Source organism: Sceloporus occidentalis, unplaced genomic scaffold (genome assembly GCF_023333645.1).
Source record: "Sceloporus occidentalis isolate IW3139 unplaced genomic scaffold, rSceOcc1.0.p SCAF_199, whole genome shotgun sequence".
Classification (NCBI taxonomy): Eukaryota; Metazoa; Chordata; class Lepidosauria; order Squamata; family Phrynosomatidae; genus Sceloporus; species Sceloporus occidentalis.
This window is the reverse complement of record NW_028317179.1, coordinates 846121-990299: the sequence shown is the minus strand read 5'-3', so window position 1 is coordinate 990299 and position 144179 is coordinate 846121. Positions and strand designations below refer to the sequence as shown.

At 42.3% G+C, this 144179-nt stretch overlaps 6 protein-coding genes across 9 annotated transcripts; 3 read left to right on the top strand and 3 right to left on the bottom strand.

Moving 5' to 3' along the window:
• Positions 1–43551: 43551 nt before the first annotated feature.
• On the bottom strand, positions 43552–54766 carry LOC149278169 (HHIP-like protein 2). The gene is made up of 9 exons (XM_089502277.1): positions 54563–54766; positions 51345–51997; positions 50410–50553; positions 49422–49753; positions 48460–48586; positions 48205–48350; positions 47036–47117; positions 44312–44394; positions 43552–44081 (listed from the first exon to the last, which is right to left on the bottom strand). The coding sequence occupies exons 1-9, from the start codon at positions 54626–54628 to the stop codon at positions 43552–43554; spliced, it is 2163 nt and encodes a 720-aa protein (XP_089358403.1). The 5' UTR covers positions 54629–54766.
• An 8703-nt stretch (positions 54767–63469) lies between these two features.
• LOC149278168 (TATA box-binding protein-associated factor RNA polymerase I subunit A-like) lies at positions 63470–69725 on the bottom strand. Its single transcript, XM_089502276.1, has 9 exons — positions 69663–69725; positions 67579–67777; positions 66736–66851; positions 65677–65835; positions 65323–65389; positions 64947–65187; positions 64197–64232; positions 63698–63852; positions 63470–63579 (listed from the first exon to the last, which is right to left on the bottom strand). Exons 1-9 carry the CDS (start codon positions 69723–69725, stop codon positions 63470–63472), a joined length of 1146 nt encoding a protein of 381 aa, XP_089358402.1.
• A 4645-nt stretch (positions 69726–74370) lies between these two features.
• LOC149278167 (transport and Golgi organization protein 1 homolog) lies at positions 74371–105150 on the top strand. Its single transcript, XM_089502275.1, has 32 exons — positions 74371–74491; positions 75468–75601; positions 78286–78372; positions 78849–82131; positions 82908–83231; positions 83678–83811; positions 86686–86742; positions 87537–87680; positions 89484–89615; positions 90425–90446; positions 91070–91158; positions 91243–91320; positions 91971–92081; positions 92450–92521; positions 92644–92748; positions 93152–93274; positions 93697–93805; positions 93897–93952; positions 94270–94360; positions 94917–95055; positions 95489–95590; positions 95818–95878; positions 96139–96174; positions 96944–97011; positions 97822–97919; positions 98819–98956; positions 100245–100313; positions 100584–100654; positions 100793–100852; positions 101946–102105; positions 102862–103069; positions 104994–105150. Exons 1-32 carry the CDS (start codon positions 74371–74373, stop codon positions 105148–105150), a joined length of 6639 nt encoding a protein of 2212 aa, XP_089358401.1.
• A 2380-nt stretch (positions 105151–107530) lies between these two features.
• LOC149278166 (axin interactor, dorsalization-associated protein B) lies at positions 107531–121266 on the bottom strand. 2 transcript variants are annotated; one of them, XM_089502258.1, is made up of 11 exons: positions 121160–121266; positions 117067–117136; positions 113358–113411; positions 112497–112551; positions 111659–111722; positions 111260–111366; positions 111051–111062; positions 110258–110380; positions 109209–109331; positions 108318–108435; positions 107531–107627 (listed from the first exon to the last, which is right to left on the bottom strand). In XM_089502258.1, exons 1-11 carry the CDS (start codon positions 121264–121266, stop codon positions 107531–107533), a joined length of 930 nt encoding a protein of 309 aa, XP_089358384.1. The 2 variants fall into 2 exon arrangements, with proteins under 2 accessions (XP_089358384.1, XP_089358385.1); XM_089502259.1 differs by lacking the exon at positions 111051–111062.
• Positions 121267–124947: 3681 nt separating this feature from the next.
• LOC149278165 (BRO1 domain-containing protein BROX) lies at positions 124948–132539 on the top strand. 3 transcript variants are annotated; one of them, XM_089502253.1, is made up of 12 exons: positions 124948–125048; positions 125749–125855; positions 126029–126125; positions 126440–126535; positions 127806–127878; positions 128201–128306; positions 129506–129595; positions 130023–130108; positions 130853–130934; positions 131142–131292; positions 131713–131872; positions 132453–132539. In XM_089502253.1, exons 1-12 carry the CDS (start codon positions 124948–124950, stop codon positions 132537–132539), a joined length of 1236 nt encoding a protein of 411 aa, XP_089358379.1. The 3 variants fall into 3 exon arrangements, with proteins under 3 accessions (XP_089358379.1, XP_089358380.1, XP_089358381.1); XM_089502254.1 differs by lacking the exon at positions 126440–126535; XM_089502255.1 differs by lacking the exon at positions 131713–131872 and having other exon boundaries at positions 132453–132480.
• Positions 132540–137736: 5197 nt separating this feature from the next.
• Positions 137737–140512, top strand: LOC149278164 (protein FAM177B-like). Its single transcript, XM_089502274.1, has 5 exons — positions 137737–137760; positions 138381–138521; positions 138852–138918; positions 139371–139468; positions 140321–140512. The coding sequence occupies exons 1-5, from the start codon at positions 137737–137739 to the stop codon at positions 140510–140512; spliced, it is 522 nt and encodes a 173-aa protein (XP_089358400.1).
• The last annotated feature ends 3667 nt before the right edge of the window (positions 140513–144179 follow it).

The following is a 144179-nucleotide window of genomic DNA, read 5'->3' as shown; positions in this document are numbered from 1 at the left end:
TCGGTTCATTCGACTCTTCGGTTCATTCGACTCTTCGGATCATTCGACTCTTTGAACGAATCTCTGACTCTATGAGTCATCGTTCCTGTGAGAATTAATGAGCTGTAACCTGACCCCAGAGTGCTCTGCAGATGACTCACAGCTCTAGGATCAGGTTACAGCTGCATGATGATTCACAGACTGAACCGCTACAAACGAATCGTTCAGTCTAGTGAACCGACTCATCCGGATCACTAAAAAGAACCGGATCAAATGAACGATTCGTTCATGATCCGGACATCACTATCCAGAAATGCCTCAAACCCACATTTAACACTCCCCCTCCCTCCTCCAAACTTACCGGTGCTTCTGAGTTGGGGGGGGCGCATAACACAGGAGGGTCCAGGTCCCCTGCATCTGAGCCCCAGGTGCTTAGTCCGGGCAGCATGTAGAGCTCCACGCGAATCGCGTAGAGCTCTAAGAACCGGGGACTCAGAAGCACCGGTACGTTGGAGGGGGCATAACACAGGAGGATGCAGGTCCCCTGCATCCTCCTGTGTTATGCCCCCCCCCTCCAACTTACCGGTGCTTCTGAGTCCCCGGTGCTTAGTCCGGGCAGCGTTTAGAGCTCTACGCGATTGTATCGTGTAGAGCGTAGAGCTCTACACGATACAATCGCGTAGAGCTCTACACGCAGCCCGGACTAAGCACCGGGGACTCAGATGCACCGGTAAGTTGGGTCGGGGGTTAACACAGGAGGATCCAGGTCCCCTGCATCTGGGTCCCCAGTGCTTAGTCCGGGAAGCGTGTAGAGCTCTACGCGATTGTATCGCGTAGAGCTCTACACGCAGCCCGGACTAAGCACCGGGGACTCAGAAGCACCGGTAAGTTGGGGGGGGGGGATTAACACAGGAGGATCCAGGTCCTCTGCATCGCTGCGGGGGATCTGGATCTTAGTCTCATAATCAGACCTATTTGAGGTCTGATTATAAGACGACCCTGATTATAAGACGAGGGGTATTTTTCAGAGCATTTGCTCTGGAAAAAACCTCGTCTTATAATCGAGCAAATACGGTATGTGTTACGAGTTAAACCAGACCGAGCATTTAGAGAGACGCTCTGGCCATCATTTGCGCTTAAATATATATGATAGCTATGTGGTACCTTTGCATTTTCATTTTGTCCCTTTTGCGAATGAATGGGAGGATTCAAAATTCATACGCAATTGCCCGCCCCTCCCCCTCAACTATTTTTCATCCAGGAGATGTGTTCATGAATGAATAAGTCTCACGGCACGTGATGTACTTACCGCCAGTCGGCTCCAACATTGGCTCGGAAGGCACAGAAGTTGCTCGTACTGATAACAATGAGAAGACTTTCTTGCCAAATGATTGGCTGCGTCGACCACTGAGAAAGAGAGCAGCTTCAGCAGCAGGGCTGCAGCTTCCACATCAAGTAAATGTATTTATTTTCGTTTTTGAGGCATATTAAAGTGCTCACATTGGGTTAGGGTAACTTTAATATGTATTCTTTCTTAATGGTGCTTTCAACATTGAACCTACTATATGGCAGTTTTATTCATTCACACGTAAACTTCCCATCTCTTCTGCTGAAAACATGGAAAAACCCAGCAATACCTGACCTTCTTTTTATAATTGGCTACGCGTTTAATACCAAATCATAGCAACAGCTAATTGCTTGTATGCTTGCCGAACGTCAGTGTTCAGCTAGCAAACAAGTCATTGGTTATTTAATGCTACTCCCGTTCATTTCAATGGTAATCCATGTTTGAGTAGAACAGAGGCGCTAATGAGCATGTGCAAGAAATGTACGTACATATGCTTCCTGTTTTAAGAATGGGTGGCAGGGGAGGAGATGAATCAGAAGTATCATTTTCCAAAAACCCCAAGACCTCTAATATCAAAAGATAGCCACATTGGAGTCCGATATGCATTCAATGTAAAGTATTGCTGGTGTGGACCTTGATGATGATGATGATGTGTAACCGTTGTAGCAAGAAAAATGAAAAGGTGGCTGTTCATTGGATAATGTGCTTCCCTAAAGGTGTTCTTAAATGTTTATAACAAATATATTAAAATTGCTTTAGGGTGTGCTAAAAATGCTTATGCCATGGACCATGTATATGCCATACATCTAACATCCCTTCCAGAAAAATGGTGCCACTTATCTGGTTCTCCCGGTCAAAACCCAAATCCTACGGGTCGCGGGAGTGGAGTCTTGACACGCCCCAATACCTGCCCATTTCCCCTTTAAATGCGATGTCATGGGAATGCTCAATGACATCAGCATGAAAGCTCGATGATGTCAGTGGGCAGTCCTGGCCGTGTCCCGCAAGGGTAGGCTCCTGGTAGCCGGAGCCAGAAGTTCTCAGGTAGACACATCAGGCCATGCATATCCAGCCATCATTTGCACCTACATCATCAGGTTTCTGCCTAGTCACCATTATCTATAGTCACTATTTCCATCTCTTGCACGATAAATGGGGTACATTAAATGATTTTTCTCTGATTCTTTTTTTAATTCTTTAAACGCTGTAATTGGAACAGCGGAATAGATGCATCTGGTCGTAGTAAACTTTTTCATTTAATTAGTATTATTAAACGGTCTAACAATATTTTACTATGTTGTGCGGTTGGAGAATGACATGCCGTTCGTGTGACTAAAGTATTTTTTTTATTTAATCAGCCGAAAAAATCCTACTGTTGTGTGACCTCGACTAGAGACGCACGCGGAGAAAAATATATTTGTTTAAATTATTCAATGGCTGCAGACAGAAAGGAACGGCGTTATATTAATTGGTCCCCATGGATGGAAGCATTGTGCAGATTCTTCCAAATATTCTTAAAGGGAATCTATTTAATAAAGCGTGGCTACTCTGAAAATATGATCACAATATAGATGTTTGGGGCCTCCAAGGAGGTCCATGTTAACAATTAAGCAAATTTTTTATATTTCACTTATTACATAATTGTATTTATTTATATTATGAATGGAATGACCAGCTAAAGGTTTGTAAATCCTTGTCATAAGGTTAAGAAAGCTAATAATACGTCCCTTTACTAAGAGGGTGGTAGATAAGTGGAATAGCCTCCCAGCAGAATTATGTCTACCATTATTTCCCAAGGAAGCATCCTATCCAGCTATTGAGGCAGTGGTGTTATGTTGTAGAAGTACTCAATGCGTATTCAAATTCCCTTACTGTATGCAACCTCTGCCAGTTCTGCTGGGAGGCTGTTCCACTTATCCACAACCCTTTCAGTAACGTAAAACGTCATTTTCTTAGTTTTCTTAGATTATGGTCTTTTGTCCTAACCTTTCTCATCCTGTGAAATAAACTCTTCTCCTGCACCTTGTTAAATCCCTTTATGCCCATTCAGAGTTCACATGAATGTACCAAGAGCCATACAATCCGATAATTAAGACGAAAATGTGCAAATTAAAACAAATATGAAAAAAAAATTCTAATTATATAATTTATAAATCCTAGGAGTGCTCCTTGGCTCTGTCTCCATTCAGAGTAAGGCAGTTGTCATCATTCAGCATAGGTTTTGGTTCCAGCTTTATCATTCTGCGGCATGTTGACTAACTGAATGATTTAAGATACATGAATGAATCCAGATGCTCTTTACGGCCATTAATAATTCTAATATAACTCATAATCGTCACAAGTCTAAAAATTGGGTTAAAACCAGCAAATCATAAACACATTTATTTTTTTATTTCGTAAAAATTCTTGTAAAATCAGCCACATTTTTAGTGCATGTTGGGCAGCAGATGGCAAAGTCAAGATAATGTCAAGGAAGCCTTAAAACAGCACATAGTGGATGGAATATTAACCCATAAAACAGGTATTTTAGGGAAAAAGACTTAGAATTGGCTGCAACTTGAATGTGCTTTTATTTTCGTATCCATCCCAATGTATTTTTAGTTGACATAATTACTTTATTGAAATTGGGGTTCATATGCCCCAACATTTCACTTCTCCAAATAGGGGCAACTGTGTTGGGTGGTGTGGCAATAGGCAAGCCAGGGCAGGGTCAGAGGCATGGCCACCTGCCCACTTTACCTGAAGAGCCACATCTCGGCGCTCAGGTGGCCACATGAAAGCTGCAGTGGAGGTCCCTGTGCTTGGACTCCCCCAACTGGCCAATGATTTGAACTGCCCACAAATCAGGACTGCTCCCTGAAAACTGTGACTGTTGGGATGCATGCTCGGTTTGGAATGACCAGATGGTACCATAAGCTGGGGTGAGAGAAAGATAAAATTATAAAAACAAGTTCATTTCCTTAAAAAGTGTTTTTAGTTACTAAAGAGACCTCCTGACAATCTTTAGCCAAGGTACAGAACTTTGTAAGTAAAATTGAGGACTCAGCTGAAACAGTTACTCCTCCCTGAACCAGGGGTGGGCTGGCGGTAATAGATAAGGGTGCGATGGTAACTGATAGAGTGAGGTGTGATGAATGAGTATGTCTTAGTGTAAGTGTGTTTTAGAGGGAGTGTAGATGTGTAAGTGTGTGTTATAGCTAGAGTGTATGTGTGAATGTGTGTATGTCACTTACTGTGGCAGAGGGGTGCTGAGGGGTCACACAGATGTACCTCCCCCCAGGGCCAGAAGTTGCCTGCCCTCCTCTGACCTGAACTTGAGGCATTTGTATTTTGGATGGCACCTAGCAGGGGCTCAAGGTTCTAAGAGTACTTGGTTTTATTGATATTCCCTGGGACATGGTGGGACCCCTGCTCCTGGCACCCTTTGCATTTATTTCCTCCTGGTGTGGTCTTTCGAGAACATTTAGAATCGGCAAATGAACCCGACAGAGCAGGAGATGGGAAACAGAATTTAAAGTTTGGCGTTGGAAGCAGTCGCATGAATCATGTATCGTTCTGATGTTTAAAAGTAGCACGGCCGTGATTAGCTCTCTAGCTTAGTAAAAAATGCATGAACCAGATTGTGTGCATATATGTAAAATCCTGCACGCCCTTCAGGCTCTCCAGCGTTACAATAAAACGCCATATATTCAGAACACAAAATACCCAGTTCTCCTAAAACCAGTTAATGGCATGATCTTCTTTATTAATAAGAGAATTGCCCAGCTGTGAGCATTCAGAGACGGTCATGCGTGTGCGGCTTCCAAGGCGGAAGGTATGGGGAGCAGAAGACATTGTCATTCACCGTGCATTCCGGCCACCACGGCTGATGCGGTCAGGACCTCAAAGGCATCGAGTGTGGATGCGGTTAAGATAAGGCTGTCCACTACTTATCTGAAATTACTTTGCCCATCTAAGAAACTGGAGCCACTATACATCGGACATTTTTTAATCATTAAATCAGCCGGTCCTGACAGTTAACGTGCCACGTAGCACATCCACCCATCTATCAAGTCTCCATCTTAAAACCTGCCTGATTCCTTGCCTCAGTCCTACCTGGTCCAATACTAGTCGACAGAGAAGAAGAATTTGAGTTACAGAAGATTCTGTATTTTTGTTTCCAAAGAGTACAACTGGAACTCATCCATTGGAATATTGACCTTAGGGGCGTTCATACTCATGCCAATTTTTGAGCCTTCCACTGAAAACGCTCGGACCAGACCTCGTGTGCCCTGAGGTAACTATTAAGGGGCAGGTTCTTCTACTCACCCAGGCTAAGTCTCCCGACATCTCCCCCACCCCTAGTTATGGCCACCGTAATGTACCCTGCTCAGAGCCAACAGTGTATGGTCAAAAATCAGTAGGACCATCATTATGTCCCTCAACTTCTCCTCAACAAATGGCCCTCCTCACCTGTTGTCTCTGTTAGTCAATTTGTTATGTTACATACTACTTGTTATGTCCTGTCTACCCATTGTACAGCGCTATGGAATTTGATGGCGCTATATAAAACAATAAATAATAATAATAGGGATCTCAGCGACTCCTTGGATGTAGAGGGGAGTCACACGCTGTACTTTAGTTATTTTTATACAATACTCATTATTTATTCAATGATTACCCTATACAGCAATTATAATGCTATTTTCAAATATTTTCTGTGTGCCATTGTACACGTACCCCGAAAAAAATCCCCAGCTCCTTACGGCATGTCGGCACATATTTATTTAATCTCAAATCTAATCTATAATAACAGAAGAATGAAATGTACGGGGTCCGGGTCACCATGCATCATGGCTGGCAATGATCCAGCCTTTACCACATGGCTATAATAACTGCTGCGTCCTTGTAACTCGGGGTGAGATAGCACAGTACAAACAGATTATTTATATGATCCAAGCAGAAAAGGGAAAGGTCGAGTCCAGACAAGTATTTAACACTTTCTCTTATCCAGGTATATGTTACTAAATGACTTGCAGATTTATAATAGTGGACATATACTATATATATATATATATATATATATATATTACACTATTTATTTTCATTAAATCTAGTATTCCAAGCAAGAAAACCTTTTTCTTCTGAATGTTAAATCCCACAAAAACAACAAAGAAACTTTTTAAGATGCCTTTCAGCTTCTATGGCAACAACCTATTAATAAGGTTTTGGTAGCAGTATAAACTGCTTTGTGTGTCCATTATGTAGGAGGTGAGAGTAGGTTCTCACCCTATTGAGAGTGTGCCTTGACGGGGCGGGTGAGCTTAATTATGCTTTGGCCAATTCATATAACCAAAACCCCTCATTTATATTATGTTTATATATTTGTTGCCAACTTTATTAGGGTAAGAAGCGCAGACAGTTTTTGTTTTTTGTATACATTGTACAGCCAATACGCTGTTTTTGCAGCATGCTTACACCTGTTTGGTAGGCCTCATATTACACATTTGTATTATTTGAGCCTGTGACTAGCTTAGCGCACCGACATTTTTTCTTTTCCCTGTTTGCAACAACTTATCGATTCCTGCTTTTGCATCACATGATAATTAAATGTTCCAGGCAACAGATGAATGATGTAAAATTTTAGATTTATTTCCTGAAAAGGTTTTGGGCGTTTGCCAGTATGAAGAATTGAAAGCGCAAGCTGCCTAAGCGGCGCGCTAATTGTCCATTGCTGGACATTAGTTATATAACAGGGGTCACTAAAAGGTCAGGAAAGTTAAGGCATAAAGTTTTGGCGGGCTAGGTTAGCTAAATCTAATTCTAGGTTGCTGGGCAGGCAGTTTATTTAGCGCAGCTGATTGGTTAATTAGCTGTGCTGCAGCACGAGGTTTGAGTGGGCGTTCTGTGCGGCGGGAAAAATAAGCACAGCTGATTGGTGCAGTCAGCTGTGCTCACGGCGTGAGGCAACTCTAAAATAAATAAATAAGCTGCGTGCAGGGAGATTAAATTCACCTCAAGAGAAATCTTCAAGGAGCTGTTGCTGAGCAAGCGTCCCACCCCCCCTCCCCTTTTGTGTTTAAATGTAAGGTATGTAATATGTATATTGTCGTAGTTTTATAAGGGGTAAAGGTCGCCTCTGTGTTGAGGTGGATAGAGGCTTGGTGTTACACAATCTGGCTGAGAAAGGGGCGGATTGTATTTGGTGTATTATTTATAAGAAGTTATTTGGTTATTACGTTAAATGGTTTGTGTTGGTAATGCCTCTTATACCCTTTTAAATAAAGCTACAGCCAATTCTATCCAATTTACAATTCTGTGTCTGTGGTTATTTTATTGATTTGTTAGGGGTTATTATGTACATGCAATGGACATGACATTTCTGATGTAGACATAGACCATAGAACGTTGAAGAACCACTGTTCTAAACAGATATTATTATATGAGCTTTTATCAGGGAGAGGCATTAATAGCAGGAAGAGGGAGGAGGTTCTCCCACTTTACATATCTCCGGTCAGATGGTTCTGGAGACCCCATCTCCAGAAGGATAGTGACACATTGGAGAGAGCTTCAAAAATGGCAAGTGGTTTGCAGGACGGAAATGATCAGACAAGATGAAAGAATCCTAAAATCTACAGCTTGGAGGGAAAAAAAGGGAGAGGGGATGCAATAGAAACATTTAAAACAATTTAACAAAGTACAGGAGGAGCAATGTTAGAACAAGAGGTCATGGTCTAAAACTGGAGGGTCAGAGGCTTAGGTGTAACGTAAGGACGTTCCACTTTACTCAGAGGGTGGTGGATTAATATCTTTAGTCACCTATGGTCAAGAATTACAACAAGGACCCTTAGAATGCTCTTTAGAACGTACTTTAATTTGCAAATTAGAAAAACTGCTCTTCGCTGGGTCTTTATATCAGCGGTAAATCATCTGAAACACAAGAAAGACAAAACCACTCAAGTAGCCATGATTATAACACAAAAAGTACATTAAGAGACATTCATGGGGCTTCAATTTGGTTTGGAAGTTATAAACCAAGTGAGCGATTAAGGGTTAAGAATCTCCGTGTCTCCTCTTGTATCGATAATGCCTTAATTTTGTACAGCTTTTGCCAACTTCTCAAGGACAAGTGGACTCTTCTAAAGACAAATCTCGGAATAATTACCTTGCGAATTGAGCATAACCAGTCCGTTCACTTCGCTAATAATCATTAAACATATGTTTACCGAGGAGTAAACGCGTTTCGCATCAAGGTAATTATTATCTGTTGTTCTCAAGACAGCCAATTAAATCGTCATTTTTTTATAGCTGATTTGACTCTAAATGTGATCGTTTGATTGCCCTTCTAGTTCCAGATCATTCATTTAGAAAAAAAAGGTAATTGAACCAGAATGAGATCCCAAAAACTAAGCCCATTTATATAATTACTTTAACCTCAAATATTTTGTGTTCCAAATAGAACTTTAATATACCTAAAATGATTTACCAAAGGGTATGAGTGTTTGTTTCTAAGGAGGATCAGAGGTGTAGATGTAATGTATAGACTTTAGTTTACTGAGAGAGTGGTGGATAAGGGGAAAGGTCTCCCAGCAGAAGTGGTAGAGGATAATAAAGCGATAGGCATAAAGCTATCCTGAGTCTAGATGGACTGAATGGTTCTTATCTACGGTCAGATTCTATGTTTCATATTTATCCTCATGGTAACTTATCAAACTGAATGCCTGTGCAAGCATACGGCAGGGGATATTCAACCTGCTTTCAAGTAGCAAGTAGTAAATTCCCTGTTGGGTTACTCTGGTGGCTTGGACTTCACTGCACAGGGGTTAGAGTTTGAGCTGGACTTATTTTAAGAAACATCAAATATTTAAAGAAAAATATATTCTTAGAAGTTAGATTGTTTCCGGAATAAAAGATGTTTCCCCCAAAAAGTTCTTTATATTCCAAGAAATATATTTAATAAGTCACCTGTGTTAAAGCAGGCATGTGCTTGATATTTGGAGAGTTATTGGTGACCGAGGACTGATGTTGCTCTACTTTCTTCACTGCAAAAAAAACTAGAAAATAAAATAAGTTTAAAAGCAAGTTTTTAAAGCAAAACAGGAACCTATAAGCCATTACATTTTGCAAACCCCAGACTGGAGCGTGCGGCAGAAAATAACGTTATTTTCGCACTGTTCAAAGACGACCTTTATCTGCCAGCGTATGACAAAGTAGGTGATGATGTCATTCTGTGTTTTTTTCCCCCCCATTAAGCATAATGCTGATCTGATGACAATAAAAGTCATAATAGGTCCAGATTTGGTGAGGAGATGCTGATGAAGTTAAAATTCCGGGTGACACTGAATCGGAGGGTGACATCAACGTTACAGCTCGGCTTTCTATCTGCAAAAAAATGGGCTTAGACCTGTGCTACTATTGTGTTGTGGTTAATGCTAGCATTCAACGGCAATACGCAAGCCCCAGTTCGTTAATCTGATAAAAATTTTGTTTAATCGACCAAATTACACAAATGAGAATTCCAAAAGGGGGCATTCTACGCTTTAGCCAATTTATTAACATTTTGTGGCTGTGCATAAAAAAAAAAAAACAAACATATATTGACTGGATAGAAAAGAAAAACTGAAAAAAATAGCTAAACATGCCTTAATAAATAGAATATTATACTAACAATAAAGACATAAATAATAATGTTGTTGCCTATTATCGAAAGTGATAAGGACGGTCTAATCCAAATTGCTTTATATGAAGTGTAGGAAGTAATGAGCCAAACTCTTCCATTAAAACGTTGGTGGTCTCTGGTCACATTAGCTGCCCCTCTCCACCTTTCTAAATCTTTAAAGGAGGAATCATTCTTTATTTTTCAGGAATTATAATTTCTAAGCAATCTGAGGGTAATTTTAGTTAGGAACACTGCTTGCATGCTGACCCTGGCAGCAGGGACGGCTTTGGGGTCTTTAGCCCCCTAGGCAAGCTAAGTCTCAGGAACTCTCTCCCTGCATAAACTTGTTGGCTGAAATAGGAGAGGACCCCTTATCACATAATAAGACCCCTTATCACATGAGTACCGACTTTGCCAGCATAGTACTGCCCTTCCTCTCTTGGAGGGCATATAGGCAGTTTTCCTTTAGTGGCTGAGTTCAGACCAACTACTCCAGGGGGTCTTAAACCCATTCCATGAGCAAGATACGGGGGTGCAAGGATTCCAAAAGGCGCTATACCGGGTACAGGGAATTTGAGGGGGCTGAGCCGACTTTAGCTTTGTTCATAACAGGGAACGTCCCAGGGTTGACCACCTGACGCTCTCCTTCTTCTAGAACGCAAGGCTATATCCTCGTGTAGGGCTACATGAGTGGCCTCTGCACAAAACTGTGTATCGATCATCCTATTGGGTGCTCAGGCACTGCCGTCCACCTCTTACTTAATCAGCTCATCGGAGAGAATAGAGATCTCCGTTGTGATTGGCCCGTTTGTACTACGGAGGTCTGCACAGCCTTCATAGCATGCTGTATCTGCGCCACATGTCCCTAAGAAGCAGACTGCCGGAATATGACATCATATGACATCATACGGTTCAGGCCTAAATCCACTACTTCTGTTATTCTTTTTATCATTTATCATTTTGGAAATGCCTTCCGTCAGGCTCACAGCTACACTATTAAAGCCCGCTGATTTAGTATGAATTACGTTATACTATCATAATTTTGTTGTTGAAGGTGACGGCCTCAAATAATTAACTGATCCATTAGCTCATCCCGAAAAAGGTTGGCAGGTTGTCAGACCTCTAACATCCTACTTATAGATTATGCTGTATTTACAAACGGCACTTTAAGTAAATAAGACCACAAAACTAATGTCGAGGTAATTAGAAATAAGCCTTGTACTATTAACAGTATTTGGGTCTATTCACCAAAACCTTGCATGCCCTCACACATTCACTAAAATGCATATTGTAAGGTAAAACGTGCATGTCCTCACCAAAAACTTGCACAATGTAGTTTAAAAAAAGATTAACTCCCCCCTCCCCATATTAATTAATTATATTAGTAAGACGTATACCCGCCTCATCCCTATCCCCTGCTGAGGATAATAGGGATATTAATTCATAATGTCCCCTTCACACTTATCTGTGCCCTCCAACCCCTTCCCTCTGGAGTGGGGGGGGAGTTAAATTGCTTTAAAAAATCTTCAGAGAGGAACAAATCCCATTCTGTACTCCCCCCCCCCTTACTACATCCCTGATGTATATGATGAGGGGGGTAGTGGGGAGTTGTGGTGTTTAAAAGAATAATACACTATGTACAGTATATATATATCTTTAAATGGACCCTACATACCCACCCACGTCTATGTCCTTACCTTGAGAAAGGAGGATGAGGTCCATTCAAGCACCTTTTAGATGTCAGGAAGGTGAACTGCAAAAAAAAAAAGAAAAAAAAATCCCAGAACAGGGACCAAATAAAATACAGAAAAATGTAAACTTATTGAGAACTCAAGGCAAAAAAAAAATCTCCACCTCTGAATGCAGCAAATCATATACCGACCTTTGGTTGCATGGGAGTACGTATATATATATATATATATAATCCAGTGCACCAGCGGCCCCCAGTGGTTGGAGGATACATTGCCTCCCGGGCCGAAAATTGGTGGCTTTACCCCGAATCACACATTTCAACCCATAGGTTTAACAATCAGTCAATTGCTTTCTTTTCTCAACTCACATCGATTCAGCTCTCCTGCAGAAAACTCGTATTTTCATTTGTACTTGCAACTTAGTAAATAGACCCCCCCATTGTCTTGACCGTTGGATTAAACTCTAATAACAAAAATCGTATTGATGATAACAGATATTGATGATAATTATGCCCTTTTTAGAGATTTGAAATGAAATTATTCCAAGCCACTGTTATTAGGCCTTGACAAAAACATACAATACATAAAAAAACATATATGAAAATTAAACATTGACTTGAGGACTTTAACCAATGTTAAATTTATTTTTTAGGTTTTGGGCTTGTCCTCGCAGACTGAATGTAGAATAGCACGAGAGTCGCCTCATTTAGAGAGTCCCCAGAGTATCGCCAAACCGAGCTTCTCGCGAATTTAATTCATGTAGCTTGTAAGGAGGTGATAACTTTGCTTTAATTGTATATCGCTGATCTGAACTCATTACTCGTTTGATGAGAACTCTGGTTAATTGGCACGACTACTCCGCTGATCTACAAAAAATTGTGCAAGCTTCACTTGTAATATCTTCCGCTCAGGGTTTGAATCTGGCATGTTGGATAAACAGCCTGCCCTCCCCTTGGCAATGATGTGTCCTTAATTATTGGATAATTATTTCATCCCATCTGCAATTAAGCTGAGCATAAAATTCCTCAAAGTGTTAGAAGAGAAAAAAAAGAAATAAAAGTTTTTTTTTGTAACAAATAAAGAGCTCATCAAGGCAATCCGGTTATTTTGAAAAATATATATATTAGACTGATTTACTGAACTGAAATTTACAGAGCCACGAAAATGAGGCCAGAGCCGGATGAAAACAAACTGAAAAGCTAAGAAATTTTGTCCAAAATACATGGGCCCACATTCACTCACACGCTCACTCACTCACTTTCTCATTCTCGTTCACTCACTCTCGAAATATTTCCCTACCTTCCCTGCCGAACACTTGTGCTTCTGCCTACAACTTGTGCAAACTTCTGTCTTCATCTGCATGGACATAACCCAGTGGATCGGAGTGTCAGGGAGAGGCTGTCAACAGAAGGGTTGCCCTAAGTTCCCCCCGAGAGCAAAATGGCAGTGCTTTCAGTGATTTCCTCTCCCCCGGATTGGAGAATTGGGGAGAGCGCGTCACCGGAATTGGCACCATATTGCCTTAAAGTCACCTTATGGCAAAATAACTGCGTTTTCATTGACTATCGGGGAGAGGACTTCACTGCGAACGCCACCATTGTGGCAAAAGTTTGTGCCAGGTTTTGTCTGTGGAGATGCAAATGAAGAGAGAAGATTGAAGATAGCAGACTGAAGATAGAAGAGAGAAGATAAAAGATAGAAGATGAAGATGCGGAAGAGGATGTGGTCGGCAGAAGCGGAAGTGGTCTGCAGAGAAGGTAGGGAAACATTTAGAGAGCGTGAGAGAGAAAGTGAATGCGAATAACCACTCTTGGTCCTCTAAGGTCTTGAAAATTATCATCTTATTCTATGTTGGCCCAATAAAACATTCAACAGAAGACACTATTTTCTCTTAGGCAATCTCTGTTTTTTTAATTATGCTTTAAGTGTCAAATTGTTGATAACTAGAATGCCAACCGTGCTAATCCTAACCCAAGATTAATGGTTAAAAAAATAACAGATCTATTCAAAAAAGAAATCCTTTGAACTGTGAAATCAAGGTGCCCAAGGACATCCATGCTTATTTAATAATCTTCTTAGGGGATATTTAACCTTAGCTGAAATCCAGAAAAAAAAAATATTACTCAGCTTCATGGAAAACCACATATAAAAACCAAGTAGTGTTATGAAAAGACAACACACAGTTATAGTCCAGTAGTCACAGCTGAGACAAGACAAACTTGCATTCAGCTAGCCCTATGGGCTCCTGTGCGCCTAGTGACGATAACTGGGGTACAGTTATATGTAGTCCATCATATTAGAAGAGGTCCACCAACTTGCGCTGCCCATTGTTGATCAAAAAACGAACACCAGTTCTCCAAAGTGATAGGGAGATATCAGGTCCCCAGTCCTCTTCCACTGGGATAACACAGCCCCTTCCCTCCTTGGCCAAAACCAAGCCAGGGACGGGCATCCAGGTTTAAGAACCCATTCAGCTATTGTGTCCATCAACTTTTCAAACCCAGCAGGTTCTTATTATACATATTTGAATACAAGGAAAGTTCTATCTACTCGGAAAATAAAAGAAGAAAGAAAGTATGACTGCTCGGATACAAAGTTCTGAAGCTGCCGTGATATGTTGTCTTTTTTTTTAACATGTGAGCACATACAGTGACAGAAGGTGACTCCGGGAAATTGCTACCATTTTGGAATGTTCTAAGACATCAATCTTTGTAGTCCCTGTGCCTCATTGCGTTACTGTTTGTCGCTTCAAATGAAACATGACTATTTATAAAACAAAGAACCCACATTAAATGATGTAGACAGTTTCCAGTTAACCAGTTAACTAAAGGTTATCCTAAAACATCAGAATTAGCATCCATCTTTATATTATGAATACGGAGCACTAATGTAGAAATCCCTCATATTTGGCTTGATACATGATTAATGCATAGTAATGCGCTTTTAAGTGCTTTATTATGCATTATATAACTATAGGGAAAAGTACTTACCTTGCCGAAGCTCCAGAATTGTGTGCACTTACCCCCCTCTGTTGGCACCCACGCTATTGGCTGCTTGATGTAGCCAATCAGTGGCCAGATAGTGCTCCAAATGAAATCAGACCCCTTGCAACGCTCATGTGAGGAAGCCCCGGAGCTGAATGCGACTTGGGGGGCAGTTAAAACAGCCTATGATGGCACACGGCTGCCTTTTTAATTCTTTTTCTCCCAGGCATTATGTAATTTTTACGAAGGCTTGTCCAGGAATTTCTAAATAATCCCTGATCTAGCAGAAAATCTGCATAGGTTTCTATTATAATGGCGAGAACAAGGAGGACAAAATACTTTGTGGCTAATATGTTTTCTCTCTGTTCATATTACCCCTATTCCCGCTACAATGTATGTATTTTTTCCAAAAAAATTGAAATAAATCCTTGAAATTATGTAAGAAAAACTAATTTAAACTGTTTGGTTGTTTTTTTGTATGTTACGCTGACACCTTGTGTTGAAACAGATAAAACAAATGCATATGTTTAAAGGTATTACCATTTTTGCATCGCTTATATGATGTATGTTTTATATATAGGGTCTTAAAGCTCTTTCTTTGTGTGATGGGACTGGATACATCCGGCCGCTCACCGCTTGAGTATAAAAATGGTAGATAAGTGGCGCAGTCCCCCAGTAGAAGTGGTAGAGGACAATACAGTAAGGGTATTAAACATGCATGGGATAGACATACGGCTCCTGAATCTAAGACGAGACCAACGACTGATTATGGTCCGAGCCTCCACATCAGAAAAAAATGATGATGTAAGTTCGAGGACTACTGCTGCTTATATTTTCTGCTATTTTAACTAATTACGAATCTTTGTCTATTAACCAAAATGTATAATTTTATATATTATTATAATTATGTATCTTTATATATTATTGAACAGCTATACATTTAAATGGCATTTTTCTTGATACCGTCTCTTTAAATAGATGAAAATAAAATAGATGGAATGAGGTTATTTCCCCCGCGAGCCTTAATTGCTATAATGTTACCGCAGAGGATTAATGGAATGCAATGTAAATGAATCACGTTAGTTGGTATCACCTATAACCTGTGTGTTCTCTTTAACAGACCTTTGCGATGAATAATGCACGATACGGTTACGCGGTTGGCAAATATTATTGACGATAATGACCATCTGCTCGCTTGTTCACTTGCTGATCAGATTGCAGTGGGTTATGTTTGGGTTTCTCTTTCCAGATGTTATTGCCGTTCTAATGAGTCGTCCTTATTGGCAGAAAGACCCAATTCATTTCATAAATGATATAGGGCAGATACGCCAGACAGATTTCCAAGCAACGTACAGATTTCCAAGGAGTGAAAACCTAAATAATACATCGGCCATCTGCTCTCTTGTTGTAGATGCAATTGGGGAAATGAATAATTCTTGGTTCTAGCATTAAAGATGTTTTTTTTTAAATATAAGAAATCCTTTGTTTTTAACTTTTTATTATACGTCATGCGTCATGTGATAAACATTTTCAGATAATCTGACTAAGCACAACTACATATATCCATGTTTTTACATAGGAGATCATTATGGCTGTGTAATTGTCACGTTTGCTAACACCAAAAGCACTCACCGCAGGAAATCAACAGGAACTCAGGATGATCCCAACAGTGAGGAAGCTGCAGTGATAGCTGAAAATGGTGGATACTGAGCTGAAGCAGCGAGGTGCAGAAGTAGCAGATATGGGAGCAGCCCAGGATCAGATATACGATGCCGGACGTCAGACAAGCCAGGGGTCAGAAACACGATACGGATAGTCAGCCAAGCCAGGGGTCAGATACACGATGCGGATAGTCAGCCAAGCCAGGGTCAGGTACACGATGCAGATAGTCAGCCAAGCCAGGGTCAGGTACACGATGCAGGTAGTAAGACAAGCCAGGGGTCGGTAACGATGGTCACAGGCAGAGGTACAAAATCAGCAGGCAAGTGGGTAGTCAGGAAATCCAATGGTCAACCAAATAGCAACAAAGCAAACTCAAACTCAAAACGGAGGAAAGACCACAACAGGGTGCCTGTGGACAGATCTGCAGGGTTTTTAAATCTGGCGCCACAGAAAGCCACGCCCCCAACAGAGCGTCAGGGGCGTGCCCTGAGACGTCCCTCTGACTCACGGCTCCAGCCGTGAGAATTGGCTGCGCCCCCAGTGGAGACCGGCGAACCGGTAAGTAAACCTCTCTGGGGATTCCTTAGGCAGCGAGCAGTTTTCATTCTGATCGCTGCCGAATCCCCAGATCTGCCTTCCCGCTTCCTGCACCGGCGATCGGGTTGCAAATCGCCAGTGCAGGGAGATCGGGAACTCCGGACCCCACCGCACTTACGTGCCGACGTTCGCCCGCCGGAGACGGAGCCCGAGCTCTCCAGCTCGGGTCTTCGTGACCCGCGAGCAGATCGTCGTCCACAAGGACCCGGGACCGCGACCGGACCCGGGACCGCGACCGGACCCGGGGCCGCGACCGGTCCCGGGACCGCGACAGTAATGGCTTTGTATATGAAAAATTACAATAGGCACTAATCCCCATAGAATGGCTCAAAATAATGTATATATTTTTGCTTTGTTGTCTTTTTCTTGCAATGGCATGGGGGGATTCCTGCTCCAAGCGGTTTTTCATGCATACACGGACAATGTGCTCAATGATTGGCTGCATTCACAGATGTAGTAGATAAGGTAAGTATATATATACTGTATAATTCTTTTTCGATGAGGCTGTCAGAGAAGTGAACTCTCCCTTTAAATGAACGACAGGGACGGACTGGGGACTATGAGATGGCTCTGGCACTTTCTTGTTCCCTCTGATCTCCTCTGTGATGATTATTCTGTGATCAGCAAACAGATTCCCAAATCCCTGCATTGCTGATTGTAGTACCTGTGATGAGCCAGCAGGGACAGTGGATGATCAGAGATGCCAGATCAGAGACCCTGCGTCTCTACGCCTCTCTTCAGTCCTTCTGCTCAACAGTGATGTCTACTGGAAGGGATTGCCCAATTATGCTACTAAACAGTTAAAGTAGATCAAACTTCAAAGGTAAATAAAGCTCTGTTACACCAGATCTCTCAGCCCCCTTTTAACATGAGAGTCCAGCCTGGTTAGGCAAAGTTATTATTTTATATTAAAATTATTTGGGCCAGTTATAAGGGAGATCTCTGGTCTCCTCAACTGGCCCAAGAATAAGTGGTGTGCTTGGAAGAATGATTGTCCTTGACCTGCCACCCTAGGCCTTGTCTGCCGAGACAAGAATACATTACTGTTGTCATGGTTGCAGGTGCAGGGTCAGGATTGGGCTCAGAATGTTGCTTGAGGCAGGTGTTGATGCACCTAGTTGCAGACGGTTATCTGCTATAGCCTTATACTTCTTCTTAGGCTCCATCTACAGACACAGAACTGGTAGAAGTATGGAGTCTGTGGAACGAGCAGACGGCAACAGAGTTTGTGGCGCTGAGGTCATACACAAGGGGACAATAGCACGGTACCGAAGGATAATCCAAAAAGTCCAGATGGTCGGAATCAACGCAATACGAAAGGGGCAAACCAAGATCGTCAATGGAGTCCAAGGCAGTGGTGAAATCCAGAGAATAACCAATGATACAGAAATCCACGGGATCAACAACCGGGGCCAGGAACAGCCTATATTTATTTCATCCTAACAGATGTGCTTTGTGCTTTACAGTTTACAATATAATACGTCCAGCCATATAACAAGACAGTAGCCAAACACACAATGTGAACAGGGTACAATCGATTAATACATTAGTTAAAAAAAAAAAAAAGCCCATTACCCCAAAAAGCTTACTGTCTGAAAAACACAATTAAGTGGTATTTTGTATCGATTTTTATTGTATAAAAGAGCCGCTAGAGTATCTTTTAAATGGATTATTTCGCAAAACCCTATCAGTGTAAAGGTTTGTTAATTTGAAACAAATTGTCGCTGTTGTATTCCAGAACAGAACCTGCAGTAATACAGATTTATTGAGTTGTGAGACCTTTCCAACTGGGGGCAGTTGGTGGAACTAAAACAAATTAAATGTACGTTACCAGCCTTGAAGAACAATTACACGGCAAATGGAGACAGTGATTGGTGGGATGTTGATGAATGAACGCTGTTAATTATATGTAAGCACAATCCTGTGTGATTGGCAGGCTGTCGGTGATGAATTGGCTGCCGTGGGAAACATTTCACTTTTAACATTGATGTGAAAAATATATTCAGTTTAGAAATATTTATTTTTAATGAATGCATAAATTAGAAACTTAAACATAATCCGAGCACAATTATACTATTACAATGTAACTGATTTAACTGAGTTCAGTGTTTAACTGATTTCTAGTCCGGACTAGATCCCCCTGATTGGGGGGGGGGAAACAGGACCGAAATTTGGGACTGTTCAAAGTGAATATCGAATAAGCAAATATGGCGGCGGATAAACGAACACGAAGGCGAACACGCACAACACGAAGACTCTTCTTTTCTTCATGTTTGCTTTCACGTCTCGCTTGCTATTTCTTGAAAGAGGAGGAGGGACATTGATTGGGTGTCCAATCAGCTCACTCTTGTGACATCTTGCATTTAATAGCACCTATTAAGTTAGAAATTAGATATTAAGCCTATAATTCTGAGTCTTTTGACCCACCTTCTTCCATCCACATACCAGCCAACAGTCCCAAATTTCCCAGGACAGTCCTGTTTTTTCCCCCAGTCCTGTCCTGACAACTTCGGGTCGTAGGTAAGTATGCCATTGTAGATACGTTGCAAAAGTAAGGAAACAATGTAAAATTGGTCTCAAATTCCCTATTCAACGACTACGCGTTCATTTATTGATTGCATCACCGTTTCACGGCAATTCCATGGCAACCAGCAGAAAACAAAGAAAAAAATAAATAAGAAAGAATACGAATATTCATCCAAAACGAACACGGGAAAGGACGAACATTCATAGAATACGAAGATTGTTTTCCCCAAGGACACAGTCAAACACCGGTGCCCAAGTCTAATTAGGACTGGCCCACAGGACTATTGCCCCCTGTCTCAAGCCAGTTACCCCCTTCACACATATGGGAACTCTTGAGGTTTTCCATTAAACTTTATTGAGTATTTAGCTCAATCTCAGAGTTTAGGATGACTGGGAACATTCTCATGGTCGCACGGTCCAGACCTTTACATTATAATAGAGTTGTAATAACTTGAGCGACCCAATCAGTGTTTTTCTTTTTAACAGAGGGTACGAGCTACACAAAAGACAGGGCTCTGCGAGCTGCACTGGTGATGGAAGAGAGTGAGAATTTGTGTGCATATATGTATGTTTAAGTGTATGGTGTTAGAGTGAGCGTGTGTTAGTGCATGGTGTTAGAGTGAGTGTGTGTTAGTGCATGGTGTTGGAATCAGTGTATGGTTATGTTATTAATGTATGGGGTTAGAGTAAGTATGTGCACGTGTACTAGTGGATAGCGTGCAGGGCCGGCCCGACAATGGAGCCGAGTGGGGCAACCGCTCCAGGCGGCACTTTTGAAGGGCCCCAAGCCCTTTTTTTTTTTTTTTTTAAAGCGAAAGAGAGAGAGTCTCCCTGTTCGGTCTCGGTGCCGGCTTGTAATGCCGGAAGATTACCTCATTTCCGGCGCTCAGCATTACAAGCCGGCACCGAGACCGAACAGGGAGACTCACCGCAGGACTGCTGAAAGGTAAGGCCCTGATAGCGTGTGTGAATGTTAGTGTATGGTGTTAGCATGTGTTAGTGTATGGTATTAGTGTGTGTGTGTTAGTCACTACACTTAGTCACTATAATAGAATCTTTTCTAATAATATTTAATGGGTCTCAGGGTCTGTATATTTAGCACCCAGGTATATGAATATATTGGCATCATAATTATTTTAACAGGAGAATAAGAAAGTCATAATAATTAAACCACTTCTAGTTCCTATTATGTATGGATATCTTTGACTTTCATGGGTGTAATTTTGTCTTCCTAACTTACAAAATTCTGACCGATTAATTTGCATTTTAACCACTAATTAGAATTTCAATTAGAAAAAGATAAAAGGTTTTGCATCCAAGTATAACCTCTCTTATTACATGATGACTGAATCAGCATTTTTTCTACCCTGGCGTTTTTTTTTGTTTTTTTTTGTTTTTTTTTTATCCGTTCAAAGAATGTTCATGAAAGCTTTTGCAGTGAAAAACACAGAATTATATTTTCACAAACTACAGAAACCTCAGTCAACAGGAATCTGACTCTTACGATGTTCTGTAGTCTTACATTGCAAAATAATCCATAAAAATGCTGTTAAGCATACTTATTTTGTACTTTAGTAATAATGGGTTACATCTCGGAAAGCCTCTGCTGGACCCTGAGCTATACACTTTGAACAATACTTGTCAAGATGTAGCAAAAAAAAAAAAAAAGCAATAATGTATTTGCTTACCCCATTGGCACAAAAGAGTGAAAGTGTTTTTACAACCTGTGGCCCTCCAGCTGCTGCAGGACTACATCTCCCATACTCCTCTGCCAGGCCCTTAGATGAAAGAGCATTATGGGAGATGTAGTCCTGCAGCTGCTGGAGTGCCGCAGGTTGGACAGCCCTACTCTAAGGAAAAAATTGTAGTCCCATCAGATGGGCCCTGTTAATGGGACCCTCTGGCCGTCACGTGCCGAGCATTGGTTCGGCGACCATTCCTAAGAGTTTAATGAGACACTCAACCGTTCTTTGGACTGGTTGCTGGACAATGAGACTGGTCCAAAGAAGGCCATGATACATTTTAGTGGACCAACATTCATATGGTAAGGTGTAGTTACATGAGCTTTGCAGAAGTCACATCTGAAGGAGTTTTTGAGGTCTTGAAAGATTATGTCTCTTTAGATCTTCCTGTACTAATGGCGGTCTACTAAAAGGTATCAAACCCCCTTTGGACTAATACGTGAATATCCTTTTTTGGGAAAGTGGCCACCGAATGTCGCATTTGTGAAGTTTGCCTTTTTTTTATGTCCTTCTGTTATTGTGTAACGTTGCAAAAGTCGCACTTGCTACCTCATTTTGGGAACTTGAATAGCTTTTCATACTTGAATAAACTACTCACTAATATGTAACAAGTGTAGATGGAAACACTGGATGGAGAAAAAAGGTGATGATTAATTTCGTTCATTTCTCGGTGATGCGAGTAGTAATGAAGTTTCAGAGCGCTGGGCATTTGGGTTATTTCTTTCAATCAATTTTGGTGTGGATAAAAATTGCAGAAAACGCTCATCCTGAAAACTAATTGGGAAACCAACACGAGTGTAATACCTTTCTAAGAATATATACCCGGAAAGAATCCATATATGGGGGATTTTACTTAAAGGAACTGCTCCATGTAGGGGACCCCAGATAAGTTCTGCATCATGTAGAGAGAAGTAAAAGAAAGCTATCGATCAGTTTGTTTTTCTCTTTAATGCCTCCTGTCTCTTAAAAACTGCTGGCACGTCCGCTGGGGCTTCTATGATGGAGCCCCGGAAGGTCATGTCATGCCGGCGCTCCATAGAAGCCCCAGGAGGAGTGCCGGCAGCAGCGGAGGTTGACAGAGAGGAGAATCCGGGTCCCCTGCAGCCATGCGGGGGATCTGGATCTTAGTCTTTTAGCCAGACCTCTATTTGAAGTCTGATTATAAGACGTCCTTGAATATAAGACAAGAAGTCATATACTGTCTTATATTCAAGCAAGTATTTGGATGTAATAAAACTCTAGAAATGTCGAGGGGGGGAAACCTTTAACTCATTCTCTAGACGGTTTGAGATAAAAGAGGAGGCAAAGAGAGAGACAATCAGAAAGACATAAATAAGATAAAAAATATTGAGAGCTACAGGGCTTTTATGATTTATGGGCAGCAAAGCTTGTCCATCATATTGTATGTATCCACATAACAAATCACATCTTCTGCATCTTCTTCCCCATCTTCTCCTGCATCTCCTTCATCTTCTGTCTTCTCTTCTCTGTTTTCTATTTTCTCTTCAATCCTTAATTACCAAGATTTGCAATTCGTATGAATCCGAATGCACAAGTCTAATGAATAAACAGAATTACTGGCCTGTATATTTCTGTTGTGGATGAAATTCCACCACGTTAGATGGTGGCAGCTGTTAATTTTGTCCTTTTTTGGGACACAAAAAAAATCTCACACATATTTGAGAAACACGCATGCCTTTTAATAGAGTGATTGTGAGTCACAGATCGAGTTTTTTCATGCCTGCAACATATCGTCATCCACCTTGTGTACAGACAGGTAGTGTAGAGAGGTCTGGCCAAATTCAGCACAGGAGGCAAGTCTAGGGAAGTCCCCATGATAAAAGCCTATTTAGCAGGTCGAAGTGCTTGGAGTTCTTTTTCTTATTCTCGATACAACATTAAAACATTGTAAATAAAGCACAATTACTAGGTAGGGACTCCAAGTCCCCAAATCAAGGGGGCAGTGGACCCGAAACCTCTTTCCGACAATGTATTTGTGTAAGTGTCAGTGTTTGTGGACTGCGGCTCAAATACCGCATTCGTTTGTTCATTGAAGTAGATGGAACGCTTGAAACACAGAGAAAAGACCGATGCCTTAGGACCGTCTCCGGCATCTGTCGCTTTGACTGCTCTATTCATCAATTTTTTAATGAACTCATTATTTCTCCCTTTCTCTGTCTTCAACACCGAAGACCAAACCAAGTTACCTTTGGCAGGACAGCTGTTGTCCAAATGCAATCCTCTTCATTCTTGATAGCTATGACTTCATCATATTTTTTTTTCCATGGATTCTACATATTATTGATTTTACATAATATTTTTTGACAAAGACCCCAAAAAATAAATATTATTTCCTTTTTTTGTTCCTATTCTTTTCATTTCTCTCTTTCGTTTCTTTCTCTTTCATTTTCTCCCCTTTCCTTTTTTTTTTCCTCTTTTTCATTTTTGTGTTCTTTTTCAATTTTCTTTTTCCTTCTCTAAAAAGAAAGGCCATATTCTATATGTGAACTGATTAGTTTTAAGACCAGAGCTAGCCAAATGATATATATATGAGGTTGATGCTCTCTGTAAAGTATACATTATGTACATGAAAAGTTATGTTTAAGAGGATTTCAGTCTGAAATTTAAATTTTCAGTCTTTTGTGTGTAAAGTGGCATAAAGCTGACTGTTCTAAAAATATTTTTAAAGGGATTTTTAAGCACCTTATCTATACTAGAATCACTCAACACAAATGATTCAATAACTACAAGGTTTGGTGATCTTCAAGGAACACATTCTAGAGATCTCCAGAAATCAATTATACGTTTTAATCACGGCGTCTGCTTTGATATATGTAATTACTGACGGTGATATAATATTATAACATTTATCATAATTCGTTTTTTATAATAAATAGAACAATTCAGAACCATTACAAGATTAACATTCCAAACAAGGAATAACAGTTTCTAAAAGCCTTCTTGCATAATTGAAGTTTCCGGAACTGACTTTCGGCTCCAAAACCATTAAATGCTTAAAGGGTTATTAAAAATATCAATTATGGAATAAAAAACAACGTACTTGAATTCACTTCTTTTGAGTGAAATGAAGTAACGGACCAACCAAGTGCCGCTGTACAAGAATCTGGGCATAAAAATATGGACATGTATGACCCTGAAAATCTTCAAATATTAACTATTTAATAGCTCATTACAAACATTCTATTGTTGTGACTCCAGAGGTTACAATTACAATGGGGCCCGTCGCTCTAGGGGGCCCGAGCGACACCTGCAACCACTTGTTCCTGTCTCCAGAGTGTATGTTGGGGGGGCAATGATGGCACTGATAAGCTGCTTGGCTTAAAGGTGGCACTCACAAGCTGTTCTGGGGGAAAGGTGGCACATGTTGCTTAGCAAAGTTGAGGGGCCCTGAGGGCAATTTTCACACTAGTTACGTGTGGCATACATTGACTTTATTAATATATAAAATAAAATAAACATTTTATTGGGAAAACCCTACTTTTTATTACACTGTATGATCTGATTGGCAGGGAAGGGCAGAGGTGAAGACCAAAGATTTTCCCCAAGAGCGAGGGAGGCAATTGAACACCACATCAAGTCCATTCTGGTTACTGTTTTTGAGTTTGGTGTAAAGGATAGATACCACGTGAGTTTACATTAGAAGACTGTGGTCAAAAAGCAAGATCATAACACTTCCACCATCCCTGCTACTCAACTTCTGAGGTTCTGGACAGTTTCTACTTAAGGTAGGCTAGAGGCAGTGACTTGTATTGGGGGATGGGACCAGAGAGATTATCTAGGAGATATTTACAAAGACGAACATGAAGATTCTTCATGTTGTGCTTCTACGTCTTCATGTACATTTACCCGCCGCCATATTTGTTTATTCCGAATTGTTTGAACAACAAAAACCCACCATTCCTGTTTGTTTTCATGTTCTCCCAAATATCAATCCTATTTTCTATTATATTCCATTCATTTCTGAGCATGCCTCGCCTAACAAAACACCAACATTCCAAGCACAATTTGCCCAATTGGTCCGGACATCTGGCAAACCAGGACTGAGCCAATACACCTCCTCGATTCTATGCGTTGGTCTTTCCGTGTTAGGCAGGAATGGGGGTCACATCCAATTTATCACATCTTAAGTCAAGCCTACAACACACACTTGAACCTTCAACCTTCAAACAAAACCTAAGCCCTGTACCAAAATTTGTATTTATGTAAACTACAAAAAAATGAGTTTAATGGTTCTTTATAAAAGTATGACAAAAGCAATACCAGTCACCAATGGAAACTCTACGCCAACGGTTTATAATAGTGTCTTTAAATGTGAACTTCAACAACCTAAATAAATGACAATTATTAAATATGATGCTCCAATTGCTACACAATCCTCCACGTTTACTCCAAAGTAGATACTCATCACAGCAAACGCTTCAAAGGAAGAAGGAGTGAAGGCCACACTGCTTTGTATGCGACACACTTGTCCAGAAGAAACGTTGTATGTGGAAGAACTACGGGGCATTTTCTGTAAATACAATATCATCATCACAATGATAGTAATCATGAGCGTCACGCAGAGCCTGCAGCTGGTATCCCTGCCACGCGCGGACGCACACAGACGGGGTAATTCGAAGGCTAGCTGCTGGCTACAAGACATTTTCAAACTGTACAAGGCATATGATTTCAGGGAACAAAAATTAGGGCAAAAACACTCCAACATTCAAAGCCAAATTGTATGCGTATTGGAGGGGGGGGGGGTTATAGAATTGGCAGTTCACGTTATTTAAATTTTTTTTAAAATGTATTTAAATTTAAAAATTACATTTATTTAAATTTTAGATGAGTGGAACAGCCTTCCAGCAGTAGTGTTGTGCATAAAGCTTACGGGGGGGGGGGGTGGAGAAGCTGTAGAGTATAATTTTTTACACTATTAGTTCACTATTGTTATCCACTTATACACATGCCTGGGAACTCTCCGAGTTTTGCTTCTGATGGCCTCCAAAATTAAGGCGAAAAAACAAACGCGACAAAATTAAGCAAAAATTTTGGTCCGAATCGATTTTGCTTGTTGTGCCAAAGACTAGTTCTCCAACTCCCGTCCACCAAGGTATCAATACTGAGGGTATTGGTTAATTATGGCCCCACTTCGTTCAAGTCATGTCCCTCAAAATGACCCCTACTCCTGACCCCTACTTCCCGAGCTCTTCAATAATTTTTGCCACGGGTTAGTGTTGGGAGGAATGTAGTCGGAAGTAAAACGCTGCAGCTTCTGTTCCAATGTGCATCAAAAGCTCAATGTTCTCTCAAAATTCTAACCGGAAAAACTCCAAACATCGCTCCATGAATATTTCTCTAATTCTGTCACAGCCGTGGGTCCAATTCATTTTGCTCCCTGATGGAAATTTTTTTTAAATAAATCTATCGAATAAATTAAATTCTCACAAAACACACATTCCTTGCTCATCACCATTCTACAAAGTAATTTTTTGGGGGGGTTATTTCTTCGAAGCTGTTTTGTTGCGTAGATTCACAAAAATCACAGCGGGGAATTACATTTTCCGTTAAACAGCTCTTTAAATTTAGTGTCGCAATCGGTTCTTTAAGAGCATCTCTTAAAGATGAATTTAAAGCCGTTTGTGCTCAATCGCCGCTCTTACGCGACCGCAGCTGTGTCGCTGATAAGGAAGCCCGTCGCTGACATCCTCTCCTCTTTTACATTTCAGGGCGCTTTCAATCCCTTTGAAGATTAGGCGCTGCGATGATGCAATCGTTAATCCAAAAGGCGCAGGCTGGCATTTAATTGCATATGTATTAGATAAAATATGGATTTTCTCTGGAGGAGAAATGCTGACTTAAAGAGAATAAAGCACTATTTTTGTCTTTCTTCATCCCCCAAATTGTATTTAAAAAAACTAACTTAATAAACAGTGCAGTTCATGTGACGCTATACTTTAACACTTTCAATGCCAGGACCAGGGGTATTTTACGATGTTTGCGCTACAGGGCCGGAGCAGTTTACCCCCACAAATTATATATTCAGGGTTTTGGTTTTTTTCAGGACAAGTATGTGCTTTTAAAAATGATAATATTAACCTCTTAAGGACAATGGGCGGTCCCTAAACCCATTGAAAACAATGCATTTTGAGCCCGTACATGTACGGGCTTTGTCATTAAGGGGTTAACATATATAAACCATCATTTAGTATGGAAAAAATACTAATAAATACTATAAAAACTATACATAGCCAATGCAAATGCTCTTATGGAGTGGTCGTGCAGCATGAGAGGGTCAGAGCTGGTCCCCGCAATCGTCTGTGGCAACGTGGGATAATTTTTTATCCATGATGTAGCAGGTACGTCGTTGGTCCTCTGGGGACGTATTTTCATGATATACCTGGTATGTCATTGGTTGTGCAGGGGTTACATAGTCTATGCAGTAAATCTGGAATTTTCGAGTCTGGGTTAGTGTCCCGTACTCCTACATTGATGTCTTGACTCCTCGTTGACTACATCTTGTAGAGACCAACAAATCCATATCAGTAACGTAATGTGAGTAAAACATTTAGAAACTTTGATTTGTGCATTACGAATAGGGTTCTTAAAGGTAGACTTGGGCGCCGGCTAACTCTTCGTGTTCGTCTTCATGGGGGGAAAAATCTTCGTATTCCGCGAATATTTGCCTGTCTTCTTTTCAGGCGAATATATTCGTGTACATTCTTCGTGTTCGTTTTTTTCTTAATTTTTGCCATTTTTTTATAGAAGGGGTTAATAAGGGGTTAACGTGGTACGGACTACGCAGCAGCTTTGGCGCCAGGATTTTAAATGTCCGTTCGAGCAACTCTATTGGTCGCCTGCAGGGGCCTGCTCTGCCATCAACCAATGAAGTACACCGGTACTTTTTTTAATGTTATTTTTATTCCTGTTCTCTTCTGTAATGGGTGAATTTAACCCCTTAAGGACAATGGGCGGTCCCTAAACCCGTTGAAAACAATGCATTTCGAGCCCCTTACATGTACGGGCTTTGTCATTAAGGGGTTAAGATAGGGATGAAATTTTTAATGCAGGATTGTCCTGATCTAGTATATTTCATGCATGACATGCTTTCATTTTTTGTAAAGGAGCAATGATAAATAATTATATATATATTAAAAAAAAAAAAGATTAAAAAAATCTGTAGAATACGGAATTATTGTTGTCATGCATTGAGCACTTTATTTTATTCATTAAAAACACTGCTTCTCACGATTCATAAAAAAAGACTATCAAACACACAGAATGTATTGAACAAAAATAGCATATAGACCAAAATAGCATTTTTTTTTATTTATTCTCTAAAATCGACATTTTTCAAGTAAAAGCAAATCTAAATGCATTAGACTAAAGTTTCATGTAAAATTTCATTTTATCTAATGATAAATTTTCTTTTTAAGTGCTATCAAAATTTACCTACAGGGCATAACATCCGTGATATTGTTAATTGAGTTTGATAAAAGGCAGCTCTACAAAGCAACGTCTTGAGACAAGAGCCCCAGGCTTATACAATACCGTACAAATGAAATGCTTAGGATTTGCGCTGGAACGCCATGTTAGACATTCATGCTGGGGCGTAGGAGAGCTAGGAAGGAATTATTTAGATTTGCACCGAACCGCGAAGCTGCTGCACTCGCAATATACATAATTCAGGAGGGCACACACTGCCGTTCAAAAGTTTGGGGTCACTTAGCTGTTTTCATGGCAAACAAGGACATTTCTGGCTGTAACATAATCGCCATTGGAACACGGGAGTGATGGGAGTGATAAAGGGCCATCGGAACACAGGAGTGATGGGAGCGATAAAGGGCCATTGGAACACAGGAGTGATGGAAGTGATAAAGGGCCATTGGAACACAGGAGTGATGGGAGTGATAAAGGAGTGATGGGAGTGATAAAGGGCCATTGGAACACAGGAGTGATAAAGGGCCATTGGAACACAGGAGTGATGGGAGCGATAAAGGGCCATTGGAACACAGGAGTAATAAAGGCCCATTGGAACACAGGAGTGATGGGAGTGATAAAGGGCCATTGGAACACAGGAGTGATAAAGGGCCATTGGAACACAGGAGTGATGGGAGTGATAAAGGGCCATTGGAACACAGGAGTGATGGGAGTGATAAAGGGCCTCTGTACGCCTATGAAGAGATTCCATTAAAAATCGTTAATCCCGTCTGTGCTGGATTTCTGTATTTTATGTTATTTTAATGGACAAAATTTACTTTTATTCAGAAAACAAGGACATTTCTAAATGACCCCAAACTTTTGAACGGCAGTGAATGAAATAGTTTTAAAGTTTCTGTTTAGATACTTTACTGATACCATAAACCTGAATCAAGCTTGGAAAATGTCCTCTTTTTTAATAATTGGATATGGTGGCTCACTTAAGCTGCCTAGCGCCTCTGCTCTTGTGCTTCCTTTTGCTTCTTTCACTTCCAGAAGCGGATGCTGAGAAGAAATATAGAATTTGGCTGCAAATAAGAAACATTTGGCCTGTCTAGTCTGCCTGTTTTTCCTGCTGTAAAGACTCAGACCTTAACCCCTTAATGACAATTGGCGACCCAGACACGTCACCCGAAAACAAAGGGTTAACAATCACGAGGCATTGAGCGACACCAAACTCCCACCCCAGGACGCGCTGTGACCGCTCCGGAGAGCAGTCACTACCGCCACTGCAAGTGATTTTGCCACTTGCAAGATGGTGGCGTCCTTTAAAAAAACAAAGTTGAAAAGATTTCTCAGGAGGGTCTCTCCAGATCTGGCTCCACTTGCAGGTTGAATACAGGTACTGTATTCAGAAGAAGAAGAAGAAGAAAACAGTTAAACAAAACAGTAAAATGCAAAAATAATTTCCTGCTGATGTCACCATCAGGGGAACCTTTAAGTTTCAAAAAAATTTTAAAAAAAAAAAAGGCACAAAAAAAAAATAATATATATATAAAAGATATTTTCATGAGCAAGTGCTAAAATTAGCGCTTTAGCTTAAAACAATTCGCATGGAAGAAGTTAAAATACTGGCATGTTAAATGTCCATGGGGTGTCTACTTTTAAAAAATATATGACTTGATGGGTAAATTGCATTGGCCGGCTTCAAAGATACCAAAAATGGCGCATGCGGGAAAGAATTACCAGATCTGGAAAAAATGGTTTTCAAATAGCAAAACGCTACCTGTACTTATTGCCCTATAACGTGCAGAAAAAAAGCAAAAAAACATAAAAACATTGGGTATTTCTAAACTCAGGACGAATAGTAGAGTCTAATCAGGGGTTTTTTTTCATTAGATTTTATAGATGAGTATAAGATTTTTGAAGTAAATAGGAAAATAACAGCTAAACACGAGCAGCGCAGAAATGTCAAAACAGCCATCATCGCGAAGGGTACAAAAAATAAAATCAGCCATTGTCACGAAGGGGTTAACCAGTCAGATTGTACCTGGCAGGACTCTCCCATGAAATGCAGTACACTTGGGTGGTATGAGTAGCTGAAGAATGGTAAAGGGTCAAATCTCTTTAAGCCTGATAAAAATCAATGCTGTCCAGGGACCATTTTTCTTCCAAATAAAGTGAATTTAAATGCACACGGAATAAAAACAGCGCTTATGCTAAGGCCTTTTTTCGAATAATGAATTGGAATGCAAACTCTATTCATCTTACTTCCCTTTGTCATGTCGAACCTCAGATAGCGAATGCTTTTAAATGTTTAATAAGTTAAACATCTACAGAATGCCCTGCGGGTAATGAGTTTCATTCAAGTGCTGCGTGACGCAGTCGCGGCATAAGCCCGGTATATAATAGATTAGGCAGAGCACCCTATGCTCGCGATGTGTCCTCTGTGAATTAATGATAGAAGGAGTTGGCGGAGGGGTAATTACTTGGTACTTTTGTGTTTCGCTCCAGATTGTGGTTAGACGGTGGGAGTAATCCATTCAATAATCATTAACTTATTTCCACTGCAGTTGTCATCTTCATGAAAATTGTATTGAATCGTGTTACCGGCATTAAGAGATTAAAAGACATTCCGTCTACGCAGGGCCAGTATAAATGTTGTTTTCAAAAAATATTGTGTTTATTACGTTAATTTTATAGTGCTTTCAGCTCTGTAAAATATTTTTTAAAAGGCTGAGTTTATCACGATGCAGCGCAGAATGGAACAAGTTTTAACTCTATGAAAAGGCGGAGGAATGAGGAATAAAATAGGTGACTTATCATAAGAAATCCAGAATTAAAAATTTGTAGAACTGAACTTTTTAGGTTGAGATGAATATGTCCTCTAAATTAAGCCAAAAGGTCAAATTCTGTATATTGATCCATAATCAATCAACAGGCAACCCTACTGTATATGCAAATGAATGAATGTTTATTGTAAATCTGTCATATCCATATACAACATCAGTCTGATGTCCTAAATGTTAAAAATGTATAGGGTTTAGAATTATGCAGTTTTATATCTAATTCTACATCTATTATCCACCCATAGAGCTATCTGTGAAAGTGAAGTGTTTGCATGTAGAAAATCCAAAATATGTATATAAACTAACAACTGTAAAAGATATTAAAGATGGAAGCATTAGGAAGGGTATAATAATTATTTAGAATGACCTATCTCTAGCCACTGAGGTTAGTATGAGATACTAGATCACCAGTTAAACCCTGGAAGGAAGACTTATTTACTGGAGTTGGATGTGGTCATTACAAGGGTTAGAGTTAGCTGTAAATAGGGTGACTTTAGCCCTATTGAGACCTTGAAGGGTTGGGAAGTCAGCAAGGAGAAGACAAGAGTGGCCAGAACCTGATTGGGAGTAGATGGAACTTAGGTGGAAGGCGATATGACCATGCAAAACTCCACAGCCCCATTGGCTCGGCACAGCCTACATATTGTAAATTGGGGAGACCGGAGATCTCGCTTGTTAACGGCCCATTGAGCAGTGGCGCACTGACTGCCCAGGAGTGTGATCTGCTCCCTGATCAGGAGAACTGCTGCCGCCCTAGTCAGCTTAGCCAAGAATACATCGCTACACACGCTAACACCACACAATAACACAGTAACAAACTCGCTAATAACATACACCTTCTCCTACTGTTTAATTTGCCCCTCAACCATCAACTAGATTGTAAGCTCCCAACAGCAGGGTCCTCTTCCCCTATTGTACCCTATTGTTTGTTATTGTTTGTGATTTTAATTTATTTAACTTACTATTGTAACAGCGCTACGGAATCTTCTGGCACTATATAAATAAATGTAATGTAAGGCTACAGATGTTGTACAGACTCCAAGAGTTAGAGGATACTAGAGCTCCAATCTCATTCTATACCAAAAAAACACAGTCCCTGAACTTCAATGATCCACCAGGAACACAGACGCCAAAATCCATAGTGAAGGAGTGCAAGTCCAGGCACCAAGAGTAACCCCTCAAAGTGAAAGAGGCAACAACCAAGGTGACTGAAGTCATCCAGGGGATCTCTAACCATAACCTGGAACAAGCAGGTGTCATAGGCAAGCCAAAGTCAACTAGAGCATGTGAGTTTGCAGGAACAACATAAGGGCACTAGTGTCTGAGACCGGGATTTATAGGCCTGATAATTGGTCCCACTGAGTAGTGGACAACAGGTGGGAAACACCAGTAAATGGGCCAAACAGTAGAAGAAGCCACCAAGAAGCATCTTGGTGGCTGATGGAAATAACACAATGTCTGCTGATCACCAGCTCCTGGGTTCAACGTACGTGAGAGGCACCACATGATACCTCCATGCTACATGGTATGAGAGGCACCACATCATACCTCCATGCTACATTTTATCTTGGTTCTTTCTTGACTATATAGGATTCTTTGGATAGTTCGTACGATTGTTTTATGGAATGCTGAGGAAAATGTTAGAACATTAATACAAAGTCTCACTTTCAGAGCCATTTACCAACATTCTCCCATTACTAGACGTACCAGTTACACATCAAATGCAAGGAAGCATTTTATTTGATTTATTTCCCATTTGGCCATGGTTTTCTTTTTTTTTTCCCCCCGTCTGCATCATTGGTTTTGGATCTAAACAATTATTCTCTGCAAATTACTTTTCCAAAAAATGAATGGTTTTCTGCCAGGAACAAAACTCATATTACAAGAAGGAGTCGACTTTAATTTTACTTTATCAACTCGATTCAAGCTTCCTGTGACAAGTTGTTCCAAGTAGTAGTTTTTTAATTATCTAACCACTCAAAAGAAAGTATATTACACTATAGAACTGCTGACTTAACATGACATATTTGGGAAATGGAGTAGTATATTTGAAATATATTAATCAGGTGAAACTGGCACCAACCATGAGATTAAGTGTGAGTTTGGCAAATGTTTAACAATGAGAATTGCTTAGAGATACAACTTCAATCAAGGATCCTTCATGGGTTGGTGAGATCCGTGCCACAAAGTCACATAGCCTTTTAGCCCATTCCATTTCTGTCCTATTGTAGTGTTGAATGAGGTCATCAAGGTATGACATCATACCTTGGTGATGCCATTACTACTGCCTATAAACAGGGCCATCATTACTTTGTACTTAGTGTATCCTTTTAATAAGACTTACGGATACAATGAAAACGTCCTACGTGTTACATTTTATAATGAAAACAGAAAAGTTATGGATATATTTCATCATTTTGATCTTAGATTTGAGTTTAGATTCGATTTCAACCTACCCAATGTGAGACTCCATGGCCATTTTAGGGAACGCAATCAATCAACACCTAATAATCCTTTGTATCCCCGGTTAAGATGCAGGACATTTAAATGATTCACCTGGATAAAAGGAATAATACCGTATTGGCTCGGATATAGGCCGCCCCCGTATATAGGCCACACCCTAAAAGTTTGGTGCTTTTTTAAAGAAAAAGTTTTTTTCTTTAAAAAAGCACCAAAAAAAACATGCTGCCACTCTGTCTCCCCCCCCAAGATATGCTGCCACTGTCCCCCCCCCGAGATATGCTGCCACTGTCCTCCTCCTCCTCCCCCCCGAGATATGCTGCCACTGTCCTCCCCCCCGAGATATGCTGCCACTCTGCCCCCCCCCCCCGACTTACCAGAGCAGACTCCCGGGTTTCTTGCGGGGCCGGCAGGGGACATCTACGCAATACGCGTATACAACTTCCGGTGCCGGCACTCACCTGATGTGCCGGCACCGGAAGTTGTATACGCGTATTGCGTAGATGTCCCCCGCCGGCCCCACAAGACACCCGGGAGTCTGCTCTGGTAAGTCTTGGGGGCAGAGGAAAAACGCATCGTGCGGACGGTCACTGGCTGCGGCGATGCGGGTAAACAACCTCCGCAGCCGGTGACCATCCGCACGATGCGCTTAGACAACCTCCCGTGCCAGCACCCCCCCCGTGGAAAGTGCTGGCAGGGGAGGCTGTCTGAGCGTATCGGGGAGTAGGATGCAGGTCCCTTGCACCGCTGCGGGGGATCTGTATCCTAACCCTGCTGCCTGCCCGGTGGCTAGACCCCGAATATAGGCCGCACCCCCACTTTAAAGACTTACAGTGGGGGGGAAAAGTGCGGCCTATATTCGAGCCAATACGGTAATACCTTAATATTTTTTTAGAAAGATTACATGGTCCTGGAAATTTAAGACGCATAACTGTTTGCAAACTCTCTTAAACCTATAATGTAAGTAAGTCTAAATGAATTTAAAAGGAGTTATCGTGCGTTATTCCGTCCCAAGACAAACTTGTTTGATTTTCATGTTTGCTTTTAAAATATAATAATCTTCTACTAAATACATTATTATTATTATCATTACTATTATTAATAAAAAATAATAGTAATGTAACGTTAACAGTTAGCAAATTTCACTTAAACATTCCATTACCTGCATTTTCTCTTTTTTTATATTAATACATAAATATTGCTTGCTTTCCTGTAGATTTTCCATAGAATGCCTATTATACTTGGACATGCGTAAATTGTTGGCTCTATATGAATAAAAGATAATTATAATAATAATAATAATGTGTGGTCGGCATCAAGGAACATCACCACCACAACGGTTGTCATTTCTGCTTGGCAAATGTGGTTGACCCTTTATCTTTTTTTCCAATTATTTGAGTTTATATAGTGCCATCATATTCCGTAATGAAGTTTGGAGCCTTGCTGTGGCAGCTGCTTTGGGCTCTGCAGTAAAGATCACGCTGTCTGCCGGGATTTCAAATAATGAATTAATGCTCTTTATGAATTAAATTTACTTGATCAAAGAGACATACGTCTTTTGTGTCCTTAGTCGGTTTCTTCTGAAAGCATGTCAGGAGGCTGTGTTTCCTACTCTTTGGTCTTGTGCTAATCTATAAAAGTTTAATTGATTTTTTTAGCGATGATGTTAATTCATTATGTGTCAGTAGAGGGCACCAGAGGACCTCATTGAAACAAAGGCTTTCATGCCGCTAGCAGCCAACCAAACTTCAAAAGCTCTCTGAAAACCCACCTCTTTTGAGACACATACAACAGTTCCTCATAACTCTCAGCCAGCATCCTGTCTAAGCCATCTGAACAACCAACAACCTCTACAGACCATCCTGACTCGACTATCCCCTTCCATACAGTTCTTCTCATACTGTTTCCCTTCCCCCTCAACCGACTTGATTGTAAGTTCACAAGAGCAGAGTCCTCTTCTCCTTTTGTACCAGTCTGCTATTGTTTGTGATTTCTAATTCATCCTTCCTCAGGAGAGGCCATTTTAAGCGATGCCCAGATTGTTCCTCTTCGCACAAAGAACATACCCTAAGAACTTTCATTACGTTAATGCCCAGATGGTCTTTGATACAAACATGAAGATATATTTTCTGGGAACATACATGATTGTTACATTGTGGCGGACAAGCCACAGACCGACCAAAGGTCCTGTCACAAGGCAACATGGAGAGAAAACTGGCCATAAATCTTCTTATGCTGGACAAACAATAGTTTTCTCTGGGCAGTAAATGGCTGTCTGGGTTCGTTGGCTTCTTAAACTTGGACGCTGACTTATAGGCATGACGATATTTGGTTATATATCGGCCATTTTGTGAAAAGGGACAAATTCGAACAACATACTACCATCAATACGTATACAAATACTCTTTTTGTTCGGACTTTGTTTTCACCAGAAATGGCTTGTATTTACACGTTTGGTGGTCCTCTCCTGCAAACAGACCACGGAGTAAAGGAATGTTATAATTACAAATCAAGAAGACCCAAACAACAGTATCCAGAGACATGTTAAACAGAACATGTACTTGATGAAAGCCGTGTGTACTACATATGATGGACACGATTTAAAAAGGCGGTTGTGTTCTGTTTTGTATCTTTGTGTCCAGATGTACAAACGATGGAGAAAAAAACCTAAAATGGATGGCTCCTCATCTGATGGACTTGCCTTAAACTGAGGCCTACAGTAGAACAGTTCCCAAACCATGTCCACGTTACTACTTATTCCAGTTGTAAACACTCACCTTCAAGATCTCCCCATCATTGCCTTCTCCACATAAGATGTTTTAATTGTATTAATAATATGCGGGGGGGTTTAATGTATAACCTGGATGACTTCTCTCTTTCTCTCGCTCTGACAGCTGTCAAAAGCATTTTTTTTTTGTTATTTAATTTTTTTTTAAACAAATTTAATGTTTTCCCGCATACATAGTCAGCATTTTAAGAGTTAATGGTAGACTTGTGCATTCGTCTTCGGGCGAACATGAAAACGAACACGAAGAGTGCGTTTTCGTGTTCGTTCCGAAGACATGAAGAAGAGAAGACAGTGACGGTAAAACGTAGGCGAAGACGAAGACTCACACACGAAGAATCTTCGCCTTCGTCTACTATTCTCCCCGGTCCCTTCCCCATCTAACTTACCTTATCTTCACAGCATCGCGGGAGTTGACTGAAGTGGAAATCCGCAGGTTCGTCGTCAGGGGTTACAGGGCAGTGTGAGTGAGCCTATTGGTCACCTGCAGGGTCTTCCTCTGGCATCAACCAATTGGTTGATGCCAGAGGAAGACCCTGCAGGTGACCAATAGGGCTCACTCGCACGGCCTTTTTAACTCCTGATTTCCGCTCCCGTTAACCCCTGCGATGCTGCGTTGGATAACTGGAGCAGAAATCCGTAGGGTAAAGGGCTGTGCAAGGGACCAATAGGCTCACTCGCACGGCCCCTTACCACTAGTTGCTAGGCAGAAAAAAAAATCAACCTGGGACCCTTTTGCAACAGTTAAAAGTCCGTGCCAGCGACCAACAAAGTCGCCGGTACAGACATTTAACTGACACAGCAGGGACACCAGTGGTCTTCCTGCTCTGTCAGTTAAATGTCAGTGCCAGCGACCAACAAACTATAGTATAACTTACTATAACTTCGGACACAATGCTGCCCTCTGTTGGTTTTACATTAAGTAGCATATGCTTGAAATCCAAAGTTATTATGCTACTCAATGTAAAACCAACAGAGGGCAGCATTCTGTCCGAAGATATATTAGCCATATGTGGCAGTGTGTTCATTTTCATTTATTAATTATTTAAATAAAATATATCCCCATGATCCGCTGGTCTCGCCGCTGCAACAGTTAAATGTCCGCACTCGCGGACATTAATCCTGTCGAACTTGCAAACTCTTTTTTTCTATTTATTTTGGGGTTTTTTTGTATTAAACCATTACACGAAAGGATCATGGGAATATATTTTATTTGAATAAATGCAAATGAGCACACTGCCACAGATGGCTAATATATGTTCGGACAGAATGCTGCCCTCTGTTGGTTTTACATTAAGTAGCATTGTTCCATATGCTTGAAAGAAATCCAGTTATTATGAGCTCCAGGGGCGTAACTAGACGCCTCAGGGCCCGGGTGCGAGAATCTGTTAAGGGCCCCCCCACCCGGGCCCCCCCACCCCCCCAAAAAACCATGATTTTTACCCAACAATTTTTTTTTCAACAAATTCAACAAATTCAATTTACATATTGAATCATATCTGTAATTCATCAGAATTGTATACATGCGCGGGCCGCACTCATTTTTCACTGTGACAAAAAATATGGCCTTTATTAAAATATGCAGATTAAAATAAAGTAAATGACACAAAACCTTTACTCTTCCTCTCACTGATTTCTGGGCCTTGAAAGTTTTGCGACTACAAATTCAGGATTCCCTAGATTTATTCTAGGGATGAACTAAAATGAAAATTCTGGACCAAAACATTCAGGGTTCACTTAACCAAAACCGAAAATGACCCCCACCTTTAAAAATAATAATAAAAACTCATATGTTTAATAAAAGTAGGTAACACACAATTGGACAAAATTAGCAATATGACTTGGCATGATAGGAGTGTGATTGCTAACAGCACACTCCTGTTAGCAATCACACTCCTATCATGCCAAGTCAGCCAGTACATGCTGGTACAGGGTGGCTGTAAGTGATGTGCAGACCCCATACTGCTGGCAGCATCACTACACAAGGGGGGCAGCTAGCCAGGTTTCAGCATGTACTGGCTGACTTGGCATGATAGGAGTGTGATTGCTAACAGCAATCACAGTCCCATCATGCCTAGGTTCCAGCACTTACACATCCATCCAGTAAATGCTAGAACCTAGGCATTATGGGACTGTGATTGCTGTTAGCAATCACACTCCTATCATGCCAAGTCAGCCAGTACATGCTGGTACAGGGTGGCTGTAAGTGCAGACCCCATACTGCTGGCAGCATCACTACACAAGGGGGGCAGCTGGCCAGGTTTCAGCATGTACTGGCTGACTTGGCATGATAGGAGTGTGATTGCTAACAGCAATCACAGTCCCATCATGCCTAGGTTCCAGCACTTACACCCTCATTCAAACACCCTCCCCACCCCCATACCTGCACTGCAGCTCCTCGATGCCGCTCACAGACTTCAGCAGGGGGCGCGGCCTCTCTCTGCCTTCTCTGCTAAAGCACAGAGGAAGTAGGATGTCACGTGAACTCCGCTTCCTCTGTGCAGTCCAGAAGACCCTCCCACAAGTAAGTAGCAGGGCTTGAGGTGCAGCTCCGCATGTTGGACGCCCCTGCCTTATTTAAAAAAAAAAAACGGAAAAAAAATTTCGGGCGGCCCCTTGGCTTGGGCCCCCCTGCCGCCGGGGCCCGGTCGCAGCCGCGACCCCTGCGACCCCGGTAGTTCCGCCACTGATGAGCTCATTTGCATTTATTCAAATAAAATATATTCCCATGATCCTTTCGTGTAATGGTTTAATACAAAAAACCCCCAAAATAAATAGAAAAAAAGAGTTTGCAAGTTCGACAGAATTAATGTCTGCGAGTGCGGACATTTAACTGTTGCAGCGGGGAGACGAGCGGATCATGGGGATATATTTTATTTAAATAATTAATAAATGAAAATGAACACACTGCCACATATGGCTAATATATCTTCGGACAGAATGCTGCCCTCTGTTGGTTTTACACTGAGTAGCATAATATTGTGCCCGAGAATATATTAGCTATATATATGGTAGTGAGCTCATTGGTCCCCAGCAGGAGGCCCCCTGCTGGCGACCAATAGAGTTGCTGATACGCACATTTAAACTACTTGTGCCAGAGCTGCTGCGGTACGCGTTAACCCCGTATTAACCCCTTAACCGGAAAAAACGAAGAAAAAACGAAGAAAAACGAATATTCGCCCGAAGAGAAGACAGGAACGGGCGAATATTCGCGGAATACGAAGATTTTTTTTTTGACGAAGACGAGCACGAAGACGAACACGAAGAGCCCCCTGGTGCTCAAGTCTAGTTAATGGTGACCTCCAAAACTGCCTCCTAGTGAAAACAAACCTCATGCCGAGGGTCCTCCAAGGCAGGATATATTGGAGGTCATCAGTTCCCACACCGGCTACCGGACTGTTGTAGCCTCCGGGCTTGGCTTACCCACCCACTTACCCCAGTAATGAAAACACAGCACAAAATAACTTTTTTTGGATAAGAAAAAGCCACAGCCAATTTACCTGAAAACAATAAACATGGATCCGTTAACAAAGACAATGACGCAAAACACAAACACGTAAATATATACAACAAACCCACTAAGCTTGCCAAGTAATCCAGGTACCAGAGCCAAAGACCACTTAGGGAAGGGATATCCCCCCACCTGCACCTGAGGTTCCAAGCACCACCAGCAAAGAACCTCTCACCGGTTGTTATTATTATTTTACCATCGCATGGACCCTCTGGAATCTGGATACCTGACTGCGACAAACGCCACACACGACTTCCCAGAGCTAGAAATCGAAAAATTAGAGGAGGGGGGGACACACAACCCAGCTATGGTTGCTAAAATCGGCTCCCCAGCCCGGAAAAACCGACACCTTAAATAACCTATTCACCTCTTCCCCCTAAATCTCCACCAAAAGCCTACCCCTACTCTGCACACCAGTCGGGGGCCACTGTAGCCCATTCTGCCCCCCCCCCATGAGCTTCATTCTTCACATTTCACCATTATTTACTCTTAAAAAAGACCTTAACAAGGATGAGACCTCTTAGAGTTTTGAGAACATATTCGGAGGCACGAGGGTTTGGGACACGCTGTTCCGAGAGCCGACTGTTGATGTTTACCAGGTACGCAGCTAATGCTGATCACCAAAGTACAAAACAATATTGGCAAACTGCAAGCAGATTGTGATCTGCATCCTAAATGGTTCGGTAATTAAAGACCAAGTCTTACCATTTAAGCAAAGCGTTACGTCGAAGCATTCCAATCCTTCTTTGCCTCCAGCCATTGTTTCCTTCTTTATAATGAGCTTCTTCCTATCGTCTTTGGCCAACATCTTCACAAAATGCTCTTCCAGCGGCAAGGTCTCTAGGATCCATAGAACATCTCCCCGTTCTAGACCTAAAGAGCACCCGCTCTGTCATTAAGGTCAGTTAGAAACGGGTTATCCCTGGAATACCATAGGGTTTTCCAGAAGCACGGCTTCTGTCTTCAGCTATATGGAGAACCAAAATAAAACTCAAGTCTCATCAGTAAGAATTACAAAGACCATGAGCTGTTTATATATATATATATATATTGATCTGATATTGAAAATCAATATTTATATTGAAATTATTGATAATATTAATTCATTTCTCACTAATCTTCTTCATCTGCTGCTCTACCGTGCCAATCACTCCCATGGCTCCCCATACCCTCCGGAATAAAATGAAATCCCCTGACCCTTATATAACGAGACCACCCTTTGCCCTCTACTGATCTCCAAAAATACTTGTAAACTTTTAGGACACCAGTAGACCCTACACAAGCGGTATTCCTGCACCCAATACAGTTTTTTAAGTTTTAAATCTATGTATACTTTGTTTTTTATATAATAAATGTTAATTTTGTATATTTATTTGCCCTTCTTTGTCCGGTTTGGCTTTGGATATCCATGCTTGAGGGAGACAGACTCTCAAAACCTGATGGATGGCTGCACACCAGGAGGTTTTTCCCATCAACTAAGGAACCTGAAGTGAAGAAGGATCTACTCCTATCACTCTCAGCTCACAAGACAGAGCATTATATTGCTCTGGATAATGTAAGTGTGTTATCCTAGCTTACTTTAGGCTTTATCTTTTGTAGCAGTATGACACTATATATATATATATATATATTTATTTATTTATTTTTATTTTATTTTTTATTCTTCATTTTCAGATATCACGTTTGAAGATCTGCATCCGATCTTTGGAAATAAACTTTTTTAATATAGCCTTTTCACAGGGTATTCACTTTTGTAACTGAATGATTTTAGAGATGTTTGGTGTTACATGGCAGACACCGTTTTTTTATTTCTTAATGTATGTTCATTTTTTATATTGTGAATTTTAATGTTATTGTAAATTTTATCATTTCTTGTCCCTACAATAGCTCTACAGAATCAGCCGGTGCTCTATAAATAAAAACAATTAATAATGACGTCCTCCATGCAAGACTTTTTAAGGAACGGGACCGCAGAAAACGTTTTATTGGGCATGGATCTATTTGCTGATATTTTAAGATATATATATATATATATATATATATATATATATATATATATATAGCTTCCTCCCGGGGTATGATATTTTGGGAGAAATTACAATATGTGTGATTCTGGAGGCAAGCCTGTGCCAGCGACGGCAATACATCAAAGTGGTTACATTTTAACATTTACATCAGAAAGAAACAAGATTTACTAGACCCATCTAGTATGCTTATCTGCCGTCACATTCTATGTGTCTGTTCTTTTACCGTGTTGACGGGTATTATTGAATAGCCCACAATATAGTCCGACTGGACAAAAAATTCCATTTGTTACACCCCAGCTCATGATGGTCAACAATGCACTTGGATGAGGAACCAAGCCCTCACTGAACAGGGTTAACCCCATAACGTTTGATCCATCATCGCCAGTCTCCAGTTTGTTGGCTTCTCCCCATATTTATGGAGATGATTCCCTGAAGAAGTCTAAAGAGAGACTGGGATCCAAGCAATACTTGCCCTCTTAATGTGATGCCGAATGTGTAGTGAATTTATAAAACGTGTGGAAGTGACACTATGGACATCAGGTTATGAGAGCCGGAGGTCACCTTGAACCACCTCGATGGCAAGAGTTTATGGAAAGATAACAGAGGGTAGACAACGACTATATCAGTCTCTCTAAACTGGGGACTGGGGGACTCTCACCTTTGGCCATAAAATTCTGGGATAAAAGGAAACTGTCGATTGTAGTTTGGGGTGTTTTCCTGCAATGAAGTCATTTACGAGCAGGAAATACTACAAAGACCCCGTAACGTTTATGGAAAAATTGCCAAATTATCCATTTTCGTTACGGGAAATGACAGTTATATACCCCGGTAATACCAGACACTGACGAGAATACTAGGAACACGAGATGTTCCCAAACGCAACCGAAGTACATGAAAGTATTTTTATTTTTTAGGCACTGGGTAAATTTTTTAAAAAAGTTTTAACTGTAAAATGTTTAAATAAAAAGACTTGACCAGAGAAACCTTCTGCAAAGAAGGCACAAGCTGACCCTGTGTAATGATAAATTTAATAAGATGACTTTAAAAAAAAAATAAAAAAAAATCCCTGTATTAACTATACACTATGCAGGGCCGGCTCAGCGATCTGAAGCAATAACCAATATGTAGATTGGGAGCTGTCAAATAGGAATTAATTAGTGTTGAACAAAGACATTGTGAAATGGCGCCTTTCCTCCAAAAAAAATGTACATAATAGGTAAAAAAATATGTAAAAAACACATAGAAATTAATTTGGCCCTTTAATTCATCAAAATACATCAATTAAAAAAAAACAGTTTTTTGTTCAGTATCTGATCTGGTAGAAAATATTTAATCAGCTCTCTCTAGGTTTTTTCTTAGCGTCTTTTTTAGTGATTTTTGTTGTAGGAGATCCTGGTGTTAACTTTGGCTTTTTGTTTTTCTTCTTCTCCTTTGAGGGTTTTGGCGTTGAGTCTTTTTTCTTAGAGGTGTCCTTCGGTGTCTTCTTCTGGATTATGGCCGGCTCTACGACATCGTTCTTCATTTGGGGTTTCAGAGGCGAGCGAGTCGTTGGGATCTGCGCACTTTTGGGAGGCAAGGGTTTTTTTGTAGGAGATTTTATTACCGGGGGTCTAGTTGTTTTCGTTTTGGAAATCTTAGGAGGCTTCTTGGACACCGGCCTGGGTGATTTGGTGGTCCTGGGTTTCTTTGCGGTTGTCGTCCTCACTGGGGATTTAGTTGTAGTTTTAAAGCTAGTAGTGGCGAGTTTCATGGTAGAAGTCACTCGTAAAGGTGGTTTAGTTATTGTTTTGGGCACTTTGGGTACCACCTTGGGTGGCGTCCAGCGTGGTTTATATTCTTCACTAAGAATTTCAAGAACGGTTCCTAATATATTGCAAAATGGGAAACAAACATGAATAAATAAATGTATCAACAAATAAAAAAGACCAAGACGTGATTGGTTTTCCAATAATAATGACTTCTATGGTAAAGCAAAGAGATAACAATAGATTGGAGACTCATTTGGGTAAAATGCATTCAACCTGACATATAAGGTTTATTAAATGATATAAAATAATCTTGGACCAGGCCCTTGGGGCTAAGCACCAACTCACTCTCTTGCGGAACAAATGGAGTTAATTTTGATCTCGTCTTCACCAGAAGAGGCTTATATTTACACTTTCCAGGTGGTGCTCTCCTATAAACAGATCACAGACAGAAGAAACGAGAACCCTTATCATTACAAGTCAATAAAATCCAAACAACAGAGTCCAAAAACATCTTAAAGCGGCCTTTTAACGGACTGAGTGCTTGATTACTTTACAAGGAACCTTTTGAAGAGCGCGCATGCACGCTACGCGCGATGGACATGCTTTAAAGTGGCAGTCGTGTCTTTTTTGGTTGTCCTTTGCCACATTTTGCCACGCATCGCAGCTTTACTGTGAGTGATCCTTAAAGGAACATATATACATTATTATATGCTCAATGTATACATTTCTTCCCAGTATACATCTTGAGAATTCCTTATTTTCTGTAACTCTGTGTCTAGCTAGAGCACAATATGAAAAAAAAGTGATCATTATTTAATTTGCCTTAAAATAATGATTTACAACAGTTTCTGTACCATGTTAAGCAAATGGACCAAAGCAGGATAGGGATTTTAAGTTGTATATTGTGCTGATATGGAAACAAAGCCTTGGAACCTGTATGATGTAAGTCCTAATTGTTATGTCCTATTTACTCATTGTACAGCGTTGCAGGATATGGTGGCGCTATGTATACCATATATATATATATATATATATATATATATATATATATATATATATATATATATATATATATATATATATATTGTATAACCTTTCTACTGTTTCTTTAAACATTATGGATATTTTAATGGCGGCATGACAACTAATATTGCATTGGTATTACAATAACTAATTATAATGACACTCGGGGAACTCCGTTCCCTAACGCTCCGTTACGTTTGGAGGGGTCACAGTCCTAGGTTGCGGTACACCGTTCTTACCCGCTCCAAAGACATGGGAGGCCTGGCATTGCCCGATTTTCTCGCTTATTACCGTGCCTCCCACTTACAGCGCCTTCTCAAGTGGAAATTCCAACCGCCATCGAAATTATGGATCGCTCTGGAGCAATCTACCGCACACTTCCCCCTCTCCTCCTGCATGTGGCTTCGCCCGGGAGCCCTGTTGACCCCACTCTGCACTAATCTGTTTGTTCGTGCCACTCTAACTGTCTGGAAATCCCGTTGGGTTGGAGGAATCCTTTCCTCTTTCCCCTCTCCGCTGACGCCCGTCGCAGGCAATTTAGAATTTGCTCCGGGGGTGGAGCACGGGTATCTTTCCTCGATGGGCTTGAACCCTAAGGCCTGCATTTCTGACTTCTGGGACAATGGTGCTCCCCTGTCTGCTGAGAGGGTCTTCCCGCCTCCCGGCCCTGGTATACTCCATGGATATCGCTTTTCACAACTCACGCACTACATCCACACACTTCCTGGTAAACATAACCTCACGGCTTTTGAGCGGATCCTTCAATTGGATAAGATACCTCGGGGTGGGGTCTCAATCACATACCAGCTTTTGAACACGGATACCCCTACTGCCCCCCCCCCCTCATTTATGGGTGCTTGGGAGGAAGCCCTAGGGGAAGTCCTCACTGACAACCAGTGGGAGAAGGTTTGTGTTTTAACTCAAAAAAATTTAACAAAGGTTCTGTAGCCTCAAAATACCAGGAGACGGCATATAAGATTCTCACTATGTGGTACAGGACTCCGGTCTACATTGCTAAGATTAGCCCGGGGAGTGATCCGTCGTGCTGGAGGTGCGGGGAGGAGATTGGTACGTTTTTGCATATTTGGTGGGATTGCGAGAGGATCAGACCCTTTTGGAGGGGTGCGCTGCGTGGTGTGGAGGAGGTGTCAGGTCGTGAGGTGCCATATTCCCCTGGTCTTTGCCTCATCTCCCACACGGGTGAATCCCTGACTTCCATGAAACGTTCTGTTTCTAGACACCTTCTTAATGCTGCCCGTTCCCTGATCCCCCGATACTGGAAACGCACTGAAGCCCCGTCCCTTCGTCAATGGGTTACTCAGGTTGAGGAGATTAGAGAGATGGAGGAATTAGTCCACCTGTCCACGGACAGGATGGAAGCATTTACTAAGGTCTGGGCAAGCTGGTTTTCATTCCTGTCATCCCCGGTTCTAGCTGCGCTTGAGGTGATGCGGTTTGGCAGATCCTGTCCTTACTCTCTGGTCTCTCCCCTCTTATTATCCTTGTCCCCCACTCTATTCCCCCTTCCTTCTTTATTATTCTCTCCACCTCCTCCACCCTTTTTTTTTTATTTTTTTTTTTTGTTTGTTTGTTGTGTGGCCCGGGCGGGTGGCGGATACCACTGGGGACGATGTGTTTCGGTGGCCTGAACCACCGTAACCCCTCGTGTGTATCCATTGTTCTGTTCTGTCTGATTTGACTGTTTTCATTCGTCTTCCCCTTATTGTCCCCCTCATGCTTATGCATGTTCTGAGTTATGATGTGAGATTACTTGACCATGCACCATAGGTTATGCTCTGTGATACTGGAGACATTTACACTCACCTGTAATCCACTGTTTATTTTTCTCTCTTTGATTGTTACACGAGCCACCCCAACGTGCCAACGTGATTTACTCTGCATTGTCTGACGCATGTTTAAGGGGCTCATTCTCAGTTTTGACATTTATACGTATCTCATTGTCTGAGTGATCTTTATTGTACTGCCTTGTGTTGCTGTACCCCATATGTGTCAATAAAAACTTTATTTACCTATAATGACACTCACCTCGAGGGATCTATAAATTTATAAATTGATCCTCTTGGACTAAGTGAACCTGGATCAGATGTGGCCAAAAAATACAATTCCCCTAAAAAAAGAAGAAATTAAAAAAAAAGCTTTTCTTAAATGCTTGAAGTTCCAAAAAACATACACAAATCAGACACATTTTTTGCACACATGATAGATTTTCGAAAGATAATCAAGAAACCATAAGGAAACCTGACAATAAGTAGCTAAAAATAAGAAATAAACTGCTTTTCCTTGAAATAATAAAATTATGATGCTTAAGATGCTTTAATAATGGACTTTGTTATTTGACATAGAACTAGTGATTAGGATAAGGGTATTTAGGTAAACACGTATAGATTTAATTTGATGAACTGTATCCAGAATAATATCCTTAACAATTGTCCCAAATTCATCACAAGAAATATTGGAGGTAAGATTTCAGAAGGTCCAACTAGTATCTCATCACGCCACTGCTGGGGTGTCCTAATAGGCATTGTGCATGCGCAGTGTGGGCAGGAGGGAGGTATTGGGTATAATAAATAAACCCTGCCGCTGGATAATGCGGGTGGTTCTTAAACTGGCATCATGCTGATGGTTAAGTATGGTCCAGAAGTCCAGGTTCACCATCGCAGGGCTTTGACTTGTCGGAGTTACAGAGGTAATCACAGAAACAATGTGACAGCACTCAACTCAGCACTCAACTCAACTCAGCACTCAACTCAGCACTCAACTCAGCACTCAACTCAGCACTCAACTCAGCACTCAACTAAGTCAACTCAAACTCTTTTACAAAAGTCGAGTTCCTGCCAAGTTAAATATTGTGAGTCTCCTGTGGAGTTGGGTTGTATTACGATGGTTGTTTGACTCATCCCTTGTCTAGTTGCTAATTGAGTTTCTCAGTCGAGTTGAGGTCAAGTGGGGTCACCTTATGTGACCCCAGATTACAATTGTCCTAGTAGGTTTGGGCTGGGACCACCTAGAGGCCTCTGAGAGTCTTAATCTGGCACAGAGCCCTGAGAAATTCCAGCGCATGGATATACGCTCTACTTTTTCATTGTTTTTGTATTTATTTTTGTTAATTGTAAAATTGTGAAAAGTTCTACTTTGGAACAAGCTCTGCGTGGCTCCTCTATGACTTTACCCGTTTCCTCGGTGCCTTTCCGTACCTGCTTCATCTTCTGCAAATGAGATTATGAACTTGTTGTAGTTGTTGATCAGATTTGGAAAAGCACAGACTGTGTTATCTCCCATACAAATGTCTTGTTTTACCCACTGGTTTGTACTCTCATCTTCATGCAATGCCATGAGCCGGCTGAAAAACAAAAATTAACCATTTCCAAGAATATACATTAAAAGCTACAAGGGAAAGGGGGGGGGGCATGGCCGATGTCCTTTGCGAACAGCATGTGATGCTCTCTTACCCATTCATGAAATCTCCAAAAATGTAGATGCCGTTGAGATTCGGATATTCACAACCTCTGTAGACATAGCCACCTGTCACCGATTTTCCAACACTATGGCCATAAGCAAATATTGGTCGGACGTCCTCTGTAAAACACAAAATGAGAGAACGGACCGTTTAAAATGTAGTTCTGGTTCGACTGGGGAAAAAAAAATGCCCTAATAAAAATCTATATAAACTACTAGAACCAAGAAGATCATCAGGTTACGCTTATATGTTTAACAGACACAGTCAGCCGTAATGAATACGAAGATGTCTCGCACGTCAAGCAAATGCTTCAGATGGCGCAGGTGGCAACGATCCCTAAGCCTTAGCTTGGATACCTCTTGTGGCCATATGAAGATCCGTCATTAAATTGCCCAAACTCAAATAAAAACAATTAAATTAATACATAATAATAATACATTAATAATAATAATGATACATAATACAATATTCCATGATATGGTATTTGGCTAACTGGGATCCATCAAGGGAGTCTCTTTGGTAAGGTCAAGTTGACCACTGAACACTTGAAATGTGGTAATTAAATCAAAGCATGAATCCCGTCCACCATATAGGTCACTAAATCTGGCCAAAGTCTGAGACATCTGGCTGGACCACGTAATCAATCTGCTCCCCGGTCAGCCAATATATGCGGCTCGACGACCATCCTGGACGACAGAAAATATGACCCTCAATCACCTTTACTAATCTGATCGTTGCATACATTTTAAAGGACCTAACATGGACATATTCACGATGACGTAAAAGTAAAAGGAGGCTTGGAACACATTGCTCCAATGTTGATGTTTGATGTTCACCAGGGACATGCCGATCAAAAGCAACGTTTATAATCTGAGAACAAAAAATTATTAGTAACTACGAGCACATTGGGATATGTATCCTAAATGCTGTAGTTAATTAAAGATCATATCTTACTTAAAGAGGCATTTAAACAAAGCATTATGTCGAAGCATTCCAATCCTTCTTTGGCCCTCCAGCCATAGTTTCCCCCTTTATAAATGATATCAACTTCTTCGTATCGACTTTGTCCAACGTCACCGCAAAATATTCTTCCTCGTCCTTTTGCGGTGAGAGGGTCTCCTTGATCCACAGAACATCTCCACATATTTCTAACCCCATATGCGTAAACCTCTGGTCTGGCATAACGATCCGATAGAAATGGGTTATCCTGCGGGATTCCATAGGGCTTTCCATCAGTAGGCTTTCTGTCTACATCTATACGGAGAACTTTACCAAGCAAGGCGCTCCTGTGGACAGAAGCAAAGAATTAATTTGGGGGGAGTCTTAGCAGCTGCTGTTTTATATGTTGTATAGTAATCTGTGTTTTAGGATTAGAACCATACAACACATTAACTACATTAATATCTGGTCGAAGATGAGGCTTGAAAGCTTGAAGGAAATGATCTGGATTCTTTCTGGGTTTTTTTAGAATGAAAGCAACTAATCTGAGCTGGGGGCACAAAGGACCGTTGTGGGTGGACATTTGTTTTATAGGGGAGTGAATGGACATTAAGATGCTCATATGTCTTGGAGATACTGAGTCAAAAGAAATCAAAATATTTTCCTATTTTGTTAAAAAAAAAAAGAAAGGAAAAATAATTCTGGTAAAAAGAGCTTCTACAAACATCTACATTCTGTCGATGGTAAAGAGAACCCTTTACTGTATCTACAGTAGGTGACTACTTTTGGCGTTGAATAAATACCCTTGCTAAGGTAGCACCACTCTCTTTTTAGGTCTTCCGAGGTGGCCCTCTGTCCTCCACACACGGCATTTAAGGTCTATAAAGGAACATCTGTTTTGATGTTATCCCAATTTCTGGCTTCCAACACGTGCATGTGACATCACTTCTTTTAATTACAATAATAGGATAAATAGAATCTTTTAAATGAATGAATCACTCACTTGTTTTGTGCGTTTCCAAATAATCCGGAGGGATCGCCATTTAAGCCTCCATCCCCTGTGAATATGTAGAGGTATCCATCAATCCCAAAAAGTATTTGTCCTCCGTTGTGATTTGGAGCTGGTTCTTCTATCTCCAGAAGATACCTATAACATTTCAGATTCAAAGTAAGCAACGGCCAAAAAAACAATTTTCAAACTGAGAGATGTCTTAAAAAGTTTCTTTAAAAGCCCTGAATACCATACCGACAGTTTGCTGCCGAACTGTGAAGTACCGAGGCTGGGGCAGTGTGCCCAGGATCCCAGGGTGCCTGCTGTTTTGGGGGTGCAGTCACCCTGACAGTGCCCTCCAGAGGCAGATTGAACTGTCCGCCACTGGAAGAGCAGGGCCAGATGAGGAGATCATGGATCCCCATCTAACTGGCCCAAAATGAAGGAAGAATGAGGTCTGTTCCTGCTGGCTATGGATGATGAGCGCCACCATGTAATGTCATACCCACGAGAGAGCTTGTGGGTATGACATTACAGAGAGAGAGCTCTAAAAACAAAGGTGTTTAGGAAGAGACCTTACGGGGGAGAGAGAGAAATAAAGGGACATGATAGAGAGAAAGAAAAAGAGAAAGGGAAGATATATATATGGAGATAGGTAGGAGAAATTAGGAGGAAGGAAAGGGAGAGAGAGAGAGAGAGAGAGAAGAGGGAGAGAGAGAGTTTTGGAAAATGTTTGTGTGAAGTTTGTAGGTTAGGCCAAGTGTGTCTATGTATAGGCAAGTAAGCATGTGTAAGGGCAAGGGAGTACTAGGATCTGGAGCTGGGGCCCTATAAAAAAGAAGCCATGATCACCAATACTCTAAAATGATGAGAGCATAATGTATAATTCTGGGATATACAGATTGAGAACATTTAAAAATAATCTAAAACTGGTGGGTTTTTTTTACCTTTCTGAAAGCGGGTCTGCTTTATTCATGTCTTGTGATGATACTTGGAGCTCGCTAATTCGGACCTTTTCGACATAGTTTTCATCAATAGTGGAGTAATAGACATAGAACTTCCCGTTGCTCTGGAATTTTGGATGGAAAGCCATTCCAAGGAAACCCCTTTCATCTCCGTACCAAGGAGTGGTCACAACGGACTCCCTAATGTTTAGGAACGGTTCTTCCAGTTTCCTGCCGTCTGGTAAGTAGACCCAGACGAATCCAAGCTGCTCTGCCACAAACATTCGGTGAGTGCCATCGTTAGCATGAAGCATCAGGACAGGATTCCGCAATCCATTAGCAACTTCCATGAGACACAGTTTTAAGCAGCCTTCTGGATCCTCCACCACTGATCCAAGTTTGTAATTCAGGTCTGTTTTTTCGATGAGATCTGGGAAGCAGTAGTCGGGGTCTGGTAAACTAAGCAAATTACAAAAGCTGACTTCATCCATCCGATAGGCTTCCTGGATGTGGTTGTCATCCGTCAGAAACGGGATGGTACTGTGGCATTTCATGTAGAACTCAGAACAGTAGTTGAAGCAGAGGCCGGGAAGGATCCTGAGTGGCGTATAAGGGTCTTCAGCATCATATAAATGAGCGGCATAGGGAGAGCACTCCTGGATGGGGAAATAGTTCAGTATGTTTGATATATAGAATATAGACTACTACGTCATATAAAACACCTAATGACTGCACACATATATTCACCAATTCCGCTTAAAATCAGTTATATACAGCCTGGCCTTCCAATACAATCATACGTTCCAAAAAGATTAGAGCCAAACGTCTATTCTGCAGGGACATTTGGAAAGAAGAAGAAGAAGAAGAAGATCAGGAATATTCTCCCTAAATATCATCTCCTGGTTGTTATCTAGAACCAAATAATAAAACCCACTCAACTGTATAATCATGAACTTGCAACCAATACCTCTGAGCACCAGACACCTAGAGACATCTTTGTAGAACCGCATGTCGGAGCATACAGCCAGCCAAACGTGATGGTGTTCTGGTCAGGAACAGACGTTGATCCGCCATCTCTCACTTCAAGAGGTGTGCAAATTTAAAGGGACCTCTCAGCTATCATTTGCATTGCAGTTCATATGGTGTCTGGAGCATCTCTTTAGGTCTTAGTAAGGTAGATGTCGGGTCTTCCCTGAGGACACATTGTGTCCTAAGTTAACCCTCAGCCAGAAACATAACGGGAGCTGTAAGTACAAAGAGGTTGGCGTACTTGTGGAAATGTATTTTTCTACTCATAGTTTGTTTCTTTACCATGTGGCAGGCTGGCCATGTGTGTTTTATACACTAGGAAGTATTATCATTAACAAAACATGGGTTTATGTTGAGAATCTGTAAAGGATTTTGTGCAAAATCTTACAATTCCAATGCCATAAATGTTTGGGACAGATGGGGTGCATATGGCCAAATGTTGAATGGATACTCATATATGGACATTTCTCCAATGGTTCTATTAGTCATACAAAACAAATAACTATTAGGATGATATACGCACATTTTAACATATGTCATTTTTATTTTGTGTGTTTCCTTTTCCTGCCCGAATGCAGATGAGAATAGCAATGTCCCAATCTCTAGGGTCTGTTATTCAACTCTTATGTTGTCCCAGCTGTCAGTCATGATAGGGGGCTGTCAAGCATTTCAGGATAATACAAGATACAAAGGGTGGAAGCAGAGTTATTTCAGCAGTGAAAAAGTCTGAGTTCTCTGAAGTACCTGCTGTACATATATTGATTATATATGGGATATTAATTAAACTGTGATATCAATTTAGAGAAATAACCTATGGAAGTGGTCAAAAATCTAAGTGATTGTTTACAAATCCCAGTCCTTCCCAGTGACCCCTGATACCTACAATTCTGTAAGACATAGGAACCACAATCACATGAGAAGAATGGCTACAATAGTAATGACTGATTTACCAGTGGGGTCTTTTGCCTTCTCAATCAGCTAATAAGGGTTTGTGGAACGGTTGAACTTGATACACATTATGTCTTTTTTCAACCAATATGTAACTACGTAACCACAATTGAGAGAAGAATGAGAAGAATGGCTACAAAGGTGACGACAGCCATCGTTACACCAATGCTCAATCATATAGTTGCCCTGAGTACCCTGAGCGTCTCTTGGTTCCCGTGTACTGGTACCAGGATTTTGGAATCCTCTCGATTTAGTAGAGGTGCTCCACAGCCACCCAGCGAGCACAATGATATGCCCATCGGGACACCTCCTATTCGCAGAATCGCTTCTCAGGAAGACAGGTTCTAGAATGAACTATTAGTGAAGCATGAATCCAGCCCTATTAACTTCCCTTCTGTACTTTGTTAAATCCATGTATCCATCACATTCCCTACATCTCCCCCCAAGCCAAACATATTGAGACCCCTTAGCCTTTCCCGATCATTTTTATCCTACAAACCATTGACCGTTTTAGTCCTGCTCCTCTGAACTCTCTCCAAGATGTCAATATCCAAGTGCATTACTCTACATTTATCAACATTAAACTGCAGCTGCCCCTAAACTATTTTCTTTTGGCTTATTCCACCAGGAACGTCTACCCTGTTGCAGATCTTTGTACCATCTGCAAGAAAACATACCTAAGGCCTTCAAGATCTTAGTCAATGCATGAAGCATGTGGAATAAAATGTTCTCATTGGATGTCCTTGTATTAAAAAGAACACTACCATTAATTCCGTCTATAAACTTATGCACCTTTAAGCATGATTATGTATATGAATTGCCTCCTGTGGGGTAGCAGAGCAGCTACCTCGCTATGATCCTGTTGATATCTAACGCTTCCGCAGATGCAACATCAGACCCGAGCTGTGTTTTTTCTTTCACCTATTAATGCTAACTACAAATGATCCAAAATAATTTGGGATCAACTGGCATAAGGTACAGAACATACACCTGCTGTTATATATATATATATATATATATATATAACATATACATATCAACCCTCCTTACTGATGTGAGTTTGCCATACCACGCCACAAAAGTCCTGTATATCATAATAGCAAGCTTGAGAAATGCTTCTAACTCTTTGAAAGATTCCAGATGAAAACAAACGTAGAGAAAAGCAGTTAAATACTGAGAAACGAGAAGCACGCAGATACACATATCAGTAATAATGAACATGTTTAGTTGAAGTGCAGCTGTACCTGGCATAATATGTTTTTAACGTAGCTCCCGCATTGTGTTTGCACTTCAAGATCAAAGGAATCCATGATAGTCCAGTATTTCTCAGCTATGGCGTTATCTTTCTCCTGATCACAGCATCCAAAGTTCTCATATTGAGAACAAAACTCCAAGTGGGAGGCAGGTTTAAAAGGAGGTCCATAATCCAAACATTGGGGGTGACCTGAAGCTTTACCTGCGTTGGAGATAAACAGGTAGAAGGCAATTCCAAGAAAGAATCTTGTAGAGCGCTCCGTGCGCACCACTCCGAGCCGTCCTTGAGTAGTCATGACCGAAACTTCACCCTCTACTACTGAACTCCAACATTTTCTCAGGGATTTTAAACCTGCGCTTCACGCTCCTCCCAGCACTACTGATGTCCAGCAATGTCCTTCCCCTGCCACTGAAATACTACTTTCTGTTCATTCCAATGTTTACTTGAATTCCCCTCGTTATTCCTCCCATCAGGTGAAAAGCTTAAAAGGCAAAAAAAGATAAAATCAACGCTTGCTTATCCCGTTTCCCGGTGAAGCCTGATAACAACCAGTCTCTACGAAAGTGCTGAAATGTTTTACTAAATTTTTGTTTTAAAAAAAGGCACAAGTAATGAAGTTGTATATTTTAGCCCTGGATACATATACATATACACATATACATATATATTACACATATACACATATATTACATATATACACATATACACATACATATATACATATAGACATATATATACACATAGATATATACACATATATATATATACATATATACATACATATACATATACATACATACATACATACATACATATATATATATATATATATATAGCAGTGGGGTTTAATAAACAGGGAGATCTTGCCGAGGTGTAGACTTCATTAAAAACGTTAAAAACAAAAATAAAGGGATGTAGTGCGAACGATCCGGCTTCATGATAAGCAATTAAGATTAGTTAGGACTCGCCAAGATTTGGGGTATTTTGACGTAGTGGTGGACTGAGCAATATGTTGCCATATAGCATGACTGAATCCTCAATATTCATACCTCAGATAGGGGCTTTTAAAGCGCATGTGCTGGGAGTGCACGGATTCCTTACTTTATTTTGTGTACTTTATTAGGAATTACTAAGGAAAAGTTTCTTTTTGCTGCAATTCACTGTTTAGTGAATAAACGCCCAGGGACAAAATGGAATTAAATGCTACAAATCCGATGTATTTTGTATTGTTTTCTCCAAAATAAGGACTGCTTTTGGAAGGGGAATGCTGTAATGGCCTCATCTGGGGCTTTATATCGGGGGGGGGTCTATTTCAAAATAGGTTCAAGTGAGCAGCATTGGCTCAATATTGGCAACTTGTCTATTTTTGAAGTGAACTTGACAGAAGATCATACCAATTTGTCTAATCATGGATATCAAATTGAGTTGAGTTGTCCATCGAGTTGAAAATGGACTCCAACTTGACAAAATCAAGGTGGAGGCGAGTTGACCCAGAGCTCCATCAAACTCAACAGAGCTGCCCAAGACAACAACCAACTCAACCGGCAACTCAACTAGGTGCATACGTTTATAGACGGAATTAATGGTAGTGTTCTTTTTAATACAAGGACATCCAATGAGAACATTTTATTCCACATGCTTCATTCCGTCAAGACTAGTAATGACAGAATGAGCAATGGACTCGCAAAATGAACTTGGCCTACAGCCTCAGTGAAATAAAGCTGGGGTGACAAATATACATAGAAGCAACAGAAACCATTTATAAAGATGTTTTGCTTTGTTCCCTTGAATAGCAATTTACATTTACCTAGAACGATTAAAGGTCAGGCAAACAATCTTGGTTTTGGAAGATAGAACGTTGCTTTTTGTCTAAATTAAGTCATATGATATTTCTGCCGGCAGTAAAAAGCGGCCCGTATCTAAATCATTGAACATAAAAGGGTTGACAACTGATGTGAAGCCATATATGTATGATAAACTTCTGGCCATAAACAGGAGTCATATTGTGGAGGGGAGGGGTTATGAGAAGCACGGGATTCGGTCTGTGAGACGGAGAATTAACCCTTTCGTGACCAACGATGTACCACGTACGTCATGAAAAGTTGTCCCTAGACAAGTTATGACGTACCTGATAGGTACATTATAGGTTAAAAAGGTCCCACATCGCAGTAAACGCAGGGTCACCGCTGTAGCTGACCAAACCGTCTACAGCAGATTCCCTTCACGTCTGTGAATGTCATCGCTTCTACAGCCAATCACATGCGCGGATATAGTTAAATGACAAAGGTAGAGCCTGTAAAAGTGATTCCCTGGGTCCCAAGACCTAGATTTAATTGTAAAAAAAAACCTAAGGGGTTATTTTGTTTTTCATATATAGGTTTAAGTTTATATCTTGTTGTTAGCGTGATGAGGGTTAATTAGTGGGGAATCATATAGGGTTAGGTTTAGGTAGCAGTAAAAAAAAATAAAACCTGAAAAAAAACATTTAAACAGGTGAATATTATATAAGAATATTTTGTGGTTTCCAAATCAGGGCAGCTTAACAAATATATTTTTGGTATTTAAACCAGCTGTGGATAATTTATATAGCATTGTTTTTTTTAAATCCCATTTTTTATATTTTAGATATAAAAATAATGTCTTACATATACCAATACAGTTACATATAAAAAACACTACTGAAAAAAATGTATATCAATTAAGTGGGTTCAATCGCATTTGAACACAAAAGGGGCAATTTCCCAAAGCAGCCGGTATCTCTAGAGCCCTTGAGACAGAAAGCACCCTGGCACAGGAAACACTCACTGCTCACAACGCAGGCAGGAAGTGCCACCGGAACAAACCACCTGAGGCAGAGGGAGGTGGAATCTACCTAACTTTCCCAGTAGTTTATGTGCTTTTAATCACACCCTGACACACAGGGGTCTGCCGGATTAATGGGTAAAGGGGCATCTGTGTACAGGGGTCTGCTGGATGAATGAGTAAAGGGGCATCTGTGTACAGGGGTCTGCTGGATGAATGGGTAAAGGGGCATCTGTGTACAGGGGTCTGCTGGACGAATGAGTAAAGGGGCATCTGTGTACAGGGGTCTGCTGGATGAATGAGTAAAGGGGCATCTGTGTACAGGGGTCTGCTGGATGAATGGGTAAAGGGGCATCTGTGTACAGGGGTCTGCTGGACGAATGAGTAAAGGGGCATCTGTGTACAGGGGTCTGCTGGATGAATGAGTAAAGGGGCATCTGTGTACAGGGGTCTGCTGGATGAATGAGTAAAGGGGCATCTGTGTACAGGGGTCTGCTGGATGAATGGGTAAAGGGGCATCTGTGTACAGGGGTCTGCTGGACGAATGAGTAAAGGGGCATCTGTGTACAGGGGTCTGCTGGATGAATGAGTAAAGGGGCATCTGTGTACAGGGGTCTGCTGAATGAATGGGTAAAGGGGCATCTGTGTACAGGGGTCTGCTGGACGAATGAGTAAAGGGGCATCTGTGTACAGGGGTCTGCTGGATGAATGGGTAAAGGGGCATCTATGTACAGGGGTCTGCTGAATGAATGGGTAAAGGGGCATCTGTGTACAGGGGTCTGCTGGATGAATGGGTAAAGGGGCATCTATGTACAGGGGTCTGCTGGATGAATGGGTAAAGGGGCATCTGTGTACAGGGGTCTGCTGGATGAATGGGTAAAGGGCATCTATGTACAGGGGTCTGCTGGATGAATGGGTAAAGGGGCATCTGTGTACAGGGGTCTGCTGGATTAATGGGTAAAGGGGCATCTATGTACAGGGGTCTGCTGAATGAATGGGTAAAGGGGCATCTGTGTACAGGGGTCTGCTGGATGAATGGGTAAAGGGGCATCTATGTACAGGGGTCTGCTGGATGAATGGGTAAAGGGGCATCTGTGTACAGGGGTCTGCTGGATGAATGGGTAAAGGGGCATCTATGTGCAGGGGTCTGCTGGATGAATGGGTAAAGGGGCATCTGTGTACAGGGGTCTGCTGGATTAATGGGTAAAAGGTTATCTGCCCCTTTTGCCCTGTGGTAAGGTCAGCCTTCCCGATAGCTTAGGAATTTGGTTTGTCACTTGAGATAATTGTTTTGGGGATATTTGGTTTAAAAGGCTGCTCAATCAGTGTTCTGTCCTATCTTATTAGGATAAGTTACAAATTTGGCCAAAAGCTGCCATTGTAACCATAAAGAGACGAGACGGGGAGGAAAATAAATCGCACAGTGCATTAAAACATGCAATATTCATATCAAGTAAGTTAAATAATTAAGTGTCTTAATGTTCCAATAGAGAACACAAATCAGGATGATGCGATTGCATGCCCTAAAGTGCCAGATCAACCATAATCTGTATACACTTTGCTCTTTTCTTAAACTGCGTGTAATCAAAGCGGTTTCATCTGCAGACAATTAACTAAGGAACAGAAATATTTTCATGGTCATAACAATTTACAGAATGGTACACGATCCATTTCCTCTAGGAAAGGACTAACACACAAAGATATAGCTCAAGGGTGACATGTGTCCTTCAAATAAACCTCGCCATGTCCAGCTGGTTAAAGACCTCACATATCTGATTTACATTACTCAGAAAATATTCTTTGGAGATCGAGAAATACAGGCAAAAATCACTTTTAAAAAAAATAAATTTTACCATTTATTTTTAACGTTGAAGTTTTTTTTTTTTCATTCCAAATTACAATAAAACACCCTTTTATAATTTTACATTTACTTTCCAGGGTTTCTATGCCATTTTGTATCTCATCTTACAGTACATTATAAAACACTCAAATAAAAAAAATAAAAAATACAGAATACAGCAAGTCAAGACCCATCATCGTTAAAATAAAATTAGGGGTCCTAAGCTAAAAGCTAACATTGTGCCATATATTGATGAACACACAGAGTCAAATAGTATCAAGAGAGAATAATAGACCATATCTGTGACAATGTTTTTGCACAGCTAGTCATTGACTAGTGTGGTTCCCCTATAACGTATAGTGTAGATTTACCAGGTAAAGGGGTACCCTAGGGCAAATGTTTGCTCCATGTTCCCAAATGGCTTCTTTGAAGCTGGGGGAGGATTGCGCAACAACATGTTCCAAAAGTGCCGCTTTATGCAAGCGTTTTCCGATGTTTCTTCAACACCGCTATAAATGAAATAACTCGCATAAAAGAAGTGTCAAGGACCTATGGGTTGCCGGTAAGAGGTTTTCGGCGTGATAAGGGTATTATGACTACATCTTCGGCCGGAAGGCAGGGATCTGATGCACATGGCCATCAAGGTCAAGGTGATGACTAAAACCTCTTTCCAAAATAACATCTAAAATTATATGAACATGAGAAGATGCATGAAAAACAATGTTCTTCGAATATGTCTCTCTACAACCTGCCCGTGATCTCCGCCGCCTGCAAAAGTTGGAGAAAAGGGGAAGCTACCCAGGACAGTGTCGACAAATCAGGACTGTCTTTGCGAAAATCTGGACTCTTGGGATGTATGCAGCTGGCCCTCAAACATATTTATACAATTAATTAGTATTTTTTTTTTTTAGTTGCAGATTTTAGTTACAGACTTCAGTACAGATTTAGTATTTAGTTTAAATTCTTTAAATAGCTTGAATACTATAAATTGACTATTTCACATCCTAGTTATACCTTTCTGGGTACAATAAAAATTCACTTCTTTTATAGCGATACCAATAAAAAAAACCAGTCATGTTCACAGCAACACCTGTCACCGTCACAATCTGCGAATCATTATGTAGAGTTGCTAAATTCTTCTCCATTCATTGGAGTCGGTTTATTTATTAAGTACACTAGGCGAAGATATTAAGCTTCAAGCTTTAAGTTTCTTCCAGGTAAAACCTTCTAGTAATCATATAACATATTTTTTTTCTAGAATAAAAAAAAACACTGTAATGAATAGAAAACACAGGGTATACAATCACGTGAATTTGGGACTCCAACCAACATTCCATAGAATGTTACATGAATTACATGTTACATGAATTAACATTTACTGGTAAAACTTTTTTCCTATAGGGTCGTCTTATATTCAGGCTTTCTTTTTTTTTTTTCATAAATTAATATTCAGATTTTTCGTCTTATAATCAAGTATATAAGAAAACAGACTTGGGTAATTAAGTAGCACAGTATGTTATTACATTGCTTTCAAACAGAAGGGCTCATTTACGGCTTCAACGGTTTTTTTAAAGCTAAATCAGTGTCCAAAAATATTTTTTATGTTTTATTGTAGATTCACGATTCCTTCTTTATACCCCAAATGTAGGTTACGAACAGATTTTTGGATATGGCCCCGTCCACTGAGTCTGCGGTACCGCCGGCTTTATTATCTAGTAAAAATATATTACACACGGGGCTGGGATACCTCTGTGGGTTTATCACACTACAACCCATGACTATATAAAAGAAAGAAGAAAGAAGTGTAAAATAAAAAAAATAAAAAAAAATAAATAAATAAAAAAAATTGCTTTTGTTTACAGTTTTATTTTAAATTAGCAAAGGTGATGATGCTTCACCGTCCTAGCAACTCATAGACTACATAATGAGGAACCGCTGTTAAAGCTACAGATCATTACAGGTCCACAGATGAAGAGACTGGGAGGTGAAACGTACAACACACCAAAAAAATTAAAATATTCCTGCAACTTTTTGATAGGCTGGAATACTCTGAAGCAGGGGCAAAGGTGGTGCCTTTCTCAGTAGTTGAGGACAACCTTCTACTACTGAGAAGAACCCCGTGAAGCCGTTATGAAGAACAGATCGGGTTTAATGATAATTACCACTTCAAAGGAAATATGGGTCATCCTTTCTAAGTTGAGCCAAAGATGAAAGCTCCTGTTATTGCTGTATGTAGAAAACTTCCCATCATGTTGTCTGAAGCTAGATTACTTCTGGTAATAGCCTTTACAGCAGAACTACACGGTCTAGTAATAAAGATCTTTATTGCACTTTAGAACAATGAATAGAGATGGGTGCATCTTATAGGTGGCCCTTGTGGCTTCAGAGAAGAATTACTGGCGTGTTACTAATGCGTCAGTGGTCCGAGTTTATTCAAAAACAAAAAAACATACACTGTATGGACAGTCACCAGCAAGGACTTTGATGACATCACATTCAAAATACATACATAAGCAAACTGAGGATGACCTTTAGACAACTTGGAGAAAGATCTGTTCCCTACTCAGGATCCGGTGGTTCCCATCAGACCACAAGGCATCCTTAACACAACACCTTAGGTTCTAGGCTTCTCTCATGGCACCAACTGTTAGAGGATTATCTTGATGTCCAGGGAGGCTTCAGACCCCACATTGGCCTGGAAGACTCAAAGATTTACCGCAGCATCACAAGGCGCCTCCAGATCGGTGCTTTGTTGAACGCTTTGGAGCACGACCGAGTCACTTCCGAGTCTAGGCCCTTAAATCTTAACAAGTCTCCTTCAGAAGCCATAACAATCGTAGTTTTTTTTGATATGGGGAACCAGAGAGCCATCTTGGGTACAAATATTTGGACTTCTTCTAATAAACCCCTTACTGCAAGCCAGTTTGGCTTTCGCCCACTATGGCCATGGGGTGGTATGGGTTTACTGTACATTTTAACCTCTCCAGGGCACGGGGATGCAGGGGTATTACTTGAGGCTTATATGCACCAGGTATTATTAACCCTGCCAGAATACACATGGCGGGGAAGGGACAATTATTGATCTCCTTGCTTATAGGGTAACAGGTAACCCCACTGCACCAACTCTTTACTTTTATTAAATGGTTTAATGGAGCGAGGACTTGCAAGTCACTTTACACCCCCCTATGCAAGATGAAATTTGCAAATTCTTAAATGTTTGGGTTCTCAAACGGGATACAAGTGCATACGATGGGTAAAGTATACCCAAAACAAGGCTTATCAGTATTTCATATAAAGCAAAATACCACTGGTATTTTGGTTCAGAAGATAGGACACAAGGAAGATCCAAAGTGCTCCAAAAACTTTCTAGAACAAAAAAAGTACGTTGAAATAGATTATCTAAGCCAACAAACTAATTAGGGTGGCATATGACAAGGGATTCTACCAGCAAAATCAGATGTGAATTATTTTACTATATTTTTGCGTTGGGTTATATTCTCAAATAGGATACATTGTAAAAGGGCGCTTCCCTGTAGTCCAATTCCCATGACGCTGTATTTTCACAATCATTTTATGTGATAACATACCATGTAGCGTGTGCATGTCGTGTTTCCTGATGCTCGCTGCGGTCGTTGGTTCCTTAGAATACCTAAAAATCTCTGTTTGTACATTTTCCCCTTTGTTTTGCCCCTAGCAACACCAACCCCTAAAAAACAGTTGACTCAATGGGTCTGAGACACAGAAACCATCCTTTGAGCTTCATTAAACCTCAAACTAAACATGCAGTTAACCATTTTAAATCCACGCTCCATTTTGAAGAAAAGAACAAAACCAAAGTGGAGACCAGGTTCCTAATCTACAGCTACTTGGGTTGAATGCTCCGTTCCTTCCCCCCACCGACCAAGGTAGGGCCGGATCTTCTAGGTTCCCCTTCGAAGAGACCCACTGAAGTCTTGAAGGCAAGACGGGGGCCAGAAGGCTCAACCCTCCTTGATCTTAGCCAAAAAGGCAGAGCAGCTCATCAGCAGTTACATAATATGCAGAACGGGACAGCGTTTCATGTCTGAAAATAACTTTCACAGAAAGTTAACTTTATTAGCGTGGTTTACAGAAACGTGAAGTTGGCTGGTAAAAGGGCAACATGCTTCGCGGAAATACCTCTCAGTGTGAGAGCCGCTTCTCTAATGAGATCAGAGTCTCGTTATTAAGCCCTGGTAGATTGCGACAGATTCCATTCCAGACGTCCGACCGGTCTCAATCCGGACGCGCAGGTCGGCGCTCCTTCACAAACTTCGCTATACTCTTAAGGTACGTCTTCTGCTCTTTACTTACAAGGGTGCGGAGGGCAGAAAAATAACTGCATGCTGTTGGTAGATTTGGGAAAGGCAAAAACAATTATTTCTGTATAGAGAGCGATCTGCGAAGGTAGCATGTTATGCATGCATGACTACGATGGCGCTATATAAATGCTGTACTAGTTACCGTGACCCAGTAAAATCGCAGCCGCCCAGGCCTTTTCCATTGCCAGCTCCTCGTTCAACTGGCAATCTTTCTTGGCATGGAGTACAGTGAAGTGGTACGCAGGCCACCAACTCTTTCTGGTCTTCCACTGATCTCCGATCCAAGCTTGCTGATCACTGAGGGGAGAAGAAAACAAAAAAGGGTTAACAACACGAGGGGGGACCTGCCAATCATCCATAGTGTAATTATTCATATTTAAAATAGCACCAAATGATTAAATGATGAGCACTGGCAGCCTTTGATAGGGTATGAAGATTGGAGGGGTCAGTGCAAGGACAGTAATGATTTAACTGTTTTGCCTCCATCTGCCTCTAAACTCTGCTACACACACTTCTCTTTCATCGGCAGCCACATACGTATACGTGGTTGGCAAAGTGGACCCCATTATCAGGGTACACAGTCACTGTAGGGTCCCCCATTACTGTTACAGTGTACAAGCTGATCCCCAGCAATCGCTTACCCCCCAGAGCGTCGGTAACGCACGGCAAATTTACACCTAAAAAGCGGACGGAAAGCAGAGAATGCCGCTGATTTCTTTAGTATCATTTATGGGATTTCACCTGATCTTCTGTGTTCCTATCGTATGAACGATTACTTATACTGGATACATTTACAAAGAAGGTCGGAGTCCAGGCTTTTCAGATCAAAATACAACTCAAAGTACTTTCATTTTCTTTTTGGAGAATAGGGGCAAATAATAATGGGGCAAAAAGGAAAGAGAAGGGGGGAAAAATAAAAAAAAAAAATAAAAAAAAACTTTTACATAAAACAACCCAAAAAACTAATATGGCTGTAGTGGGTTAAAAGGCAGGGCAGTCGCAATGATGCAGTTCCATGGTTAGCAATAGACGTGCTAGAATTAGACACGGCTTGACAAAATTGGGGTACTTTGAGGCCAAGGCACCAATCTTTATAGATAGGTGCTTTAAAATAGCATTTGCTGGGTGTGCGGCAAAATCTCACATGGGGAGGAAAAAAAATCTCTATAAATGTGTAAAACAATTGCGCTGAGCTGTAACGAAAGGATTTTGAGATGTTTAAGCCAGCGTAAGTTTCTCTTTAAACACAAGAAGTGCCCGGAAAAGCATAACGCATCTTTTTTTTTTATCATCTCAGAGCCTGTCATACATGCAAAAACACAGAGTCCGTACTCAGATATAGTTTTGGGTTCCGATATAAAATTCTATAAAGACGTGACCATAGAAAATACCATTTCAGGGTTCTCTTCAACTGTTTCCTTAGACACCTCCAGGCTTTCACATCTTCCTTCCACCCCGCAAAATCCAGCAGGTCGAAGAGAACCTGCAGCGCGTGTTGCCGGTGCTCTTCTGAGCCTGGCAATACAACGAGACGGCTGGTAAATCTCTGCGCGGGGCAAGAGGGTGGCAAAGCATGGCATGTACAAAATGAAGAATCACCCGACACCGTGTAATGCTCGGCAGATGCCGATGCTGCGGATATAACCGCGGATGCATTTAAGTTGTAAGGCTGCCAAACGCAGTGTTAGTTTCTAACCCGCATCAAATGAACCGCATCCATTAACAAAACGTCACAATGGAAAGTGGTTCTTTTAACAATTAGAGTACCGGATTTTTCAAGGAGTTGGCTGAATTCCAGCATGAGCTTGTGCGATGGGACCCGGCAGTGCAAAGCCTAAGGATGATGAAAAATAAAGATCATTAAGAACAAAAAGAATTTAATGGAATCAGGAAACAAATTTACTAAGTTCTTCTGCAACGCAAACAGCATTGTGTGTTAAACACGCATGGGATGGGCATACGGCTCTTTATATCAAAAAGAGAGAGCAAGGTCTGATTAAGTTCCATATAGCGAGCATAATGGGCAGCCTATATGGGTGATACCCGCCGCCAAAGTCTGTTTGTAATTCATTGATTTTGTGACACTCCTGGCTTTTGCATAGAATATAAAATACATCCAACCTCCAATGTCTTGATGAGGGTTTTGCCCGGAGCTTCGTTGCGTTTGAGGAAATCGTAAAGGTAGACATGGGCGTTTGGATTCGCAGGATTTCTGCTGTTATAAGCATAGTCTGTCAAAAGCTTTACAATCTCTTCCCGCTTTCCAGACCGCTCTAGAAGCTGGGGAAAAAAAAAAAAAGACAAAAAAAACCCCCACAAATCTCAAGGAAACAGATCAATCAACATCTTTGTGATATAAATTGTCAGCACGGTCCTCCATAGCGTTAACGGGCCGCTGGGTGTTCTCCCTTTGAACCGGCCCAACTGATCAGCAGAGCGTGTTATACAGCACAGGGGCTGCCGTCTCCCCCCTGGCCTGGGCCAGAATACGCCACTCATGGGACTTGCCAGCTTAACCACATGCTAGGACCTGCAAGATTACCCCCTCATATTAAGTACTCTCCCTTTTTGTTGCGATACAGTCGACTACGCACAATGGGGTTTATCCACCAACAGTGAGCATCTACTGCACGAAGAGCCTGGCTGGCCCTGGAAAATGTATAACTAAAATGGCAGGATTTATTCAAAGTATCCTCATCCATTATATTATGCAGGGAGAGCTCAGTCCTTATTGCTGGAGAAACCCTGACAGCGTGGGCCCTTCATAATGTACGGCAACGGCGATGAAACCCCAACTTCTGCAAACTACCCTTTCAACTCACCCTTTAGTGGATAAAGCCCAGCACACATGGTAATATAAATGAAAATAAAAAATCAGGGTCAGATTTCTGAACAGGAGCAGAATATAATATATATATATATATATATATATATATATATATCTCAGAAACAGATGTTTTCACCTAATTTTACCTTTTCCAGGAACTTAACCTGAAGAAAGTGAGGATGGCCTGTTTTTTTTTTTTGCTCAACTGTCTTTTTATAGACAACTTTCTGCAGTTTTATAACATTCCTTTAGAAGGCATGGCTATTAATGCTTTAATCAACAACAGATGAATCATTTAGAATAGTAAAAGTTTTCAAAGAAGGAAAAAAAAAAAAAAAACTAGTTAATTTTACATGTACGTAGAAGAGAACAAAGGGGTCCCAAATGCCGGGATATTTAATGAGCTCTTCAAAACTAGCAGCTGTCTGTCTGAGAAAACCCTCAAGGGCCTGAGACGCAGAATCGACATCTGGAAAAGAAAACATTAAAAACCCATTGAATGAAATGGAAAAAAAATTAATTATTATTTTTAATTTGAGGGGCAATAGAATTCTGCAAATGAACCAATTAAAATACTAGATATTATCATCATCTTTTATTTATATAGCGCCAACAGTTTACGCAGTGCTAGATACTATTGTAACGTTGTTTTGCACCGTGTAGGATTAGGATGAGATGTATAATAGAATTTTAAATTCTTTAATTCTAACATTACAGACACTCCATGTTTAAACGGCGTATAGATTGCAGGAAAGACTAAGGATCTCAATACGTTTGTCTTGGAGGAGATGTAATAGAAACATTTAAATACACAGGGATTTAAAGTACAGGATGGAAATGTTTTCAAAGGAGGAGATATTTGGTTACAAAGAATATATATGGCATTTGCGATTGGCATGCGCAGAATTGTTTAAAAGAGACAATCCAGCGCCCCATTAATTAAGAATGCATTTACGTTTTCTCCCTACTTTTGCCGATCAGCAATAGGAAAGATTACTGCGTATGGGGGGGTTCTGTAGAATCCTTCCTTGCATTTGCAAATAGGGACAACAGTAACTTAAGGGGCCGCACAGCTACCACATGCATTAACGTGTATAAGACAGCAGGAGTCTCTCTCTAAGTTCCGCTTTGTCACAACACAGTAGTCCTCATTAATAAATAAAGCAAAAAGCCAGAGAGACCCTCAGATTGCTTACCATCCTCATTCGCCGATGATTGTTTGTCCAACCAGACGGTAAATTCCACCAGCGCTTTGTACGCCTGTATGAGCGTAATGTTCTTTTTCTCCGACGCGGAGATCTTTCCGTATCGCCAGATCCCCGCGAGCGTGAGGGTCCGGCAGGCGTCCTCCGGCTGGCCGTGGCACAAAAGATAGTAGAACTGCTCCAGAGTTATCTGCACCAAACAACGCGCAAAGTTATGACAAAAAAAAAAAAAGACCCCCTGTATGTCAACGCAGCTTCGCTTTCAAAATTAATTTTACCATGCAATATGTAGGGCTTTGAGCAAAGAAAAGCAGTGACGGAAGCATTTTAATAGATAAACGCCATTTACCAACGTACAGGAGGGTTTCAAAAAGAGGAGAAATGTTAGAACGAGAGATTGCGATCTAAAACAAGAACGTAAGGCATTCTGATGCATCACAGGGAAGTTTACTTTACTGAGAGGGCGGTAGATAAGGGGAACAACCTCCCGGCAGAATTGGTAGAGGCTAATACTTTGTGGCAACTAGTATTACCATTAATACTAATGGTAGAGGCTAATACTTTGTGGCAACTAGGCATTTCTGTTGCAAAGACATTAATTCTCACATATATAAAAAAAGGTATTTTCAAGCTCAAGACACCTAAATAACTGTATTTTGGTCAACTCAGCTATTTTGACAATTATACCAAAATCATACAAAACTGATATATATTATGCATACTAAATGTTGGATTTTACAGCTAAAAGTGGCATCAGGAGAGCCCTATCAGTCTGTGAAAAAGAAAAAAAAAATGTATAATTTGTGCAGGTTCAGTAAAAATGAATAAAAAAGGGGGGCCATCGCTAAAGAAATATTGTAAAAACATGAAAATATGAGGCTTTTGGGTCCAGCGGCTCAGTAAAAGGGGTTAAAGAAAGATGTACAAGACATACTAAAATAGTTATGAGCTTTAAATTAGATCTAGTAATGATTCCAGTTTCTGTTCAACTTGGACGATACTCGTTAGTTTGCAATAAGGAGCCAAATGACTGATAAGCAAAAGTTTTATAGCTTATTGCAGCTGCGCGTCTGAACCACAAGGTGTCGCTGTGCACACGCAGATCTATACAACCGTATTCCACATTATGTGAGGATCTAAGTCCGGCTTCCAGAGTCACTGAAACACCCCAACTTATCAAATGCCCCAAACACCGAAGTCTCCGCATTTACTCGTTAAGAATATTTATAAATCCGAACTTCCCGGATCACTTCAACAAGAACTTTAATGCACTGATATCCAGGTATTTTTGAGGAAAAAAAACCATCATATTTAATATCCACTACTTTTTTTTATTGCAGTTTATATTCTTTAAAGCAGAAGTGTCATGGAAAAATATGTCTGCTTACAGTGATGCAGTTGAGCACAGAATACTTTCTTTCTCTATTTTGTTCCAATAAACTCCTTGTATCTCAGTCATGTGATATTTTGGGTGACCGTTTGACTAACAAAAGTCTACATAAGGAAGCGTTTCATTGTGTAGAGTGATTAAGACCGAGCCATTCTATTATTTACCAACGAGCATGAAAAGTCAGGGTGTCTGCCTAGTTGACATTCAGTACACAGCTATGTAGGAACCCCGATTTATTTCAGAACTCAAATGCGATACTACAACAAAAACAACAAAAAAAAACGCGACTTTTCTTGTAAATCAGGGGTTTAGTCAACTTGAGAGCTGTATTGATTAGCAAATATCCTTAAAGAGACAGCCGAAAGGATAATTACAGGGATTGTGTAGAGCAGGGGTTCTCAAACTGCGGCCCTCCAGCTGCTGCAGGACTACATCTCCCATAATGCTCCTTCAGCTAAGGGGCTGGCTGAGGAGTATGGGAGATGTAGTCCTGCAGCAGCTGGAGGGCTGCAGTTTGAGAACCCCTGGTGTAGAGAGTGCTCCCTGCGCTCCCATTCTCTGCAGATACCCAGCACTCGCAGACATAAAGGTTCAGTAAATGAAGCCGTCGGGCGGTGGGTAACCTGTAGAAATACGTAGATGATATTTTCACCAATACTAAATGGGGCAGCAGATATAGCCTCACCTTGACGTAATTCTTTACCCCGGCATTCTTCATGACCTCGTTGAAATAGCTGACATCTTCCATAGTGCTTTTCGGGTGATTTAAGAGAATCTCATTTCCCAGCCTCCAAATTACCTGTTAATACAAAAAGGACTTGTTTTAGCGAACAACATAATTACGAATAAAAGAATAAAGGAAACAACTTGCTGATTTGTGTGTTATCTATATGCCGAGTAGCTATATGCGTTAAAATCTGTAACATGGCCTGGGTCCCACACTTTATAGCTCGGTATACTAAAACATTTTAATCTGTAAATGCCGTAATATAAGTGATATTTACATATTATACAGATTATAGAACAAATACTGTTTATTCCATGAAAGCAGCCATCCTAAATAGCTTTTCTCAGGATCTGCAGGGTTATTCCTCCCTATTAAGTTAGCATAAAACATCTCCAAAATACTGTAATAAGCTAGATGTGAAATATTACAGTTCCTTAGATACTTGAAGAGTGATAAAGAGGTGAAGAATATTTAAAATATCTGAAACTCGCCATTGTAAAAATAAACACAAAAATAAAAAGGTGACAGCCTGTCAAATCAAGACTAATGTACAGATCCAGGGAATACATTAATTGCATACGTACGGTAACTGCTGCCTTGTGCTTTAGTTTTGAGATAGATAGATATACCGTATTTGGTCGATTATAAGACGACCCCCAAAATCAGAATATCAATTTATGGGAAAAAAAGAAAAAGCTTGAAAAGTTTTACCAGTAAATGTTAATTCATGTAAACTATGTGAACAATTGTTTGTTAATAAAAGCTATGATTGAGAAAAATATTTTGTTTTTATTTCCTTTTTTTTTTTCTTCAACCTGCCCCCCCAGTTATGCACATCTGCCCCCAGGCTTGCCACTCTGCCCCAGAAATGCCTTATACCCCATGTATGCCACTGTGCCCCATGATATGCCTTTTAACCCTCTAAATGCCACTGTGCCCCATGATATGCCTTTTGACCCCCTATGTGCCACTCTGGCATTAAGGCATATTATGGGGCAGAGTGGAATATAGGGAGTTAAAAGGCATTTCAGGAGGCAGAGTGGCATTAAAGGGGTTAAAAGGCATTTCACAGGGCACTCTGCCTCCAGAAATGCCTTACACCCCCCATTTAACACTCCCTCCCTCCTCCAAACTTAGTCCGGGCAGCATGTAGAGCTCCACGCGAATCGCGTAGAGCTCTACACGCTGCCCGGACTACGCACCGGGGACTCAGAAGCACCGGTAAGTTGGAGGGGGGGCCATAACACAGGAGGATCCAGGTCCCCTGCATCGCTGCGGCGGATCTGGATCTTAGTCTCATAATCAGACCTATTTGAGGTTTGATTATAAGACGACCCTGATTATAAGACGAGGGGGATTTTTCAGAGCATTTGCTCTGGAAAAAACCTCGTCTTATAATCGAGCAAATACGGTATTAGCCTTTTGCACTTTAAACTTGGATCAGTGAACACAGTGTGCCGTTGGAACACAGGATTGATGGGGGTGATAAAGGGCCATTGGAACACAGGAGTGATGGGAGTGATAAAGGGCCATTTGAACACAGGAGTGATGGGAGTGATAAAGGGCCATTTGAACACAGGAGTGATGGGAGTGATAAAGGGCTTCTTTGCACCTATGAAGAGATTCCATTAAGAATCAGCCGTTTCCAGCTACTATAGTCATTTACATTAACCCCGTCTGCGCTGGATTTCTGAACCATTTCATGTATTAACTGACAAAATCTGTTTTTCTTATAATGAAACTTTTGAACATTGTGTATTTTGCAAGGATTTAGCCCATATACCGTAATAATGGGAGGTTTTCTCTCTCAATTATAGTGAACGATCCAGATTAATAACGCAAAACAATTAATGACCAAAGGTACGTGCTTTTTAGAGTGTAAGCTCACGCGCCCACCATTCTCGCCATGAACTCAGTGTGCCAGTTCCATAGAAGGCAAGCTCAGTAGCAGGGTCCTCGACTCCTGCCGTAGCTGTAGGTGTCTTTGCTGTATTTTTATTAACCACCAGACGCCGTCACCCTTGTTAACAGATTCCGGATCTCATTTAGATCTCACCTCCGGAGCTTGCCTCTGTCTTTCGGTCGTGCGATCTTCGAGAGTTTGAAAATAGCTCATCATAAGATCGGTCGCCCTCACCCATTCGCCCTTGGACATAGCTTGATGAATGAGGCTGAAACACAGATTGGTAGTTCCGCGGAACGAGTTGGCTATAGAAGAACCTGCAAACCAAAGTAACTTATTATATTCATTCCACCGTTAATTAATGGGCGAGAGGAAAATAAACACTAGTTTCTCTAGGAGGTAGGTATAAAGAAGAAATGCTTGTGCAAAGTGGTCAAAAGGGCAATCGCTATAGCAACCACTGGCATGCTCCTCCCGATTGGCTCACTTTTAATACCTTGCCCCATATTATTTATTTATGCATTTTCCCCCCTAGGAGTTTTGATTCTACCCAAACCTTGAACGGTTTTCGTTTTGTAACGGCGAGATCCCACAAGCGGGTAACGAAGAAGCTGGCATTGTGGTTGAAGGCCAGGAGATAAGCATAGAAAACAGATCAAGAAATTAAAAGAATGAAAAATTCAATGTACTTTTGTTCGCCAGTCCCACATGCCTCTTCTTCAGAAAAATCCCTTTGTACTGATTCGGCTCCTCCGTCAGATCACATGACTGGTCGCTTAATTCTTCCATCTTTGAATCTGAAATAAGGCAAAAAAATAATATTAAACTTCACTGAATCTTAACCTTGCAGATTATTATGTAACAGTTCACGCGGTTATTACTAATGGTACAGCTGCAAGGTGATGACTTCCCACCAGAAACCAGCGGGGTCTCTCAGCATCCTATATACTACGTTATCCATTGATAAGTAAACTCAGGATGAACCCCCGGGGTTCTGCTGCGGAGCACAATTTGAAGTCGGCGGGATGTCAGCGCAGGCGACAAAGGCACTTGAAAGTGCTGTTTGTGTTGCGTGAGCTCAACGCCTATGTATGCACTACTGTGCTTGTGTGGGAAGCATACTTAAGTACATTTTCTTATTTCACTAGAGGCAGACAGTGGGAGGAGAAAAAATAAACATCAGTTTGCATAAAGTCAAATAAGCAGAAGAAAGTGATCCAAGGAAATCCATTTTAGAGCTTCAGCAGGGGCTCGAGCATTAGAGTGGATTACTGCAACAAAGCCTCAACATCTGAGTACTTTATCTGCCACGAATACATAGAAAAGGCAGGAGAGCGTAGTTTATAAATCAAAAGGTATATTCTTATGTATAGCGCCAGCATATTCCACAGAGCTGTACAATGGAAAAACAGGGCATAGCAAGTACTGGATAACAGTAACAATTTTACTTACAGACACAAAAGGTTCCTTACCTTCCTCAAAAAGCTTTCACTCTAAATGAATGGATTCCTGCAATTATCACACGCAGCCAATCTACCCAACCCAGCGCACCTGCTGTTACACCAAAGTCCCTATGGGCCTAAGTCACATACACGAAGCTAATGGACGTAGGGCCACAGCTTGCAGTTGAAATACCAATATTCTGTGAAAGATACTATTAGCGTTTCTCTAACCCTGTCTTTGGACCAAAATAACGCGAAAACACATTTAATTCCATGTATTACATAATTCAGATCCTTGCACGGCTAGTATAATAACACGGAAAAAACCCAAATATTTCCATCCTCGATCTCACCACATCAGGCACAGGATCCCTCCGACCACGCTGCTTCCGGTTTCATTCCGTCCCTATAAAACAAGCATCGACCGCCATATTACGACTGGCACGATCTCCGGAACTTACAAACCAAAGCGGTTCCGGTTAACTACCCCGTCGCGTTTTTTTCCTCAGTTGGCTCGTCTGCGCATGTGGCAAGTGTAGCAATGGCTTCCGGTAGTTGTAGTTTTGGGGCACTCCTTAGCCTCTGACGTGTTTAGTTGTGATGTTGTTGACATCATTAATAACATTTTTTTAGTATGAAAATGAAAGTATGGTCGACATATTTTTTTTGGGGGGGTGCATTTTGCCACCACTCCTGTAGAGTGATAAATGTTACTCTTTAACAAGAACTGTCACTTTTGGGGGGGAAATAAAACCATACTTGCCCCAAAATATATTTGTGGGGGTTCACTAAATGAGAATGGGGGGCGGGAGTTACGGTTGAAGAAAGTCATGCCAAAAACACGAAAACTGCTCTGGCCCTGTGGTGTAAGAGAAGTCCTGGTCCGTAAGGGGTTAAAGCCCTAGGGCATGAGGGGCAGCTGGGTTTAACCCCCAGAGCAAGTACCCCAGCTTACCCCTAATAATATACCTCAGACCTAGAGAATGCACCCCCCTATAGTTCCAAATACCACTCCAATAGCCACAGGCATTACAGAAACCCCTCTCCTTGTATTATACCCATGGCTGGGGGTACCAGGGCAGATACGGGGGGGGGGGGGGGCAAATCCTACCTCTGCCCATTAACAAAGAAAATATAGCCTCCCTCTACTCCTTAACCCTTCCCTCCTCTCTTAGCAGTAGCTCTCCCTCCTCCCCTGGGCTGCCCCTTCCTTGCAGCCTCCTCCCCCACATCCTTGCCGTGTTGTCTCCTGCTGACGTGTCTGCCTCTCTCTGCTCATGCTCTCTCCCCTCCATCTACCGGACACCGCCACCCTGCCGACATGGCTGCGGCCAGACACCCCATCTACCTGCTGCTCCTGTTGGCTCACCTCCCCCAGGGCAGCCGGGCGCAGGACCGGAGGTTCTCGGAGCTGAAGCGCTGCGCTGATCCCGAGTGCAGCAGTGAGTGCCCTTATCTTACTGCACGGGGGGCAAAAGTCCTCAGGGTGGGGGGAGAATGCAGTCACCCCCCTCCACTTTACCCTTCTCCACTTTCTCCTCTCGCTTTATTACCCCGCTCCTGCGCACTTCTCTCCCCGCTCTGTTTGCCCCATGCATGCTCTTATATATCTATCTATATACATATATATATATTTATCTGTACTTTTGCGTCATATGTACTATGTGCGCGCGCTGCGTCACCTTGGAGATCCGGGCACACATGCTAGTGCTGTATGTTGTGCTCATGTATGACCTCGCTGTGTGTGTTCTAATGCCTGCTGGGGTTTTAAAGGGGCAGCGTTCCCTTTCATGGGGCAGTTTTCTTTGTACAGGGTGATGGGGGTTGGGATGCTTATTGTTTACATCCACAAGTCCTACGCCGCCGTCGGGTAGAAGCCCATCTGCCGGTTACAACTCTCAGCACCCTCAGCCAGTGTTTGGTAGCCGACGATGTCCGATCGCTTTTCGATTCAGAATTGTAAAATCGGTTAGTAAACTCCTCGTGTTTATAGATTACGATGTCTTGGAGAGGGGACTGGATGTTACCAGCAGCGGGGCGCTTTATATCGTTTATATAGCGCCAACAGATTCCGTGGTGCGGTTACGAACAGTGACGATGTTAATATATATATCTAAAAAGCGTAGAATACATTTGGGTTACCGCTTTGCTATAAAGTTTAGATGGAATGTAAGGAAGTTTTACTTTACTGAGAGAGTGGTTGATAAGTGGAACAGCCTCCCAGCAGAAGTGGTAGAGGGCATTAAACATGCATGGGATAGGCATATGGCTCCTTTTCTGTGTAACGTGTCCCGCCGTCTCTTTCTTGGAAGGTTCGGGCTGGGGGTCCTAGCGGCTCCCGTGGCTGTCCTGGCGGCCCCCCGGGGCCCCGCGTACCCTCTTGGTTGTGTTGAATGATTTTTCTCTCCCCCCCCGCAGTGCTCATGGTCCGGGGGAAAGCGCTCAAAGACTTCACCGGCCCCGACTGTCGCTTTGTGAATTTTAAGAAGGACGAATCGATCTACGTGTATCACAAACTGGACGGGCGGACGACGGACCTGTGGGCCGGGACGGTACGTCACACGCTACATATCTCTTATCATACGTGACGAATAAACGTGTGGATGCAGACTGTCAATCAGTGGGTTCCAATCAGAACGACGTCTCTGTTCCCTGTTACTTTTTGGCTCCTGTGGCTTTCCGTAGCACCTCAAAGTCGCTTATTGTGCCTGGTGGTCCTTCCCTGGGAATGTACGGAGTCTCTGATTTGCAGCCGGTGGGGGTCCATCGGGGAGGGGGGGCACTTTAATGTTCATCCTGTCTGAATTATCCATAGGTTACGCAGGGTCAATGACTTTGCCACGTTTCACGGTTTCCCGATGAAAATAAGTAATTTACATAAAATACGCTTTATTGGAGTGAGAAAGGAGGCTTAACCTCCTTTTCTGAGGATGTGCATGATTATTCCTCCCCAGTAGGTTATTGTTTTGCCCGTATTATTGCCGAGCTCCACTTCCATGAGATGAAGGGGCAGCTCTAGTGACAGAAGCGATGGTGACCGTTCCCGGTTTACATGCCCCCAAGCCATGGTTTTTACTGGTATTTCAACCCCCCCCCCCCCACTTTCTAGAAGAGCCAACCCTGAGTCTCTTCAAATATTAACCCTTTAATAGCTCGTTTTGAAGATTCTGTGTAGCGACTCACCAAATATGTTACCCAAATGGTTCTAATACCGGCCCTCGTGGGGACCTTGACTCGTCATTATTTAAGGATACACTTCATTGAGTCGCCTGCATTCAAGCAGGGATATCTACCATAACATACTAGGGGCAAAAGCACCAATCGGGATCTCTCTGGAGGCGTGACATCACATGTTAATTAAAGCGAATGACACGCTGCGTAGCTGCATGTTCAGGCCGGGTTCGATGTATATCGTAGAACGTTTCATGGTAGTAAAGTCAGGGACATAAAACCAGAACTCACGCTTTAGTGAATAAACCCCTTTTTGTTACAATTCTGAATGAACCAGTAGCGTCCGTATGCGGCCCCTGTGGCCGGTGGAGGCAGACCAGGCGCTGCTGCTTTCGTTACATCTGTAGCTTAATATTAATGGCTGTTCTAGTGCTTGCTGTTATTTGCACGCGGATCGGTGTAAATATATTCGGAACGTGATGCCAATTTCCTGCGGAATCGCCCCCCCCCCCCCCAGCGATGTGCTTTCATCCTGCGCTGCCGGGGATCTGGGATCGTTTCCAGGGATCAGCGAGTGCATTTGTTAAGACAACTTGGTTTCCAGGAATACTGAACAACATATGTCTTTCCCCTGTGCTGAGAGGGTGGTAGATAAGTGGAATGGCCTTCCAGCAGAAGTGGTAGAGGGCAATACAGTGAGGGGATTTAAACATGCATGGGATCGGCATACGGCTCCTGAATCTAAGACGAGACCAACGACTGATTAAGGTTTAAATATTTACAGCAGGAGAAATAGACGACTAGATGGGCCGAATGGGGCCGATCTGCCATCAAATGTCTTGTTTAAAAAAGCTGTGATAGAAACTATGCGGCTGGCATCCATTTTTTTTTTGTCTGACGCTCTCAGAAAGGCCAAGAGGCTGGCTGAGCTTCATGGGCTCCGTATAGCGATAAAGGAGTCCTATTTAGAAATTAAAGCGCCTACGAAGTCCCGACTTCCAGGAACAAGAATTAAATCCGCGTGGGCTGCTATTCCGATAACCGCACATCCCGAGGAGGAATAAATCAGGGCCGTATCTTCAAACGTGCGTTCCAATGTGAGAAACGTTTAAAGGGCAGCGGCCGTAAAGATCCGACAGAAGAAGAGATGCGTGGAAAGTGATCAGGGAATGATTGCTGGCGTTAACCGGCTTGCTGTGACGTACCGGCAATAGAGCTGTAAATACCTCGCTCTGATAAACTAAAGGCAAGAGTAGGGTCCAAACCCCGGGCAGATTACCGCGTTGGCCATGAGTATACGTTGTACAGCGCTACGGAATCTGATGGCGCTATATAAAACAATAAATAATAATGAGAACGTCCTGGCGCATCGTGCCTCTGGGTGTCGGAGGGGTTAAAATGCTTTGTAGTTGAGTTCTTTTTGTTCTCTCTTGTAAATGGCTTCGTGGACGGGGCGCAAAATTAAACATCCGGGTAATCACAAAAAAATTATTATTATTGGCAGATTTACACAGCGATGGCTTATAATTGTTTTAACAAAGCAAATAGAATTTCGTTTGCTCAGAATTCTGTTGTTTACTTAAAAGATAAGATTTTTTTATGTGATTTGATTGGGTTTAGAGAGGCAGTAAAAAAAAAAAAAAAAGATTTTGGTCGGCAGATTCTGCCCCGTCCAGTCGCCCGCTTTTCTTGCTGTAAAGACGCAAACCTTAATCAGTCGTTGGTCTCGTCTTAGATTCAGGAGCCGTATGTCTATCCCATGCGTGTTTAAATTCCCTCACTGTATTACCCTCTACCACTTCTGCTGGGAGGCTGTTCCACTTATCTACCACCCTCTCAGTAAATACTTACCCATTTTATTGCTAATCGTGCAGATTCGGAGAACGTTCCATTCTGCTCCCATGGTATGCACATAAGGTGGGTTTCTAATGCGTAGATACATGTTACATATTGTAATCTGTAAACATGATTGTTACATTTATTGCACTGAACGATAAAATGTAGCGTTTGGAAAAGTTATGAAGCAAAATAAATAACGTTTATATATTCTGTTTATTCTGTGCAGGTTGGCACTACGTTTGGATACTTCCCAAAGGAACTACTGGATGTAAAACAAGTTTATGTGAATGATGAAATAGAGCTGCCGGCAGATGTAAGATTTTTATTTTTTTTTGTTTTCTTTTTTTTTTCCCATTTATATTATATTTAGAAATGACTTAATAACGTTGATCTTCAACGTGAGGCCCAAAGGAGAATTCTAACGGGCGCTTAAGCTGGCCCCTAATTATTAATAAGAATATTATTTATTATTAATATTATTTATATATACATGGCTTTATTCTTAATTTTTTCATAACCTCTCACAGTAGGTGGGCTTCTGAAATTAATACATTTTCAGTAAATGTCAGGAAATCTTTAAAGAGTATACAGTTGGCATATATTCTATACCGTATATATTACATACTATGTTGATTGTGATCACGTTGTACATCTGTATTGCAACTTTAATAAAAAGTTTAGAGAATTTATCAGCCTGAAAAATCTTATATAACATAATTCACAATATATGATATATTACCCCATTTAATATGACTTTTATATTATGTATATAACTTTTTTTATTTTTAGGAAACAGATTTTGTATGTTTCGATGGAGGAACGGATAATTTTGATAATTACAATGTTGATGAACTTTTAAATAAACCAAAAGCGAGCACAGCGGGGCAGGAGAGTTTAGAAGAGAAAGCGCAGCCCGGGGACCGGCCCTCGGAGGAAAAGGAGGCATCGCTACAGAGCCAAGCGGGAGAAACTAAAAGCGACGAGAAGGACCGAGATCAGGCTGAGCGAGAGGATGAATCGGAGAAAGATGGCGATCTGGTAAAGGATAAACCTGAAGAGAGCTCAATGGGTCACTCGGGTGCCGAAGAAACGTCCGTCGACACGCTTAATGTAAATAGTCAGTCTGAGCGTACTCAGGAAAACAAAGTTGCACTAGAGCCTGAAGTGCCGGAAACTGCCAAAAATGACAGCATATCTCAGGGAGAATCTACGGGGTCAGATGAGAAAAGCAAAACCTTGGAAGCCTACACCCTTTTGGAGGAAAACATGCTGCAGGGCTTGAAGACGCACATCGGCTCATCGGATGATGCCGTGGTGTCCGACGATGAGGAGACCAGACAAGTTACGCTTAACGACGGCTATAAGGAAGAAGAATTTGAGGAACCCGGTAATTCACGCGCTGATTCAGAAGATCCAACTGAAACGATAGACGGACCTTCTCTGTTGTCCTACGAAGAACGAGACTTGAAGCCGGCAGATCAAATGGTTTCGTTCGAGAACGAATCTCTGCCTCCCGCCCAATCAGAAGTGAAGCCGGTGACGCCCGAAGAAGAGGTTAACGTGGCTGTAGACGTAGGGCATGCTACAGCCCTTAAACCAGAAAAAGACATACTGACTAGCTGGGGGGACACTTTCTTCGCCATTGTAAGCGGTGGGGAACATACAAGAGAAGTCACCGATCTGGATGGAACTGACTCAGAAGAGGAAAACGAGGATGACTTCATTTCTGAAAGCTCTGAATTGGAAGACGAAAACGTCTACCTAATTGGCATGGAAAAAGACAGTATAGGACAAAATAAAAATATGGAGTACCTTAACAATAATGAAGATTTCTTCTTGACCAAGGAAGACTATGAACAATCACCAGAAGAAGCCATATCCGACATTAAAGATGAAGAATCATTGAAAATTGATGAAAAGTTGAATTCCACTTCTGCAGATGAGGTTAATCTCCTTTCTAATGACTCTGCGCTGTCTGTTTTAGAGAATGATGCTGAACCCGAGTTACTTAAAGAAAACCAAGACCTGTTCAAGCATCCCCTTGGGAAGCCAGAAGAAACCGAAGCTGTGGATGAAGGAGGTAAAGAGGATGAGGAACCTTTATCAAAGGATGAAGCGGTTCCTGACAATATTGATGGAAAAGACGTTGGTGAGCAAGACTACGCGTATCAAGAGCTGAAGAATGAACTAGGAAAGGCTTTGCAGGACATGGAAAATGTCACCAATCCTGTAGAAAGTGAGGTGGGAAAAGACCATCTTCTGGGAAGCTCACATACAGATGACCAGCTATCTGCGAACACGAGAGATTCTCGGTTGGAGAATTCAGATCTACCTTCTGCGGACTCAGAGAAAAAAGAAGTTACGGAAGAGGAGGCATCAACTATAAATCAGGATTCTGTGAGCACAGAAGTTCCAGAAGATAAGTCGGTAAAAGCGTTTTCTGAGTTACCAGATGAGTTGGAGAATGTAAAGTCAGAAGAGCCCCTCGTAGGAAGTAAGGAGGAGGAAGAAAACTCGGTCAGGGTAGAAACAGACTCAACAGACCCATTGTTATTAAATGACGACAAACATACCAGTGAACGTTCTACAGATGAACTGCCAAACACGCCCCAGAAACAGTCAGAAAGTCCCGGTTCCGAGCAGGAAAAAACTGCCGAAAGTGAATTTGTGCAAGCAGAAGCGTCTCCAAGCAAAGCATCCGATGAAAACACCGGAACAGAAGAGATTTCTTTAAACAAGGAATCAGATGAAAATGTGAACGCACCTCCGTCTTCTGTAGAAACCAACCCGTCTCTCCAAACCGAGGCCGATTTAGAATCCAAATCTACAGAAGCCGAGAATGCCACCAACGCTGAATCAGAGCAAAAGAAATCGGATAACGACCCAAAATCGGAACCAGAAGACCTTAAACGTTCGCTTAATGTAGCTAATGTTACAACTGAACCCGAGCAAGGCCACGTAGATGAAGTGTCCGCAAATGTAGAAGAACCTCTTGGTTCGAAATTAACCGATGAGGAAAGAGAAGAGAAAGAAGATCTAGATGAGGAACAGGGGTTGCTTGAAGATGAAAACGCTAAAAAGGCAATGCAATCCAGAACGCTTCTAGAACTGAGTAGTTCTGCTCAAGAAGAAAATGAGCCGGCACAGGAGGCAGTGGTTGGAAATACAGTTCCAGAAAATAAAGTCCCCATGCAGGACACAACAGGTGGAAACCGTATCCCTGAGAGAAAAGAAGTGGAGGCTGGTGGAGAAACCGAATATTCAAAGACAGAAGATGTAGGAGAAGTTCAAACAGGTGGAACCAATATCCCTGAGAGAAAAGAAGTGGAGGCTGATGGAGAAAACCAATATTCAAAGACAGAAGATGTAGGAGAAGCTCGAGATCCTTTAGAAAATGAGGGCAAATTGAGTGAAAATGACCTTCGCGATGCTGACCATTTCAATAAAACAATGGAAATTATTCCAGAAAAGGTTGAAATTCCAGATCAAGAAACCACAGAAAGTCCTATTATACCTGATGAAAAAAGACAGGAACATACTTCAGAACACGAAAACGGTAAGGATGAAACACTTCCTGATGATCCCATGTCTGTGGGAAACAAAACAGAAGAACCAGAACCAGAAGAACCGTCTTATATTAAAAGTATCACAGAGCTTTCTATTATGAGGGAGCACCTGGATGAAAACAGCATTGAACAGTTTAATAAATACCTTACTTCCGAGAATGTCTTCAGAGTGGAAGCCATGTTTCAGGACATGGAAACCGAGCTGAAACTTGCGCGCGCGGAAAACGTTCGACAAGATTATATCGACAAAGCTCTGGATCAGATATTGGAATCCTCAGAAACGAGCATTCTTGATTTCGTTGAAAGAATCTTGGACGCCAAGGAGGTCAACGATGAGGACGTGCTGGCAACGGAAAAGCAGATGTTTGACGAAGAAGCCATGCTTTTGGAGGATATCCAAGAAGTGGCTTATAGGCTAAGGCAAAAATATTCAACGTACAGCGACAGCTCTTTCCTTGCTCCGGAACATGAAGTTCCGGAACCGACTGAAAAGGCACAGGAGGAAGGTACGCGTCCCGCTGCCTGGCTAGCTTTTCTTGTCTATTAAAGGGCATCTGCTAAGTTCTCAAACGCTAAATGTGATATAGGATGTAAGCTTAAAGCAGATCTGCGGCTTTCCCCCAATGCTTCCAGTAGTTCTATACACTAAAGTAGAAAGAATGTAAAAACAAATAAGAAATAAGCAAACTATGTAATAATAGACACCTTGCCTATAAACCAGATAAGGTTTGGCACATCTAGTTTGCCTATCCTATGCATTTATGACATTGTCTCACTGTATTAACCTCTAGCACCTGGGGGGGGGGGGTGGCTTTGTTCCATTTATATATCAAATAAAACTTCTAAGCCTCTGTCTCTCTATAAGAACAGCGTGCCCAATAAGTTGTCTCCCTCTGCTTTTAAGTTGTTTGGTTCACAAAACCATTTGTAACCGTATAGCTGAAACAGAAGGAGGGGAAATCTGTTACATGCTTTTAATTGCACCATTTTTAGAGACCGATTTCTGCTTCCCTAAGATAAACTTAAAAGTAGCAACTCGCAAACTTCTATATAATCCTTTTTCGTCTATATTCCGGGAAGTGCTTTCATAAGAAAAGCCAAGTCCGTGACGTTGGCTTGAACGCAAAGGAAGTCTGGAAATGCCAGATAGCCCCTTGGAAACACGATAATTGGGTGGTCCCTTTAATTTTTTTTTTTAGTGTACAAATTGATCTTTGATAATGCATTTTATTTTTTTGTTGCGTGTTGAAGTCCAAGCTAACCTCCTATTAATCTTATATAGATAAACCGCAAAGCAATAATGATAACAATATCGGCCAAGACGCTCCAGAGACACCTGAGCCGGCTCTTCAACCGGACCCCGAGCCGGCTCTTCAACCGGACCCCGAGCCTGCTCCTCAACTGGACCCCACGCCAGCTCCTCAGCCGGACACTGAAGACGGAGAGGTAGATGCAGTGAAAGTTCCAAATCAGGCCTTAGAACCCCCTTTTAAAGTGGAAGAAGTGGAGACGGAGAACGCCGGCCCTCTGGAGACCTCCCAGGCACCCGAGGATTCAGTAATTCCCGAAGAAACAAAATCTGATGGCAAGGAAGAGCCTGCTACAGGTATAACGTGAGCCTGCGTTCATGGCACATACTATACACGGCAGCAGCCTGTCCACCATGATCCGTAGTAACCCTTCACACACTGATGGCTGATGATTATAGGAGTTTAGTAATTAAAACATTAAGCGCTACCTGATGTCTGTAATGTGCACTGTTACCATTGATGTAATTAGCACGATTGTTGCACCCCGATCAAAACGTCTGTAGACTATAGTTCTTATTATGACTGTATATTATGGCATGGTATATCTAATGTCGCGTAATACATACGTTAAATTTCAATATCCTTATGCTATATTTTATTAAAGAAACAGGTTATTGCTATTAGTTTGCAACTGACAAGTTCTAAATTGTAACCGCATCGCCACGGACGGGATGTTTTCAGAATGTCGCGTTTGATATTTCACTCTCTACGTTTAAAGATACGTTTGCTTTGTTTCTTTCAGACGCTGTGTCGGAAGATGAAGCCGAGGCAGAGGAGAAGAATGAGGAAATCACGAAGTATGTGACGCAAATTGTGTCATCCATGGGCGACGCTCTGCTAACCACGAGACAATCTCTGGGTCCTGTCGCTGGAGCGGTAAGTTCTATCTTTTTTTCACCTCCGCAAAATCGTATGCATTTGGCTATTAACCCACTTATTTACATCGTAGCTGCCCTTTGTATTGTGTGTTTTCTTTTTTTTTGTTTTTTAAATTATGGCACAAGTTATAGGGAGTTTACAAAAATGTAGTTATTTGGGGGGGCCAACCCAATTGCCTTTACGTTAGACCGGTTAATCTTTTTGTTGGCTGTAATTGCCATATATACCGTATAGATTTCTTTTTTTGACAAGCAGCACTTAATGCAATTGATGTAATTTCTGGGATTCTGGGATACGTTTTTTGTATCGGTGAGACTGTTGGCAGGACACTCGCCGATGACCTCGGGTTGAGCGCGGTACGGGATCTTATTATAAAGTGTGTAGCCAAAGTCTTACGGAAATCTTTGGGTTCCTGGTTAACCAGAAGCTGCCACAAGATAAGAATATCAATGTGATGGTTTTCACACAAAAAAAATGTACTGCCTATGAATAGTTCAAGGTTGTTTTTTTTTGTGTGAAATCCATCACTTTCGATAAACTTAGTTCATTCTGCTTAACTTGCCACAGTCAGGTTTCCCCTCAGGACAGATTACAGAACTTCCAAGATAAACCCTTTTTTGTAGGCATTCCGGCAGCCCTGATAGGGTCTTCTGTGACAGCTTTTTGTTCACAAATTTTACCCCAAGCTATTCTGTTTACCCCGACTTTGTGAGAGAGGAGCCGGTGATGTAAAAGCCAGGTCTGTAAACGTAATGGGGCCTGGGACAAGCCCCGACGGCTCGCTCTGCCTACTCTACAAGCGCTTGATGCGGGGCTTTGGCATATGACGTCGTATCCCGGCACTCGGCAACATCAGGGGGTGCGGAGACGTCTCCGCAGGTTGCTACATTAACCCCTGCGGAACCTGGTTGCTTTTGAGGGGTCCTAATGGACAGCAGCTACGGGCCCCTACAGTAAGCCGGGGCCAAGGGATAGCTACCCCGTTTTGTATTCCATTAGAGATTGCCCTGACTGGCGACGGTCACCTAGCCTGTTCCCCTGCAGCTGAACTCCGGCATTGGCCTAGTTTGACGGCATCCACTACAGCTCTGGAGATGCTCCGTCTTAGTATAACTTCACACAACTGAGACCTAAACAAATCTTATCAAATTATTTGTTTTTATCGTATTTTATACGTATTTTAGTTGTTTTACTTTCTATAGAGAGCTTTTAGTTGGGAGCTGCTGTAATTACACTGTATTTTGGGAATCACGGCTGCGCATGCCCCTGGTGTGACGTCAGATATATCTGTCACTGTTTGCCTTTTTTATATGTGTCTCTAATATGGCTTATACCTGTTCTAACGGAACGGTGACGTCTTCGTAAACCACGTACTCCATATATTATTTTATGGATTTCATTCCAACGCCACCTTTAGTATTCTGCTGTCTTGTCCCGGACCCGGCTGTACCGGGGCTCTTCTCCTTCATTTATGTTTCGTTTATCATATAGTATTTACGGTAGTCAGTGGAGGGGCGTTTTGTAACCGCAGCCTGTGTTGTCTGTGCGGGCTTTGTTCGCGGCTCTGTGCCGCTGACAGTGACGGTTTGACGTGTAGCTTTGTGACGCGGGCGGCTCGGGGTTAATCAGGGATGTGGCAGCCGCCTATCGCCACGTGCTCCCCACTTCCGGGTGGCGCGGTCTGCTGACGTGTTCGGTTTAGCGGAGGTCACGGTACGGTGACGTGTTGTTATGACAGAAGGCGAAGTTCAGCGCTGGTGAGGCGGCCGGGACACTGCGGGGAGGTGAGCGGCAGCTTCACGTTTCTGTGTCAGGGGGAGCGAGGGCCGGCGGCTGGGTGTCTGTGCTGCGAGTGTGCTTATAAATCGGTGTCATGGAGAGCGAGGAGGGAGCTATTCACTAAAGCGTGCGTTTGTAGCCGAGTTGGACACTGCAATTCCCTGACTGTAGGATGCATTACAGAGGGGTGACCCGAGTGAGCTGCTTCTGCCGGCAAAGGCCTAGTCAGCCCAGAATAATGCATAGATAACATGGCAGGAGCCTTGATTTAAATATACATTATACAGGGCCAGACCAGCCCTTCCTGCAGGGAATGCTTAGGAAATTCTGGGAGTTGAAATGTTAATTTTGCCCTCAAGAGCCGGACCTCTGAATACTTAACTGTGTGTTATGCAGGAGCTGAGTGTGTCAGGGAGAGGGTGATGTGGCAGCGTGTATGTATATATGTATGTGCATGTATGTGCGTGTGCCAGAGGAGAGCGAGTCGGGCTCCGTTGGCAAATCTGCAAATGTTTTTGGCTGTAAACACGAGACTCGGTGGCTTAGGAGATGTGGTCCTGAGACGAGGGAGAGACACCAGCCATGAAGCAGAGGTTCAGAGTCAGCAGCACTTTAAAAAGCTCTGAAACTTTGGGAATCTAAACGCTGACAATCAGAGGTTAAGTTGTAATGTGACAAACTGGGGCAGGGGAGACATGGAATAGTGCTCCAGCTGAAGTGGTACAGATTATGACATTAAGGGAGGTTTTTCTTACATGGGGTCTGCATACCTCTATCCTGAAAATAAGACAAGACAAGACACGACCGAGGGCTAAATAAATATTCTACAACATATGTAAAGAAAGAGAGAGATCTTTTCATTCCGTGTTTCCTGTGGAAGGAGCCGTAACCGGATCTAACCCGGACTGCTAGACGCTGAGACGGCGGGTGATGGATGAAGCGAAGTGTTTGGAGCTGGATGGGTTAGAGATGGCCGAAAGGACCACTGAGTGATGTCAGGGATGGCGACACCTTACGTACGATTAAAGAGGGGAAGATGTTAACTGTTAGTGAAGGCAGCTCTTGAGGCTTTAACCCCTTCTCTGCCAGCAGGCAGCTGACCCACGCTTCCCCTGCAGCATGACGGCAGCAAATGGGAGAGAAGCGCAGGTCAGCTGCTGGCCGACAGCGAAGGGGTTAATGTTTGTTATGCTGTATTTTAGATGGAAGGGGGCCTGATGTGTGTAACAATCCAGTACAGAGTATCCCCAGATCTGCTTCTAGGGATGCTGATAAATGTAGAGATGGCCCCCTGAGTTGGTGTGTGTGTGTGTGTGTGTGTGTGTGTGTGTGTGTACACGTACGTACGTACCTATACGTGGTGTGTGTGTGTGTGTGTGTGTGTGTGTACACGTACGTACGTACCTATACGTGGTGTGTGTGTGTGTGTGTGTGTGTGTGTACGTGTGTGTACGTACGTACGTACGTACCTATACGTGGTGTGTGTGTGTGTGTACGTACCTATACGTGGTGTGTGTGTGTGTGTGTGTGTGTGTGTACGTACGTACCTACCTATACGTGGTGTGTGTGTGTACGTACCTATACGTGGTGTGTGTGTGTGTGTGTGTGTGTGTGTGTACGTACGTACGTACGTACCTATACGTGGTGTGTGTGTGTGTGTGTGTACGTACGTACCTACCTATACGTGGTGTGTGTGTGTACGTACCTACCTATACGTGGTGTGTGTGTGTACGTACCTATACGTGGTGTGTGTGTGTGTGTGTGTGTGTGTGTGTGCGCGTACGTACCTATACGTGGTGTGTGCGTGTGTATGCGTGGCGTGCTTGCGTTACAGTTTTGGAGTCTTAGTGTCTCCGCAGAAGACTCTGGAGTTCTTTTTCTGTGTAATAGCTCAACAGAATACTCAAAGTATCTCGGTCTCGGGGACACCCACCCATACCCAGGTTTGGTTTCCAGTCATGGACGTGATCGAGGCAGATGACCACACGTTTCCCTCCTCATCCTCCTCGCTGGATGTAGGAGCCGATACCGGCTATTGGGCTTCTCTACCCGCCGTGTACGCTGGCTTTGCCACCGGGTGCCGCCAGGTCAGTATGTGTGTCCTTCCTGCGGGTAACGGGGTTATCCTCATATACTCGTGGCTTGTTAGGATAATGCTGGTGAAAAGTCCATTCGCACGGTTGGTGGGTTTCTCGCACCTATTTGGAAAGCCAAGGATCTGCTAAATCTTTGGATAAAATAATAATTATAAGTACTTGATTTTTTTTTTATTTTTTTTTACGCCTGTTGCATTTTTACCAAGCGCAATGCATTGGATGGAGGATATTTTCTGAAATGTTCAGAAGAACGTAGTTTCGTCAGTCCTGTACACTGCATGAACCATAACACTAACGGGATGTACAGATATTTGTCATTAATCTACTTTGTGCCTCCGTCTCGTGTTGCGCAATTTCAATCCTCGTGCAAATTTCTATAAGTCTGCTTTAAAAATCTTATTTTTAGGTGTTTTGTTATAAATTACTGAAACTTAATATTCAGAACCAGAGATTGACGCATCATATATATATATATATATATATATATATATATATACCCTTTTAATGATTTCATCTCCTTCCAGTTTTCCTAGTTTTAGACCCATCATCTTAAGAAGTAGTCATTAACGTGCCAGTTTTTGTCCACTTTAAGCTAATAGGTCATGTTTTTTATAATCTGGGCTGGCTGACTCACGCTCTATTATCTGACAATTATAGACGACGAGGCTCGTTTTTATTTGCTTGAGGATTTGGAGGGTTTTGCAGGGCTGGCCGCGGGAGCAGCAGGAAGCGCAGATACGTTTGACTCGGTTAATGTCGTCTTCTCCGTGTGGCGCAGCGCTGAGTATATTCGAAAATCTATTTATTTCTGCTACTTGTGCAGCTTTCTGGAATATAAGGAGCCGATACATGAACTAACAGCGGCGGGATTGTAATATATCGGTGCAGAAGGGAAGTCTAAAGCCCGCGGATCAGATCCGGTCGCCAACCCATCGAGCACAAAGCATACACGTTTATTTTATGACGCGCCATACGTTTTTCTGCTGCTTAAACCACGGCGGTCTCTTCCTATAATGCCTCATTGTTGTATCTTAATCGTGATAAATTGGATTTGTTATACCAACAAAACTAAATGTGGTTGCGTGTTTAATTACTTTAAGTAGGTTAGGCAAGCCTACTTTCTGTGTGATTGCAGCATTTATTGTGTTTTTTTGTTTGTTTTTTACACATTTTTTGTGCTCCCTGTTGTACTGTTTTTTAATTATATTATAAATATATATTTTAATTAAGTTTTTATTTAATTACAAATTAAACATTCCCCGGGTTTCATTTTAAAGGAACTCAAAGATGTCCCTTCGTATTAATCTCCCAATAATCTAACCTAAGTGTCTCCTAGAAAGGAAAGTCCGGTCAGGGTCCTTCTTCCTACTCCTGGAGTATCATATTTTTGAAGTTTGTATTATGAAACTTTGTATGTTTTGTTTGTATATTTGTTTTTTGTATGCTCCGCCCCTTTGTTTATTTTTGTTTGTCCCCTTCCTGTTTACAAACAGCGGATGGTTAGTAAATCCGTCTCATTTTACATGTGATCTGCTTGTTCTCACTAGCCAGTCGCACAACTTTTGGCAGATCCGATCCAACATTTATCCCGTCCTTCGCACGTGACTTCCCGCGTTAGACACAAATATTATTTGATCTGTTGTAAAGTGGCAGCTGTTGCCGTCTTTGACGTGTCTTAGGAGCCAAGCGTTCCACACGGCGTTGGCGACGTGGCTTTCTGCCCGCGCATTCACTCGATCTGGCACATCACACAGATGTGAAATTATTTCATCTCTTTTTTTGTGTGTTTTTTAGCTTATTTCCGCGCTGCCAGAAGACCTCCGGCCCGGTGAGGATTTCCACGGCGTTCAGTGGGAAGCGGTGATCGTAACCGCCTTGGTTGGAATCATCACACTTTTGATCTTCTTTTGGAGAACCTGCCTCTCGGTAAGCGTTTGTTTTTGTAACAATGTAACTAATGTTGAGTGGAGTGTGTTAATATTACTTGGCGCTGCGTAACATGGTATGGCTGCGATCCAGAGAAAAACACATGGAATCTATTCCAGCCTCACCAATTTGAAGAACATAGGCCGCTAACCCAAATAAACAGGGAATATTTCTAAATACAAAGCAGAACCCCCACCATGGAACAAAGTAACCACTAGCGCCCTCCTTACCTTTTACACCAATTGTTATGCCACGCACTACTTGTTATGCCCTGTTTGCCCATCATACAGAGCTATGGGATTTCCACTTTTGATCCATACATTTCATTGAATTTCTGCTTTCCTATTTTGTATCATTATTGTACGGAGTAGATGTAGGGACAGGCTGTGAGGTCATCTGACTCTTAATGTCGCGTCAGAATACCCACGATGCCCTGTTAATTATGTGCTGAGCGGCTCCCAATATTGGTGTAATTGAAAGAGAGTATCGCTGTTAGAAATGGTTAAATCTCTAAATGCCCCAAGAGTCAGATCCCAGGATTAATGCACACACGATGCCAAGGGCAAGGTCTTGTGTCAGTTCCCGGTGTCCCCGGTGCTGGGCATTAACCTACAAGCTGTTGTTAGTCGTCGGATAATCCTGTTTGCCAAGAGATACCTTTCACTTACTGGCATCGCAGCCAACCCTGACCTTTGTGTGCAGTCGGCTAGATACATGTTTAACGAAGCGTCGCCATCTGTTGCTTTTTTTCCCTCTCTTCTTCTTCAGAATATTTATCTTTATACTTACTTTACTTTCTTATCTTTCAGGTAAAAAGCAGAATTTATCAAGGTAATCAGCTGTTTTACTACTCTGCTGCGGGTTGTCGGTCTCTCCTACAGGGAACGGCCACATTTTATGTAACTCGTTATGAAGCCAAAGTCTCTTATGTTTCTTTTAACTTAGTTAGGGACAGTTTGCAGTTTCCCATCATTTAATATAATATGGTACTGAGTTTCCCGTCTGCCTTTATATATCTAGTAGGCTTCAGATCTCCGTTTAGGTGACTGTGACCTAACAAACAAAACTATCTGTTCCTGCGGGAATATGTGGACGGCAGCTCCCACCCACACACACACACATGATGATCTATCGAGGGGCATCATCACACACAGAGGGGGCATTATCAGTGTATGACTTTGATTTAAAGTTTTACCCCTGAGCATATATTTAAACCCATGAACTATTGGCTCACCGTTAAGACGCCGATGGTTTACAATATTGTATTCAGAAAATATTTAAATGTCTTTTTATTGTCAAGAAACCCACAGACTAAAACGTCAGGGGATGCGTTGCCTGTATCGATGCTTTAAAAAGGATGCTAAAACAATCTCATGATGATGTCTCTTGGTTACCTGCACATCTGTGTTATGCTGGAAAGTATGGGTTTTAATCACATGTTCTTGCCTTTTTAGTGAACGAAAAGCAGCTTGCTGAGAAAATCGCCAATCTGATAAAAGAAAAGAGCGAGGCTTTAGAAAAGATTTCCGAGTATGAGCGAAAGGTAATTAGAGTTTCCAACGGTTCTTAGAGCTTGGAACCTAGGGTCGGATAGTTGGATAGATCGATTTTATTTTTTATTGCGCAGATTAAAGAAGCGAAGGAAACAGAGTCCACGGCCCAGAAGAAAAGTAGCAGCCTCTTAACAGAAGCTGAAGCACTGAGGGTAAGCGGTCTCGTAATCTGTACGTTATAATGTCGTGCCAAAGGCAACGGTGTTTCGTGTGCTGGATGTTGGGACGTTCGGAGCCCTTGATTTCCGTTCCAAGTAAAAGACTACAAAAAATCAAAATGGGGAAAATTACCTGGATGGATTAAAAAGTAGATGTGGGTTGGTGAGGTCAAGACCCAGAATGTATACTCAGGGCTGGATTCCCCGTGAGTCAGATTGTCAGGTGATAAGTGGAGCCGCCTTCCAGCAGCAATCATAGTTTAATATAGCGAGGGAATTTAAACGTGCAAGGCATCGGGATAACACTGTCCTGAATATAAGACGAGACCAAGTCCTAAAAGTATTTACAGCAGAAAGATTGGACCAAATGGTTCTTATCATGTGTCAAATTCTGTGTATGTTTCAGTGGGAGGCACATAGGGAGTGGTCTAACAATAGCCCCGCCTACAATTCTCCACCCACTCCTTATGTTAGGGTAATTTTCCATGCATTTTACACCCATTTCTCCATTGTGTTCCACCGTTTTATTTGCATACACCTTACCTGCAAGACATTAAAAAAATAAAAAAACGTACTGATCTACAGCGGAAGATACTCTTATTTTCATACAAGTTCTGTCTCTTAACCAATCTCTCACGGGACAGGTGACCGTAAAGGAGTTAAAGAATAACAACAAAGCCTTGGATTCCAAAATGAAGACCTTAATGAATGAGCTGGAATGTCAAAAACAAGAGAACAAGAAGAAGCAGGAGATGGTGAGAGGACGCCTGCGATCTCCTGGCCTCTGCCATCTCCTCATCTCGTTTTTTTTTGTTTTCTTGTTACTGTTTCTGATACACTGTAAAAGGGGGGGCTTTACTGTTGATATTTATGTTAAATATCCATACAAAGAATGTTTCATACTTCCTGGACAGATCCCTGAAACACATCTTTCAAGTTGAAAGTGTCCCAATCAGTCAAATAATACATTTAAATGGGACTGATAAGTTACTTCCTCAAACATCAGTACCTATGGATTAGAATAAACTGGGAGACTAAAGTTGCTTTTATATCATTTTAAAGTATTTCACAGTTTTAGAAGAATCAGGATCTTTACGAAACCTTTATTTATTTATTTTTTCAGGTCTTCGACAACCAGAAATCTGTGAAGCAGCTGGAAGAACAGCTTGAGCAGCACACAGCTGAGCTGTCAGAGGTGAGCAAATATTTGTAGAGTTTTATATATATATATATATATATATATATATATATATATATATATATATATATATATATATATATATATTCCAACCTCAAATTATACACTTTGTATTGCAGCTCCAGTTGGCTTTAAACGAAGCCAAGCTAAAGGAACATAAAGCGCGATCAGATCTACGCAGCGTGCAGGAGGAGAACACGAGGCTGAAGGAAAGGAAGGAACAGGTGTGTTACTAATTATAATAATAATAATATTTAATACTTATGACAACCCCTAAAGGTTCTTATTATAGGGCTGTGTTGTGAGAGTAGGGATCTATTTGAATATTTGTACTTTGAATTATCATATTACTAAGCATTACTCGCCAATATCATACTCAGATTATTTTTTCACAAGGATTATAGCTGAAGTGTTAAAGCGGCGTTGTAGCCATCATATGCACTTTATTGCATACAGTAGTAGATATTTTATTTCTTGTGCAAGGGTTTATGAGGATCTTTCCCAAGCTCTCTAGTTGTTTGGCTTCTAGAAGGTGCATCAGCCAAGTGCCCCATTACACGACCCATGAGGAATTGTATTCTTATTAGGACATGGATGGTGTTATGACCCTGTTTTTGTTCTTTCCAGCTATTGAAGGAAGCCGAGGGCTGGAGCGAGAGGCAGCGGGAGCTCGATGAACAGATACAACTACAGCAGAAATCTCACAAAGACCTGGAGGAAGCTCTGGCCTACAAAGAAAACGAGATTGAGGTGAGGATTTTCTTAGTTTATAGTCCCCCTTTAACAATGTAATGATGAAATAGTCTGTGATTGAAATGTCCTGTTTGAAGAATTGGTTATATCCAACCCCCCCCCCCCCCCCCCATTGGACCATCCTAAGAAAACCATTGCGCAATCATTTACTCCACTGATGCCTGAAGTACAAAAAAATCTATCAGTAATACTGACCATTTACAGATTCCGCTTTGTGTACTAATTTAAAACTCTACAGTATTACAAACCTTGGCGATTTAGAAAGGTAATAGGCACGTGATGTAAAATTACATCTGAGCCATAACAATATGTGTTACATGACATTATACTATATACTATAGTCTGTAGATGAGTCTAGGCCCTAGATTACTTTCTTCTTCTTGTTTCGTTTTATATAAAATTATTTCCTTTATTCGCAGGTTCTGACAAATTGCATCATGCAGTTGAAGCAGCTGGAGGAGGACTCTGCGAGGGATGATAACCGGCAAGTGGAAGGAGATGGAGAGCTGGCCAACGGAGAACTTCCAGGTGCTCTATGCACAACAGCGACTTAAATAATCATAGTCAATTTCCGGAAGAAATAAAGACTTGTTTTAAATGATTTATTGTATATCTCCAGATAAACGCAAAGAGAAGATGAAGAATCAGATTAAGCAGATGATGGATGTCTCGCGGGTAAATTTTGTTTTAACTATATTTACAATGTCTAAGTATTGCTGTGTCTGCCATTGTAATAGCTTTATTCCTAGCATCATCAGTAACTATTTTTGGACCGATTACGTTTCTGCAAGAAATCTAAAAATATGTCTCGATAATATTTAATATCATTTCTTTATGTCTTTGTTACCGGCCAGTGACGTCTGCCCTTAGTGGAACATGTTCCAAGTTTCTCTAAGATTTTCTTCTTTGCTACTTTACATAGTGGATGACAAAAATGTTATTCGTACAGATTTTCCCCCCCAATGTTAAATCATTTGGTTTTCGTTTGATAGGTAAAAACAACCCTGTCTATAATCGAGGAAGAAAAAGATCTCTACCAAAGAAAACTGTGTGATGAAGTTTCTGCCCGCCATGAGTTGGAAGGTAAGACCGGAAGTTTCTGGGTATTCTGTATCCTGCTTATTCCTTTCCTCCATAGAGTTTCATTAGTCAGCAGCAGAGTGATTAAGGCTGAGCCATTCTATTGTTTACCATAAGGCGGTGTGATAAGAAGTCTGTGTTTTGTCTAGTTGATAGCCATTTGTATTCTAGACGTTCTATCAGGATAATATGCAGCTACATGAATTATATTATGCAAAAATTGTAACAGCTTTAAATTAAAAAAAAAAGAGCGATATTTTTGAAAACACATTTTTAATGACCCTTGCAAGAAAATATATTTAGGTGGCAGCCCCCTTTTTCAACAGCTACAGGATTCGACAGCGCTCCATAATTAAAACATGTAACTTAAAAAGTAGAAACCATTGGTAATGTGTACATCTGTCATACATGAATGGCCTTTTGGGTGCATTAATTTGTGTCAAATTGCATCTGTTGAATTATTATTATTGAATTGATTAAAATATAAAGCAAAAGTACCTTTCATGGAATTTTTCCAACTAAATGTTGCACACAAAATTTTCCTGTGTTTTTTGTCCAGAGCAAATTAAGCAACTTCAGCACGACGGCAGCACCTTGGAGTCCGACAAGAATCGCCTGGACAGTGAATGCCGGACCCTGCGTCAGAAAGTGGAGATTCTCACCGAGCTGTATCAGCAGAAGGAGATGGCGTTGCACAAGTAATAACAATTTCTATGCCCAATACGTGCATTTAATGTTAAATAGCCTGCAGCATTTTCATTGGCTAGTGAGCGATACAGCTTAATGAATTAATTGTGTCCGCTAACTAAGACAGCAGCAACCACAATAAATTTATTTAAGTTAGTAAACACAGAGCAACAGCTTAGCATCCCTGAAATCCATACCTGCAGCTATACATTAAACAATCATAAGCCACCCCTGATTTATTCTCGCTAGCAGCATCAAACCATAAAGAGGACTTAAGATCCACCAACTCAAGTGTCGTTGCACCCCATTTAAAAAAAGGGGGGGGGGTTCAGCTGTAAAAAATGTAGCATCCAGGACAACAAAGCTCTTAGATTCTTTCAACCCTTTTATTGTATTTTAAGGTCCTGTCCATAATACAGACTCCATTTTATTTCTTTGTTCTAGAAAACTTACCCAGGAGGAGTACGAGCGCCAAGAAAAGGAGCAGAAGCTGTCCGTGGCCGATGAAAAGGCTATTCTGGCCGGGGAAGAAGTGAAGATCTACAAGTATGTCTAACCTCGCAAACAAAGGTTTCTCTGGGATAGGTTTTTGTGTTACTGATTAACTTCACGTCTGTTTAATCTAAATCTGCTTCTCGGTCTGTTATACGCCAGTGAGTGGATCGCAGCTTCTGCCTGTGGTTAAGGATGGTAGTTTTATATGGACGTTGTGTGAAGTGAGAGAGTCTTGATATGTTGTGTGATTTGTTATCCGATATCCTTGGGAATTTCAGGCAGAGAATTCAGGAAATGGAAGAGGAATTGCAGAAAACGGAGAAATCTTATAAGAATCAGGTAACGGCACGTCCTTAGTTTATATGTTTTCTGTGTGTGGGGAAGACTTTCTGAATTGTTGACGTGTATGTACCCTGTTTATTCGCTAATTTAAGTGATGGCCAATTGTGTTCAGATTAATCACTTAAGCAGTACTATGCTGTACATGGCAACATTCACAACGGGCTGCAGTGCATAGCACACTTGGTCTCTCGAATGTAGGATGGATCTAATCATTTGCAATTAATTCTAATGCTGTTTTTGCTTGATCTCCTTTTAAGATTGCCGGCCATGAGAAGAAGGCACACGAGAACTGGGTAAGTATCCAGGCTTTGTGCTTATTGACACAAATTCCCATGTTTTTAGTTTTGTGCAAACAATTCGACCCCCAAAAGAAGTCACTCCGTTGTACCAAAGATTCGGTAAAGAATACGATGTGCCTTTTTAACCCTTTTATTTTTGTCAAACGTGCTTAGAAATTACCATATATAACATTTTGTTGCTTTCATAATTGGCATGCTGGTTTTGATTGTTTTGTATCACTGAAAGAGACATCCAGCATTATAGCTCGGAGATAGAAGCCTCGAATCTGTGCCATCCCTTTAAATATTTAGGTATTGTGTTAACTCTAGAAACTTGCAAAATATATAGAGGAAAAATAGGTGTAATGGGTGCTTTGTAGTTCCAAAACATTAATATTACATGCGTGCATTAATAGTGTGCATATTAATGGATCATAGCCAGAGTTGCATGGCTTGTATTACATACATTAAATCTCGCAGTCACCCGGTTATCTCCGGCAGAGCAATGAGCTGAGCGGCAGATCGTTTACTACCCGTTAATGAAGTCCACAGACACTCAGGCCTTTCATCGTCAATAAGTCGACGCGTTCATCTTTCTGAGATGAAGCTGTCAGGGTCTCAGTTATGACCCTATTAATATTTGTGTCTGTGAACGGATTTTAGTGCCTTTATCCCGAAGTCTGGCGTAGGAAGGACTCCCGCCGGGAGATGTGGAGAGCTTGTGTTACGCGGGAGCCTCGCGCTGTCCTGGTTTAACCATAGTTTTACCCCCCTTTTCTTCCAGCTCATCGCCCGGACCGCAGAAAGAACTTTGGCCGAAGAGAAAAGAGAGTGTGCAAATCTGAGACAAAAGTAAGGAATTCTTATCTTATTTTTCTTGAACATGAACCGTGTAACTGTAACGCTGTAAGTACTCTCTGCGTGTTTAACCTCTGTCCTGGACTTTGTCTGAAGGCTTTCTGCCATAGCATTCATTTGCTCCGAGGGGTCCATGTAAAAAGTGAATCAAAAAGGGGAATCATTGTTGACCTGATTTACACATCCCTACCCAGAATCCCTTACAGCGGCGGTAGCACGACGAGATTCTGGTGTTTAATAATGCCTCTGCCACCCCCTTTAGTTTTAAGTGAAGAGGTTTACCATAACTTTAACCCCACTGTGACTTATGTCGCGTGCACTTCATGTTTAACCGATCCCAAAAAGTATCTTGTTTAGCCCGTATCTCTACAGCTGAACTGCAATTAAAGCTGCAGTTCCACCTAATCTGCTGAATTCAACACATGTAGAACTAAATACAACATTGGAAGCATCGCTCATAGTGCTTGCAGGTGCCCAAACCCTTCTTACGTCTGTAATAATGCCATATTTTTTCCTCGGTCATAATTCTTCAGGGAAAAATGCTTGTCATGTGACTCAGACATCATTAAGCCGTTGCTATAGAAACTAAAAAGTGAATTTTAAAGAATACAAATCTGCTAATATTTATTTCCGTGTAATAAGAGAGCTCCGTGTATTGAGCAGGGAGATCACATAATGTAGATGTATCTTTTGTTATTCCTTGTGGAATCGTTTTGTGCAAAACAAGAAAGCCGTTAAGAGTTCGGTATAATTGATTCTGCAATCAGAAAATGTGATTTCAGTGTTTTTGTTTTGTTTTTAAAGACTAATTGAAGTAAACCAAAGAGTAGCAGCCCTCCAGAGACCATCCATTGTAAAGCCCACCCCAGGAAGACCAGACCACCAGCCTCCTCTGCGGAGAGGTAACGAGTTCCCTTTCACATTCTCATCCTCTATTTTATTGTGTAATGATTATATAATTAGAAATATTACAGATGTCACAGTAAACAACTGAGGGCACAGATCGCTATGCAACATAGTCCTTTTTCCCACGAACGCGCTGTTATTAATTAAGACCACTTTGCGCACTAGATTTTCTGGATATATGAGAGACTATCGCCTTAAAAAAAATTAAATGACTGAAAATGATGTAGTACCGTATTTTGCTTATATTCGAGGTCATCTTATAATCCGATCACAAATAGAGGTCAGGCTGCAAGACTTAGATCCAGATCCCCCGCAGCGCTGCAGGTGACCTGCATCCTCCTCTCTGGCAGCCGGTGAACGTTTGCGGGATGCGCACAGACAACCTCCGCTGCTGCCGGAGCTTCTATGATGGAGCGTGGGTGTGACCTTCCGGTGCTCCGTCGTAGAAGCCCCGGCGGAAGTACCAGGCAGCAGCAGAGGTTGTCTGCGCGCATCGTGAAGACGTTCACCGGCTGCCCCCACTAGACACCATGGAGTCTGAAGCATTGGGGGTAAGTCTGGAGACGCATTAGTAAGTCTGGGGGGGGGGGGGCGCAGAGTGTCGTATAGGGGGTATAAGTCATATCTGGGGGCAGGTTGGCAAATAAAAGGAAATAATAACAAATGCATTTTTCTCAATCATAGTTTTAATTAAAATATGAAAAAATAGCTTACATGGGAATTAATATTTACTAGTAAAACTTTTTTCCCTATAGGGTAGTCTTATATTCAGGCTTTTTTCCCAAATAAGTATTCAAATTTTTGAGGGTCGTCTTGTAATCGGGTTGTTAAGATGTAGCCATTAGAAAAAAGGCCTGAACGAACGCTTTGCATTTTTACCTTCCGTTAAACACAGGTGCCGTGAGCAGGGATGGCTCGTTTTGTCCTTCGCCCGTAAGCGGAGGGGCTCCGTCTCCTCCCATGATGATGGAGGCGCCGGGCCGGTCAGCATCCGCCAACCTCAGCAGATCGGATTCTCTCAAAGGAGACTCTGGTCAGTAACGCGCACTGCTCACACTCCGTAAATACGTGCCGGCTACAGAAACCATCTGAACGGAGGGAGCGTGTCTGGGTTTAACAAAAGTGGGGAGGGGTTCAAGTGTTTATCGTCTTTTTTTATTTGGAAGGATAGATAACCGTACATCAGGGGAGAAGAATTGCTGGTACGTCATAGTCAAAAAAGTAACTGGACAGTTTATGGGTTACGTGGTGTTTATCCATTAGCAAACGCATCTACTGGTGCATGGGACTCGGCTTTTATGCTACTCTATGCCCCATCAAGTCAAAGCCCCCTCTTCCGCACACATGATGACGCTTTCTTACCTCTTTCTTATGGCTGGGGATCTGACCCCTGGCCAAGTCGAGCCGAGTCTCTGTGCCATCTAGTGCACTGGCTGCATGCCTCCTGGCCTGGTGGCCAAGTCAAAGTACACTGCTGTACTTGTAGTATTTTTTTTTTTTTCAACGCTCCCTGCAAACAATTATCATTGAATATATGAACCCATATTTAAAGAACTAAAGTACTGAAATGGGGAAGAACACTTAAATTCCAGCAGTTTAAAGCAAGATTATAAAGCAAAGAGCGATGATAAAACACAACTGAAAATGCTGGTTCTCGGCAAATAAAATGTTTTGTGGTCTACAAATTGGACAGCAATGCTCTGTATTTAAATTCAACCTATAAATAAATATGTATATATATTTTAGAGACGGTTACTTTTCACACGGACACATGGAATGCACCGTTTAGTTGGCGTGTAAATATTTTGTCCGTTTAGCGCAGGAGACAGACCGTGCTTCTGCCAGTTCTCTGATTCTGTATCATAGTTTCATGTCGATGCTGTCAGCGTCGGCTACTTTGTTCTCAGTCACCCTCTGTGTTCCAGATGGCATTCAGAGACGTAAACGCTGGTTTTCTCTTTCAAACATCTGTGATGTGAACTCTATTTAATGCTGTGTGGGGTGTGTGAGCCGTCCCAGCGGTGGAAAGGATGCTCTGTTCACCCAAATGTTGGCACAAGAGGTCATAATCTAAAACTAAAATGTTAGAACCGTAATGTAAGTTACCGGACTGTAAGGGGGGGGTAGATAGGTGAAACCACCTACCCGGGGTGGTAATACTCGCTTGCCATACCTCATACGAATACCTCTGCTAATGCATTCATCGGAACAACCTTAAAAGATCGTCAACTTGTGGTCATAAATGCAACATCTTCCGTTTAAAAAAAAAAATAAAAAAATTATATACCGTATTAACCTTTTTTTTCTTTTTCTTATTAAAGGTATAATGGATGCCCCTCCAGGTCCCAGACGCCCTCCTTCTGACGTATCCGGAAGAACATCTGCTCCCGGTGAGTAGCTTTTCGCCTATTCCCACCTCTGAATGTGTGGTTGGGTTGAGAATACAGACTACTTTTTTTTCTTTTTCTTTTTCATTCATGCACCTATACCGAGTATGTCTGAAATAACCAACTTGCAGCTTCCTTTACATTTCTTTTTAGATTTTTAGTGGAGAGGATCTCAAATTAGTCAATTATTGTTAATAAACATTAGTAAACATTTGATTTCTATGAATCCCGATTAGTTTTAGTCTAATGTCCATGTCTTTATCTCTCCCGCAGTGGATCTTGGTCACTCTGCACTGAACCCCGGACCCAGAACATCCTCGCCTGCAATAAGCGCAGATGGAATGGTGAGTTATACATCAGCTCTCTTATTTCCCCCATTCATAAAAAAAAAGCTGTGTGACTCTGTCTGTATACGATGTAATACACTTTTTTTTTTTGTATGTTCATTCATAATTTCTTCATGTAAAACAAAAAAAAAAAAGCCCAATGAGTCTGAGTCGTCCAGTATGCCTGCTAATCCTCCGTCTAAGGAAGCTGCCGAGGTGAGTATTTAGCGGCCTTGGAGTGAGCTGGGTTGTCACCTTTAGTGATCGGCGGTGAATATGTGACTCTAACCTCTCATGCATGCGCTACACAATAAAACCGAGCTGCAGCATCATAAATACAAATCTCCCCATCCGTCCATGGTTGTCTGCGCCATTTATCACCGAAAGTACCCCAGCTATAAAAAGGACACGCATTGCTTTATAATAATCCTGATTTGCCCAGAAATGGGAGAAGCAGAATCACACGTTTTCCAGAATCAAGAGTAGCAGTATTCCAACATGCCAAGACCTATACAGATGTACGTCGTATATTTTAAAGGCTGGATTTTATTTACCAAGATCAAGAATCTCATCTCCCCCTATAGGTTTTACTCTAAGTTACTAATAACACAACTAATGAATTGAGTTTTTGGAAAGGTGTGTGTACGGCAAGTATCTGAATAAACAAGATACCCGTGACGGAGGGTTCCGGTGTAAGCCGGGGCTGGCTTTTGTTGGTAGGCATGCATGATTCCCGGGCGCTTTAACCCGCATTTTATTTGATGGTCGATTACTAACCGCTTTGATGCTCTGCGGTTGCTGGCTTTCGGTACAGACTTCCTTGAGCATTTGTATATGAGCAGCGTGTATTCTACACTCGATACATATACATATATATTTACAATGGGTCCTGTTGAGCGTTTCCATATATCTGTCATACGTCATAAGAAATAAATTACATTTCGCACTAAATTGTCTTGAGTTTGTTGGCAGGGGCTGTACTTGCAACCACTGCTGGCCACAAGGCTTAATACGTTATTTAGATATACAGCTTACTGTCCATTTGTTCATCACCCCCTCTCATCTTTATAATCCCTCGTATTGGTGAATTCAATATACTTTGGACAGAAATCACCCCCATTTTTTTCAGTGTGAGTGCTTTCCTCCCAGTGTCTGCCTCTGGACAGGGTAGTTTGGGGGTTTTGCTTCTTTTCAACTAGAATGCATGTTAAAGTAATATGCATTCCTTGTTGGTAACTCTATATGGGATACTGTTTTTCTTCCCTTTGTTAAATTTTATGCTATAACAAATTGCCCTGTATGATACCAGCAGGTCGTCTCAGGAGCCAGAGGGCCACCCTCATTTCCCGGAACACCTGTAATGAACTCACCTGCGGCAGCTCCTCTGATGTCACAGCCTCCTGCTCGTTTGATTGGTCAGCCTCCTCCCAGAGGGCAATATGGACCCCGACCACTGCCTCCGCAGCAATGTATGTAAACGATAGTTGTCTTTTTTTTCCGCAACGTGCAAAACACACACAAAATAAAAGGAATTCACCTTAACTATATTTAAGAAGACCCTAAATCCTGCATTGTGTTACAAAGTACTCTTGAGTGTGAATCCTGGGAATTACATGCTAGACTTTCAAAAATATGTAATTTTCAGAGTTTATATTCAGCAACATCCCATCATTTGGCCACATGTCATTTTTGCTGGGTTTTTTTTTTATTGTAAGCCAAATTTAGTTTTTTGGTTTTTTTTTTTTTTTATTACTGTATTCCCCTCATTTTTGGAAGAGGGAGAAACGGTGTTTGAACAGTTGAGTTGCACCATGTCCATGAGCACAACTTCAACCAGCCCTACAGGGTCACAAAAAGGTGTCAAGGTGACCCTTGGGTGGGTTTTTCTGTATTTTTTTTTTTTCTTTGTGGGGCATGAATGGGTTAGACACGAATAGAACATAGTGTCTAAAACCCGTCACCTCTGAGCCTCCCTGCATTGGTCCTTCAGGTCAAAATGGATCACAAGATTGCTGTTATTCTTTATAATAATTCATACGTGTTACTGAAAATATATGTTCCTAGGAGAAACAGACCGAGGATATTTAAGGTTTAATGCTTTGTGTCTTTTCTTTAGTACGTGGACCCTCACCAGGAATGAGAGATTTCCCCCCAAGACCCTTGTTACCACCTGGCGCAATTCCACCTGATCCTAGGAGCTTTGCCCGTGCACCCCTTGGCCCTAGGGAGTATCCCCCGGGTCCTGCTCCATTTCCTGGTACCAGGGATTATCCTATTCCACCCCCGGGAGCTCGGGACTTCCCGCCGGGACTTCCACCACCTGGCGCTCAGGACTTCCCGCCAGGACCTCCACCCTCGGGAGCTCGAGATTTCCTGCCGGGACCTCCACCCCCGGGAGCATGGGACTTCCCACGTGGACCTCCTCTCCCAGGAGTAAGGGATTTCCCACCAATACTGCCACCTCCAGGAACTAGAGAATTTCTGCCAGGACCCCCTCCTGGAGCTAGAGAATTCTTAGCTGGCCCACCTCATCTAGGACCCAGAGTTTTCCGAGGAGGACCTGCTCCACTTAGCTCTAGAGAGAACATACCAGACTTTCCTCATGGAGTAAGAGACTTTGTGCAAGGTCCTACACCTATGGGTGCCAGGGACTTCCCTCCAGGGTCCCATCCTGGATCTTTTCAAGGCCCATCAGTGCCAGAACTGCGACCGCTCGCCCCAGGACAACATCAACACCCACAGACAGACAATGAAGCTATGGACAACCATAAACCTTAGTCGCTGCTTAAATAGACATAAATTGGTGCAGTGGGTTTAAAAAATGGATAAAATGTTACTGGTTTACATTCATTTCTGATTCTTCATTTTACCCGTCTTATATTTGCAATAAATATTTTAGCCCTCTTTGATATCCCTGGAATTTTTAACGGTTAATTATGGAATTAAAAATATCGCTCAGAAAATTTGAACTTCTTAAACCCGATCATTTCACAATCTAAACATGTGCAATACAGAAATGCCTTTGTGTGTGTGTGTGTGTTTTTGGAGGGGCTGATATTTTTGTTTTATTTAATGTAGCAAATGTAACCATTATTTGTGAAAAAAAATGAATGTTATAAATCGTAAAAAAAAAAAGACGTTTCCTGTGGAAATATATTTTATAAGAATAGCATTATTCTGATTGCTTTTCCACACACTGCTAGCTTAAAACGTTATATACCACTGGTTTACATAGAATTAATGTTTTTAAACGTCTGGTACTGAAAAACCAGGACACACAACCCTGTTGGAAAATAATAAATATAATAAAGTAGCAAAATATATTGGCTCCAAATGTCTTTATGTACACACAGAACATTAAATGGGGAACTTCCATTTCTAACCTTTTTACCCTGCCTTATGACGGCTGCTTAACCAATCAACAACAGTCAGCAATTTATCAAACGGTAAAGGAGGGATAACTCGATGGAGAAGAATAATCGCGTAGATCAGGGGTGCTCAAACTGCGGCCCTCCAGCTGCTGCAGGACTACATCTCCCATACTCCTCGGCCAGCCCCTTAGCTGAAGGAGCATTATGGGAGATGTAGTCCTGCAGCAGCTGGAGGGCCGCAGTTTGAGCATCCCTGGCGTAGATCACGAGAACAGGTAGTTGGTACACACAGGATGGGTTTCATTTGAACACATTTTATGGATTTATGTTATTTACAGAACGCTAGACAAATGTTACATCTTAAAGTGGCAGATGTGCTTTTAGTCAATAGCTGCGAGCGTCGGGTTCTGCTGCCGATACATCACAAATGACCAATAATGTCTTCAGTCAGAGCTGATGGTCCTCATCGTACGTATGATGGAAGCGGTCAACAAAATGCACAAAGTTCTGCTACGCTGCTGTGGATTGAAATAATTTTTTTTTTTTTTTTTTATTGCGGTAACTTGGTTCCTTTTCCAATTTCATGGGACGATACAACCTCATATAAAAAAAACACCTGCTCATCAAACCTCTCAGTCCAACAATCGCTTGTTAATTCTGAGTTGGTCACGTTCCCCGCTAGATGTTGGAGATGAGCTGCGAGGCCCCCGATTTCATTCAGTGGAAATCGCGTCCGTTTAATGAGGTACGGTCAATAAGATTGTCAAAAGAAAAGGCCCATGAGAGTGTAACCCCCTCATAGATGTGTTCAAAGGAAGCTTGCCCATTAAAACATGAAACGGGTAAGTTGTTTAGCAAAGATTTGGGAGAAAGATTGATCCAGCGAGCGCCATTTTTAAACCTGGAAAGAGCGCGTCTCCATTTTTGAGGCATACTTGGAAGTTGCTTCAAGTTTGGGTATTTTCCGCATTCTCTGTCATCGGCAGAGACAACCTACATGACTACGTCACTATGGAAACGTTCTCCTGGCATCATCTGTTGGCCTGCCAGCCGGTAAGCTTGATCCGTCGCTCCGGAGAACGCGTTTCCTCCGTTCTGAAGCCTAATGACCGTGATATCCACAGCACTGTAGGCGACTCTTAACGTTATATGTGACGATCCCGCTTGTGTATGGCTGCTTGACCGCGGAAACCTGTTTTATGAAGCTTCTGCTTAACATCTGGTCATCCGGTACCTCGGTAGGGAGCGCGCCTGCAGAGGACAACACCTTTTACACACCTCAGCGGTCCTGTACGTGTGATTGTGTGGCTCCCAAATGCTTGCGCTTCACGGTATCATTGCTTACCGTTAACAGAGGCAGGCCTTTTACAAAGTCACTTATTGGAAAGGTGGCATCCTGTGGCAAGTCCATGAGCTCTGTGGTTGAACTTCTACACCTGCCCACGACGGATGTGGCTCAGACAGTGTAATCCAATAATAATAATACGGGGAGTCCGCATACTTTCCACCATGTTCTGTATATTAGCAATCAGTCAAGACAGAAGGGTATCCATGGTTGTTTCCCCCCCCCCTTCATTATTCTCTTTTCTCTGTCGCTGCTCGCTTGTGACACGGCAACCTTCGTCCTCTGAACCATGTTTAAATGTGGCCAATTTTAAAGGTTTAGAAATCCTAGGATAACTCCATCATAACACAAATTTAATGCAGGGAGATTTTCAGCAGTCAACGCCAGACAAACATGAATTACGGTATTAAGACGGCTAATGTCTAACAAAACAATTTATTCATAAACAAATTATACATGAAACCAGACATTTTGAAATGCATAATGGTCTATTTTGTGGTTATTCGAGGACATTTCACCCACAAAAAAAGAATAATTATGTTGTTCCCAAAAACGCTGCCTCGTTAAAGAAAGACAGATCTTTTCCTAGATTGTGGATTTTGTGAGATTAAAATCTCTTGTATCAGAGAACCTGAAGAATACCTATTTTTCCCCACAATGGAACCATAAACGGTACATATTCACCGACACGGCTGGCTTTCAGGATCCCCTTGTATGATGCTGGTTTACCATTCTGACTGATACAACAACTGAAAATGGAACATCGTAGAACACGAGTTGAGAACAATGTTCTGTTCTAGAACTAATGCACCAAACACAACGTCGGGTCTTCGAATCTGAGCGTTTTGTGGTTAACACAGAGGACACACTTTTTTGGAGCAGAGACAGATACTTTAGGTTACAGATCTCAATACGCAATCAATGCGAGCGTCACCTGAGATCCAATACATGTCCGATAAAGGAAACTCCACAACTCCGATTGGGGTTCTCTGTAAGACGTCTAAGAACGTTGATTGAAATAGATACCCTTCCCCTATGGGAAAGAATATTACCCCTGTGCCCGAGATAATTCCCTCGCCCAGGTTTGCAGTCCTGGGAGGAGTCAAGACATAAAGATATACATTATGTCTTAAGATTTGCAGTAACAGTATTAGGTCTCAGTTGCTTAGAACCTACTATAATGCATCTGAACCCTTCATATGTACCGATTGACTTGTATTAAAAATATTTTTTGTATGCATCTGATTTTAATAATCGGTGTACCTTTCTTGTGCCTCGTAATGATCTCAGCATCAGTCATTTTGAAATGTATAATTAAGGGTAACTTAAGGATTAATAATAATAAAAAAATAGATATATGGGTGACTGTCCATCTCGGTACTCTTGAGATTCAAGTTTTGAATAAGTGACGGAAATTCCCCAAATAACTCAAAACCTTGAAATAAATCAGATTCAGCGAAGCCTCTCATTCGATACACGTTGTATAAACCATATTACATATAAGAATAATACCAGTAAACTGAAAGCGTTAATCAAATTTGGGAATCACGCTAAGATCAGAACCATGTTTAAAATAAAACTCCCTTACATTTGGGTAATGAGCCATTCTTATAAAAATATCTGAGAAAATTAAAGAATGGATGGGGGGGGGCGAATTCTCAAGGAGCCAGGGAATTTCTTAAAATCCTGTAAAACAAGGGATAACGGGTCATGCACAGTATGAACACGCCATTATGGTGTAGTTATGAAAATAGATTGTGAAATGGTTATTTGATTTAAAAAAAAAAGAAGGGTAATGCTCTTGTTGAACACGCGCGGGTCAGTATGGACACACAATATAGCACGACATACATTTTATATACAGATGTGAACCAGTCACCCAAGTCCTTCAACAAAACTCTTCACAAGGCATTTGAGTGCCACAACACTTTACGCGAAATTCAAAAATAAGTCTATTATTGCTGTGGTTTTACATCATTGTGACCTTAGGAGGTCCGTATTCACCCCCCTTGTTTTCCTGCAGCTTCTGTGGTCTGTAATACCTTTCCTACATAGAAATGAGATTTATAAAATGTTGTGCATGTGTCGGCATCAGCTGCTTGATCGTCGGTTACCGAAGACGGCGGTGGTCACCCGTGCCGGGTGCTTCTGGTAGGAAGGCACAGGCTGGATCCGTATTCACTCCTTGTGCAGCGTCTGATGTAGATGTAGGTAGAGAGGCTTCTTTGTTAACAACTGTAATTTCTTGCGTTTAAAGTCAGTTGGTTTCTTGTAGCTGAAACACGATAAAAAAAAAAAAAAAAAGTGAGGAAGCCATTCTTTAATAGAGTGCGAAGCTCTGGCATGCAAAGACCCATTGGGGAAAACCCATGGAAAATACATTTATTTAAGAGTTTGACGTGGTGTTGTACATAGTCATATAGGTATTTGCAGATGAGGAGTCAGGACTGGCCCCTACAACACAGGCAAACTAGGGGACTGCCTTGGGCACCAAGCTGGTAGGGGGCACTGTAATGTAAGCAAGCACCAGCTTTGCCTGGATGTCAGTATTGCAGGCAGACCTCCATGAGTCATATGGTCCTGCTGAGTGAGCTCATACACGACTGATGGGCAACTGTCTGAAAACTCATTGGCCTACACTGGCCTAAGTTAACGAGGCCCGGGGTGGCAGGTCGGAGAGAGGGGAAATAGCGCCTGTGTCGCAGACCTGGGATGTGCACCGCTGCTCAATGAGCTGGTTGCAGAGATCAGAAATCCACCTTGTAACTGGCCCAAAGCACCACTCAGCCGAGTACGGAAGCTGGGATTGCATTCGTCAGACCTAAGGCAGCGCTCAAAAGCATTACTCTATGTGAAAAATATATATAAATAAGAAATGGCTGATCCCTTTGTATTGCAGCCGGCAGTTAGATGCCAGAGCGAGCGGTGAAACGACAGGCTGGCCCCAGTACAGTCCGGTGCTTACAGTTCTACGACGATCGGGCCAGGCTTGATTTCATCCAGCTCCATGAAGGCAAAACACTTTGTGCTCGTAAATCTCTTTTTGGGCTTGTAGTGCTTGAATTCAAAGAAAATAGCTGCCCCTGTAGTTAAAACAAAATAAATGGAAAAAAACGGCATCATCATTAAAGAAACGAGAAGAATCCCGAGTGTCAGCGGCCACCTTTCCCGAATCCTTCATGTTACAGCTCTATATGCTAAATAAACCAACGGAACGGTGTTTACGGATTTAAAAGGATTAGACATGTATTCACAACAGGGTAGAGATAACTTCATGAGTGTGTTTAAGCTGCTGCTTGTTGTTGATTGGTTCAGGCAGCCGTTGTAAGGGTGAGTGAGAGGAAGGGACAGAATTTAAGATACAGGATATTAAATAATTCCACACTAGCGCTAATAAATCCATTTAGTGTTTTAGAGGCCGTGATGGCGACAGTTCACCCTTTAGGCAACACGGACTGAGATCAATCCCGATCCCCGGTCCGGTGGGGGTGTTAAGAACACACAACAACCACACACCACTGACTCAAAGGGAGAATAGATTCCCGGAAAAATAAGGGATCTTCATCTTAGTGAGGCTTAAAAGGTGAATGAACACCACTATGTTATACAAATCAGCCTTTACAGATCTGTCATTTCATTCTTTCACCTGGATAATTAAAAAAAACAGCACTTCTGTTTCCATGGCAGCAACATATCCGTGCCTGAGGGGCAAAAGCCCTGAGAGTTCCCAGGTATGCATTTAAAGGGTGGGGGTTAGGAGCCCATCTGAAATGTTGAGCTGTTCCCACTTTAATTGCCACTAGTTGAGATCCTATCCTCCCGACTGCCGCGAGCGCCCTCTCTCCCCCACACTTACCTTTGGTGATTTTTTCAACGTGTTTCTGTATTTCAATTTCGATGTTAAAATGAACGTAAGTGTCCTCTTTCCGCGTTGCCATCGGCGTGTCTTGTACGGGAGTCAAATCGATGCCGTTTACATCTGAATATTTAAGGAAGAACAATATTTTTATTTTTGAGAAAAACAGGCATAAGACTTGCATGTCATGAACAAAGTGGCAGAGATCATATGTCTTAAATGGACACTCGGGTGTCCCAGGCGGCCCTTCTAATCAGTATTTCACATCACGGAGAGGTATTCGGCACAAGACGCACCAGCAATGGCACAAGAGGGGGCAAATACATATTGGGGGGGTCTGCATCACTCAACTATCATATGCATTAAAGTGAATAGGATGGCTGGGGTTTCCCTTTAACTCGGATACCCCAACAATCTGCGCGAGTCCAAAGGTGTGGAATGACTAGTTAGCCAAATGACTACATAGACAAAAAATCTGAAAGCAGCTGCAGAGTTTGGATCACGAGAGCCGGCTTCCCAGAAGACAGGAGGCCAGATCCTGCATTACTCGCACGATACGGCGAGAACGGACCGGGGGGAGGCAGAATCTTTAAACGGAGTGTGAGGTACTCCCCACATACATTCATTCTCTATAAGTGACCCAGATACAGCTCGTTCAGTAAACATGGGATTTATGATCATACTTTACTTCAGAAGCAAATTGTTGGGACGTTACAAAACACAACAAGGAAGTTCTCAATGATGTCAGAATATATGTATATATATATATATATATATATATAATATATGTTGGGTCATAAAAGATTTCATTCTTTACAGATATTCATTCACAGACATTTTTTTTTCTTGGAAGGATGAATGTGATAAAGGGCTTTCAATTAAATCAAACCGGAATAAATCTGCCCTCTATATACAATGATCTCATTACCGTGATGTACATCGGGTTGTGATGCTGCTGGTTATTCGGGGTCTCTTTAACTCGAGTAGGAGGTTAGAGAGGGGGGAATATTCGGTTTACTGCATATTTTTATGGTGGTTGCATCTCTTACCCTTCACGCTGACTGTCATGTAGGGATCGATACACTGCCCTGCGTCTTTTAATCCAATTTTCTCAATTTTTAGAGTGAGTAGGGTCATCCCGGGCTCAGAAGGGAGTCTTGGTAAGAGAGTGCCTGAATATTACAAATAATGAGAATAAAAAAATTAAAAATCACTTGAGTTGAGTGGGGGGGAGAACTTCAATTAAATATTTGTGAGGATTTGTGTATTAAATGGTTATTTTTCGCTTAACTAAATCATTAATCGCACTCACTAGTCCGTGAGATCTGCCATTTTATTCTTTTCTCTGAAGGTTCAACCACATAATAAACAATCACACAAACTTTTAAGAAGCTTTTTTAAGGTTTCTATGGCAACAAGTCAAATCATAATCATTCCCTAAAAATGATGAATTGTGAACATATGCTCTTTTCACTATTCTGTAGCGTGGCAAAGGTGTACAGAGGTTCTGGAAAGTTGTTGGATCAAAGCCCAATTACCCTAAAATCTCAGGTATAATAATACGCAGGCATAACTTTACACTCCATTTATTGGGTTAAAAGCTGTTAAAATAAAACCAAATTTGTAACCTTTGTAAAAAAAAAAGTGAGATAAATAAATAATTAGAAATCAGTTTAAAAAAAATTATTACTAAAGTGTATATATATATATATATATATATATATATATATATATATATATATATATATATATATATATAAAGGTCATGAAAGCAAATTCAAGCAGTCAAGCAAACGTCACGATATAAAAGGAAAGCGTTGGACGGCAATAAGACGACCGTACCTTGAATCGCTCCTAATGGGAGTTGTGTGGCACAAGCAAGCGGGGAAGCCATGCAACGAGCAGCCACGACACCACGTGAAGGGACGAGGACACGGCGATGGATGTAAAACAAAGCATGCAAAATAAGCTTCAACAGCGGAGATTACTTACAAAAAATATCAGATAAATAAATGCAGGACTTAACCCTCTGTGCATAAAGGGTCATTCACCTGGGACTTGCGCAGGGAAAGCATCTGGAGATCCAACTCCAGCACCGGCCTCTTCTTCCTCCTCTTCAACTTCTAAATTCTCCTCCTCCCCAGGAGCCAAAATCCTCCTAAAACGAAATAAAAGCAACAGGGCATCCAGATGACTTCTTTCTCCGTAGTACGGCGACGGCAAAACGCTCCATGACTTCCATTCGGCATCAGAGACCCCCCCCCCCCACCACACACACACACACACACACACACACACACACACGTGCCACCAACACCACGTTACTCACATCACGGCCTCCTTTCAAACATGTTTATTATAATAAACCCATTCTTATTTTTCACCGAGCTGTATATACGTTCCACTTTCGCACACGTCCAGTAAACGAGTGGAAAGAAAGAGGTTCCCACCTTAATGGAACTGGTTGAACATCAAAGGGAAATTCTTTGTTGAAAGTAAGAATGTTGTTTAAAACTGAAACGGCAAAAATCAGAAACGGAATTTATTAGAATGAAAGTTTCTCCTATTAAGGGGTTTCCGCGTTCACCCTGGGCTGCCCATATTTCTGACAGACTCCGACCTTTTAAATAAGTCATAATGGATATTTTATTCTTCTCTTTAGTAACAGTTTTGTTCTGTAACACATCTGTATCTTTTTCGGACAGCATTTATTGTGGCCCTTATACAGTAAAATCCTTAACTGCGCTTCTACTTCCTGTACCCCGAGGATACAATCTGTTTGTGGCTGGAGGGAACATCTGACCCCCAATGAACAACCACCGCGAAACCATAGAGATGGATGGGCAGCCACCACTCTATGGTAGGCAGCCACCACTCTATGGTAGGCAGCCACCACTCTATGGTAGGCAGCCACCACTCTATGGTAGGCAGCCACCACTCTATGGTAGGCAGCCACCACTCTATGGTAGGCAGCCACCACTCTATGGTAGGCAGCCACCACTCTATGGTAGGCCACACACGTAACGGGTATATGGAGAAGCCGTGTGTTATGGCTGGCGGCCCCGCGAGGTGTGTATATTCTAGAACATCTGGGGAAATATGCTGAAGGGACTGCGGATTTAAAAAAATAATAAATAAAATAAAAAAAAAAGTCAAATATATCCTCTTAAATCGATTCCAGACTACGGAGTCACGATGTACAAAGCGATCAATGCTATGCTGGAAGTATTTCAATATTTAATCGTGATGGAATTTGCTTTTTCCGCCCCTATCGTAAGACAAACTTACTGGGTTCTAGCTGTTTCAAGTCCTCCAGCTTGAACTCTTCTTGAGACTGGTTGGACTGTGGAAAGAACACACAGAGAAGAGGCCGTTTCAGTTCACAATATCCTGATGCGGTTCCAGTGATATTCAGTCATAAAATAAATTAAAGGGCAACATACACACACCTTAGGGAGAAGCTGCAGCTACAGAGATGCAGCTCCCCACCTACTCTGTTGCCCTTTCTGTGCATGTTCATGGAGGATCGGGTTATAACCCCCCCCCCGTGCCAATTGCCAAACCAGTGTGGGATCATATCGTGCCATGAGATGAAAAATAGCTGGGGTGGGGAGAGGGGGCAAATGTATGCAGAAACCCTCCATGGATTTGCAAGGGGGGGCACCATGCCCCTTTAAAAAAAAAAAAAAAAGTTGGTTTTATGCCAGGAATGGGTTTACGTTGGTAGGAAACGCATGTTTTTGTCCATTACATACAGTCACACTCAGCAGCGAATTGTGTTTTAAGTGGGTGGCGAATAAATGCGCCGCCGTCCGAGAGCGTTCCGTCTCCTCGAGACATTCTCTGTATGTCAGCGACACTCAGTCCGCAGACTGCTCCCCGTAAACACCGGGCATTACTCGGGGGGGGTTTCAGGATGTTACAGACTGTTTACATTACGCTTCATACACCGCGAAAGTCTGAGACTAATGTACGAATATCTAAACTAACACGGTGGGGCTGAAAGGGTTAATTCCCCATCTCCCCGAGCGCGCCTGCTACTTGCCCATAAACCAGATACATAGAATCATATAACGCACCCAATTGGTCAACAATACACAATATTGACCGTCTTAATACAGTCAGAAATAAAATGAAAGTTCCGATTACCTGCAGGGCGGCGCTCCGGAGCTCCAGGCAGGTTGCGATCTTCCCGATGGTTTTCTGCACAAGTAAAGAACACATTACAAATATGGGAACTTACTACTCTGGCTATAAAAATAATCCTTAAAATAACACAATTCCATTATTAGCACTAAATTGTGACCATTTACCCTGCAAAACAAGCAATTTATTCACCAAGTTTATCCCCCACATTATTTAGTATGTGAAATAGATTAATAATGCATTGTTGCAACGCCGTTGCTGTCAGTCATGTGATATTTTGGGGGACTTCCCTGCTCAAGCACCACACTTAGCTGTTGCTTTATGGCAATGCTAATGAAGTCCATTCCTCCATAGAGTTTCATTAGTCAGCATGTCCTGCTGGGTGATTAAGACTGAGACATTCTATTGTTTCCCGTAGACAGTATGATAAGGAGTTGGGGTGTTTGCCTAGAAGATTGGGGCTCAGATAACAGAGCGAGAATCATACAAATGGCTGATATGCAGCTGCCTGAAAACGTTATATTATGGGTCAAAAATTACTACTGTTGGGGGGGGGTGTGTATATATATATATATATATATATATATTTATTTTTATTATTATTATTATTCTTAATCGGATACTAGCAAGAAAAAAAATTAAAATTATGTGAGTGCCACTCGGTATGTTAGCATTTTTACAGAAATTAAACATGTTTTTAAAAAGAAATGTAAAAAAAAAAAAAATATTCAAACTATCGAAGATTTCATCCACATAAAACACACATTCTTCTTATGTTGTACTTGAAATCAGGAGTGAATTGTCGTTTCCACGTTCGAAGCAGGGTGCGGCTGCTGTACGGCTGTGAATAACGGCGGCTGGTCTCGTGCCAGAACATTATTCAGTTTCCATATACATTCTACTCGAGCTATTCCAAATCTCCAAATCCCCGACAAGCCATAAAAGTCTCTGGCTCACGCGGCGTTTGCAGCATTACCCACCAGCGATGGGGGTAAAGTTCAGCAGACTCAGGAAACATAGAAGCGACCCATTCACAAGCAGAACGTAAAGCGCCTTAAGACGGTGCCCGAGGAACCATACGAGAGTAACAGCCGTTAAAGGGCCATTAAAGAAACCTCAGCGTTAGATGCAGCCACAGGGATCTATTCACTAAATGGCGAGTCGTGTTTCAGCTCCTGGACTTTACTAACCACACTGAACTTCTGATGCCGGATGATTTTTGGCCGACCCTGTATAGTGTATGGTTAAATCAGTGAGATTTCTACGTTATACAGAACCAGCTCAACCCTTCTAGATGGCGAAACCGGCCTGTGTGGCCCTCATATATAACGACAGGAAGGATCCGAGACCTTAACTCTCCTGCTGACTCTCCCTTTAACGAATAGACTCCATGAACAATAATCAGGCAAATGCCAGGAACAGCAAGTGACGCCACGCTTATTTTCACCCATTAAAGTAACGCGATCCAACAATTATCTGACATTAAACCCGCCATACTGTAAAATGCATAACATTACACTTATACACATCCTTTATAAAGTCAGCCAAACTTTGTTTAATGATTGATATTAGCCAAATTCTGATAGAGAGAGAGAGAGATATATATATATATATATATTCCCTCCTCCTAACTAAAGCTGTTCAAATTTTGATTACATGTAATATTAAACCTTAAATCAGTCGTTGGTCTCTTATTAGATTCAGGAGACATGACTATCCCATGCATGTTTAATGTCCCTCAATGTATTAGCCAATACCACTTCTGCTGGGAGGCTGTTCCAATTTTATTTTATTTTATTATTTTTACAACCCTCACTGTGAAGCCATAGGAACAAAACAACAACAACAACAAAAAAAACCACACAAACAAAAATGTATTTCGTCTGCAAGGATAACCAAGCCATATGCTGCAGGTGCCAATCCCTCCGCAAGAGTCTAACCCCGCTAGGCCTTGGAGGTTTATCCACGACCCCACGGGAGCGATTTTTCTGATGATTCTTTCCTGTTTGAACGCAGCAAGAGGCTGAGATAATCTTTGAAGAATGTTAGATTGTCTTCTGACTCGCCGGTATATCCGTACGAGGCTTTAAACGAGACACAGACTTCGTAACGTCCTGGCAGAGAAAATGCGCTTTTCATTAAAAAAAAAATATTTATTATTAGGAGATCCACTCTCTGAGATAAAACAGGAAAACGTTTGACCCCTGGGGCAGAAAACAAAGCTGGATGGTCCAATTATGATTTTTTTTTTGCATTTTTTAAGCTCCTGAATATCACGGCTGAGCTCCGCTGCCGAATACCGAACGGGGCAGGAGAGGGCAAAAAAAAACAAAAACCGCCAGATAAGACGGCTCTGGGGTATTATATATATTTTACAGTCTAAATACGCGAGAGTCTGCGTTGCTCTGAGCCGAGCTGCAATGATGGGGATTGTCAGGTGGTTAATCAGCCATCGTTACGAGTCCAGGGGTAACTTGGCACTGGTCAAACTGGTCTATGAACAGCAACTGGGGCATTTAACACATTAGGAAGCCCCAAGAGTAGACCCCATACATCTCCTCCTCATACCTCGTCTGCCTACAAACTCTCAGGACTTACAGTACAAGCTGCCAGCGACGCTTCATTGGAACCACAGAGTTTTTTTTAGGTGGGGGAAGAACGGACACCTCATGGGCAAGTACCATCGTCCGCAGAGGAGTGGACACCGAGCGAGCTCTTTGCTACTCAACTATGACTTGGTGGTGACATTTCTGTCTTTACACGGGACGTTCCTTATGGGCTTCCACCGGTTGGACTCGTGTTCTGCTCGTGTTCCGCTCCTTCATTTATTCATCAAGTTTCCCTCATCTTTTTGTTATAGCAGAGGGCTCAGAGCTGGTCTCCGAGATGAGAAACCTGCCACCTTCGCTCCGTCTAGAGAACCTCTGACTGGCCCACCATAACCCCAAACAAGTCAACCATTACCTTGTAGGCAGGCACCGAAGATAAAGACCACAAGAACGAGAGTATTTATTTTTCAGGCCAACTGAATTCTCAGAGCCGTACAACGAGGTCACACAGACCAAAGGGTTTGGAGGGCCCTGTCACTAGGAGCTTACAATCTAAAGGGAAGCGGGACGTTCACAAGCTTATGGCTAAGAACTAATGATGTGGTTAGGCCTACCTTAAAGGTAAAATAATATCAATACTACTACATTCATTATTTAACATATTATGAATGTATAAAAATCTACATTATTTAATAAAAATAAATAAATATATAAAATAGTGTTTTTGCTGGAAATTTTCAAAGGGCAGGAGAAAGAAACGGATCAGGACACAGCGCGTCACAAGACAAACTTTGGGTGTCCGGCCTTTCTGGACTGGAGTTTCAATGGGTCAAGAGCTTCAAGAGGAAAAGACCCATCAAAAACACGCATGACCGTTTCTTTAAGCTGCGATATAGCAACGCAACCCGCATTGAATACGACGACTGCGGTCGGCGCACAAGGAAGTACACGGATAGATTTAGGAAACCGATTAGCGACTCATAACATCCTCCCCGGCCCGGGCGGTATCGGATAAACTTTCCAACACTGGATACAGCGAAGTAAAGAGCACGTTACAGACTCACATCTGAATACCGAGATTAAACATAAAAGGTTTATTTGTAACGAGTCTCGATATCGTGGATAGACAGAGGGACCGAGCGGACGGAGTGAAGAGGCCGTACCTTTTGATCTTCTGTAAAATCGGAGGCGTTGGACGGAGATTGGGCTTCTTTCTGTAGCTGCCGAGCTAATCTGCGGGAAAAAAAATCACGAACATTTTAAAAACAAATGTTTGAGACGAACAGATTCATTTTTTATGTATTAACTAACATAACATGCAACACAAGGCACCATTTTTCTCAATTTCTTTAATTTAATAATATATTATCTACACACTACTTATGGATTGCCACGAAGAAAAAAAAACAAACAAACCAAAAAAACGTGTGTTAATCTTATTGTCCCCCATTGTAACGGCGCCATTTAAATGTAATGTATCTAATCAGCGATAACCCTGTGAAATACCCCCCAAATAAAAATAAATAAAAGCCCAGGGCACATTAACCTTGGTTTAAATAATGAAATGTTAGCACCCCCCTGGGGTAATTCAATAGATATAGCTGCCACAGTGGCACAACAATGCTTAACGTGGCCCACGGCTTGGACAGCCAAACCGTATGGTTAATTTCCCCTATTCCGTCAGAACACCGCCGGTAATCTAAAGCAAAGCTTCGGGGCAGGGGGAGCGGAGCCGCCATGACCTACATTTACCGCAGCAATCAATTTCCGCAGCTCTTAGTTACTCGTATCATACGCGAGGGCGACAGATGGTATTTTATTTAATCCGGGAGGCATTGCTTTATCAAGCGGGGGGGGGGGGGGGGCATCAGAAAGGACCTTGGCAATCGAAAGCCTCTTTACTCATGTGAATGGATTAGAATCACGAGAGTTGTTCTCAGGCGGATGCCTAACAGTAAAAGTTACAGACTGTACTTCAAACATCGCTGGATACAAGTTATTTCCCTCCCCAGGAAAAATCAACCCAGCGAAAGGAATTATTGGGGTCGGGTGTTAATAAACAATCCCGCCTGATCCGGGCCACCCCTGCCCAGTATAAATCCAACCGGCGCCGGTCCTTGCCTTCGGACTGAAACCGTCAGCACACAAGGTTCCGAACCCCATCATCATCCTGAACACGGCAGTCTGGAAAAGGGTCACCACATACGCTCTGGGGGTTCCACCAGCCCACCGTCAGAACCATGTGGACCAACTGGAGACAGAAGGAGATCTTCCCGGGAGCGACCGTCCTCCAACTCTCTCAAAAGGCAAGGCGGAAAATCCAGGAAGCCACGAAGGACCCGAGAACATCATCCAGGATCTACAAGCCTGCCTCGCTTCAGCTCCGGTCGGGGTTCATGACTCCGCTATCAAGAAAGATGAGATCATGGCGGAGCGGAACAGCAAAAACCACAAATGAACGCGTCTCGGTCACTTGGATGTTCCTCAAGAACAAATCCCGGCCCGGCTCTGCTTCAAAGAGAGCAAAAACCGCGTTTAGTACGGAGAATCCCGGGCCAAGCGTCGAGCACACTGGTGGCGGTGGCATGAGTTGTAGATATCTGCGCCAGGACCTGGACAGCTCGTCACCATCGATGGAGCCAGAAATCTCCATCACCGGGGAACGTCCGTCCATCAGCATTAACCCCTTGGAGACATTTACTTAAAGCAGTTCTGCGCGGAGATGGAACTGAACGCCTCCAAGACGCGGACGGACTTATCAGCGAATTAAAGGCTGCAGAAGTTTGGCACCCAGGTCCGAGTCTAACAGAAAGAGGACTTCTTCACGCGGGGCAATGGAGTTTCATACGCCAAAAATATTCAACAGGGGGCAAATACTTGTGTATGGTGCCAGCAATAACATGCTTCTGCCCCCGCCAGCTCCCTAGCCCCTGGGGATTTTCAAATCTCTGCTTAAAGGGTCCTTCCGATGACCGACACCCTCGCTGTAGAAGAATACATATTAAAGTACTACTTCTGACCTAGAAGCTGCAGCACTGCAGCAGCAGCTGCCCTCCTCCGCCGTGGTCTGCCATCTGTTACAACCGACTGGCCGGCCGCTTGAAGGGAATGGGGCAAAAAAAAAAAAAAGGGGGGGGGGCCACACAGCAGTCACATCCATTAAAGCGGATATGATGGCTACAGGGTCCCTTTAAAAGGCAATCTATCCCAGAATCCCCTGCCCCCCCCCCCGCATCCTTATTATTTGCTTATTTACCATCATATGATTACTCGTAAATATTTGTAACTTCTCTCACAACAAACAAACGTGGTGTCAGGTGTCTGCCAGAAGCGTTCCAGCAATAGTGAAATCCAACATTTTGGAATAAAAATGTATTTAAATAAAATACATGAAAAAAAAAAAAAAAAAAGTTTAGAATTTCATGTTTTGGGGTTTTTTCACTTTTTTTTTTTTGTATTCGCACGGTCCGGCTGTCCAGCTGGGTGAACGGGTTTCACGGTTTCTTCACATCCTGCAGAAGAACTCCACCCAAAAACAGCCAGAGAGTTTGGGTGGGAACCTGCGAAAAATAAGTCCGAAGCCGAGAGCTGGAAGCGTCTGGGATACGGTTACAGCCGGAGGAAATTGCTGTAAAGATACTCTGTGCTGAGCGGACAAGGAGGGGGAGCAGCCCTACTCTGCTAACGGAGACAGACTGACAGACATGGGGGCTCCAAAACCACCCCGTTACAGCACATACTGGGTTATATCCACAAAGGGTTAAGAGGCTCAGATGTAATGTGGGAAGTTTTATTTTACTGTTCGTGTGGTAGATAAGTGGAACAGCCTCCCAGCAGAAGTGGTAGAACCTAATCCAGTGAGGGGATTTAAACATACATGGGATAGACATACGGCTCCTGAATCTAAGACTGAAGTTATATTAGATGAGCCATTGCCTATTTTATTATTATTATTATTAATATTAATTGTTTTATACAGCAGCATATTTGGTTTGGAATAAGGGAATAAAATATAAATTTAGCCAAAAAGAACAGGGACCGTCTCCAAAATATTAATGAAATCAGCTTGGAGTATAAAGTAAAATATTCTTCCCACAAATTTTTAAATAAACAGCTTTTTTTTTTTTAATGAATTAATTTATTACGAAACCAAGCAGCGCTACTGTAAACCGCGCTGTGTATTTGTGTGTGTGTGTGTGTGGGGGGGTAACCCATTGTACAGCGCTGCGGATTATGATGGCGCTATATATAAATAAAAAAAAATGAAACAGTACTTTAAGGCCCTTTCTCCCCAAAAAATAAAGCCCTTACCTAACACAGAGCTCACAGCCACGCAGTAAAAGTCCCGCCTTCCATCATGATCAGACTTTTCTTGCCACCGATTGGCTACTTAAAGCTTTCAATCAGCAGCAGGAAAGAGCTCCCAATAAAATCCATAGGAAGACCGTACACATGCGCGCCAGGGTCTAAACGACCCCCATTTGTCTTCCTCTACCTAGGAAGACTTAAAACTAAGACGGCAGCCCATGCACCACTCTATTAACTAATAATTAACCCTTTAAATATATTCCTTGTTCATCCGCTATAACAGTAACGTTGCTATTTTACATTTCAATGCATGAAACCACTTCATTAAATATAATGGAACCCGCACCAAAAATACACAGAAAGGCGCAGATTGGAGAAAAATATTTTATATTTCTTTTTTCTGCTTTAGTAGAGCACAATCCAGCGCCGCGGAATACGATGGCGATATATAAAACAATAATAATAATGTCAGGTAAATAAATAAAAATACTAGTAAAGTCCTTTAAAGCGGAAATCCTTTTGCACAGCGCTTCGGAATATGATGGCGCTATATAAAACAATAATAAATAAACGGATACTGCTATAATCCCATATGCCACACACACATATATATATATATATATATATATATATATATATATATATATATATATGCCTATAGCATGGGGAGGAACAATAATAGAATCACTGGTACGGCACCCAAAGCTCCCAGAACCCAATGGAAGCTGTAAGATCGGGCAGCACCTCTTGGGAAGAAGAGCAGCCATCAGTCCTGCCTCCCAAGGGGTTCTGCAGCAGCTGAGTGTGACTGACAGCTTTAAGCCCTACAGGTATATGCTGGAAGGGGGGCTCTCGCGCTCCCTTGCAGGATAGAGCTTTCTGCCCCCGAAAACTGCAGGGCGTTAGGGGTAGCTGGGTCAGTGATCGCCGTTTCTAGCCGTAACTTACATCTGGTACTCATCAATGGCCTCCACCAGCTGCCCCCACGAGTCGAAGTCCGTGCCCTTGCTGAAGCTGGCATGCCATTTCTGCAGGGTTTTATTCAAGTCACTCATGGCTGGGTAGGGTCACACTCGGCTGGGCACGTTCTGCCCCCGGGGCGGCGGCGGCTGTCTGGGGGGGGCGACTCAGCTCTGCATCTCTCGGTCACTCCGTGCAAACACCCGGGACCGGTCCCCCTGTTGCAGCCGCTTACTGATGCTGCTCCTGCCCCTCCTCTGCGGCCAAGCCCACCACATCGATGGACAGGAAGCCCCGACGCCTATTCATAGCCCCAGCCCTTCCCTTACTACCATTTGCGTTCCACGCCTCGATGAACGCCCTAACCACGCCCTTTTCTTTAATCATTTCTTCCTTCCCCAAACGCTCATTGGCCACTCAGTTTAACAAACCACGCCCACCTATATAGCTTTTCAACATCGCGTCGTTGCCCTTGGCAACGGCGTCATCCACTGGCCGCGCATGCTCACTACGCCAATACTATGAAATTACGTCATTCCAAACACACTGAAGGGTGGAGGTAACGGCGCTTGACAGGAGCGCCAATAGCAAGGGGCGTGGCTTAGAACCCACTAGGGGATGACGCGCTTGGTGGGCGGGCTTACAGAGTTTTAGTGCAGCTGCGCACACTGAGCGGACCATGTTTATGTGACGTCATCAGCCCTTCCCCTCCCTCTGGCAGAGACTGGACTGTACTGTCCTGAGTGGCTCTTCCTTGTTGTATTACGTCACAACCAGGAAGTGTGTATGTGTGACAGTCGTCTGTCTTACCAGTGCTGGCCTGTACCAAGGGGAAGGGGCTTCGTGACGTTTACCAGGCACAGAATAAGAGGGAGTAGGGCAGGCCTTACCCTGCTGGGGTGAGTATCTCTTTACAATTCATTAATAAGGTGGGAATTCATGAAGCTACAGCATACTTCGTAGAACTTGGTACAGTCCATTTATTTATAGAGTGCCAACAGATTCCGTAGCGCTGTTACAATGGGGGGGGATGGTAAAAAGTAACAATAACTTTAAAACTGACAATAAGATGAATGCTGTTGAGAGCTATCGCTACAGAAGGAGAATACGCTTTATTCCTCCATGAAGCAGACTGTACGCCCGTATTGTATCTTAATGGGCGTCAGCAAACCAAAAGCTGCCGCTGCGCCCCCTCTGAGGATTGGACAATTTGTGCCAATGATTGGCCCCATTCGGCCCGTCTCATCTTAGATTCAGAAGCCTGAATGCTTCTGCTGGGAGGCTGTTCCACTTATCTACCACCCTCTTGGCGAAGTAAAAAAAAAATCACAGTATAAGACACGGCAAAACGTATATATTTTAACATAAAGGATACCCCCATTAATATGCAAACAAAGAAAGAAAGAAGACAAAAGAGGCAAGAGAAGAAGCGGAGTAACGTAAAAGGAGACAGAGACAGAAGTGTGGCAGAGGTAAAGCTCGGCTGGACAGCAGGAAAGAAGCAAAATCGTGACTGTCCCATGCAAAGCGGGGCAGTTGGGAGTCGTGGGAATATGTTTCATTTTCCCTCTCGGTCAGTTTTTCAAGTTTAATTAGACTAAGGCAGTTATCCTGCGGGGTTGCGAGAGTTAATTGCGGATAAAGGGGCCACCATGATATAGAATGGAGGCTTAAAATAAAAATCTGTCTCCATGCCGCTGTAGGAGGGAATAAGTGACGGGACCCTGAGATACTGGGGAGGCAGGCGAGGTTAGGGTTAATATCCTGCTTCTCTGACATTTAACGTGGATCTCTCGCATTCCTGAATCCTCATGCGCGATATTTTTCCCTCCCTGGAAGTCTATTGTGGGGGGCAGACATGTTTATAATAATAGAACCGAGGAGAGCGCTGGGTGGGATTTTCCCTTGAAGGTAACTTAAAGAAAAAGTGATGTCATTTTTTAACAGGAATGCTTCTTTTTGCTGATCTAACAGCCCCAGCCACCCCCCTCCCCTGCCGAGTATTACCATGGGCAGCCCCGTTCAATATGATGACCTGGACCCCGCCATTGGATTGTATTAGAGGGGTGCCGCTTACCAGGAGGGGGAAACGAGACGCCGATCAACTAAACAAGTGGTGTTTCTACATCAGACAGTTTTCTACTTTAGCTGAATGAAGGTCATCGGAGGGGCGAGCACAATTGCCACCATAATAGCTCATACAATGTGGACAGAACTGCCCCTTTAAACTGCCCGGGCGGTTTCTGAAAGTAACATCAATAAGGAAGGAAGGAAGGAAGGAAGGCAGGTCTGCTGGATGTGCGGCCAGGTATATAATCAGGTGACTGCTTTGTAAATGACTAATATGATGTCAGTTCAGTGACATCACCTTCCTCCTGTGACACTGTATCGGTATGGGGTTGGGACAGTTCCCCTTTAAATCTGCTGAGTGTTTGTAAGTGAATGTTAAAGAAAAAAATGACCCTTTTGGAACGAACACATGGCTGTTTCCCTGATGAAGAATAGAAGGACTATTCAACGGGCGGAATTTGAGTTTTGTTCGAATTAAGAAGTCTTTGTATGGCCGGGGACACGGTAACATTTCACGGAGGAACAAAACAAACGCCCGTGGCTGCGATACGGCCCCTTATATCCTGGCCAAAGACTACACCGCCTACTATAATGATTTATGGCATTCACACCATTCACGGCAGTATTATTACTGCTCCGCCGTAACGTTTCTCATGAAGAATGCTGATCGTGCGGATTGTACGTCGTTTGGCCGGGACACAGATATTAACGGGAATAAATCGCTGCCCCAAGCTTTCTTTTATCAGCCGTAATCATTATTTCACCGGCACAAAACACGCGCTTGTGTGTTATACAAATTAGTTTGCTCGTTAAGAAACACAGATTTATTTAACCTATTAGTGTCCCCTCCTTATCACATGACCTACCGGCACAGAAGAAGAAGAAGAAAGCCGTGCTCTTGTGATCTTTTGCTTGATGACTCCTATTGGGCCAACATGGAAAAACATATATAAAGTGATACAAGCTTTCCGGCCATCCGACGTCTCTTCTTATTACTTGCCCCTTGCTAACTATTACGCTGGACCACCTAAGGTCTTCTTGCCCGAGGAGCTCACTGGAGCTGGCCATTCATAACACACTTGAAGTGTTCAGCTCACCCCGTAATCCCCAGCTTTATCCCTCACCTTCAAGGAGTCTCTCAGACTTCACCCTCCTTCAAAGAAGACAACTCCCTAAACTAGAACCCGTTCCCTATGTTCCCGTCCAGCCAACGCGGTCCTTTGCGTATTTATGATGCCGTAACTTAAAGTAACCAGCTATGTTTATCTCGTATACATCGAGAAGAATAGACACGGAATTCTCTCCTTCCTGAATGTTCTCCTCTGATGCTTTATGCTCTTGTAGTGTTTGATGGTCCAGATGTTTTACAAGAGAACATCGGGAATGATGATGGTTATTCACATACCCATGAGTCGCTTTGAAATTAAGCAATTTGTCTCAAATTGCTTAAGCATTACGCTGGCCCAACCCGGCCGCTCTCGCAGGAGAAGCTCTCCAGAAGGTTGGTTTTTGGGGGCGCACAATAAACGTGATGCTTTATCTCACAATGTACAATGAGGTACGATGAACTTCATCTACAATTAGCCGATCATCCCTGATGTAGTCTATTACAACGTCCTTTATTCTATCACTTACTGTTTCTTAAGACAAGTTGTGTTTGACTTTCTAGAAGCCGCGCAGGTCCTGAGGAAGGATAATCCATCGCAATGACCCACTGGTTTCATCGTAACCCCCTGAAAGCGACCGCTCCGGTTTCCTTTAATTACTATGGCGTGGCATCCACACCGGCCGCGTCAAAGATCTGCAGGTGAGCTCCTCCGCGCCGCCCGCGTTTCCGCCCGCGTTTCGGCGTTTGCATCGTGATGGACGCAAAAATTCTCATAAATTTTTTTAAAAGTTGTTTTCACTTTTTAAATTATTAAAAGTAAGGCTTCAAAATCTTGCACTGATTTCTTTTTAAAAAGCAAACAAAAAAAACCAGTTCGTGTTTGAATAATATAATGTGCTCAGGCCGCTGTATATCAGCCGTTTGTATGAGTTCTCGCTCTGTTATCTGTGCCCCGATCTACTAAACGCCCGACTCCTTATGAACAATGAAATGTTTTAATCATTCAGCTGGACGCTCTGACTAATGAGAGTCTATAGAGGAACGGACTTCATTAGCATTGCCATAAAGCATCAGCTCAGTGTGGTGTTTAGCAGGGAAAGTCGCCCAAAATATCACATGACTGACAGCAACGGCGGCTCCAGGTCTGCAGATAAACGGAGTTTATTGGAACAAAATGAGATAAAACCAGGTTTCTGTCGGTGCGACCGACATTACTTTATACAGCGCTGGGGGTTATTACTGTATACAGCGTTGGGGTTATATTACTGTATACAGCGCTGGGGTGGGTTATTAATGTATACAGCGCTTGGGGGTATATTACAGTATACAGCGCTTGGGGTTAATAGTGAATACAGCACTGGTGGAGTTATGACTTCATACATCACCTATTTTTCTGCAGTGATTTAAGAGCCTCTAGAGCGCGCCTTCTGGAACTATTCACGGATATCACCTGCAATCCTGAAATGATGAAGAATGCGACAGATGCCTACCTCTCCCTCTTAGTGGGTAAGCACTGGTGGCCGTTACTAACTCTTTAGTTGCCCTTAACCCCTTAATGACAAAGCCCGTACATGTACAGGCTCAAAATGCATTGTTTCCAATGGGTTTAGGGACCGCCCATTGTCCTTAAGGGGTTAATGACACAAATCAGAATCTTACCTAAATCTCTCTAATTCAAGGCTTCATTAACTCATTGGATGGGGGAACCGACGACAACAAGCTGCGATACATGCAAAACTTCAAATGGACGGACACCCTGCAAGGCAATGTCCCCAGGTATTCTAATTTATCATGTGATACATAAAGGGATTCAACCAAATTGGGTTCATTACATGTTTCTATGTAGTTCAGGAAAACTTCAGAAAAACATATAAGCCGTAAAATCGTGTAAATAAATTATTCCCAAACATGGGGATTGGTCCCGTTTTCTTACATGTTCGTCCGGTTGCGAACGCAGTGATGTCTTCTCTTTCCTTTCATAATTTATTTTTGTTCTTTGACTGATATTGAGTAAGTTGAATGTATTTTGTCGCAGTGAGCAATCTCTGTCTACTATGCATCTTGTTTTTTTTTCCGTCACCCTCATGTAGCGCTCAGCAAGATGCCGTTTTCGAGTTGGTGTCCATTGGATTCAACGTAGCCCTCTGGTACACAAAATACGCCTCGCGATTAGCTGGCAAAGAAGGGTAAGTTTACTAATTAACCAGCGTTATAACACTTCAGTCCTGCGCAGGCGCGAGTAAGAGGGCCATTTACTGAACTATCCAACTTTACTTATAAATGGCCGATCCTAGTGACCCTCTCCTGCACGTCCGTCCTTTATAATGTATATTATAAGTGCGCCTAACACGGTATAGACTGACACTCAAAGGTTTGGGGTCACTTAGAAACGTCCTTGTTTTTGAAAGAAAAGCAGATTTTGTCCATTAAAATCACATGAAATGGATCCGAAATCCAGCGCAGACGGGGTTAATGTTGTAAATGACTATTGTAGCTGAAAACGGCTGATTTTTAATGGATTCTCTTCATAGGCGTGCAGAGACCCTTTATCACTCCCATCACTCCTGTGTTCCAATGGCCCTTTATCACTCCCATCACTCCTGTGTTCCAATGGCCCTTTATCACTCCCATCACTCCTGTGTTCCAATGGCCCTTTATCACTCCTGTGTTCCAATGGCCCTTTATCACTCCCATCACTCCTGTGTTCCAACGGCTCTTTATCACTCCCATCACTCCTGTGTTCCAATGGCCCTTTATCACTCCCATCACTCCTGTGTTCCAATGGCCCTTTATCGCTCCCATCACTCCTGTGTTCCAATGGCCCTTTATCACTCCCATCACTCCTGTGTTCCAATGGCCCTTTATCACTCCCATCACTCCTGTGTTCCAACGGCTCTTTATCACTCCCATCACTCCTGTGTTCCAATGGCCCTTTATCACTCCCGTCACTCCTGTGTTCCAATGGCCCTTTATCACTCCCATCACTCCTGTGTTCCAATGGCCCTTTATCACTCCCATCACTCCTGTGTTCCAATGGCTCTTTATCACTCCCATCACTCCCATGTTCCCATGGCCCTTTATCACTCCCGTCACTCCTGTGTTCCAATGGCTCTTTATCACTCCCATCACTCCCATGTTCCCATGGCCCTTTATCACTCCCATCACTCCCGTGTTCCAATGGCCCTTTATCACTCCCATCACTCCCGTGTTCCAATGGCCCTTTATCACTCCCATCACTCCTGTGTTCCAATGGCACATTGTGTTCGCTGATCCACGTTGAAGTATAAAATGATAACTGATGGTTAGAAACCTTACAATTATGGTACATCCAGAAATGTCCATGAAAATAGCTGAGTGACCCCAAACGGCAGTGTAGATGACGAAGGGACACTTAATGGGGGCAAACTTTTCACCTGTGCGTTCATTCAGATGATTCTCTCGTTGAATCTGTCGCAGTGTTACGGAGGACGAGGCCAAAGATGTTCACAAGAGTCTGAAAATCGCAGCTGGTATTTTCAAGCACTTGAAGGTAATAACAGCTTCTGTTCTGTTCGACTGCAATTCATTTCCCCCCCATAGTAAATGTTCATGCGCTTTATGAATACTTCTGTAAATGTTTTTATTTTGAATATTTTAAATATGTATATTTTACAGCATTCCTAATTCTCACAGCTATCTAGAACCTGTTCATTGTGTCCATTTATGCAGTAATATAAAAAAAAAAAACCCTCCTAACACATCATCCTTTGGCATTGTGGCCACTATTTCCGCACCTGCGTGTTAGGCCAGGGTGACCGAAGGCCCGTTGTAACAAAACATATTAATGAAAAATATTTTTCCTCCCCTTACAGGAAAGTCACATCCCAAAACTGATCTCGCCAGTGGAAAAAGGCAGAGATTTGGAAAGTAGAGTGATGGACGCTTATATCATTCAGTGCCAGGCAGAGGCACAAGAAGGTATCGCTCCAAATTTTCTTTTAGTATTGGGTAGCAGGGCAATTATTTCCAGACTTTAATGTAATATCGCTGATGGTTTATGCTTAAAGAAATTCAAATGATTAAACATCATGAGAATGTTCTTTTCCTAATTTGAGACGTTAAGTCACAAATCTAAACCCATGAGTACCGTTTGTAACTAAAAATCGGACTATAGCTTCACTACTGTTCAAAAGTTTGGGGTCACTCAGCTGTTTTCACAGAAAACAAGGACATTTCTGGCTGTAACATAATCGCAAAAGGGTTTTCTAACCATCAATTAGCTTTTAAAACTTTGATCAGCGAACACAACGTGCCATTGGAACACAGGAGTGATGGGAGTGATAAAGGGCCATTGGAACACAGGAGTGACGGGATTGATAAAGGGCCATTGGAACACAGGAGTGACGGGATTGATAAAGGGCCATTGGAACACAGGAGTGATGGGAGTGATAAAGGGCCATTGGAACCCAGGAGTGATGGGAGTGATAAAGGGCCATTGGAACACAGGAGTGATGGGAGTGATAAAGGGACATTGGAACCCAGGAGTGATGGGAGTGATAAAGGGCCATTGGAACCCAGGAGTGATAGGAGTGATAAAGGGCCATTGGAACCCAGGAGTGATAGGAGTGATAAAGGGCCATTGGAACCCAGGAGTGATGGGAGTGATAAAGGGCCATTGGAACACAGGAGTGATGGGAGTGATAAAGGGCCATTGGAACACAGGGGTGATGGAAGTGATAAAGGGCCATTGGAACACAGGGGTGATGGAAGTGATAAAGGGCCTCTGTATGCCTATGAAGAAATCAGCAGTTTCCAGCTACAATAGTCATTCACATCATTAACCCCGTCTGCGCTGGATTTCTCATCCATTTTATGTTATTTCCATGGACAAAATTTGCTTTCCTTTGGAAACAAGGAAATTTCTAACCGACCCCAAACTTATGAACGGTAGTGTATGTTTCACTTAACTTCACTCTGTTCCAACGCAACAGAAATACGAGGATTGCCTGAATATGAAAGAAATCCCTAATTTGAAATAGTGGAAACGCAAATCGCCGAGAGCTCTCGTTAGCTTCCAGTTGTGATTAGCGTTTAAACGGAAAGACTTGATCTGTTCTGTAACGGTAATCCGGAAGCATTAAGAATGTATTTTTCATGATTAATCCTCCTTGTTGCAGTGACCATCGCCCGCGCCATAGAACTGAAGCACAATGCTGGTCTGATAGCTGCTCTGGCCCACGAAACCGCCAACTTCTATCAGCGAGTCGGTGCGTACATCGCTTACGTTACATGTAATGACTTACTGAGAAAAGAAGCGGGTTTGAGATCTATTACAACAAGAGGTCATAGTCTAAAAGTATAGATCAAGGAGCTTAGATGTAATGTAAGGAAGCTTTGGGTTACTCAGATAGCTGTGGATAAGTGGAACTGCTTCTTAGCAGAAGTGGTAGAGGCTCATTCAGTGAGATCATTTTCAACATTTATATTTATTCAAAGTAAATCATTATCAGCTTATTCGCATATACCTTTACTGCCCTTTCTCTGGTAGGGGCCGTGATAGTTCGATCAGAGAACTCATAGAGTCTGACGAGCTTTATATTCCGATCAGTGAAAAATAAACCTCTGCGTAAATGGAGCTGATCAGTGATTCCTTTAACAAACGCGCTCGGGGTCGTTCTTTGTCTTTCTGTGCAGACCACACGCTCTCCAGCCTAGACCCGGCTTACATAGCAAAGTGGAGGAGCTACATCCAGCTGAAGATGTGCTTCTACATGGCTTACGTGAGTAATGATACAGAACGTGTTAGTCGGTGACAAACAATCCCGATTAGAGGAACCCTAAAGGCCCTTGAGAACCATAAACGAGGATTTCCGCTCCCAACAGTAGTTCCCGGACATTACTATATATATATTGGGGCAGTTTTGATTAAAAAAAACTGAGAACAGCTGGTCGTATGATGATAAATATAACCCCACGCTCTTATTTTGAGAATTTTAATGAACTCCCCTAACCTTTTATGTACCAAGGGCTTTCTGGTCCATGGGGGATACGCCTAGGAACACCATGCCCCACAACATAAAAATTGCTCAAACACTGCGCCTCTTTCCCCAAGATCTTCTATTCTGTGCCAGCAACCTGTTCACCGTGGTTTAAAGGTGCTGTTCCACTTAACAAAACACTTATTATTCTCACTAGAACAAGCAAACACAGCTTAGCAGATCTGGCATTTTTTTTTTTCTTTCAAGAACTAAAACTATTATTTCAGTTTTCACGGTGACAGCCTATCATGGCCTGCTTTTCTGTCACATGATATGTTCGTGACCGTACTTATGAATGGGGCAGCGTTTCACACAGCCGAATAGTTGTTTCCAGGAGGCCTGGGCTTTTAAACGTTGCATTTAGCTACAAAAAGTACTACATTCAGTAAAATACATGGAACTTAACATTTTTAATACTTTGCTGTCATTTGCCCATGGATTTGTGTATTGATGATGAAATCGCTGTATATCTGCTCCCCCTCGCAGGCGTTCTGCTACCACGGCGAGACCCTGCTGTCCGGGGATAAGTGCGGCGAAGCCATAAGGTCGCTGCAGGAAGCCGAAAAGTGTAAGTAGAGCCGGCGGATGGAGAGAAGTACAAAGAGACGGCTTAGAAAGACATAAAAGTATCTCGGCATCGGGCTGAAAATCTAATGTCACAAGTAATAATTAAATAAGAGTGAAAGGAGTGTGCAAACATTAGCTCCGGGTGTACAGTGTTAATGTTTGCCGTCCGCTATGGTTTTTTTATTTAATATGGTATGTTTTTCTGTAGTTTACGGCAAGGCGGAAGCATTGTGTAAAGAATACGGCCAGACCAAGGGCCCCGGAACCACAGCAAAACCGTCCGGGCATCTCTTCTTCAGGAAGCTCGGAGCTGTGGTTAAAAACACCCTGGAAAAATGCCAGCGAGAGAACGGCTTTATGTAAGTAAAGGGCTAGCGGCATCTGGCAATTCTCTGATAGTCGCCCAAGTATTCTCAGGGGGTCACTGAATTGAAGGCTGAACCTAGAAGGTACAGGAATGGCCGCGGTGTATTATATAGTACTGGACTGGCTCCAAATAAAGACAAACGCTTTGCCTGGAAGCACCGCGTCTCTACCAGGTGCCCCCGCAGACAGCAGATCCTCCGTAAATCTAATTTACAGAGCATCCAACAACGCTGATAACCAGGATCTAATGTTTCAAATAAAAGTGATCTTTATGCCAGTCGTAATACACCTTTCTCTCTTCCTGTTGTCTAAAGCACCTTTTGTGCCTGGCCATGTAACCGAGAAGCCTTTCTGAGCGCGGTGTGTATCGCATTTCATTTCTGTTTCCAATAAACAATTACTCTGCTTTCTAGTTACTTCCAAAAAGTGCCACCCCAGGCCCCGGAGCTGGAGCTCAAAGCAAACTATGGTCTCGTGGAGCCCGTGCCTTTCGAACTCCCCGCTATTAGCCCGCTGTGGACTCCGGAAACTCACGCGGGTTTCGACCTTACCAAGCGACCAAAAGATAATGGCGTAAGGAATAGGACATACTCCTCTCTGTGGCAGCTGTTTGAGTGTTTTTCACCCCAGAGTTTGCCAGCATTCACTAAAGACCAACAAGTCAACAGAATGACCTTGACATACGAGAGGGAAATGCCCAAACAGATCTGGCGTAGTGAATTTCCGCCACGCCGGCTCCCTGTGCCAAGTTCCCATTGACGTTAATTAAAAAATCAAGTCGGGGAAAGTTAAATTTCTATTTGCCGTGCTGAAATTCAAAAGTTAGTTTCTAAGCCATTTATGAGAGTTTGTTTTCATTGGCTGACACTGAATGTAAAATGATGAATGATGAAGACATTGTCTAATTCCTATAATTTGACAATAGGCTTATCACAGGAAAATCAAGCCACTTTAATACTGTCACTCTGCGTTAGTAACTTGAGGTCAGATTATATAGGGGTTTTTTTGTTTTGGTTTTTTTTTTTACTCTCCCCCGCACGTAACAATTTAGTGAATAATCCCCCAACACATTACTATTTAGCCTACATAAGTGCTTGGTGCTCTGTACTTTTAATGCACCGGTACGATCCTAAAGTAGTATTTTTCTTTTCAGGCTAAACCCAAAAAAGAAGAAGAAGTGAAACCAGTGAAGGAACCCGACATAAAACCGCAGAAGGACAGCGGGTGTCAAATTTCGTGATGTCATGCATTGACGCGTTCTGACATTGAGGCGACAGAACTGCCTCCGCACGATTCAGCAGACCGTGGCATTCCATGTGGCATCCTGAGTCCCGTCTGCCTCCCCCGTGTAAAATGCTTGCCTACTGTATAGATATCCTATAGCGAGCCGTCTACCTGCAGCAAGCTGTCTCTTAGCAATTACGTCTGTAAACGAACACAAACTTGAGATTCCGATTGCGCTCTTTTTTTTCTTTTTCATAGCCTTCCGATGATTCAATAACTCGTTTTAACAAGAAATCCGATAAGTTAACATATAAATAGGGAACTATAATATATAAACAAAGTATATGTACATTCTTACTTTTTGATGACACTAACTAAATTTGTATTTACTCAACCCTGAGTTTTATTTAGCATGTGTGTATTGGAGGGTAGTGCCGTGAGTGTGTGTGTGTGCGCGTGCGGTGTGTGTGTTCGGTGTGTGTGCGTTAGGTGGTAGGACCTGCACTTATGGAACCTTGTCCTCTCACTACAGTTCCTTGAGAGAAGAGCTTAACTAATGAGATTAGGCAATGCGATGGCATATTTTATAGCCCAAAATGTTTGGTTATGTGCTGTATAGCATATTTGAGGTTTAAACATTTTTGCCAGATTATCACAAATAAGTCTGTCCTATAAAATATATTACTTTTGACATAGTTTTTTGTTTTTAATGAAAGCAGTATGTTGGAGTATGATTGCTGTACTTGATTTATTGCACATCCCACTTCCATGCTATATCACCAACGGCATGTGCTGTGGACACCCGACCATCACACCTGTATAAGATTGGTGGACATCCCATTCCAAACCAATGCGTATTGATTTGGAGTTGTGCACCCCTTCTTTGCAGCTACTCTTCTGGAAATACTTTCCATGGGATTGTGTAGTAGAGTCGGGATGTAGGAGCGGTGGAATATGCCTTGAAGTAAATCAGAAATACCCCAATGGTGCCACCCTGGGGGATTTGTCACATTATAACCAACTAAAGGAAGTTCCAAATCGTGAAATATCAGAAAAATAAGACAAGCACCTACCAGGCTCAAAAACAATGGATGACTATAAGCCTGAAGACAGTTGGAGAGACTTGGGATATCTTTCAACCACCTCAATATCTATAAAAGCTTCTAATCTATTTATCAGCTTCTTAAAGATGTCACCAGAGAGCATGCCTTTCTCCAAGACTACTTTCATCATGTCAGATGGTTGTGAGAGTAATACAGTTTCTAGGTTGCTCTTACAGTCTAACTATACTACAGCTATTCCACCGCCCCTACACCCTGACTATACTACAGCTATCCACCGCTCCTACATCTCGAGTCTACTACAGCTATCCCACCACTCCTATGCTCCTAGCTATTCCACCGCTCCTACACCCTGACTATACTACAGCTGATCCACTGCTCCTACATCTCGAGTCTACTACAGCTATCCCACCACTCCTATGCTCCTAGCTATTTCATCGCTCCTACACCCTGACTATACTGCAGCTATTCCACCGCTCCTACATCCCGACTCTACTACAGCTATTCGACCGTTCCTACATCCCGTCTCTACTACAGCTATTCCACCACTCTTACACCCTGACTCTACTACAGCTATTCCACCGCTCCTACACCCTGACTATACTGCAGCTATTCCACCGCTCCTACATCCCGACTCTACTACAGCTATTCCACCGTTCCTACATCCCGACTGAACTACAGCTATTCCACCGCTCCTACACCCTGACTCTACTACAGCTATTCCACCGCTCCTACATCCTGACTATACTGCAGCTATTCCACCGCTCCTACATCCCGACTCTACTACAGCTATTCCACCATTCCTACATCCCGACTCTACTACAGCTATTCCACCGCTCCTACATCCCGACTCTACTACAGCTATTCCACCGCTCCTACACCCTGACTCTACTACAGCTATTCCACCGCTCCTACACCCTGACTATACTGCAGCTATTCCACCGCTCCTACATCCCGACTCTACTACAGCTATTCCACCGCTCCTACACCCTGACTATACTGCAGCTATTCCACCGCTCTTACATCCCGACTCTACTACAGCTATTCGACCGTTCCTACATCCCGTCTCTACTACTGCTATTCCACCACTCTTACACCCTGACTCTACTACAGCTATTCCACCGCTCCTACACCCTGACTATACTGCAGCTATTCCACCGCTCCTACATCCCGACTCTACTACAGCTATTCCACCGTTCCTACATCCCGACTGAACTACAGCTATTCCACCGCTCCTACACCCTGACTCTACTACAGCTATTCCACCGCTCCTACATCCTGACTATACTGCAGCTATTCCACCGCTCCTACATCCCGACTCTACTACAGCTATTCCACCATTCCTACATCCCGACTCTACTACAGCTATTCCACCGCTCCTACATCCCGACTCTACTACAGCTATTCCACCGCTCCTACACCCTGACTCTACTACAGCTATTCCACCGCTCCTACACCCTGACTATACTGCAGCTATTCCACTGCTCCTACATCCCGGCTCTACAACAGATATTCCACCGCTCCTACACCCTGACTCTACTACAGCTATTCCACCGCTCCCACATTTCGACTCTACTACAGATATTCCACCGCTCCTACATCCTGGCTCTACAACAGATATTCCACCGCTCCTACATCCCGGCTCTGCAACAGATATTCCACCGCTCCTACATCCCGACTCTGCTACAGCTATTCCACCGCTCCTACATCCCAACTCTACTACAGCTATTCCACCGCTCCTACATCCCGACTCTACTACAGCTATTGCACCGCTCCTACATCCCGACTCTGCTACAGCTATGCCACCGCTCCTACATCCCGACTCTACTACAGCTATTCCACCGCTCCTACAACCCGACTGCTACAGCTATTCCACCGCTCCTACATCCCGACTCTACTACAGCTATTCCACCGTTCCTACATCCCGACTCTACTACAGCTATTCCACCGCTCCTACACCCTGACTCTACTACAGCTATTCCACCGCTCCTACATCCTGTATATACTGCAGCTATTCCACCGCTCCTACATCCCGACTCTACTACAGCTATTCCACCGCTCCTACACCCTGACTATACTGCAGCTATTCCACCGCTCCTCCACCCTGACTCTACTACAGCTATTCCACCATTCCTACATCCCGACTACTACAGCTATTCCACCGCTCCCACATCCCGGCTCTACAACAGATATTCTACCGCTCCTACATCCCGACTCTACTACAGCTATTCCACCGCTCCTACATCCCGACTCTACTACAGCTATTCCACCGCTCCTACATCCCGGCTCTACAACAGATATTCCACCGCTCCTACATCCCGACTCTACTACAGATATTCTACTGCTCCTCCACCCTGACTATACTGCAGCTATTCCACCGCTCCTACATCCCGACTCTACTACAGCTGTTCCACTGCTCCTACATCCCGGCTCTACAACAGATATTCCACCGCTCCTACATCCCGGCTCTACAACAGATATTCCACCGCTCTTACATCCCGACTCTACTATAGCTATTCCACCGCTCCTACATCCCGACTCTACTACAGATATTCCACTGCTCCTCCACCCTGACTATGCTTGACCCAGAGCTTGTTTTTCAATCAGCATAAATGCCAAATAGAACCTTCCTTATCCTTCTGCCAGAAATCAGATAAAATTCAGATTAAGAATGGGAAAAGTCTGGTCTGCCCTAAAACCAAACAAAGTAAGGGTGAGATCCGCCTCCGCAGTCCACCGGGTATAACGACACACAGACCGTGCTGTTCATTACAAGCTCTACCGGCTAGGAACGCAATGTCGCTAACAATTCAATTCTTTAGAGGAGGCAGAAAAACCCTTAGACTTCCATCATGACCTTCTATAAAGCCATCTGCTTAGTGTAAACATTTTAATTGGAATATATATATATAATAATTGGTTCCCCTTCTTTGTATAATACCACCCCCTCGGGGCCGATATCAGACAGAGCAAAAGCAAGAAAGCCTACCCTATTTCTATTTCGAAGAGGTTTATTAAGGTGAGCAGGTGGAATGGGTTTCAGTAGCCGCGAGGCTACCTTATAAAAGGTGTCGATTAAAACACCACGTGGAGAACCAGCAGGACGCTGGCGAACATTAACCAGGACAGCACTTACCTTACTTAATTCATTTCAAGGAACAGGACTGTGAACCATTCTACAGGACAGCAGGGTATTCTGAGGAAAGGTGAGACTTTTAAATGATATTCTGGAGAGTAATAATTATTTTATATATTTATATATATATATATATATATATCACTTACTTTTATGTATTTTTTTAATTCAATTAGTAGCTGCCACTACTATTAGAAGAATTATTTTATATAATTTCATCTTTTAAGCTTTTTGCTGTTTTTTATTTTATATTATCAGTTCTTGTTTGATATAGCGCCATCATGTCCCGCAGCGCTGTACAAAGGTTATACAATTCACTTCCTCGCCCGCACTTTTCTATGTTATTTTTAACTCTTTAGTAAACAGTAGTACGTACGTACACATTCTTGGGTAAAGCATAATGCGTTTCTCGTTTTGGTTTGTCGATATCAATCATTAGAATTGTCCTGGGAGAACCAGATTTATTTTTTTTCACACCTCTTTTCTGAAGCTGCGACTGCTTCACATTTAAACGGAACGGATTATAGGATAATAAAGTATATCGAAACATGGAACCTGCCACCAGATCGGCCCCCGTCTAGACCCCCATTTCTGCTGCTGTAAAGACTTAAACCTTAATCAGTCGTTGATCTTGTCTTAGACTCAGGAGCCGCTTGTTAATACCCTCACTGTATTACCCTCTACCACTTCTGCTGGGAGGCTGTTCCATTTATCTACCACCCTCTCAGTAAAGTCTGTCTTACATTACAAGTAACTTTATCAAACTTTTTTTAAATTCTTTTTTAATTTTGCTTTTGTGGTTTTGTAATCCTGGACATTGCGCTGATTCCCAGTTCCCGTCGATCCAGTTAAACCAGTGCTTTATTGTGGTCATCTACAGCCTCACGTTGTTTTGCCGCCTTGGTCCTCCCCGTAGGAGGAGGTTCAGAGACAAAGTTTCTGTAATCTAACAGCCTGACTTTCTTGTTTTTCCTCCTCGCTTTGCCGTCTTTTTAGAATCATTTGGAGTGACTGTCATGGCAGACGGTGACATCATATTGGTGAGTGGCAATCATTTATTAATGAAAATGATGTATTACATGTCATCACTAGATACGCAGTAATATTGATTCAGGGCCCCTGCGGTCCCCTGTCTGTCACGCCGTTGGTATCACGGCCAGTTAAAGGTGCTGCGCCACTTAGATATCTTCATTTTCTTCTTTCCATCGAAGGTTTTATTTCATAAAAAAACAAAACTTTTAACAAGCCTGTGTTTCTATGGCAATAGCGTCAGCCTTTGTGTCACATGGCACTTAAACATTCCCTGAAATATTATGAATGAGGCAAAATTTGGGGCATAAAATAGCACTAAGAACGACGTCCATAATGCTGCGTTTGGTTATAGCAGAGTAGGTGCGCTGAAAGTTAAATCCTGGGCCAACAAGGGGATAGACCCGAGTCAGACATATCAGATATATACTGGACATGTTCCTAAAATACCCCCAATCTTTAGCGAAGTGCATCATAACTATGGTTACTATGCCATATAACGCATTATGGACGTGTCCGCGGTTAAAGTGCCGGGTGGAGGTGGTGAGCAGCTGCTTAGGGCGCCCGTCGGTAGAAGACTCTACTTCAGATGGTGTGGGAATAGCAGGTCATACGTGATTCTCCTCCGCAGAAGGAACTTGAAAATGCGGATCGAGAAAAAGCTCCTAGGAGGATAATCTATTTTGCTAATGGAGAAACCATGGAAGAATACAGCACCGACGAAGATGAGGAAGAGGAGGAACACAGGGTAGTCTTTCAAAAGGTGGACAGGGTGAGCTTACCCATGGTGGACCTCCAGACCGTCTAAAGCCTTCACACGCAAGCTCCTGACCTTCCTTCTATAAAAGGATTCTTAATATGTCATTTTTTGGATCACAAGTTGTATAATTGCTCATAAATCAGGAGAGCGGATGGGTGGGAATGCGTCCTCTAAATACCCGTGACCTCATTGGCCGCAAAATTACTTTTTTCTAATAGCCATCAAAATAAAATAGAAATCCATATATTGTGATACGTTTGCATCCGTTCCCCGCGGATCTGCAAAGACGCTCGGTAACGGAACATATCGATCCGGTGTAACTGGTTTCCTTTTATCTTACAGACAAAGATGGATTGGGGAACGTTTGTACGATTCTGGATGCTCCGTGTGGCCACCACTGTTTTCTTTAGTAAGTCACTCAAAAGAAAACTTGCCAACAAAATTGTGAAATTGCTACACAACTTGTTGTCTCCTATTAGCATCAATTGTGCATACAATGGCTGCAGCGTCCCTTTAAACCGCCGTCACACACACCACTGAATTAACATTTTTCTAACTAAATGCAACATATGAAACTTAGACTTGAATTAGCGAACACAACGTGCCATTGGAACACAGGAGTGATGGGAGTGATAAAGGGCCATTGGAACACAGGAGTGATGGGAGTGATAAAAGGCCATTGGAACACAGGAGTGATGGGAGTGATAAAGGGTTATTGGAACACAGGAGTGATAAAGGGCCATTGGAACACAGGAGCGATGGGAGTGATAAAGGAGCGATGGGAGTGATAAAGGAGTGATGGGAGTGATGGTGCTCTGCTGAGTGACATAAAACCAACACACGCTTCTTTTTTTTCCGTAGCCTGTGAGGTTCTGGGTGGAAAGCTGGCTAACCTGTTCGGCCTGAATGAACCCAAGTATCAGTACGCCATTGATGAATACCACAGGACATGGGATGAGGTAAACATGTGACATTGGGTTCTAGAGTCTCCATAATGAGATAATTCAGGAACGATACAACGTATATGTCTTTTTTGTATAAATATATATAAAGAAACATATCTGGGAAGCTCCAGAAATAAAAGTTTATTTCCGGGCCTTCGGGGCTGTTTACTCTCCAGACGCTACCCAGATTCTTCTGCCCACTTCTCGCCAATTTCAAGTCTATCTGGGGCTAGCCCCACCCCTATGAATAGACCTGCCCCTTTATCTTGACCACACCCCTTTCCTTCTACAGGTAGCTCCAGGGAGGCCGCTCTGGAAGCTCCCAGGCCTGAGTATATAAATTAAGGCACTGGGCCTCAATCACTTGAAACTATAGCGATCAACTATACAGCATAAAGTAAACAGGGAGGGCTGGTAAAAAGTCAGTAGAGGGGAGCTACAATTTATAATTATACAATTATAGAAGAATTGAGATTTTGTAAGAATGGCGGAAAACCAAATAATCCACAACAAATCAGTTGCAATAACATAAGAGCAAAATGGCGCTCTTTATATCTTGTCAGACTTGGTTAAATGACATTAGGTGAGAGCCGAGGCAGAGAGCCAGCAGATCCGTGGGGGGGAATACTAGCGAAAGTGTTTGGATATGATGACCAGGCGGCTCTGGCACGTTAAAGCTGGTGGCCACCAAATGACATGGCCGCACGTTCAATTTTATTTTTCCACCCCACCTGGGGAGCATGCCTACACTGTTTTTAATAATGGAGGGGCCCCATCTGAACACCTAGAGAAATCCTGCATTTTATGGGGGGGGGGTCAGCAATGATAATGCCACAAAGATCTGAACCATATATACGTTCTCCGCAGAGTGAAGAGGAGGGTGATGAAGATGAAATGGAGAGAAGGCAGACGGAGGTTCCCGATGAAACGCATCTTCTACAGACACAGCGTGTGGAATATGGCGCCATTCGCAGCTCAGACGCGAGTATTCAAACCGGAGACGCTTTTCAGCCGAATGCAGAGACGCAGCTTTCAGACAGCGCGCCTCGTGAGCAATAGAAATAGACTTCCTAAATTACGAGAGACGGTCAACACCATAGGGTTGTAACCTCATAGACCATAGATGTGGGAACGTCAGCCCTAGCAACCATTCTACTCTCCTGTTGATGTTGGATTAACATTTACATTATTTTCGGGCAACCGAGTGAGTGGAGTCCAGGAGAGAGTGGGGAGCATACGGCAGAGCGAGGTTGGGTTCAGATTGATGGACAATGGGGAGACCTTTGTTTGTGATGGTCCTCAACTGACAGAAGCTTGCCGATCTCTCCCAGCATGGGCTAAGGTTTAGAAAGAGCTAACAATTTAACATATTGTTATTATTTAATGTCATAAATAATGACCACCTGCTCATCGCCCCAGAAAACACTGAGATCCAGGGGCGGAACAATAGGGGGTGCAGCTTTTGCAGGACACCGGGGCTCGCACCACTCAAAGTGCACTGTGAGGGAGATCATAGCCCTCATAAATGCGCAACACAAGCATGGCTGGATCCAGGACAGGCAACAGGGTAATTGCTGCCACAAAGGAGTAGGGGATAAAGTACTTCGTTTCAAGGAGGAGACGGGGTTCAGTGGGGTCAAGTAATGTTGCATTGCGTGACCCAGCAGTAGTAGCCCACAGGTATGTTAGTGCCTGTGTGTGTGTTATTAGTGTGTCTGGGTATGTTATTAGTGTGTCTGTGTGTCTGGGAACGTTAGAGGGTCTGTGGGGATAATACAGGGGCTTGGGGTACATTACAGGGACTGGGGGTACATTACAGGGACTGGGGGTACATTACAGGGAGGTGAAGCAGATAACTGATGAAAATCTCAAGAGAATTTCCAAAGTACGGCCAAAATAACTTAGCTGGAAAATGTCTAGTTCAGTTTTTTATGTTTATGACTGTAAATATTTTTTTTTTATTTAAATAAATTATATTTGTATTTCTTGTTTAATCTAATTTATCTTTCTGCATGTTTGTATAATTGTTTATTGCAAAAAAAATGGGTGGCAGGGGCTACAAGTTTCCTTGCACCAGGGCCTTTTTCTCACTACTTCCGCTGCTGCTCTAATAGCACCCGCTGGTATAAAGACCGTATCCGCTATACAATATTTCATATATCACACAGCAGACTGACTGTAACGGAGTTTGGCATTTAAACAATATCAGTTATGTCTTTAACTTCAATAGCCCATTTTCCTGTATTAGCCACCACCCTACAAGGCAGCATGGTGAGTATCATAGAGGGCTGGTATCTTCTGGTCCAGGTGGGAGGTCAAGTGCCCCACATACACACTGGCACACACACTCTCACATTTACATAAACTTTAACACTTACACACTCACGCTAACATATGCTCTCTCTCTTACACACACACATTCATGGTCACGCACACTTAAACATACACATTCATGCTAACACTTACACATTCATGCTTATGCACACACTTATACATATGCTCTCACTGTAACATACACACACCCACTTGTCACCCTGCTGCGTTCCTGCTTCCCTAGGCCAGTATGAAATTGTTCACAAAGGGCTGAACTGATCTGGACCTTTGTAAAGAATTTTGGACCAGCCCGGGAGAGTCAATAACCGCCCTGTCTCTGGGGGGGAAGCCCACCCCTGGTAAGCATCATCCTCTGCCCACTTATACCTTTAACATTAACACAGCAAGAAACATTCAATAGCAACATATTCACAAAACTATGTATTAAATACAAACGTTAGTACCCTTAAATAACATACAGCTCATTAAGTGGACTTTCAGTCCTTGTAACGTTGTACACCCTGGTGGCAATGTGTGGAATTACAATTAACACAAAAGAAATGGTTTTGTATGGTTAATACCCCGCAGTGTTACACCCGTGTTCGTATCGGTATAATTTGTTAATATTTCTAGTGATTCTCTACTATATAATTTTAGCCATATGGATGTATAGGGTATTTTTTTGTTCAAATAAACTTTTTTTCGGGCTGTGTTGTTCCCGGTCTCAGAATGAACCCACGTAACACCTCAACCTTCCGTTTGCCAACTGTGGTTGTTGACAGAGCCACCCTTGGTTAGGGGAAAGCGGGTCTCCCGCCCCAGGCTCCGCCATGTCGCTGCTTACCGTTCTCCCTTACACTTCCCAGCCCTCCTGGTATCTCAGACCTGTGGAGACCATAAGCGTTAGGGAGAACAGGGCCAAAGGGGGCTCACAGCTTCAATAATCACAGACTGGATGGCAACTTGGGAACCACAGAACTAAAAAATAACACTTTACGTAAGATGTGTATTACTTTCTTCCATTGTTTGCCCTCTAAACACTTTGTACTGATCATTAAGCTTCAGATAAAGCTCATTCCTGGGCTGTTGTCGCAGGGTTGGCCTGTAATCCAAGCCGTGTTATCAGAGATCCGAGCACACGTATGCAGGATCTACAGCCACATGACAGCGGGGCACGTCTACTAAGCAAACAACATGCAACGCAGCAACGAGCCTCTTTTAAAGGGACAATAGGAACTATTTTCTATGGATCTCATTTAAAAATATGTTAAATCATGTATATTTTCTCATATATTCATTTATTTCACTTTCTTACATTTACTTTCACTTTGTTTTTGAATTACCTTCATTCCTTCGCCATATACTCACAGTGTATCCCATACATTAACACATTAACCCTTTCACCCATATTGTCTATTACCATACACAGACACTGATGCACAGGGATTCTCATACTTTAGCACATACAGGGCCAGATTGGCAACCACAAGGTGGCCCTGGCACTTTAATGATGATGTAGGCACAGCTGATGGCTGGTTATACACGGCCACACGCAATGCTTTTACGTGTGTAGCCCGTGGCCAGCCATACCCAGCCACTGGAGCAGCAGATTTAGATTCTCCTGGTCTCCGGGTCACTTTGGGGAAACTCCAGGTCGTGCTTCCCCTCCAACAATGGCGTGGGTGCAAGCAGGACCACCTACCCACATACTGCAAGGGGGACTCCAGGTAGCCGGAACCAGAGAGGTCCCATGTATGCCAGTGGCCCACCAGATATTTGTGTGTCTTATGGCCAGTCTGGGTCCAAATATATAAATAGTGGTGGCAGACAAGAACGGATTGCATCATGTAGCTGGTCCTTCTTTACTCATGTTTCAATTATTCATTCTTTATAGCTTTGTTTTTTTCCGGCTATCTACTAAATTATCTGCTCACACATATACCACCACATATATATATATATATTTAAATGGGAGGAGGTTTAATTGCACCTCCCCTAACACATTAATAAGGTTTTGGTGGCAGTATAAACTGCTTTGTGTGCCCACTATGTAGGAGGTGAGAGTAGGATCTCACCCTATTGAGAGTGTGCCTTGACGTGGCGGGTGAGCTTAATTATGCTTTGGACAATTCATATAACCAAAACCTCTCATTTATATTATGTTTTTATATTTGTTGCCAACTTTATTAGGGTGAGAAGCGCAGACAGTATTTTGTTTTTCACACATATACCCACATAACTTACATATTCGGTTACACGTGCAACATTCTCCCTCATCCCGTGTGCACATTAGCTCTCTACCACTCTCCCAGGGGCTACTAACCTTAGGCGGACCCCTTAAACCATACCTTGACACACACTCAACACCATACGCACACGCACACTAACACCTTAAACACTAACACTATTACAT

Coding starts and splice junctions, on each gene's coding strand:
- LOC149278169 (XM_089502277.1), bottom strand. CDS start 54,628: ATGGATTCCTTTGATCTTGAAGTGCAAACACAATGCGGGAGCTACGTT. Junction 48,351..48,459: donor TTTGGAGATTTCATGAATGG/GTAAGAGAGCAT, acceptor TTTGTTTTTCAG/CCGGCTCATGGCATTGCATG. Junction 44,082..44,311: donor TCCATTTGTTCCGCAAGAGA/GTGAGTTGGTGC, acceptor GCAATATATTAG/GAACCGTTCTTGAAATTCTT.
- LOC149278168 (XM_089502276.1), bottom strand. CDS start 69,725: ATGGAAGATGTCAGCTATTTCAACGAGGTCATGAAGAATGCCGGGGTA. Junction 66,852..67,578: donor ATCATCGGCGAATGAGGATG/GTAAGCAATCTG, acceptor TTTCTTTTCCAG/ATGTCGATTCTGCGTCTCAG. Junction 63,853..64,196: donor CGTTACCGACGCTCTGGGGG/GTAAGCGATTGC, acceptor TTCTCCCCTCAG/TGATCAGCAAGCTTGGATCG.
- LOC149278167 (XM_089502275.1), top strand. CDS start 74,371: ATGGCTGCGGCCAGACACCCCATCTACCTGCTGCTCCTGTTGGCTCAC. Junction 98,957..100,244: donor TTCTCTCAAAGGAGACTCTG/GTCAGTAACGCG, acceptor TTCTTATTAAAG/GTATAATGGATGCCCCTCCA. Junction 100,314..100,583: donor CGGAAGAACATCTGCTCCCG/GTGAGTAGCTTT, acceptor TCTCTCCCGCAG/TGGATCTTGGTCACTCTGCA.
- LOC149278166 (XM_089502258.1), bottom strand. CDS start 121,266: ATGAGTGACTTGAATAAAACCCTGCAGAAATGGCATGCCAGCTTCAGC. Junction 117,137..121,159: donor GCCATTGATGAGTACCAGAT/GTAAGTTACGGC, acceptor TTTTTCCCGCAG/ATTAGCTCGGCAGCTACAGA. Junction 113,412..117,066: donor ATTTTACAGAAGATCAAAAG/GTACGGCCTCTT, acceptor TTACTTGTGCAG/AAAACCATCGGGAAGATCGC.
- LOC149278165 (XM_089502253.1), top strand. CDS start 124,948: ATGACCCACTGGTTTCATCGTAACCCCCTGAAAGCGACCGCTCCGGTT. Junction 125,049..125,748: donor GCCGCGTCAAAGATCTGCAG/GTGAGCTCCTCC, acceptor ATTTTTCTGCAG/TGATTTAAGAGCCTCTAGAG. Junction 131,873..132,452: donor AGCGACCAAAAGATAATGGC/GTAAGGAATAGG, acceptor TTTTCTTTTCAG/GCTAAACCCAAAAAAGAAGA.
- LOC149278164 (XM_089502274.1), top strand. CDS start 137,737: ATGGCAGACGGTGACATCATATTG. Junction 137,761..138,380: donor CAGACGGTGACATCATATTG/GTGAGTGGCAAT, acceptor TCTCCTCCGCAG/AAGGAACTTGAAAATGCGGA. Junction 138,522..138,851: donor TCTTTCAAAAGGTGGACAGG/GTGAGCTTACCC, acceptor TTTATCTTACAG/ACAAAGATGGATTGGGGAAC.